Here is a 144,179-nt window from a genome sequence, read left to right on the forward strand (position 1 = left end):
AACGCTTCCACGGGACATTGTGCAGGATGAGCCAGAGACGTTTCTTGGTTTTGAAGGTGTCTACTCCACTGCAGCTCGTGCTTTGCACTTAGATGCCTGATCATGCAGGTTGTGCTCAGGTTGAGAAGGTTTATGCCTCGCTTCAGGCTCTGATTGCACAAGATGCAAACCACTCAAGTCCTGTCATCAGCACGTTTTCTAAAGAACTTCCACGCTAGAGAACTCCTTTGAGCTGACTTTGGTGCGCTCGTTCCCTTGCTGCGTTGGGCAGTAGCAGGCGTAGTGTCTAGGGCACGGGCGCTCCGCTTCTGCACCCTGCTCCCTCTTCTGCTGTGCTGGTGGCTCTGTGCGACCACCGCCTCTTCCTCCAAACTACTCTGGTCACCTGCATGACCTTCATTCCATGTGGGGTCGAGGACCTCATCGTCCTCCACATCATCTTCCACCCAGTCTTCACCCCTGCCCTCCTTGTCGGTCTCCACAATGCTGAACGCTGCAGCAGTTGGCACCTGCGTTTCGTCATCATTAGATGGTCCTTGCATGTACTCATCTTGAGAAATGAGTGGTTGGGCATCGCTGCACTCAATCTCTTCCACTTCTGGGGCAGGGCTAGGTGGATGGCCCTGGGAAACCCTGCTGACAGAGTCCTCAAAAAGAACAAGAGACTGCTGTATGGCTTGGGGCTCAGACTGCTTGCCTGATTTGCAAGGGGGTGAGGTGAAAGACGGTTGGACATTGGCTGCAGGTGCCAACTCTGACCTTTCTGCAGTAGACTGGGTGGGAGACAATGTGAAGGAACTGGAGGCACTGTCAGCAGCAAACCAATCTACTATCTCCTCTCTATGTTCTGGCCTCATCACTTCTAGAGGCGTATGATGCCCTATCAAATACTGATGCAGGTTCTGTCGCCTACTAACACTTGAGGAAGGTGTTTCACTTGTGCGTGTAGCTGGCACAGATCGACCACGTCCTCTCCTTGCAACAGGAGCTCTACCAGCAGCACCACGACCCAGGCCACGGCCCCTATTTGACGGTCTCCTCATATTTCTGTAATTTATGATCTTGCCCTAGAAAGGTGTTTATTGAATAGCGGAACAAAACAACAACCGTATCGCACGGGTGTATCTGACAGTCAAATATGCAAACTATGCCGCAATTTAATGTTTTTTACCCCAAAAGGGTGTTTATTAAATAGCGGAATAGAAAAACAGTATACAAATACAACGGGTGTATCTCACAGTCAAATATGCAAAGTATGCCGCAAATTTAATTTTTTTCACCCCAAAAGGGTGTATATTGAATAGCGGAATAGAAAAAAGGATATAAAACGGTTTATCTCACACGTACAAACACAGACTAGGCCCCGATTACAATTGGTTTTGTACCCTAAAGGGAGGATGAGGAAGAGGAGTAGGAGGAGTAGGAAGAGTTCGGAACAGGAGGCAAACTGAATCGCCCTGCAATCCTTGGCGGTGGAAGGAGATGCGCCAAACAAATTCAAAAGGTGTATCTCACACGTACCGATACAGACTATGCCGTAATTTAATTTTTTTCACCCCAAAAGGGTGTATATTGAATAGCGGAATAGAAAAATTTTTATAAAACGTGTATCTCACACGTACAAACACAGACTAGGCCCCGATTACAATTTTTTGTACCCTAAAGGGAGGATGAGGAAGAGGAGTAGGAGGAGTTCGGAACAGGAGGCAAACTGAAGCGCCCTGCAATCCTTGGCGGTGGAAGGAGATGCGCCAAACAAATTTAAAAGGTGTATCTCACACGTACCGATACAGACTATGCCGTAATTTAATTTTCTTACACTCCAAAAGGGTGTATATTGAATAGCGGAATAGGAAAAATGTTATAATATGGTGTATCTCACACGTACAAACACAGACTAGGCCCCGATTACAATTTTTTGTACCCTAAAGGGAGGATGAGGAAGAGGAGTAGGAGGAGTTCGGAACAGGAGGCAAACTGAAGCGCCCTGCAATCCTTGGCGGTGGAAGGAGATGCGCCAAACAAATTTAAAATGGTGTATCTCACACGTACCGATACAGACTATGCCGTAATTTAATTTTCTTACACTCCAAAAGGGTGTATATTGAATAGCGGAATAGGAAAAATGTTATAATATGGTGTATCTCACACGTACAAACACAGACTAGGCCCCGATTACAATTTTTTGTACCCTAAAGGGAGGATGAGGAAGAGGAGTAGGAGGAGTTCGGAACAGGAGGCAAACTGAAGCGCCCTGCAATCCTTGGCGGTGGAAGGAGATGCGCCAAACAAATTTAAAAGGTGTATCTCACACGTACCGATACAGACTATGCCGTAATTTAATTTTCTTACACTCCAAAAGGGTGTATATTGAATAGCGGAATAGGAAAAATGTTATAATATGGTGTATCTCACACGTACAAACACAGACTAGGCCCCGATTACAATTTTTTGTACCCTAAAGGGAGGATGAGGAAGAGGAGTAGGAGGAGTTCGGAACAGGAGGCAAACTGAAGCGCCCTGCAATCCTTGGCGGTGGAAGGAGATGCGCCAAACAAATTTAAAAGGTGTATCTCACACGTACCGATACAGACTATGCCGTAATTTAATTTTCTTACACTCCAAAAGGGTGTATATTGAATAGCGGAATAGGAAAAATGTTATAATATGGTGTATCTCACACGTACAAACACAGACTAGGCCCCGATTACAATTTTTTGTACCCTAAAGGGAGGATGAGGAAGAGGAGTAGGAGGAGTTCGGAACAGGAGGCAAACTGAAGCGCCCTGCAATCCTCGGCGGTAGAAGGAGATGCGCCAAACAAATTTAAAATGGTGTATCTCACATGTACCGATACAGACTATCCCGCAATTACATTTTTTACACTCAAACAGGGTGTATATTGAATAGCGGAATAGGACAAATTTTACAAAACGGTGTATCTCACACGTACAAACACAATCTAGGCCCCGATTACAATTTTTTGTACCCTAAAGGCAGGATGAGGAGTAGGAGGAGTTCGGAACAGGCAGGAGGCAGACTGAAGCACCCTCAAATCCTCGGCAGTATGAGATGCGCCCCAAAAATTGGGAAAGTGTATCTCACACGTACCGACACAGACTATCCCGCAATTTAATTGTTTATACCCAAAGGTTTTGATTAAATAGCGGAATAGAAAATATGATCAAAAAAAGTGTATGTATCTCACACGTACAAAACCACACTAGGCCCCAATTACTATTGTTTGTACCCCTAAAAGGCTGAATGAGGAGTAGGAGGAGTATGGAACAGGCAGCACCCTCAAATCTTCAGAAGTATGAGATGAACCCCAAAAACCCCAAATATCATTCAGCTCTGCTGCAGGCCACAATTTAATTTTTTTTTAAACCCAAGGCTGTATATTGAATAGTGGAATAGAAAAAAAGTGTATGATTTCTGAAACCACTCAATATTAGCACATGTGAACTGAACACAGCAGTGTATGATCAGTCACTCAGCACAGCTGAAGGAAAATGCTGCCTGATAGAAAAATACTTTTCTCCCTCCTCAGTGGGCAAAAAAGATTGTGTTCACTGCACCCCAAAAAGATTGTGTTCACTGCACCCCAAAAAGATTGTGTTCACTGCACCCCAAAAAGATTATGTTCACTGCACCCCAAAAAGATTGTGTTCACTGCAGCCCACACACAGCAAAATGGATGTGGACCACTGACACCTGCCTATCTCCTATCCCACACCCCACAGCAATATCGATTGTAGTTTGTAGAACACACTGACCCTAAAAATCAGCAGACTCTCTCCCTAAAATGCCTACAACTCGCCCTGCCTAACACACTCCGACCTGTCCCTCAATTCTATCCGGACACAAATGTTTTTTTTTTCCTGTCTGTCCCTAATCAGCAGCCAGCACCCCAAAAAGATTGTGTTCACTGTACCCCAAAAAGATGGTGTTCACTGCACCCCAAAAAGATGGTGTTCACTGCACCCCAAAAAGATGGTGTTCACTGCACCCCAAAAAGATTGTGTTTACTGCAGCCCAAAAAGATTGTGTTCACTGCACCCCAAAAAGATTGTGTTCACTGCAGACCACACACAGCAAAATGGATGTGGACCACTGACACCTGCCTATCTCCTATCCCACACCACACAGCAATATCGATTGTAGTTTGTAGAACACACTAACCCTAAAAATCAGCAGACTCTCTCCCTAAAAGGATTGATAAGATCGTAGATCGGTCACTGCAAACCCCACCCCACACAGCAATATCGATTGTAGTTTGTAGAACACACTGACCCTAAAAATCAGCAGACTCTCTCCCTAAAATGCCTACAACTCGCCCTGCCTAACACACTCCGACCTGTCCCTCAATTCTATCCGGACACAAATGTTTTTTTTTTCCTGTCTGTCCCTAATCAGCAGCCAGCACCCCAAAAAGATTGTGTTCACTGTACCCCAAAAAGATTGTGTTTACTGCAGCCCAAAAAGATTGTGTTTACTGCAGCCCAAAAAGATTGTGTTCACTGCACCCCAAAAAGATTGTGTTCACTGCAGACCACACACAGCAAAATGGATGTGGACCACTGACACCTGCCTATCTCCTATCCCACACCACACAGCAATATCGATTGTAGTTTGTAGAACACACTAACCCTAAAAATCAGCAGACTCTCTCCCTAAAAGGATTGATAAGATCGTAGATCGGTCACTGCAAACCCCACCCCACACAGCAATATCGATTGTAGTTTGTAGAACACACTGACCCTAAAAATCAGAAGACTCTGTCCCTAAAAGGATTGCTAAGATCGTAGATCGGTCACTGCAAACCCCACCCCACACAGCAATATCGATTGCTGATTTTTAGGGTCAGACAGTGTGTTCTACAAACTACAATCGATATTGCTGTGTGGGGTGGGGTTTGCAGTGACCGATCTACGATCTTAGCAATCCTTTTAGGGACAGAGTCTGCTGATTTTTAGGGTCAGACAGTGTGTTCTACAAACTACAGACTCTGTCCCTAAAAGGATTGCTAAGATCGTAGATCGGTCACTGCAAACCCCACCCCACACAGCAATATCGATTGTAGTTTGTAGAACGCACTGTCTGACCCTAAAAATCAGCAGACTCTGTCCCTAAAAGGATTGCTAAGATCATAGATCGGTTACTGCAAACCCCACCCCACACAGCAATATCGATTGTAGTTTGTAGAACACACTGATCCTAAAAATCAGCAGACTCTCTCCCTAAAATGCCTACAACTCGCCCTGCCTAACACACTCCGACCTGTCCCTCAATTCTATCCGGACACAAATGTTTTTTTTTTCCTGTCTGTCCCTAATCAGCAGCCAGCACGTTGATGTGTGCTCTCTCCCTGAACTAAACAGCAGAATGACGCCGCAGCAGCGCTGCCTCGAACTTATAAAGACTTGGTCACATGCTTCAGACGGCCAATCACAGCTACTGATACATTTGTAGGCATGGCTGGGATGGCTTAGGCACACCAGTTAAACGCTTGTTGATTGGCTGTTGAAAGCCCGCCATGAAAAGCGCGCCAAAGCATGCAAAACCCGGAAATAAAACGACCGAACACGGATTTTTACCCAAATATACAGTAAAGTTTTCGGGTCCGTGTTCGGGTAACAAAAATCCAATTATTCGGTACGAACACTAATAATACAGTTCGTGTTCGCTCAACCCTAGTTATCAGTTATGACACTAGCCATTTGATGGTTTGACCTTTCAGTTGAGAGCACAAATAACTGTTGACAATTATTCATGGTATGCCCTGAATGTAACTGTTCTAAGAAACTGTTACATCCATTGGGTTTTGTTTGAAAGTCGATGGTGCAAGATTAAAGTTGAACTTTAGACAAATGCAAGTCCTGCTAGATCACTTCAGGCTGACCCCTTTTGCAGGTATAGCTATGTAAAATATAAAAAATAAGTGCCCATGCTGTGTAAAATCCAGTAACATGCTATTTCACCCTGCTCTGCACATACTCAGTTGCTCTCAATTTTAGGCAGTTTTAGACACTGAGTGCTGAGTTTGTAGAGGTCTTTCTGCAGACAGCCTTAAAGCAGAATTAACCACTTTAAAACCGAAAAGGATTTGCCCCCCTTAATGACCAAGCCCTATTTTGCTATTCGGCACTTTGTTACTTTAACGGACAATTGCGCGGTGGTGCGACGCTGTACCCAAATAAAATTGACGTTCTTTTTTTCTCACAGATAGAGCTTTCTTTTGGTGGTATTTGTTCACCTGTGTGATTTTTTTATTTTTTGCGCTATAAACAAAATAAGAGCGACAATTTTGAAAAAATAAAAATATTTTTCACATTCTGCTATGACAAAAATAAAAAAATTATTTTAGGCCAATTTGTTAATTTGTTTTCTGCTACATATTTTTGGTAAAAAAAAAAAAAGTTATTGAGTCTACTAACTACGGAAAAGATTTAGGTCATTTTTTATGTTTTTTTTTTTTAACTAGTAATGACGGCGATCTGCGATTTTCTGCGGGACTACAACATTGTGGCGGACAGATCGGACCCCTGACTGACAAATTTTGACACTTTTGGGGGGACCAGGGACATTACTACAGTAATTGGTGCTATAAATATGCACTGTTACTGTAACAATGACACTGGCAGGGAAGGGGTTTACAGTATAGGTGATCAAGGGGTTAAATATGACCCTAGGGGAGTGATTCTAACTGTATGGGGGCTGGACTTGTGAAAAAACATGAGCTCTGTGATCATTTCAGGGAGAAGGACGGTCGGCTGTGCGGGGAACGATCGTGGGTGTCAGGTGGCAATCGGAGCCGCCTGACACCTGCATTGGCTTCCCCGCTGATGATCGGGAGCGCACCGCCGGCGGCACGCGCTCACCCCCTAGCACCACCCAGGCAAGCGATGTAGATCTCATAGTTTTGCCTGTACGAGCCAGCCTGCCGCAGTAAATATACAGGAACTGGTCGGCAAGTGGTTAAACCCTCCTATCTATCACAGCCAAGAAAGACAGTTTAGTTGAGGACACAAGCAAATGTGACACTTAGCAATCCCAGCATTCCAGGAATGTAACTTTTAAATAAATGGGTTTAGTCCTGCTTTATGATTTAATGCTGTTCAGGGCCTCTGGGCTTCAGCAAAATGGCAGCCTCCAGCAAGAAGAAACAGGAGAAAGGCTGGAGGCAATTTGCAGCACACACTAATTTTGGTAGCATAATTATTAATGTGGAATGTATGCTCCCTGCTAAAGAACATTTTTTTTTTTTTATCAAATTGTTATGGGTAAAGTTCTGCTTTAAGCAGTTGAGGCTTTGAAAAATGAGACCCAATGTTCAATTTACTCCATCAAAGTGAAGCTTGGAGTCTTAGAGAATTGGCAGTTGCAGAAATGCTGTTAGAGTGTCATAGTTCAGTGCTTGCAATTTATATTTGACAGCTACCACTCCACAGATGCCGTGCCAAAGTTAATAAGCTCTGCAAGAGATCTATATTTAAATAAATATCTTTTTCTCATTTAAAATGTAGTTTAAAGTGCTTTAGTGAAGAGTATTCCAACACTACTGACCAAGTTTGATTTCTGAAAATTAAATGGAAACTAGCTCATAGCAAGAATATACCATGGGCAGTATCTGCTGGGAACCCCCATCCACATTTTTAAATGTGGAAGAGCAAAACAAAATGCAACAGAGTAAAATACAAACAGTTGATCAATAAATTGACTTGTGTACAACCAGCCTGCCCATACAGGGATCAAAATGTGACCAATTCAGCAGGGATGGCTTGAAGCGTGATTGTAAGAGCGGTTTTAAGTGTGATTATAATTTTAAAAATGTAGTAGCCTACAGTGCTGAGATTTTAATTATCTGAGGTCAGTTTAGTAACAGATGACTTAATTGGCTGTAAATTGGTTACATTCCTCTTTGCCTTCAGGTGCATTGTTGTTTTTACAACCTACAGCATTGTGAGCTGATAGTTTGCATTAACTTATACACAGACTTATGAAATCAGTGTATTAAGTCATCCACTTGAACATTTAAGGCAATGAATATTTCATAAATCTGCTTGCTTTAATAAATCTATTTTTCCCAAAATATACACAATAATATGCATCCAAAATATGAAGAGTTTTCTTTGAAGTGGCATCTCCATAGGTGTGCATAGATTTTACAGAATGGATGCATTACATGGATTAAGTTATTTCTCTTTTTCACTAAGTAATATACAAGGTCACTTGGAAAGTTTGCTTATTACTCGAATCAAGGCTCCATTTTCATCCTTCAGACGCTGGTTATCAGATTTTAGGTCTGTGAGAACCTGAAACGGAAGTATAATAATCAGGTGGCATAATAGGTGGCACAGTAGTAAAGAATTATTGCACAAAGGTTTTGAGGTCACCTAAGTATATATTTGGTCTAATTCATAAAAGTGTCTGAGGGAAGAATTCTCTCAACCAGCAACAAAGGGGTTTTCCAGTCCAAAATAAAATTGTATTCTGCTTCTGACACTTTGCATACATTTCTTTTGAGGGTGCAACAATATCCTTTGGTTACATTACTTTAAATCTTGTATGTTTATTTTGAGATTCTCTAAAACATGGTTAAACATGGTGCTATGCACATATGACCTGCCACAGATGATAGACAGTGGTTAAAATTGGCCAGGACCAAAAAGTAATCTTTTATCCTCCTAAAAAGATTAGACATTCATCCATTTGTACTATTACAATATATGTGAATGTGCTCAACACACTTCTATAATAAACCATTTCCCAAAAAATTTTCTAGACCACCCATTACATTTCCCCCTGCGGCCCCTCCTCTGTTTAAACCTGGTATTTTTCCTGGGATGAAAGTTTTTCATCTACTCGCACATGCTTTTCATAGTTGATCTTGCAGTCTGAAGTGGCCAAACTCAATCCAGGAGCCCCGTTTTACTGCAAATCCTGGACCTCAAAATCCCTCAAACTTGTAGTCCAGTCAGGGGGGAGGGCGGGGATCTCCTGGCCTGTTTCCAGCACCCTCCTTAGAGCATTTATTCCAACTTTCATGCGTCTCAGCTCAGAGGGTTATGCCCTAGTTCATCTGATGGAAAGGTTTCAGGGATTTTATTTCATCCTTTTCTCAGTTTCAAAAACCCCATCTAGGATCTCGAGGCCCTAAATGTCTTGCAGCTCTATAGCCTCATCAGTGATCTCTCTCAGAATTGGGGACAGGTGAATACAAGACTGACAGGGGAAGCTTGAATATAAATGTAACTGTACCAAAGGTGCAACTAGACTTAATATGCAGGCCCTAGATAAATGTTCAAGTCTAAAAATTATATCTGAATTGGAACTTTTTTCACAAGTTTCCTGACTATCTGCTAGCGTTTTTTAGTTAGTCTACATATTACACAAAAAAAAAAAAAATATAACAAAATTTCCTCTTTTCCCACAACTATAAAATAGCCTGAAGAGAGGTATAAGAGATACGATTTAGGATAATCTGACAAATGCTTTTGTATATTTCTCTTTTAATGTAATGGTCAAGAAACTTTTAGCTGCCTGCTCCAAAATTTTGACCAAGTAGGTTCTTCTAAGGCAGCTTTCCAGGATTACTGGTATGGAGGACAGCTACATACCCTTAGGAGGAAGAAATTAGGACACTAAATACAGCCTGTCAATAAAGGGGTTGTAAAGTCAGAAGGTTTTTTAATCTCAATGCATTCGAATAAAAAGTCTTCTGTGTGCAGCAGCCCCCCTCAGCTCCTTTAATACTTACCTAAACCCATCTCTATCTAGTCTGTCCACGAGCCATTGGCTCCCACTGCTGTAAATCAAACTCAGCCAATCAGGAGAGGTAGTCCCCTACAGCTGAGGCACTCGTGAATATCACTGGATAGAGATGGGCTCAGGTGAGTATTAGGACCCGCCCCTCTTTTTCCTGATTAGCTGAGATACAGCAGTGACGCATTAGCTCCAGCTAATGTCAAACTGAACCAATCAGGAGAGAGGGGCGGAGCGGAACGGCAGTTCCATGTCTTAATGGAAACAAGGAGTTGCAGCTCGGCTCGGGTGCCCCCATAGCAAGCTGCTTGCTGTGGGGGCACTCAACAGGAGGGAGGGGTCAGGAGCTTAAGCCAGGGACCTGAGAAGAGGAGGAGCTTTTTTGACCATACCTCTCTTCTGGGTCACAGGAGTGCACTTCCTTTTGCTCTCGTGTGACCCACAATCAGTCGATGGTCCATTGGCAGCTGCCTTCACAGAGCTGCTCCAGGCTCTGGAAGAATCTCGACCATATTGTCAGGATGCACCCTGCTGCCTGAGTGACAGCTAGCTTTGGCTCTAAGCATGAAGCGTTGTCTACCCCCTCCACAGTGAGCGCTGGAGGGGCAGTCACTGTTTTCTGCTTCAAGCAGACTTGAGAACTGAGCAATCGTGTAATCATTCATTTCTGGGGCTTAGGGCCAGTAAGGGACAGCTGCAATATCAAACTGATGCTGCAGCTGTTGAAATATCAGGGGCCTAAACAGACCCCTGATGTTTCACAGTGATGTTTCTCTGTTTAAATTAGAGAAAGGGACCAAGGCTATACATTTCTCAGTCCCTTTCTCTGTAGCCTCAGCTGCACTGGAGAGTGAATGAACAGAAAGTGCTATATACAGAGGCTACTGTTAATTCACAAACCAAAGCATAGTCAACTGTTTACTATGCTTCAGTTTTAAATGAACATAGTGAGTGATTGGTACAGATCATTCATTGTGTTCATTTACAAAAGGAAGGGGACAGTAATTATGATATATTTACTGTTCCTTACCTCGCTCTCCATCCTGAAAAGATCCCCTACCTGTGTGCCTGCAGCAGCCAGGAGGAGAGGAGGGAAGCTGGAATCAAAACCTTTCCATGAGGGTGATCGGTTACTATAAAAACCTCCTCGCCATACCAATCTCCTGTAGGTCTCTCTCTGCGGCAGCTTCTCCTCCTCCATTCCGCTGGCTTTCAGCTGCTGCACACATAGAATAACCCTGCTGCCCGAGCTCCCCTGCTTGCCTGGGCCCAATATAGGACTGGTGGTAGACCATTTTTGATGGCCCTAGTCCCCTTTACAGTTAGTGTGTAACTTTATAGTAATGCCATAAATAAGACTGAGTAATTCTTCAAATGAAACGGCCCGTTGTGTCTAGAGTTTTACTTTAGAGGAGTATTTTAAAACGGGCATCTGAGTGGCTTACCCTAATCTTAAAGCATGACTATCGTCAGATTCTAAAATTTTATATAATTTCCACATTGTATTTTAATTTCTTCTAACGTACTCCAGTCAATGTGTACTATCTTGACGTTTTTAAACATATATTTCGAAGATCCCCCATTTACTTCCTAGAATTCTGTGACACACATTCATTATGAATCCAAATATTAGCTCAGCGCTATAGATGTAAATCTTATAGACCTGCATCAGCTGCCAGCACCAAGATTACCAGTCTTCATAAAAAGTGTAATCTGGAGATATACTGTATGTATATTTGTATGGCAGTTGGGATTGCCAACAAATACCATAAACTGTGTCTTACTAGGCATGTGCAGAACAAAAAAATTGTTTTGTTTCAGATAGATTTGTTCTGTTACTATTTACATTTCACTGATTGGTTTTGGAATTTGTTTAGCTTAGTTTATTATTCTTCTAATGAATTCCACATTTTTGGAATGATTAGAATTAGGATCGGTTCAAATTCTGTATGAAGAATAGCTGGCTGTTAAAGAATGGGCTGGGAAGTCGGCCGCCGCAACATTAACTGATGACTCATCAGCGTGGGGTCCCCCCAATCCATATAAGGGCTTCTTCCCCATAACCCTAGGTGGTGGTTGTGAGGGTCTGCGGGGGGGGGGGGGGGGGTGCTTATCCGAATCTGGAAGCCAGATCCTGGCCCCCCCATGTGAATGTGTATGGGGTACTATCCTACCCATTCACCAAGAAAGTGTAAAAAGTATTTGACAATTCCTTTTTATTCATTATTTTTTTATTTTATTTTTTTTATTTTAAAAATGTCCCCATGGTAGATCCTTCATCAATCACAATGCTTGCCGCACTGCAAAAAAAAAACAAACAAAAAAAACCTCTGGCCTCGTCGAACGCTCCCGCCGACTGCCTGCTCCTCCATCTTGATAAATAGATAAATGACCTCTAGGGTGATTCTGTCCCCTTGTGACATTACTGGCCGAAGCATGCTGGGTCGAAGTCACAAGCAGGCAGGGTCAATGTAAGCAATAGGGATGGGCGAACCAGTTCGGCCTGAGCATGAGTTTGGACCGAACATTTGCCTGTTGGGCAGTTTGCCGAACACCCGAATTTGCAGGGTGTTCACCCAGAGGAACACCCTGCAATGCACCGAGAGCTGCACAATGCAATCTGATTGGGAAAAGCTTTGCCTAATCAGGGCACAGTGTACGCTGGTTAAGGAGCAGGGCCGGGAAGCCGTCCGAGGTGTCCTTAACCAATGAGTCATCAGCTGTCAATGAGTTTCCCCGTTGACAGCTAAACAATAAAAAAAAAAAGTGCCGGTAAAATTTTTAAAAAAAAACGCATGGGGTTTCCCCTCCAGTCCATATCAAAATCATATCATATCCCCAACCCAAATCTGTACCAGACCCTTAGACAGGAAAGGGGGGGGGGGAACAAGCGAGTGCCCCCCTCCTAAACCAAACTAGACCAGATGCCCTCAACATGGGGCAGTGGGTGCTTTGGGGCGGGCCCCCCGCCCCATAGCAACTTGTCCCCATGTTGATGGGGACAAGGGCCTCATCCCATGGCCAGTGGTTATAGGGGGGGTCTGCGGGCATGGGGCTTATTGGAATCTTTAACAAGGGGGCCCCCAGTACCCGCACCCCCCCCATGTGAATGAGTATAGGGTCCAAAAAAGTGTCAAAACGTAATAAAACAAGGGAAGCTTTTGACAACTCCTTTATTGTAAATCCATCGTCAATCGCGCTGCCCGCCGAACCGAAAAATCAAAAACGCTCCCGCCTCCTGCTCTGTGTTTTGATATTTTTATTGTAAGTAAGGGGTGGGGCCAACTGGCCATGTCACCCTGTGGCACCACCCGCTTCTGACATCACGTACCCAGCATGCACCAGTCCATGATGTCAGAAGGGGGCGGTGCCACCTCGTGACGTAGCCAGGTGGCCCCACCCCTTACCTATATGTAGCACTCTCCTAGTTAGGTGCTAGGTTCAACGCATTTTATGCTCCATCTGCTTATCAGGGGAGTCTGATCTATTCAGTTGCCTGATGCATGTTCCCAGGTGTGATTTCACTGGGTCTGAGGGAGTGTCCCCACTGCATCCAATAGGGGAGCCCGTTGGACAGTGGAGGAAACCTGGCCAGTGACACATTTCCTTTTGTGGCAGTCCCAGTGGGAGGGCACACTTGCAGTGCATCCTGGGATTGCTCATACAAGCTGAGGGGACATGTGACAGGGCGTCTTTGGCGGGAATCAGAGTCCCAGGAGGAGGTGGACAGCTGTCTCTCCTCCTGTTGCATAAGAAAGGTGGTCATAGGTGGTCAGCCTAGTGAACAAGGTGTGGAGCTGAGCTGCAGGGGATCCTGTAAAGCTGACAGTGGAGCTGCTGGCACAGTCTTCTGGCAAAAAACAGTGTCCGTGAGTACCAGGGGACTTGCCAAAGGGTCTGCCCAGAAAGGGGACCACTCCAGTGAAGTCAGAGGATAAATGGTCAGTTCACACAGTGTGTCAGAGTAAAGGGGGGTGCCGTGAAAAACTCTGAAGATTAGGGAAAAAGGGGGTGCCAAGTAGGACCCTAAAGAGTGATTCACAGTACAGTGCAGTTCGCTTAATTCTACTTCACTTTAGTGGCATGGTGAAGCAGTGGCCTTGGTCTATAATCAGAAGTCCCCAGAAATTGTGCACAGTTTGTTCAGTAGGAGTATCCCACTCATCCCTTCTACTATCCCAGTTCTCAAATAAAACCACAAACAAAAAAAAAAAATCCCTGGACTGTTTTCTGACTGAGTCCAGCACTTAGAATATGCTATATTGTCAAGTTGTTGCTATGGGTAACCCAGGGGAATCCGTAACCAGATATAAGAAATGTCAAAGCACAGAGCAGACATTCGGCAGGATGCCTCCTAGTAGGCGGGAGCGTTTATTTTTCTGGTCATCGGGCAACGTTATTGACTTTGGATTTACATCAACAGACACTATTTTATTTTTAATAAAGGCATTGTCAAAAACTTGTCTCTTGTGCTTTATTACTTTTTGAAACGGTTTTGGTGAATGGGTAGGGGTCAGGGCCATCTTTAATGCAGGGCAAAAGGGGCAGCTGCCTCATGATCCCGCACATAGTTGATTCGGGAGGGCCCAAGAAAATGTTTGCCCGGGGTCCAATCAATAATAGAGACGGCCCTGGTAGGGGTACGATGTAAGACAAAACATTTTGGCATGGGGTTCCCTATGGCTTCATGCAGGCCCCCAGGTGACGTTTAGGTTTCTTTTGAATACCCTGAAGGCTGTATTACTTCCACCTCTCTGTCCTTGTGTTACTCTGCATGGCCTGCTAAAAAAAAAAAAGAGAAAAAGAAAAAAAAAAAAAACCTCAGTTATCTAGTGGGTATGCCCAAGGGGGGGGGGGGTGTCCAATCACCTAAAAGTAGCAGTCTATAACCCATCATCTATGAATATCCAGCCTGTGTCCTTTTACTGTAATTCAAGATATGGGATTTACAAGTCAAAATTATTATTTTTTTTATTTCAATTTATTACCTTAAGATCATCTTCCATATCTGTCATCCTGCGTTCCAAAACCCTCTTCTCCTGTAAAAGAAAAATAAAAAGCTTTATTTGTTTGTCAGTAAATCAGTAGTTAGGAAGGAAGAACATTCACCACTTACTCTCTTTTCTGCCTCCAGCAGTCCAGCCTGAGTTGATGATTGGTCCTGTTTCTGAAATGCATATAATGTGACCAAATGAATGTGTGAACAAAAGGTGAAAGAAAGTGTGATATAGATTACTTATTAATAAAATATGCATTTAAAAGAGAAGTATGGCATTTTTTTTCAAGAATCATACTTACATAGGTGGATGCTGCATCTGTCTCCCACTGGCTCTAAGACTGAGAATCGAGCGATCAAAGACCGCTAATTGCTTGGTTCTCTGAGCTCCGTGAGCAGAGCTGGTGACTGTCGGTCACCGACTCTCTGCTCTGCCCCTCCATGCTCACTGGAGCGCTGAGCTGTGGAGGGGGCATGAGCAGCTGGCTCAGGCTCTCAGTGGGTCTCTCAGAGGCTGATCCAGGTGCCGGTCCAGGGTTGTGGGCGGGTCACGGCAATCTTGTTCCAATGTTGCCCCAGCCTGGACCAGCTCTGTGACATCAGATGACATCAGGCTTCGGCCCACTGTCTGATGAAAACATCCACAGGAGAAGTACAGCCAAATGAGCTTTGGCTGTAATTCTCCTTTAATGGCAGATAACCTTATAAAATAAAAGAGTTAATATATTTAAAATGTGGATTCTTAGTACAGTAACCTGTAGCAATCACAAAATGTATTTTGTAACAGTAACTTTAGCTAATTAAATTCTGTTTTAGTTGCTGTACTAAAGAACTGTGTAAAAACAGTCAGTTGTGCATGTAGGAAATGTAGACCATAAAGTGTAATCTAAAGAGGATCAAGCCACGTATATCAATTTTTAGATCACTTTCGTAAACTTTCAGAGGTTGTCAATAAATTAGACATTGAGTCAGACATTGAGACTTCTAAGCCAGTTTTACTATTGCTTTGTTTATACTCAGGACTGTGGTGGAAACACTCAAAAGCACAAAAAAGCAAAAGGCATAGATAAGGTTTATTTGAAAAGCTGCTTGTGTCCTTAGATCAGATGTGCAGGAGAGGAGTTATTGTGTTGTTAAAATAAAGGTTTCCTTTACACATGGCTCTGTATTTTAATTACATTCTACCCACCATAGCCTATTGAACTAATGTGTTACTTTATTACACATTGAAGCCTTAAGCCTCGTACATACAAAATAAGAAAATAAGAAAATGGGTGAGAATTTTCATCCAAAGATCTTTCGTACGATTTTCGTATAGTGTGTACATAACTTTCTACAGCCGATTCCAACCTTATGAACGAAAATTTCCGAAGGGACAAGCTCCAAAATGTTTCTCGTACTGTTTTCTTACGAGAAAAATTAAAGACTGCGTGTTATCTGATACAATAACAAAAAAGGCCTTTGTCCGAGAATTTTCTTACAAATTTTCTTTTATCGGTTTTGATTTTGCTGTGAAACAATGAGGGAAAACGAACGGTCCTTTGCCTGATTTTCTTATAGTGTGTACACCACTTAAATCCTCCTCACTATCTATAACAAAAAAGTTTTGACTTACACTGGGGCTTTGTTGTCAAGACCTAACAGGGGTTTACCTCCTGTTGAAACTTAGAAGCATACTGCCAGGTATATGCCCTGATCTTTTTTGATCTTCAGTCTAAAAGGAGTGGAATGGCCTAGGATGGTGGGCTAACCTTTGTTGGGAATGGTGTGGCCACAAAAATTGGAATTGGCATAGTCAAGCAATGGGTTACAATACAGTAATCTGGTCCTAGTGTTCTTTCCAAATATTCAGATTTAATTAGTGTTAAGTAAATAAGTACAGTATAATTTAGAATAATCAAGTGCTAATGCTTTACAACTAGTAATGATGCCACAGAAGTACAGTATAATTTAGAATAATCAAGTGCTAATGCTTTACAACTAGTCATGATGCCACAGAAGGAATGCACCTGGCAAGTGTATAGAATAATCACAGACAAACAGTTTCTCCAGGTTAGACTTGTTGCAAGGGTTTACTATACAAGTTGTTCATTATTTGTAAATTGGTATTACTTAACCTTCACAACTCTTTCCAGCTTGGCTTTGATATCTGCAAGCTCCAACTGGGCTTCACGGAGGTTGCTTTTCAATTTCTCATTTTCATTGTAGGCACTCTCATATAGCTAAACAAAAAAAAAAAAAAAAAAAAAACTTTATTCAGATATTTGTAAAAGAGTGATCAATGTATAGTAGTTTAAACAATGTTCCATAATCCCAGGCTATCCTCCTTTAGTAACACAGAACTTTTCTGTAGAGTCCAATCGAAGTGCAGCTTGCGGTCATGTTTTGGCAAGGAATAAAGCTGTGGCTGGGCAGAATTTTAAATTTGGTTAGGCTTTACCTGACCTAATATTTCAATACAATAAATTGTATGTACCATGATCTGTAATTTAGCAAATTTGTACTTTTGTGAACAGGTGCATACAACGATCATGTTAAGTATTCTTTATTATTTTTGCATTTAATGGCTAAGTTCACCTTTGGAACCTGTTACATATTCCTCCCTAAATTGGGTGGAACATGTAACATGTTCCAGCATTTGCACCTTCTCCCCTCGATCCAGCTCTCCCGTGACAGTGGGCAGGAGACCTTCTCCTCGCATCTGCTGTCACAATTTGAAAACAGCGCGGCAGTGCGGGGATCCACCTAAAAGGTAGATTCATCCAATCACAGTTTCCTGTGAGTGAATAGACTATGTACCGTCAGCCATTGGGGCTGAGGGCTTGTAGTTCTCAAAATGTGAGGACACTGGTAAACGCTTTTGTAGTCCATTGATCTTCCTGCTCTCAAGTAACTAGCTGCCTGTATCAGAGGCACAGGCAGACATCTATCCTGGCATTGCACCTGCGATCTACTGATTTCTGGTGCAATTCTCTGCAGGCTCCTTAAAAAATAAATAAATGCATATTTCTTTACCTGCTAAAAAGTCAATTTTATTTTATTTTTTTTGGTGACCTTTAATGATCTGCAGTATACTAATTTTACATTTTTTTTTCTTAACATTTTGTGGGTTTTTCAAATCACCATTGAGTTGAAAAAAATATATGTAAAAGTATGTATTTTGATGGAGATTTAACATTTTCACAATCTTTCCTCTGCACTTGGGGTATAGAAATAATTTGCAACAAACAATCATGGTGATATCCATTACTAATTGGCATGCCAACAAAGATAATATCTAAAGGCAAAATCTAAAGGCAGGCAATACATTATGCAGTTTCTTACTTCAACCAAGGGCTGAAGGAAAGAAAATTGCTCACTTCACTGATTGTGTTGATGAAGGAACCTCTCCCGCAGAATTATTGTATTCTGACAGTGGGAGGTCTCCTAGCCGTCAGAATACAGCAGTGATTGAAAAAGAAAAAATAGATGGGCTGGTTCATGCTGAAACTGCCAAATTGTGTTCCATCTAGATGCAACTTGGTTGTACTGAAGTCCATTAATAGATCGAGTTCAGTACATCCAGCCTGCCCTCGATGTATCGAAAATTCAGCCAGTTCCTGCTGAACCGGACAAATTTCAATCTGGCTATGTCTGCCTTTAATTGTACAGTAGAGGACACAGGCTGGATATTCATACATGTTGAGTTGTCGGCTGCTAACTTAAGGTGATTCAAAACGGGCAAATCTTTTGCTGGATGTGCCACCTGGGTGTAATATCTTTATAACCCCATCTCACTCGGTGAGACCTCAGTTTTTGCTAATGTCTTTAGGTGGTGGGTCTCTTCTCCCTTTGATAGAGAATTCATTCTATTTTATTTTGGATTCTTCAAATCAACTCTCCAGTCAATTTCTCACTGACTTCAACTACAACAATAAAAGCAGTGTATCCAGATCAATGTAACCTCAACAAAACCTTGGGAGCTATACCAAGGCCCCACTCAGCAGGGATGACTTGTAATGTTGCTGCAGGCAGTGGAACATACTTGGTCGCTCACCTTGGCACTGAGTGCAATGTGTGAAGTTAGCCACAGGGTGCTATACAGGTCCAGGGCCATTGTCCATCCCTATGCAACTCATACCCTGACCTCTTAAATGGCATGTCCATTGTGGTGGGCTATACTTGGACACTAAATAGGGTTAATACACAGTATCACAACAAGAGTCAATATTGCTTTTACTTGTTATTACTTGTATACACTTATTCATGGGAATTCAAAACGGCCTAAAAACTACCTACGCCTAACTCAGGCAAACATTTGTGCCCGTATCGATAACATTACTGATAAATGTGTCAAATTCAGGTGGTTCCTAACCACCACTTTAGGAAGTTATCACTGGCACCGTGATAGATTCTTAAAGTGATATTTTTTTTTCTTTAAAAATAACAAATGTATCACTACACCTGCAGGAGCCGCTTTAATTTTTTTTGTGCCTGGGTCTCCCACTGATGAACCCACAGCCAGTCACAGGGTATTTTCTCACACAGCCAGGTGCACACACTCTTCTGCTCATTGTCTCCAGTCTAGGGGATTTGCTTTTTTGTTTTATTTGGAGAATTTGGATTGGAGAAGGGATTTAGTAGGATACCAAATTAACTATTCACATGCAAGGACAACTTTCTCAGTAGAACTGTGTAGCAGACTGTACAGAATTGCGCAAAGTCCCTTTGTAGCAGAAGGAATTGAACATGTCCTGCTTCTTCAAGACACTAGACAGTGTCCCCTTTAGCTTTCACCCAGTATACTGAAATCTAGCAACGAAGGGGATTTAGCAACACCAGTCTCTAGGATCCCTTTAGGGGGTCTGTATTCACAAGGCTCTAGCCGCAGGTCGCCTTCCTTCATGATACCAGACAGAATCTGTGGACACCCTCCCTCAGTCAGCTTTTAGGAGAACCATGAGTTTCAGCTTCAGTGTTTCACGCCCTCAGGTCACCCATCTGAGGCCTCATGGAAGCCTGTGCTGGGGAGAGGCAGCATGCCTCCTCCTTACTACTCTCTCTGCAGAAGAAGACCAAGAGCCAATGTGATCATCAAATATAAATACAGGCACCCAGCATGCAATGGGGCTCCTCCTCTTCGAATTGGCTAGGGCTTTAAGGATATACATATGCTCATCTGTATGGTTTCCACTCACTGTCTAGCACCTCCCATAGCTGCTAGACCAGTGTGAAACTTCAAGACAGCATGAACAGCACCAGTGCACACTCTGCTACACAATCACAGCTCTCTGTTAAGCAGACCGCACATAAATTTACCTACTGTCTCTCTGTTAAGCAGAGAAACCAAAAATATTGATACACTCACTCTAGCACCTACCTAGGAGGGTGCTACACAAACATGTTAACCTTACCTTCCCTGTGCAGTGGTTTTACACAGAGCAGCCTGGATCCTCCTCTTCTCAGGTCCCTCACGGGCGCTCCCCTTTCCCAAGCTGAGCCACAGCTCTGTGTGTCCATTCAGACATGGAGCCGTAGTTCTGCCCTGCTCCCTCTCTCTCCTCATATGCTAACAGACTTTGATTGACCGCAGCGGAAGCCAATGGTGTCGCTGTTGTGTCTAAGCCAATCAGGAGGGAGAGTCCCAGACGGCCCTCGTGCACATGGCTCAGGTAAGTATTAGGGGGGCTGGCTGCACACTGACATTTTTTTATCTTAATGCATTAACAAAAAAACCTTCTGCCTTTAGAGCCACTTTAATCACTAAAGCACAGGAAGGTTTATCCCCTTCATGACCAGGCCATTTTTTGCGATGCTGCACTGCGTTACTTTAACTGACAATTGTGCAGTTGTGCGACGATGTACCCAAATAAATTAATTGTCCTTTTTTTCCCACAAATAGAGCTTTCTTTTGGTGGTATTTGATCACCTCTGCAGTTTTTATTTTTGCGCTATAAAACAAAAAAAGTAAGACAATTTTGAAAAAAAAAAAAAAACTTTACATTCTGCTATAAAACCTTCCCAATAAAAAAAATCAAATTTCTTCCTCAGTTTAGGCCAATATGTATCCTGCTACATATTTTTGTTAAAAAAAAAAAAAAAATCCTAATAAGTGTGTATTGATTTGTTTGTGCAAAAGTTATAGCGTTTATAAACTATGGGATATTTTTAAAGAATTTTTATTTATTTATTTTTACTAATCATGGCAGCAATCAGTGAATGCACTGGGAAAGGAGTGTAATAAATTCTTCTCCAGTGCAGACACGGAAAACTTTATGTACCTGTCTGTGACTTTAAATACAAAGTTTTTTTTTAGTGGCACCAAGTTGGGTCCATAGACCCTTTTTATTGTTGGACCTGATACCAAAGTTCTGTTTACCATCCTTTTTTATTCATAGCTTGGGGACATCCCCGAGTCTATGAATATTTAGCGTGTGTCCTGTACTGCACGATTAACCACTTTTAGCCCTGGAGGATTTGGCTGCTCAATGACCAGGCCCTATTTTGCGATTCGGCACTGCGTGATTTTAACAGACAATTGCGCGGTCGTGCAACGCTGTCCCCAAACGAAATTGACGTCCTTTTTTTCTCACAAACAGAGCTTGCTTTTGGTGGTATTTAATCACCTGTGCAATTTTTTATTTTTTGCGCTATAAACATAAAAAGAGCGACAATTTTGAAAAAATAAAATTTTTCACATTTTTTTTTATATGAAATTCTCAAAAAAAATGTAAAAATCTAAATTTAACATTTTAGGCCAATTTTTTTTCTGCTACAAATTTTTGGTAAAAAAAGAACAAAAAAAAACATATTTTGACTGGTTTGCACTTTTACTGTTATTGCGTTTACTATCTACGGTAAAGATTTATCTCATTTTAATGTTGTTGTTTTTTGTTTTTTTTTACTAGCAATGGCGGCGAACTGCGATATATTTTTTTTTTTTTTGCAGGACTTGGACATTGCGGCGGACAGATCGGACCCCTGACATTTGACACTTTTGGGGGTACAAGTGACATTACTACAGTAATCAGTGCTAAAAATATGCACTGTTACTGTAAAAATGGCACTGGCAGGGAAGGGGTTAACTGTACTGGTGATCAAGGGGTTAAATGTGTCCCTAGGGGCGTGATTCTAACTGTCAGGGGGTGTGGCTTGTGAAGTAATCACAGAGACATGCGATCCCATATAGCAGGATCCCATAGCCTCTATGATCACTTCAGGGATAATGACAGACGTCTGTGTTTACATCAGCGGCCTGTCTTTCTCCCTCTCCTGTGTGAGATCGCGAGTGGCCGGCGGCCATCGGAGCCGCCGGTCACATGCCTGGCTCCCCAGCTAACAAGCGGGGGCAGGAGCGCGCCGCCGGCAGCACGCGTTCGCCCCCTAGAGTCTCCTGAGCGAGCGACTTAGTACTACGTCACTTTGCCCAGGAGAGCCTGCCTGCCGCAGTAAAACTGTGATGGACAGGGCTGAAGTGGTTAAAGAATATGTTACCCCCATCATTTCATATTCCTGACATGTTTGTGTTACCATGGACTTGTGTTTAAAAGTAGCATGTTTTCTTTGTATTGCTTTACTGGATATCCTGACCTGCTAGCAGAGGCGTACCTAGGGTCTCCAGCGTCCTTGGCGAGGAGCTGTATTGGTTCCCCCCCCCCCCGGGTGGGAAAAGGTTGGCGTGGCTTAAATTACACTAAATATTGGGCGTGGCTTAAAGGGGTGTAGCTTAATAGAGTCTGAGATGCCTTACATAGTGCGGAATGCGTCAATGTTGAATAGGGAGTGTACAGTGCTGAGTGTACGACGGTGGGCATATTGTGCAGGAGAGGGGTGTGGAGTGTATGAAGGTGGGGAGTATGTACAGGAGAGGGGTGTGGAGTGTATGGAGGTGGGGAGTATGTACAGGAGATGAGTGTGGAGGTGGGTAGTATGTACAGGAGAGGAGTGTGGAGTGTATGGAGGTGGGTAGTATGTACAGGAGAGGAGTGTGGAGTGTATGGAGGTGGGTAGTATGTACAGGAGAGGAGTGTGGAGTGTATGGAGTTGGGGAGTATGTGCAGGAGAGGAGTGTTGAGTGTATGAAGGTGGGGAGTATGTGCAGGAGAGGAGTGTTGAGTGTATGAAGGTGGGTAGTATGTACAGGAGAGGGGTGTGGAGTGTATGGAGGTGGGGAGTATGTACAGGAGATGCGTGTGGAGGTGGGTAGTATGTACAGGAGAGGAGTGTGGAGTGTATGGAGGTGGGTAGTATGTACAGGAGAGGAGTGTGGAGTGTATGGTGCTGGGTAGCATGTGCAGGAGAGGAGTGGAGTGTATGAAGGTGGGTAGTATGTACAGGAGAGGAGTGTGGAGTGTATGGTGCTGGGTACCATGTGCAGGAGAGGAGTGGAGTGTATGAAGGGGGGTAGTATGTGCAGGAGAGGAGTGGAGTGTATGAAGGGGGTAGTATGTGCAGGAGAGGAGTGTGGAGTGTATGAAGGTGGGTAGTATGTACAGGAGAGGAGTGCGGAGTGTATGGAGGTGAGAAGCATGTACAGGAGAGGAGTGCGGAGTGTATGGAGGCGAGGAGTATGTACAGGAGAGGAGTGCGGAGTGTATGGAGGTGGGTAGTATGTGCAGGAGAGGAGTGCCGAGTGTATGGTGGTGGGTAGAATGTACAGCAGAGGAGTGCGGAATGTATGGAGGTGAGGAGTATGTACAGGAGAGGAGTGCGGAGTGTATAGAGGTGAGGAGTATGCGTGCGCCAGCTGTCCAAAGGCCGAAACACAGCTGCATTTGGCTCTGATCGGGTCTCCCATGTAGAAACCTGGAAGCAATGTCATGAAATCACTTCCGGTTACTGAAGCCTTAACCACTTAAGCCCCGGAAGATTTTACCCCCTTCCTAACCAGGCCCTATTTTGCGATTCGGCACTGCGTGTCTTTAACGCACAATTGCGCGGTCGTGCGACACTCTACCTAAACTAATTTGACGTCCTTTTTTTACCCACAAATAGAGCTTTCTTTTGGTGGTATTTGATCACCTGTGCGATTTTTTTTTTTTTTTTTTTTTTTTTTTTTTGATCATGCGCTATAAACAAAAAAAGAGCGACAATTTTGCAAAAATAACAATCTCACATTTTTTTATATGAAATTCCCCCCCAAAAAAATGTAAAAATCATAATTTTTTAACATTTTTGGCCAATTTATTTTCTGCTACATATGTTTGGTAAAAAAAAAAATCACAATAAGCGTATTTTGATTGGTTTTCGCAAAAGTTATTGCGTTTACTAACTAAGGGAAAGATTTTTTTTTTAAGGAGTAATGGCGGCGATCTGCGATTGTCTTTGCGGGACTGCGACATTGCGGTGGACAGATCCGACCCTTGACTGACATTTTTGACATTTTTGGGGGTACCAGTGACATTACTACAGTAATCAGTGCTATACATATGACTGTTACTGTAAAAATGACACTGGCAGGGAAGGGGTTAACTTTATTGGGGAAGGAGGGGTTAGGTGTGTCCCTAAGGGCGTGTTTCTAACTGTGCAGGGATGTGGCTTTACATGTAACAGCAGAGTTCAATGGTCCTACATAGCAGGACCGTTAGATCTCTGCTTTTACACAGGGAAGAATGACAGGCGGCTTTGTTTACATTAGCCGCCTACCTTTCTCCCTTCGCGGCGCGGACTTGTTAGGGAACGAGCCAGGGAACGAGCCAGGGCAGGGGGGGGGGCGCGCGCCCGCCCGCTATTGGCTCACAGGCTAGTGACGTACCCATACGTCACTTTGCCTGGCCGGGGCTGACCGCCGCAGTATATGTACTTGCGGCGGTCGGCAAGCTGTTAAAGTCCTTAGATTTGAAAAATAATTATAATATTCAAAACAGCCAAACTTGGCGTTTTGAATGCTTTTAAGTGCAGAGGGGGGGGGTCTTGCGGTCCTTTTTACTACATAATGAGTGCAGGGTTGCGCAGTTTACTACATAAAGAGTGCAGGGTTGCGAGATGCGCTGCGTACGGAGCATATGCAGACCGCAAGGGGGAGGTGTTCCCCCTGAGTACTGTGCGTGCGGTTCCTTGATGGAGCCACACGCTGCCTGAGGGTGCCAGGGAAGCAGGCTGAGCAGAGGGAGCAAAAATCTGCTAACACTACCAATTGATTTTTCCGCCCCCTCGGCCTGTGCCCCTGGTGGGTACTGGTCTCGCCAACCCTTCCCCTCGCTCTGTGCCCAGTAGATTGTGATATTACAGCTCCATTATAAGCAGAAAAAGATGGAAGCGGATTACGCTCAATACTTTCCTATGGTGCTTCTCATATTCACTGCAGGGCTGATTTTTCCAGAGCTCAGAGATTAAATCATCCTGTACAATGTCTCTCAGTTATAGAAGGACAAAATCCACACATAAATATCATTTTAAATAGTTGTATAAAAAAAAGTTTGTCAGATCAGTGACTTTTATTAATAACTACATTTATAAGCCTGTGATAAATGGATTTATATGTCTCTCTATCTCTGGCAGTGAGTATTTAGTAAGATTAATAAAAACATTTTAGAATACACTTACCAGAACCTGTAATTAATGGGCCAGCCCTGATTCCATGAAGGGAGAATGGGAGGAACTGGAGCAGAGAAAGCTGGAGGGGAGGAGTTCTGATCAGCTGGAGAGGCGGAGCTGGATTGCAGAAGGCTGGAGGGGCAGAGTTCCGAACGGCTGGAGGGGCGGGGTTAGGAGGAGGTAGATTGTAGGAGGGGTGGAGTTCCAAACGGCTGGCAGGGCGGAGCTGGGGGAACTAGATTGCAGAAGGCTGGATGTACGGATCTCTGAATGACTGGAGGGGCGGAGCTGGGGAACTAGATTGCAGAAGGCTGGAGGTACAGACTCTACGGAGCTATCCCAGCCGAGAGCCAGGGGAGACCGCCAGGAGGAGGTGCTCCCCTGTCCGGTGTACTGTGCGTGCGGTTCACTGATGGAGCCGCACGCTGCCTGGGGGTGCCGGGGGCGTAGGTTAAGCGGAGGGCGCACAAATCTGCTAACACTGCCGAATGATTTTTGCTCCCCCTTCTCGGCCTGTGCCCCTGGCGGGGCGCCAGTCTCGCCAACCCCTTTGTACGCCCCTGCCTGCTAGTCCCACTGTTTTCCTATTTCAGACTGACCACACTAGACATGAGATCACATCCATCCCACTGTGGTCAGTTTTCTGACTGATGTAAAAACAACCTGCCTGTCCTCTAGTCTCCAACTTGTGCTGACATGTGCCCCTGCACAGCCATTCACTGGGAAGATCAGTTCCCTGCTGTTTCACCCCCACCTCCCCAGGCTCCCAATGCAACTGAGAACAGAGGTTGTGATCATATAAAAAAAATTGAAAAGGGTATTTATATTTTTGTATATAAATACTGTGTGTGTGTGTGCGTATGTATGTATGCATGTATGTATACATACACACACACACGTTTTGCCTTTAATTTCTATTTTAAACTTAATGAGTAGTTTTACAAGGTAAGGGTTCACATATACTTTAGGATAAAGGAATTCTGACTTGTTGCCTGTAAATTCCATACCTTGGAATACAATACAGGACATGGACCACCCTTCCTTCTGTTCCTGTTTTATTTTGCATTGTTTACTAAAAAACAGAAGTCTCATTGAGTGAAGTAGGGTTATAGTGGTATGTTCTGGGGGTGTGTTCAAGAAAGTTTTGTTAAGTTTCCAATGACCTGAAGGTAGCAGCTTAGATGGCAGGGTTGACAAATGTCCAGCCTGTGTCCTGTTTTTTTCTTTTTTTTAGATCTATACTCAGACAAGAAAATTAATGAAAAAAGAAAGGCAGACTCGATGGACCACTTGGTCTTTCTTCTGCCGTTTCTTTTCTATGATATTTTATTGGGCTCCTCACCCAATTTCCTCTCTACTTTCATATACGTTTTCCTTTCTTTGACTCATTCATTCCATATATACAAGCCTTGTACAAGGGCAGGGCCAAGCTGGCACCTGTGCAGGCGCTGTGTTGAGGGGGATGTGATAATTGCGATTTCACTCCTGTCACAAGGAGCAGGTGCCAACACTTCCTGAAGTAAAGATTAGGCTTTCTCCTCCCTCCTTCCTGTAGGGGTCGATTGACAGCCGACACTGTTACTGAGAACTCCTCTTAGTCTCAGCTCGGCACTGAGGAGTGAAGGTAAACGGTCCTTCCTCGCTCCTCTTGTCATGTGACTTATCACATGACTAGAGAATGGAAGGAGAAGCTGCTTTCATTCAGAAAGAGCTGTGAGTGCAAGCGGGGGAAAGGGGGGTGACAACTGATGTAAGGGGAACTCTGATGGGGATACATTGTGTAAGGGGGCATCGTGATGGGGCAGCTGATATATGGAAGCACACTGGTGTCCTATTGGAGTCTCCCTTTTACATAAGGTGTCCAAATCAGATGTAAAGGGGGACTCTGATGAGACACCTGATGTAAAGCCGGGCTCCGATGGGGGACACCTGATCTAAAGGGGGACTTTGATGGGGATAGTTTATGTGGTTTTATTTTGTTTTACTAAAAATATGGATGCGATTGGACTACTTTAAGGTTTTATTAGAGTGGGATTTGAAACTCCGCACATTTAAGCAACTGGAACTCTTTGAATTCATACCTCCTTCCCAAGGTAGACATTTGTGCATTGCAGGAATGTCTGCAAAATTGCATGCGCTCCCTCAATACACGAACACACACAGCCTTTAATGGCACAACACACACCTTGCTTTTGCACTCATGCACCTGCGTCAAAACACGTGATAACAAAGTACCATGCATTTTAATGCAGAGTGATTTTTAAAAAGCTTCTTTTGTGTATTCTTGATGCGTAGGGAATTGAAGTGAATGGACTGCCCTATAAGTACTGTGCAAAAACAAACACTCCATCACATCTGCAAGTTGTGAATGTACCTTTTGCTCCCTGTACCACCATTAGCCCCACCCCCTTAACCTGAGGGGTTGCAGTTTGCCATCTTCGCCCTGGGCGCTCAATTACTTTGTCCCGGCACTGCATATATAAGGGACTATAGCATGCCTTTAGCCGTTATGTGCGATATTAAACCTCGTTCAAACTACTAGATCAGGGTTTCTCAACCAGGAATCCTCCTGAGAATGCTAGGGGTTCCTTGAGAAATGGGCAATTGCTGCCTCTCCGATAAGTTCCCAATTACACCATTGTTCCTTTTAGCTATCTAGAAGGGGGTTGTTCTGATGACAAGTGTAAGGAGCATTTTTCCCACTGACTGTCACACGAATGTGTCATGAGTTGTAGATTTTAAATTTTTAGCAGGGGTTCCCCGGAGACCCTGAATTTTTTTCAAGGGTTCTTCTGTGTTGAAAAAGGTTGAGAAAGGCATACTAGAGGATCAATTAAATTCAAATAATTTTCTAATTTAAAATATTCCCCTAGGCTCCTCTCCAGTTAATATTTCTGAAATAGCCAACTCTTTTTCTACATGCCGCATGTAGAAATTCCCCGCTGTTAGGACACCTACGGGTGCTGGCTCCTAACAACCAAAGCAAGAACAGATGCAAAAATAGATGTCATCTGTTTACATCCATTTTAACCACTTTGCCGCTGCTCACTAGAGCTCTACTACGGCAAAGTGGCTCGATAACGTCACCAGACATTCCCCACTCTCGCTCCCGCTGTATTCAGTCACAGCGGGAGTCGGGCCAGGGGAGGAGCGGCGGCGATCCATTTAGTGTACTCTCTTGTTGTCTTAAACTCCTTCCAATTTTCCCATATGTCACCCTATTCTTCCATGTCATCCTCTTCCCATTCCTTTAGGTATTCCAGTGTTCTTATTCTCTCTACTCTTTGTACCCAACCTCCCATAGTCGGGGCCTCCTCTTTTTGCCAGAATAACCGGATTAATCCTTTTGCCGCATTAATCAGATGGGGTATTAATGTTGCTTTATATTGCCGGAATTTTTGATGCCATGGAATAGGCAATACCAGGGTTCTTCCGGGATTTCCATTTTCGTAATTTTTTAAAATTAAACCCAGGATTTTCCTCCAGTATTTTTTAATTTATGGGCAATCCCACCAAAGATGGGCCATTGTACCCACTTCTGAGAAACCCCTCCAGCAGTTTTTTGATTTTTCTTTTTGGTAATTAGGAGCCTTATCGGTGGTAATATACCATCTTGCAATACATTTATATTCATTTCAACTGTGTTCATGTCTACTGTAGAGCTATGTATTAATTTTAAACTTTTTCCCCAGGTGAAAATCCTTACTTTGTGTTCCCAATTCTCCCTCCCATTTGTTGATGAATGGCGGGACCGCCGGTCCTGTCAATTCCACGAAAATTTTATATATACATTTGATATTTTATTATCTTGTTTAGGAGCAGATCCGCTCAAAAGGGAGTAAATCTTCCCCTCTTCTCAGCGGTTTTGGCAGAGAAGCCGTAAAATACTTAAGCTGGCAATACCGCCACTCTCAATTTTCCAATTCTTTTTTTTTTTTTTATGTTTTAATACCTCAAGTGTGTATATTTGATCATTGTCTATCTTTCAAACGTGCATCCTCGTCTCCTATCCACTTTCCTCCCATTTTTTCTTGTCCAAGTGGAAAATAATTAGTGTCTTTTAAGGGAATTAATGGTGAATTATATTGCCACTTGTTTCTTTTGTGAGTTAAGTCCCAAATTCTAAGTTCTTGAATTGTGATCGGGTGTGTATTAGGACTCAAATTCCTATATTGTGCCGGTATCCATATAATATTTTCTAGGTGAGTGCGACTCATAGTGGATTCTATTTTTACCCAGTTTCTTTTTTTCATTTTTAATTTTCCCCCATTCCATCACTCGTGAAAGTAGTGTTGCGTCGCAGAGGCGTAACTAGAACCTTCAGGGCCCCGGTGCAAGAAACCATGAAGGGCCCCCCAGACCACTGGCCGGGGGACCTTTTCTTCAAGCCTGGGGCTCTTCCCATTGATTTCTCTACATGCTGCCCCCGGTGTACAGGGGAGCCGCACAGGCCTCCTGGAGCATGGGACCCAGTTGCAATTGCAACCCCTTTAGTTACGCCCCTGATACAGAGTACAGAATGTGTGCAGCCCACAGCACAGACTGTGTACAGCACACAGCATACAGAGCACATAATGTGTACAGCACACAACACAGAATGTGTACAGCACAGAGCATACACAGCACAAAATGTGTACAGCACAGCACAAAATGTGTATAGCACACAACACAGAATGTGTACAGCCCAGAGAATATATAGAACAGCGAATGTGTAGAACACAGAGCAAACACAGCACACAGCATACACAGCACATAATGTGTACAGCACACAACACAGCACAAAATGTGTATAGCACACAACACAGCACAAAGTGTATAGCACACAACACAGAATGTGTACAGCCCAGAGAATATATAGAACAGCGAATGTGTAGAACACAGAGCAAACACAGCACAAAATGTGTACAGCACACAGCATACACAGCACATAATGTGTACAGCACACAACACAGCACAAAATGTGTATAGCACACAACACAGCACAAAATGTGTATAGCACACAACACAGAATGTGTACAGCCTAGAGAATATATAGAACAGCGAATGTGTAGAACACAGAGCAAACACAGCACAAAATATGTACAGCACAAAGCATAGAATGTATACAGCACACAGCATACAGAACACAGAATGTTTACCGCACAGAGTTTACACAGCACAAAATGTGTACAGCACACAGCATACACAGCACAGCATGTGTATAGCACACAGCATACACAGCACAGAGAATGTGTACAGCACACAGCCTACATAACACGGAATATGTATAGCACACTGCATAGAATGTATATAACACACGTCATAGACAGCACAGAGTGTGTACAGCAGACATCATACACAGCACAGAATGACTTTGCAGTGTTTATTGGTTGCATGTATGAGATATAATAAAAGTCTAACAAAATGGAATCCTTTAGCCCTAAGGGCTCGTTCACACTCGCTTTCCTCTCCGAAGAGCGATATGTGCTTGGTCCGCTTTTCTGAGAGCATCCAGCAACCATTGCCTCCACCTGCTTTAACATCTTGAACCCAACATTAGTATGCCGCAACTGTGTGCATTGCATGTGCTTACAGGGCGCTTGATGTAGGGCACTTTGACTCTAGAGCTCTGGAAATATGGGTGGCTAACAATGCCCCAGCATATACTCATACAGCCAGCTTTCATTAGCAGTGTGGTATTATCACCAGATTACTGGAGCCTATATGTTGCTCCCTAGATGACATCCTTCAAGTTTATGCAGTTCATTTGGCACCAAAGTATAGGGCTCCTTCAAAGGTGTCCATGTTACTACACACACATACATACATACACACACACACACACACACACACACATACATACATACATGCATGCATGCATACATGCATACATACATACATGCAAACACACACATACAGAAAGCCTTTTTAAAAACTGGAGAGAGAGGACTGTACCTTGTTCCTGCAACTTCCTGCCGGCAGGTATTGCACTGTAGGGGGAGGCAGAGAGCACAGCACACTCTGCTTTCACTTTCCTATCCCTCTGTGATTTACAGTTCAGCTGAGGATCGGGGAGCTCCGTTCTCAGCTGCGCTTGCCGCTCCTCATATCTATACATACAGGGGGCCCTCTCAGGCCCCCTGCAGCATGGGGCCTGGTCACCATGGCGACCCCTGTATGTCCGCCCCTGTTGCGTCGTAATATTTTTTTAAGTCTGGTACGGCTAGGCCCCCTTGGTTTTTGCGTCCAATTAGTACTGCATATTGTATTCTGGGTTTACTTCTTCTCCAGATATATTTAGTTATAAGAGATTTCAGAGTTCTAAAATATAGTTGAGGGATCGAAATAGGTAACATTTGGAATTTATAGGTTATTTTTGGTAGATTTGCCATTTTTTTTTATTTATTCTCCCTATCCATGATAGCGGTCTATGTGATATCCTATTGAGCTCTTTTTTTTATTTCATTTAATAGCGGGATATAATTTTCTTTATAAAAAGTATTTCAGGTTTTTTTGTTAGGGTAATTCCTAAATATTTTATCCATGACTTTTTCCAAGTGAAGGGGAATTCCAGTTTTAATTCGTCTCTTGTTTTTTACGTTAATATTTAGTATCTCTGATTTAGCGGGGTTAATTTTTAAGTTGGATAGTTCTCCATATTTTTTCAAACTTTCTAATATGTTTGGTAGAGTTATCCTGGGTCTGGAGATGCATAGCAATAAGTCGTCCACAAATGCTGCGATCTTATGCTCCACATCCCCCACCTCTATTCCTTTCAGATCAGGGTTTTTCCTAATTGTCGTCGCTAGGAGGGGCTCTAATGAAAGAACAATCAATAACGGGGACAGCGGGCATCCTTGCCTTGTTCCATTAGACATCCCGAATGGCTCCGAGTGGACCCAGTTTACTCTCACCCTAGCTGTGGGCTGGCCATAGAGTGTTATTATCCATGCCATCATTTTCCCTCCAATTCCCAATTCCTCCAAGGTTACCATCATGAAATCCAAGCCGACTCTGTCGAATGCTTTCTCAGCATCCATCGACAGTATCAGTCCTTGGGATCCACTCTTAGCCATTCGCTGCATCAACAGAATCGTTCTTACGCCGTTATCCCTGCCCTGTCTCCCAGGTATGAATCCTACTTTATCTTTGTGAACCCATTCTTCCATTAAATTTTTCATTCTGGTTGCCAACACTTTTGCGAAGAGTTTTGTGTCAATATTTAACAACGAAATGGGTCTATAGCTTGGACAGTCGCATCTTTTCCTTCTTTCAGGATTACCGTAATTGATGCCAGGAGGGCTTCCTTACGCATACCGTACTCTTGCCCTAGGCCATTAAAATACTCTTTTAGTTTGGGTATTAGTAGGTCCTTGTGTCTTTTATAATAGTTGACCGTAAACCCATCTGGTCCGGGGCTCTTCCCTAAAGGTGTGGTTTTAAGGGCTATACTTATCTCTTCCTCTGTAATTTGGGCTTCTAGTTGATCTATTTTATCTTGTTTTATTTTAGGTGATTTCGCCTCTTTCAGGTATTGTTTAATTTTTTCTATTTTGGTCAAATCCCTCTCTCCTCCTGTTTTCTTGATATTATAAAGTTTCCCATAGTTCTCCTGGAATACTTTGGTTATGTCAGCTGTTGAATATACCATTTCCCCCTTAGTATCTTTCATTTTCTCTATATAGTTTATCGCTTTCTTTTTTTTAATAATGTTCGCAAGTTTCTTCCCGATCTTATTGTTTCCTTGGTAGTTTTCTTTAGCGACTTTCCTACTCTGTCTAATTTCTTGTTCTAGTAATTCTTTTAATTCTTCTCTTTTTATTATTAGTTGGTGTTGGTTCTCAACCATCTGAGTATTTTTATGGGTTTGTTCTAGTTCATAAATCTCTTTTATCAGTTTTTCTTTTTTTTCCATTGTCTTTTTTCTTTCTTGATCCCTTCGAGATTAAAATCCCCCTCATGTAGGCTTTGGGCCTCCCAAAGTATATTTTTTTAAGTTTCTTCATTTTCATGGATATGGAAGTATAGTTCTAATTTTTCTAATTTCTTCTCCCTATTTTTTATCCATCAGCAATTCCTCATTTAATCTCCATGTATTTATAATTAATTGTCCCCCTGATATTTTCAACTTTATTTTAACGGGTGCGTGATCTGAGCAGGACTTAATACCTATTTTAGCCTCAGTCACCAATTCAATCCCTCTATGGTCTGTCATAATATAATCAATCCTCGAATGTATTTTGTGTACAGGGGAGTAGAACGTATAGTCTCGTTCTTTCGGGTGAAGCACCCTCCAAGTGTCCAATAATTGGCATTGGAATAGTTTATTTTTGATCGATTTCAATTGTATTGCTCTACTCCTCTGTACGCTCGATGTACAATCCATTTCTGGGTCAAGGCAAAAATGGAAATCTCCCGCCAATATCAATCTCTTTTCTAAATTCTATCACTTTGTCTAGGATTTTCCCAAGGAATCCCATAGGTTTGTCATTTGGGCAATATAAGTTTACCAGAGTAACCTCCCTAGTATGAAGTTTCCCTTTAAGGAAAAGGAATCTTTCCTCATGGTCTACCATCCTCTCTTCTAAAACAAATTGTGTTCCTCTGGCAAACCCAATAGCCACCCCTTTTGATTTTTTTGTTAGAGTCAGAGTAGTATCAAGTGGGGTGGTCTTTTGAGTACAGTCTGATATTAGATGTGTAGTATATGGGTTTCCTGTAGGAAAACTAGGTCGGCTCCCATATTTTTAATTTCCTTCAGGATTTTCTGTATCTTCTCAGGGGAATTCAGACCTCTAATGTTGTACGTTACATAGCTAATTTCTGTCATGTCATAGTTTACACAATTAAAAGGAGGCGTTGCATTCTTCCCTGGAGAACAGAGGGAGATCCAACTTATCTGCAAAAAAGAAATGGAGTGGATACACTAGGCCACCCCCCCCCCCCCCACTACCTGCTATTTGCATATTGCTGGGTTATCGGACCCTTTCCCTTAGGGCCCCTACTGTTGATTTTACTTCCTCCCTCCTTTGTATCGACTTTGCCCCTAGGGTGAGGCTCTGCACCTGGACGCCCAGCTCCCCCCTCCTTTCCCCTGGAGCTATATTGGAGAAGAGTCGCTTAGTCCCCCAGTGTCCCCTCTGGGTCTCATATTTCTCTCTTCTTCCTATTCTTCATCTCCCTCCCCTCCTCCCGCCAGTCCCCCTCCAGTCGCCCCGTCTCCATCATGTTTTTTCTTGGTCTTCAGGTGCCACGGTTGATCTTCTTCTTCACCTCCTTTTCTCCTAATGGCTGTCCATCCACGGATTTCAGGTGTTGGAATTTTTAAGTTCTCACAGAAATCCTCCAGTTCTTCCGGGAATCTTAGTCTTCATGTCCTCCCTTCCCTTCTCTTCTGACTCTTAAGCATGCCGGGTATTCCCAGAAGTATTGGATATTATGTTGTTTCAGTATTTCGATCATTGGTTTAAGTCTCTGTTTCCTTACCAATGTCTCCTGTGATAAGTCGGCATACACTTGTATCTCTTTTTCCTTGTATTTTAATAGAGGACGGCATTTAAATTTTTCCCAGATCTGGGCTCTTGTTTCATATCTGTGGAATCTCACTATAGTATCTCTTGGGGACTCTTTTGGTGCGTTTTGTGGCTTCCTTATTCTGTGAGATCTTTCAACTTCCAGTTTTGTTGTCATTTCTCTTCCTAGTAAGGGATTAAAAAAATTGTTTCCAACATTTCTTCTACAGTTGTGTTCAAAATTATTCAACCCCCACTGAAATTGTTTGTTTTTGCCAGTTTGACATTGATTTTGATCATTCAGTGATCCTGATTACAAAATCAAAGAGGCACGTGTAGGTCAGACAAATATAACATTTATAATGAAATAACCACAAATGTCTTTTCTGTGCTCACATCATTATCAGTTTTATTCAACCCCCAAGTGACATTCAATCTTAGTACAACATCCTTTTACAGTTATAACCGCATCCTTTTACAGTTATAACAGCTTTTAAACGTGAAGCATAGCTTGACACAAGTGTCTTGCAGCGATCTACGGGTATCTTCGCCCATTCGTCATGGGCAAAAGCCTCCAGTTCAGTCACATTCTTAGGCTTGTGCACTGCAACTCTTTCTTTAAGTCCCACCAGAGGTTCTCAATCGGATTTAAGTCTGGTGACTGTGATGGCCACACCAAAATGTTCCAGCCTTTAATCTGCAACCATGCTCTAGTGGACTTGGAGGTATGCTTGGGATCATTGTCCTGTTGAAAGGTTCAACGTCTCCCAAGCCTCAGGTTTGTGACGGACTGCATCACATTGTCATCCAATATCTCCTGGTACTGAAGAGGATTCATGGTACCTTGCACACACTGAAGCTTCCCTGTACCTGCAGAAGCAAAACAGCCCCAAAGCATGATTGACCCCCCGCCATGCTTCACAGTAGGCAAGGTGTTCTTTTCTCCATAGGCCTTGTTCTTCCTCCTCCAGACATAGCATTGATCCATGGGCCCAAACAGTTCTAATTTTGTTTCATCAGTCCACAGAACACTATCCCAAAACTTCTGTGGTTTGTCCACATGACTTTTGGCATACTGCAGTCGACTCTTCTTATTCTTTGGAGACAGCAAGGGGGTGCGCCTGGGAGTTCTGACATGGAGGCCTTCATTACGCAGTGTGCGCCGTATTGTCTGAGCAGAAACTTAGTACCCACATCTGACAAATCTTTTCTCAGTTCCTCAGCAGTCACACGGGGACTTTTCTCCACTTTACGCTTCAGGTAGCGCACAGCAGTCGAAGTCAGCATCTTCTTTTTGCCACGACCAGGTAGCATTTCAACAGTGCCCTTTGCCTTGAATTTGCGAATGATGCTTCCTATGGTGTCTCTTGGTATGTTTAACATCTTTGCAATCTTCTTATAGCCATTGCCCTTCCTGTGAAGAGTAATCACCTCTTCTCTAGTCTTCCTGGACCATTCTCTTGACTTCACCATGTTTGTAACCACACCAGTAAATGTCTAGAAGGAGCTGAGTATCACAGTCATTTTAAAGCTGCCTAATTGGTGCTTATTAGGCTTTATTGCTGCTCCCTGACATCCACAGGTGTTTTCAATACCTAAATGAAAACACTTCAATGAACCTCTGTTCTTCAAAGTGGTAGTCTTTAAGGGGTTGAATAATTGTGTCAATGAAGAATTCACAAAAGAAACATTTACTACTGTATTACAAAAACAATTGATGTCATTTTAGTTGCATATGGTTCTTTAAGAAGTCCTTGTAGGATTTCATTCTGAATACAATTACAAATGTACACTAAATTCCCTAAAACCCTTTACAGCATTCGGGGTTGAATAATTTTGAACACAACTGTAGATTTTCATCTTGCCCTTCTTCTAGGAGACCACGGATTCTTAAATTTTTCCTTCTGTCCCTATTTTCCTGATCTTCTAGTTTGTAGAGTAGATTTCCTTGTGCCATTTGTGTTCTTCTCAGTTAATCTTTAAGTATCTTCAATTCTTTTCCTTGGTGTTGCGTTACCTTCTCTACTTCTACTCTCCTTACCATGTGTCCTAGATCACCATGTAGGATTTCTATGTTTTTTGATGGACTGTTCTAGATTTGAAAACATTTCTTTCATTTCCTCTCTTGTGGGCAGTTGGTTTTTGTCCCTTCGTTCCTCCTCTCCACAAAAATCTGGGTTTTTATCCATCTGTCCCTTATCCATCTGTTCACTGTCTTTTAACTGATCAGCACTGCTGCCTTCACCCATCTCTGCTGTTTTCTGGTTGCGGGTTTTCTTATTACTTTCATTATTATGTTTTGACTTTGTTAATATTTGCTTCTCACTGTTTTCTACCGTGACCTCCGCGGTCATATTTAATAGATGCTGGGCTTGCGCTTAGTTTTGGCAGTTTCCACCCCCCCCCCCCGTCTTTTGCTGGTTTATTTTTCATTTTCTATTTATCTCTTCTCTGGTCCGCCTGAGTTTAGGCAAAGCAGTGCTTGGAGTTTGTTTCAGTTTCCAGTTTTTATTATAAATTTAGATCTCTGTCCCCCCTGCTTTTGCCACTGTTTTTTATACCCGCAGACCCTATACGTTTTTGTTTCTTCAGATCTTCCTAGGAGGGTTTAGGCACTATATAATGTCCTCAGGTGTCACAAGTATGCTCGTCCAGAAATAGCTGCCAGATACAGCTCCCTTGATCTTTTCAATTGCTCTTGTTTTACTCTGGGTCACAGTAATTTAAGCATTTTTTAACACCAACAGCAGTTTCAGAGACAAAAATAATAGTCTTAGTATTTAGCTGGTTTAGGATAGACCCCTCTCTTCATTCATTTCCAGTCCACTACAAGAGAGATTAATGTCTAAAACAGTCTAAAGTTTCCAGCACATATATTGTTAATATGACATGGCAGGCTTTATGTCTATAGGGGGGGGGGGGGGTATCTCCCCTCTCACCTTCCCGACCTCCGGAGTTTCCTCAGTTGTCTTCTATGCTTGGCTGCTTAGCTGTTCCTGCTCGTCCGGGGGGCGCTGCTCCATGTTTCATGGGGGGATGTCAGTCTGCTCTGGTTCTTACACTGCTCGCCGGAAACACACTCTCCCGGCGTCTGCGGCTACTCGTCTCACTCTGGACTCCCCTACACGCCCGCAGCAGACTCCTCCAGCGAGCTAGTGGCAGGTCATAGCGCTCCTCATGCAGCCTAAACAGCTGGGCGGCAGTCCGGGTCCGGGTCAGGGTTGGCGGGGTTGGCGGGATCTAGCGGGAGGACGGGGTGTGAGAGATCTCCACGTTCGGCTGCATCCCAGAGGGGAATTACTCAGAGGCTAACCATCTCTCCTCTCTGGCGCCATTAGCAGGCCCCTCCCTCCCCAAAAACGGGCCCCATGATTTCTCCGCTGTGTTGGCTTCTAAGGGCACACTAGTTAAACGCTTGTTGATTGGCTGCCCTGCAGCTTTTGAAACTGCGCCAAAACATGAAATAAATTACCGAACGGACTGTATCCTGAACATACAGTAAAATGTTCGGGTCCGGGTACCGAACACCAAAAAGTCTGGTACGATCCCGAACAATACAGTCAGGGCCCAAACTACAGGCGCCCACTTTAACTCTTCAGGGTCCACTGACTATGTACCCCCTCTGTTACTTCAGGGTCCTCAACCTAGGTACCTCCTTTCCAACTAGCTGACACTGGATCCCAGAACCTCCTCCGGAGTGGTCTCCTCTAACACTTCAGGCAGACCCCCAGGGGCAACCCTCAGTACTCACGACCTGTGTAGGCTTTCCTGGGACTGGACCCCTCTCGCTCTCGGCACACCGGATCCCCTCAGCTCAACTCGGCACTCTCCGAATTCTCAGGAGACACCCCGAGACATCCACTTCCTCAGACAGGAGGAGAGACAGTCGTTCTCTCCCTCCTGGGACTCTGCTCCCACCAAAGACACCAAGTCATGCGCCCCCTTCAGACTTATACCCTTCCCCAGAATCCTCTGCGGCAGAATCTGCCTCTTGGGGTAGATACAACCCTAATGTATCTCTGATTGGGTTTCCTCCACTGCCCTATCAGAAGCTTCCAATAGAGCCAGTGGGGAGACTCCCCTTCTCAGAAGACACACTTGGGAGCCATGACAACCTACCTGACAGAAAGGAACATGGCCCTGCTGTTAAGCAGACAAGACCTACTATGCATTTACCTAGCACCTACCTGTAGGGTGCTACACTGTTGTGCATCAATAAGCAAAAGTTATCCTTAGGCCGAAGTTGCCAATGATACACTCATGATTCAGCAGGGTGAGGAAAAAGGGGTCTGTGTCAGTTCTACTCAAATCTGCAAAAAAGTGAGTCAGCATATCACATTAAAAATATTTTCATTATTTCCATCCTTTAAAAGGAAAACCGGAATCGAATACCTTTTTATTAATTTGTATGAAGTCAAATTTGCTGACCCCCAAGCTTTTCCACTACAACAATGTTTTTTTTTTTTCTACATATCTGTGCCCAATTTTGTGTACCTCTCTAGAGGCCAGCACCATATTTAATAGGGTCTGCTTTCCTCTTCTAGATATAGGAGGCCTACCTAAAGAGTTCCCATACCTATTGAGACTGTTTTAAGAATTCTGGGGATATCAAGAACGTTGCCAGTTACATGCTCAGAACACTTCTTCTGTGAATCCTGGTGAGGCGATGGTTATGTGGCATTGTGAATGCCTTCTTTTGGCATCCTTTGATACTGGGATTCTGAGCTGTGGGATGTATGGATGCTAGCGCAATTGAATGATAACTGAATTACAATGTAGAAGATGTAGACTGCAAGTACTGAGACTGAAGTAAGAACTTGGAGGAAAGACAGCAAACTGCTGCAGGCAGGGCCGCCAAAGAAATTATGAGGTCCCATACAGCTAGATAAGGCCTCCTCCCCCAACTGGACACTGGTGCGCAACATGGCAAATCATGGGTGTGACAAAATTGTGCTGAAAGTGGGAGGGGTTTTAAACTTGAGCCTACAGGTGTATGTACAATATGCAGTATGCATTATCCAATCCTAACCCCTGTATGTTAGAGTATATGGTCAAGAGTGAGTAATGCACAGGGTGCAAGAATAAGGCTGGGTTCACATATGGGTGGCTGCAGGTTCGTGCCTGGGGTCTGGTGTGTCCTTGCTCAACAGTTCAGGTGCAAATCAGGACCAAATTTTTGCCTGAATTCACACCTGAATCGGACCTAGACGCACATGACCCTTTTTGAATGCGGACCGTGGCCGCCCCAGACCTGTGTGAACTGGCTCCATTGAGAGCCTGTCATGCGAATTGGATGCAGAGAAACCCACACCAAATTCACATATGTGTGAACCTGGCCTCAAGTAACATACAGCCCAGTTAACAGATTGCAGGGGTCAGGAGTGGGTAACACAAAATGCAGGGTCATCTACTAGTCTTTAATTTGTCATTGCATGGAGACAGAAAATTTTGCATGTCATCCTTGCAAACCGATCATTTGTGCCACCACCATATTTGTCAGCTTACTATCACCCTAATGAAGGACAGCATTTTGTGTGATAAAGCAATGACTTATTAAGAAGGGGGGGGGGGGGAACATTTGTGCACTGCACATGTTTCATTACTACTGTAACCTCGCAATCTCAGCACACTCCTCCCTCAGCTCCATCATTCGTTTTCAGGAGCCTAAATACAGGCTTATCCCCCACCTCAAATTCAAAGCCGCCACACCGTATAGCTCCATCCCACACCCAGATAGGGAGCATGCAGGATGTAAGATTTATGTAGTGATCGCACCCTGTGTACCCATTGGCTAAGGAGGCACTGCAGCCTGTAGACTACAGGCTGCTCTGCCTCTTCAGCCAATGAGTAGCTGTGGCTCCCCTGTAAATCCTTGCCTCCTGCCATTACTAGGGATCTCCTAAATTCTGGTCGGCTTGTTTACTATGCAAACTATATAAACTGAATCCCTTATTAAAAGGAGCAGGTAACAACTTTAGGTAGATACATTAGGCAAAAAGTCCCCACCTCTCATCACAAGGCAGAAATAGTAGGAAAAAAGGGGGATTTTTAGGTGCCCAACAGAAAACAAAACATAACGCAATAGCCTAATACTACACAGATGCATTTGATTCTAAAAACATAATCCAATTTCTTAGTACAAAAAATCCTTTAAAAACAAAATGTATTTTTAACATGTTTTAAACCATATATCAAGCATGCATCATAACTATCCTGTGCATAAAATGGGTGGATGAGTACATATGGATCAGGGATCAATGCATTTCGCCCAAATCTAGGGATTCTTCAGGATCCAAGTTTCTGGTTTTAGTAAGCTCAAATCTAGATCATCAAAAGTATGATCTGTTAACTGTGCCTTGTAAAACCATGATCTTAACAGGGACGTATATGTTCACAAACATGTAGATGTCCTTAAATCAAAGGGGGATGGACCGGTGGATAACCACCATCATTTAAGTAAAGATTACCAAAAAGTTATACCGAAAATAAATTGAGAACAATCGTTGAGGACTGATATCCAAGAACAACTTCAGATATATAATAGAAGTACAAGGCACCCAAAAAACAGAATCTGGATCATAAAGGAGCCAATGAAGGAAAAAGCATATCCCAGGTTCCAATGACATCAAACAGAGGTCTTCCAACACCACAACTCCCGACAACAGCCTCACCAGGCTGTTGGCGGTTGTCCATTCACTGTCTGAGCAGACCCTGCTGCTGGACAGTGAATGAAAAGTTCCCATGTCACACAGACCCCCAAGATGAACACCCCACTCTACTGTGACATTACAGAAGGTAGGCAAAGGACATATAGAAGGCTTAAATGCCCCCAATTGGTTAATAGCTCAGTCAAGCTAAATAATGTCCTTTATGTCAGATTTAATTTAAGTCAAAATTGTGGAATTCAGTTATATCAAACCTTTTTGAAATCTTTTCGGGATTCTTCGTCAGGTTTACTACTAAGTGATGCCAAGCGATTTTCTCGTTGCTGTGTGTATGCATTTACTCGGGCAGCTGCACGGTCACTGGCGCTTTCTGATGTAGTTAGGCCTAGGCCACCAGAATCCATCCTATAATAGAAAAAATGCAATTGTAAAACTATAACAAATAAGTTATCCAACAAGACAAGGGCAGCAGAAAATGTGCAATAACTGCAAACAAATTTCTGTTTTACTTTAGAGCAGCCAACAATTGTATTGCCCTTTCAGACTTATGCACTGAAGTAGCAGATGGTATAATATGATAAGACTCAGCATTGCATTAATTTAGAAAAGCATCCGATACCATACAGAAAAGTAACCCAAAATATTTCTAAAGTGATAAAAGTGCTGCACTCTCTTTAGAGTTCATTAACTATTGTAGCCCTGTGACACAGAATCTGCAGATACAAACTACGGTTGATGGGGCAGAGCCGTACCAGGCATGGGAAGGATCCTGACAATATAGTGGTTAGATGTAAAAATATATTTAAAAAAAAAAAAAAATCCTTAGCTAGATTACATGATGTGTTTTTGAATCCGCCTAAAAGTCAGCTTGAAAATGGGGGGGAAAAAAATCCCTTCTATGATGTTTTTTCACTTTGTCATGTTGTGCATCCTCATTTTAAAAGACATCTGGTATTTACAAAGCATTTCAAGAGAACTATGGATTATCTGAAGAGACCGTTTTACTAGAGCAGCATCCTTTGTAGTTTCCTTTGACAGAAACTTCAGACTCCACCTCCGATAAAGAACGGAGTAAAAACTTGGATAATTCTGAATTCTGTATAGTCTGACTTCTTTCAGCACAGCTGAAAATTAAATATACTAATAATGTGAGAAGGAAAGTAGATCTCCACCTACTGGCTGGATAAAAGACTACATATTAACTTGCTAAAAAAAGGAAAAAATAAACACTATACAATCTCATTAAGGTTGAAGTTTTTTTGGGGTAGGTGGTGGGAAGAGTGAACCATACATGTCAATTCTGTATAATAGTGTGTATTCCATTATCTAAAGGAGGCTGCTTCTATTACAAAATCCTGCCTGATGTGCTTCCTCCAAGCTGCCAGATACTGCCCTGGGTGTCGGTATTCTGGCACTGAGAGAGTTGCAATATATCTCATTCTGAATCTCGTGAATGGGTGGCGGAATCCTTTCCCCTAACTGCTCCACTGCCCTTCCATGAAAACAGGCAATTTTGGCAGAAAATTATAAGAACACACTGCAACCTTTTTTGAGTTTTTTAGTGTGCATAGACCAATAGTTTTTGTAATAGGCTTGCATAGTTTACTGTACTTTACACATACCTACATCACGCGGCCTCTTAATAAATAAGCATGTAATAGTGCCTGAGATATTGGTTGAAATAAACTGGCTGAATTTTTAAAGTTCAAGTAAACTAAATACACTGGCAGGCTTATTGCTTACACTGTACTTCTCTTGGCTACACTGCATTTCTTTTTTGTACATTATGGGACACACAGCAGACTTAACAATCATGACTACCAGGGTTATGCAGCTGTGAAAAACGGCACTAAAGTGCATAGCTATAGATTAGTATAATGTAAATATCCAAAAACCGCAACATTCATTCTATGAAACTTATATAAACTCCATAGGAAGATTAGACAGTGTATAAACCATTTAAAATAAGTGAAGATTACATAAATATAGGTCTGTATCAAAAAATTAATTCCATGTAAAAATAAGACCGTTTATAAACCACTTAAGTAAGTGAAGACTACATAAATATACATTCTAAAGTCTGTACCAAAAAATAATGGCAGTGCTTTCACACTCCATCCATCAGGGAGCTCCCAGATGATGTCCCTTCCAGACGAAACGTGTTGAGGCGGGGGTTATTGGACGTTTTACGTCACATCCTGTCACTGGAACTCACACGGATTCTGGGATCTAAGTGTGTGCGAGCTGCATTTATCCTACCTACCGCTGTACAGATGGAGTATAATATGTGAGTGGTTTACTTTGTTTTTGTATGCAGTTCAATAAATTTGTTGTGCAATGATTCTTTTTCTCTGGGGTGCTTTTATCTTGGGGCTGTATGGAGCATTAATACCATAGATATTTCTGTGCTTTGGCGACCCCTGGTGGCTGGAGCAGTGAACTTCAGAGTTGCCTACAAGAAGCACTTTTTCAGACCCCTTTTTTAGGTTGTATGGTCATAGGGCTATGGTGAGTGCATTGATTTCTTGGGAGAGGTACAGTGTGGCACGGAAGAGCTCTTTCAGAGTGATTGTCATCACCAGTCTTACTAGGCACCCTCACTACTACTATTAGCATTGATTCTGTTTGGATTAATGAAAGTACTAGCACTTTTGGATATGGACTTCATATATATAAAGGACTATATATTTATGTATTCTTCACTCAATTAATGATTTTTACACAGTCTTAATTTCACGTGGAATTTATTTAGTTTCGTTGGATGAATTTTACAGTTTTGAATATTTAAGTTGCATAGATCTAGATCTATGCACTTCACAATTATATTTTTTTGTACTATATGTGCAACCAAGAGGTAACCCATTTCAACAGCTGCCAAATCCTTTAATATTGCTACTACCTATAGCACAGGCATATTTCTGTTGTTTACACCTGGTTTATACGCCACCTTGAGGTCAATGGACACTGGCAATAAAGACAGGAAGTTTTCCCTTATATAACCCCACCCCCCATACGCGATTATGCGCAGCCGAGCCACCCCGCTGCAGTATATCGGCAAGTGGTTAATTCATAGAATGCATTAAGATAAAAAAACCTTCTGCCTTTACAACTCCTTTAAAAGTAAATGTTTACTAGTATTGTTCACCATATTTGAAAAATATTTTATCCATGCAAAAAAGTCTCCACCTTTAGTACTACTATGCAGCACCCTCCTAGGTAGGAGCCTTGCCGCATTCTACAGTCAGTTGTCCTCAGGAATTGTGCATAGTTCAAATTGGCGTATCCCACTCATCCCTTCTCCCATCCAAGTTCCAATAAAAAACACAAAAAAAAACAAATCCCCTGGACTGTTCATTGTCTGAGCCAAGAACTTTTATTGCAGTTTATCTGCTGTCAGTTGCTAATGGTAACCCAGGGGACCCAAGAAGTGTAGAGAAATATTTTTTTTCAGATTCATACTTGGGTGGATGCAGCATCTGTCCCCCGATGTCTCTAAGGCTAAGAACCAAACGATTAAACACTGAACGACTTCATTGTCGTGATCTTGCTGTAGCCTGGACTGGCTCTGTGATGTCAGCCAACAACTGCATGCCTATAATTAACAGGAAAAGTATAGCCAAACAAGCTTTGGCTGTACTTCTCCTTTAAAGATTCATATCCCCTTCACCCTTCATGCGACTCCAAGTTAGAATATCCTGTATATCTTACTTCTGGATAGAGATTATAGGTTATATATTAACCCCTTGTAGTAGTGATTTTCTGTTTTCTGGTTTTGTACTATAAAGGGCTAATTTTTTTTAACCCCTTCATGACAGGTGATACAAAAAGCATGCTGCTACTAAAGGTCTTAGTGACAGCAAGCGCAGGTAACTTGCATCAAGCTACCTGCCTAGGACAAGAGAGTCTTATGCATAATATATTACAGTCCTGTCTAAAAATCTGCAAAACAGTGTATTAGGCCTTAATTTTTTTTTTTTTCATTTACGGTAATAAAAATTTTGATTTCCAAGTCTGATTATATGTACCAGATTCAACCTCTAATACAGGGGTGTCAAACTCAATTTTATTGTGGGCCACATCAGCATTATTGAAAGGGCCAGTTGTATCTGTAATACTAGATGTCCAAAGCCACCCTGAGTAGTCAAGAGTCCCCCACCCCTTACACCACAGTGAACATCCCTTACCTTGTAGGGTGGAGACGGGACCAGAAAGTGCAGGGTCTGGAGGAGAACCTGAGGAGGGCAGGAGTCAGCTGCCGGAGTGTGCTGAATGCTGAGACTGGGGAAGCGGAGGCGAGGTAGTGCTATGGCTGCACAGAGAGAGATGCAGGATCTGGCGAGTTCTCTGCCCCTCTCTGCTGCCAACTACTGAGACAAGGTGGGGAGATGAGGGGGTGCCGCAGCTGCTTTTTTTTAACTTTACACATTAAACAGTGCCTTGCAAAAGTATTCACCCCCTTGACTTTTTACCTATTTTCTTACATTACAGCCTTAAGTTCAATGTTTTGTTAATCTGAATTTTACGTGATGGATCAGAACACAATAGTCTAAAATATATACATAAAACTATTTTTTCTAGAAATAGAAAACAGAAAATTGGCATGTGCATATGTACCCCCTTTGTTATGAAGCCGATATAAAGCACTGGTGCAATCAATTACCTTCAGATAATTAGTGAAATGATGTCCACCTGTGTGCAATCTAAGTGTCACGTGATCTGTCATTACATATACACACACCTTTTTTGAAAGGCCCCAGAGGCTGCAACACCTAAGCAAGAGGCATCACTAACCAAAACACTGCCATTAAGACCAAGGAACTCACCAAACAGTAAGGGACAATGTTGTTGAGAAGTACAAGTCAGGGTTAGGTTTTAAAAAACTATCCAAATCTTTGATGATCCCCAGGAGCGACATCAAATCTATCATAACCAACTGGAAAGAACATGGCACAGCAGCAAACCTGCCAAGAAATGGCCGCCCACCAAAACTAACGGACCGGGCAAGGAGGGCATTAATCAGAGAGGCAGCACAGAGACCTAAGGTAACCCTGGAGGAGCTGCAGAGTTCCACAGCAGAGACTGGAGTATCTGTACAAAGGACGACAATAAGAGGTACGCTCCATAGAGTTGGGCTATATGGCAGAGTGGCCAGAAGAAAGCCATTACTTTCAGCAAAAAACAAAATGGCACGTTTTGAGTTTGCAAAAAGGCATGTGGAAGACTACCAAAATGTATGGAGGAAGGTGCTCTGGTCTGATGAGACTTAAATTTAACTTTTCGGCCATTAAAGAAAACGTTATGTCTGATGCAAGCCCAACACATCACATCACCCAAAGAACACCATCCCCACAGTGAAACATGGTGGGGATGTTTTTCAGCAGCTGGGACTGGGAATTTGGTCAGAGTTGAGGCAAAGATGTATACATACAGGGATATTCTTGAGCAAAACCTGTACCACTGAGGCTAGGACGGAGGGTCACCTTCCAGCAGGCCACTACACCGCTTCCAGTTTAGTGCGAATGGGGGCCTTCATGCTCCAGTGTTTTTAAGGGGGACCCCCGTATAAAAAGCATAAAGGCCAAGGACCAGTACTGGGTGGCAATGTACTTAGACCCCCGGTACAAACAAAAAATGGTTGAAATGTTACCACAATCACAGAGGGCGGTCAGAATGCAGCACTTCCAGGTCTTGCTGCGTGAAATGCTGTATTCTGCTTTTCCGTGCACTGGCAGAGGAATTTCCAGTCACAGAGAGACAGTTGTGGGTAGCAATCCAACAGCGCCTGCAAGAAGAGGGCGGTTTGAAAATGTCTTGGTCACTTCAGATATGAGATCCTTCTTTCAGCCAAACCATCGACCGCTGTACTCCGGATCCAGCATCAGGGAACGCCTAGACCCACAGGTGTCCGACTACATCGGGTTAACTGCTGATGTGGATGCTCTGAGGAGTGATGAACCCCTGGACTACTGGGTGGGCAGGCTTGACCTCTGGCCAGAGCTTGCACAATTTGCAATGGAAATGTTGGCTTGCCCCCCATCCAGTGTCCTGTCCGAAAGGACGTTCAGCTCAGCAGGGGGGATCGTGACCGATAAGCGCACTCGCCTAGCTCATGACAGTGTAGACTACCTCACATTTATAAAAATGAATGAGGCATGGATCTCTGAGGAATTCAACACATGTGACCAGTAGACCATGTTTCATTGAAATTCCTCATGCCAGGTCACAAATATCCGCCAGGCCGCCATCCACCCAGAGCAATTCCTGGTCCTTGGCTTCACTACATACAGCGGCATAAAAGGCATTTCATGTCCATTCAATGGCAAATTTTTGGGGCCTTTCAGGGCCGACAATTATTTTTTCTGTGAATGCCTAATGTACCTCCAGCCACAGAATACAACTTTCTTAGCTGTCAGTTAAACCCATGTGGGCTAATTTTTGGGGCTTATACTGGCCGACACTTACTTCTGTATCCAGTGAATGCCTAATGTACTGTCAGCCACAGAATACTACGTTCTTAGCTGTCAGGTAAACCCATGTGGGCTAATTTTTGGGGCCAATACTGGCCGACACTTTCTTCTGGATCCTGTGAATGCCCAATGTACCTTCAGCCACAGAATACAACATTCTTAGCTGTCAGGTAAACGCATGTGGGCTAATTTTTGGGGCCTGGAATGGCCGACACTTCTTTTATCCTGTGAATGCCTAATTTTTTAGACTGGAAATGAAATACAATGGGTCTGTAAAGGTTCCGCCAAATTGTGGAATGGATGCAGAGCCATTTTACAGATGTGTGAATGGACCCTATATGTATTAGACATGTATTTACCGGCTGCTGTCAGTTCTGGCTGATTTATGAAAAAAGAAAAAAACATTTTTTTAAAAGCATAAAATACCATATATAAATTTAGGGCAACTTTTCCAATTGCAATACTTCTGTTATGACATTGTCCATGTGCTGGGACTATTTGTGCACAGATAGTATGTCTTTTGTGGCTGCAAACATGACCTAAAAGGTTTTTAAAGTTCGCCTCCCATTAAAGTCACTGGGGGCCCGCCGCAAACTTGTGGTTCGCGGACTTTTGAGCAAATTTGTGGCTGACGTTCGCGAACCGCCCCGGCCGATGTTCGTCCAGCTCTACAGGAGATTGCAGCAAGGGAATATTGGATGGAGGTCACGCATGCATGTGCTCTGGAATATGCGGGGGTGCGTGCACATGGCAGACCGGACAGGGAGTTGTTGCATCTGGTTTCCTAAATAAGGGATATGGCAGCAGGAGCCAGGCTTGAATGTGAACAGTGCAGGGTGTGTTTTCAGCCCGTGGGCAAGGGACACTGGTAGCTGGGGTGCATTTTTTCTTTTCCTGGGATGCCATATTTTTTGTCTGTTCCTTGTCTTCCCTGCTGGTGTGAGACTGCCTGGAGGGGCACAGGTCTCAGGTGTTAGTCAGCAAGGTCTAAAATAAAGCGAGGAGGGAGCAAAGCTAGGAGGGTCTTATGGCCACCGCCGTCAGGTCTAGAGGACACTGGATGGAGTCTCGCCGGTATGGTTTCTCCTGAGGAGCCAGGTATAGCAGGTGGTTCAGAGCCCTTGCATTTATCTTGTATAGTGGCTACTAAAGGTACGCAGGGCAAGAAACCGATGGTCCCCTTCTACCGATGCCTCTGCGGTGTTAGAGCCAGAATGGGTGGAAGTAGAGGAACAGGCTTCTGAGGAATCAGAGCCAGAGGAAATTTAGGGCCAGACAGTCGCAGGCCTAGAGGACCCTTGTGGACTCCCTGGCAGATATGGTGCATTTTAGCGTTGCCTCATGAGAAAATCTACAGCTCCAAAATGTATTCTGCTGGGGTCCAGGCGGCCACCGCAAGGGGCCGGATTGTTTCCCTTACACTCCAAATTTGGAAATAGAGTTGTAACGGAACCACACTGTACTTGTGGTCATCCGTCAGTATACGGCTTCCTCACAGTCATAAACATAGATATCAAATCCTAGCTGCCCCCATACAAAGCTAGCTGACAGCTTAGCTTGTACAAGTTAAGGAACCTTCTTTTTTATACACACATGAGCACTTCCCCCTCCTGATCCAATTACTACACACAGGTCAAGGGTTGCCTGACTACATTATCCTATGCAGATGAAATTGTATACAGAAATAGAATTAACAGACCCCAGCCAGAAAGCTTGGGGGATGCATTTCAAAGAGCAGGCTGCTCAAGTTCATGGAATGTTCAGCATATGAGGCAAAGTATTGAATGCTCTCAAACAGAGTAGTGTTCAAAACCCTTCTGTCATTCACTACTTTAATAAGAGGAGCAAGAGTTGTACTGTGCCTATACAGCAGTTAAGTTAGTTCCCATTGAATGCTGCCATGATGCGCCAGGAAAAACTGAAAATTGTATACTCACCTTTCCGTAATTTTCCTTTCCTGGTGCATATTCATGGCAGCATGCAGATTCCCACCCAAATGGTGAGAGTTACAGAGAATGCTGTGAGGCGAGTCTGTCTTTGATTTATAGTTAACCAGTCCTATCAGTTTGTGGGGGAGGAGTCACAACCCATTGTATGCTACCATGAAGATGCACCGGAAAAGGAAAATTATGGAAAGGAGAGTATACAATTTTCCGCTTTCAGCCTTGCAGAGGGTTCCATTTAACCCAATCTGGGATACTCATCTGGTGCGTTTGACCAAGAAAGCAGTTTTCCTGGTTGCTATTATCTCGGCAAGGAGGGTGTCAGAACTGGCAGCTCTTTCCTGTAGAGAACCATTTCTGGTACTTCAGACGGACAAAGTGATTTTTTTTGTCCTGTTCCAACCTTTTTGCTGAAGGTGGCATTTCATTTTAACCAAGACATTGTTTTGCCATCTTTTTTACCCTAGGCCTGAGTCACCAGGGGACAGCGCTCTTCACACATTGGATGCAGTATGGGCCATAAGAGTGGATGCGGTATGGGCATATAGGTAGGTTTGCTGTTATTGTTGCTAGTGTCCATTCACCTGTAGGTGACGCATAACACAGGTGGTCATGATTATTAAGCCTGCTCTGTGTCACGTGATGTGCTCAAAGAAGTGGATTTTACAATCCATACAAATTTTGTATAGGTATACACTGACGATTGCAGTCATATTTTACATACACAGTAACATGACATGATTCAACTGATGTAATGAACAAAGAACAAAACTATCTTACCTTGGTATTCGTTCATGCTGTGAAAAAGACAAACAGTTTTTAGTACTGGCAAGATGAATCTCTTAAAAATACAAAGCAGAAGTTACATTTTCCTACTGGGCTACCACTCACTTACACCAATGGTGTATATAGAAGAAAGATCCAATATACAGTATCTCACAAAACGTGAGTACACTCCCTCACATTTTTGTGAATATTTTATTATATCTTTTTATGTGACAACACTAAAGAAATGACACTTTACTACAATGTAAAGTACAGCTTGTATAACAGTGTAAATTTGCTATCCCCTCAAAATAATGCAACACACAGCCATTAAAAGCTAAACTGCTGGAAACAAAAGTGAGTACACCCCTAAACGAAAATGTCCAAATTATAGAGATTCTCCTGTACCATGTCCACAGCCCCTGCATCTCCTCCACCATGTCCGCAGCCCCTGCATCTCCTGCAACATGTCCGCAGCCCCTGCACCATATATAAGCAAATTCATAGGCTGTGTGGGCATGGTACAGGAGATGCAGGGGCTGCGGACACGGTGCAGGAGATGCAGGGGCTGCGGACATGGTGCAGGAGATGCAGGGGCTGCGGACATGGTGCAGGAGAATCTCCTGTACCATGCCCGCAGCACTGCATCTCCCAAGAAGATGCAGGGGCTGCAGAGGAGTCTCACTTACCTTTTAGTGAGGCGCCTTACATTTAAAAATGGCGCAACTTGGCGCCAACCCGTCACTACGCATACGCCGTCTGCCCGGGAATAGCTGAACGTGTACAGGCTTTTCCAGCGGTGGCGGCGCATGTGCAGGTTTTACAGGTTTTAGCAGCCTTAGCACACGGGGACCTGCCGGCCTACCGGGAAATTTCCCAATATCTCGGTAGGCCAGTCCGCCCCTGCCTCCATCATCCTAGAGAAGATTATAGGGAGGACTCCTGCAGCCTTCCCCACACAGACTATGGCTGCGGCTATAGCCAGCTCTCTCATCCAACAGAAGAGACAGGCAAGGCAATCCAACAGTGATCGGGTGTGTACATCCAAGAGACGCAGCAGCCCCCCAGCAAGGACTAACGGTCCCTGTGCGAGAGGTATGTCCAGGGGTGTTCACTAAAGTCCACTTCGGCATTGGGGGGGGGGGGGGGAGAAGCCAGTCCAGTGCGTGACAGCTACTTACACTCATTACATCCCTTCATACATCTGTCCACCCTTCCCTCTTTCCATTCATTCCTTTATCCATAAATATGTCCATCTTCCCATTCATTCACCTCTACTTCCATCCATTCATCCATCCATCCATCCCTTCTTCCCTTTCTCCAACAATCAACATAAAGCTGACCCAACACTAAAAAAAGAAAATCAGATTGGACATTCTCCTTTAGGTTTACCAAAGCCATGTAATATAAAGGACAAAGCTAAACATACATTCACCCTGTATCCAATCAGGCAGGCCCTTGTACTATACATTTGATGGTAGCTCAAAAGGAGATTGTATAGAATATGACCAGTTTAAGGCTCACCGTGCAGGTTACAAAAGTTGGGGCCTAAAGAGGAAGGGGTGTGGTTTACAGAAGGGCGGGTCTTAAACAGGAAGGGGCATGGCCTTGACAGGAAAGGGTGGGTCATATTTAAATTAGGGGGTGCACGAGTTTAGTCAGGCCTAGGGCAGCACAAAAGCTAAATACACCACTGGAAGGAGCGCAAGGTCTCTAACATCCACCAGTTCTGTGATGTCATGGAGGCATAGAAGAGGACTCTAGTGGTAACCTGTGAAGCTCTGGTGAACTCCATGCCCAAGAGGGTTAAGGCAGTGCTGCAAAATAATGGTGGCCACACAAAATATTGACAATTTGGGCCCAATTTGGACATTCACTTAGGGGTGTACTCACTTTTGTTGCCAGCGGTTTAGACATTAATGGCTGTGTTGAGTTATTTTGATTTTTTATGGGACAGCAAATTTACACTGTTAAACAAGCTGTACACTCACTACTTTACATTGTAGCAAAGTGTCATTTCTTCAGTGTTGTCACATGAAAAGATAATAAAATATTTACAAAAATGTGAGGGGTGTACTCATTTTGAGATACTGTATTAGCCAAAACCCAACTTTTACAAAAACATTTGCTAACAAATAAAATTCAACCTATTTAAAAATACTGTTCATGAGCATTGCCCAAAACTGTACCAATTCCAGTGTCTGACTTTTCTATCAAAATACAACTAAAGGCACAAACCCAATTTCTTCTGGAAACATACCAGCTCTTCTACCACATTCAAAATAATTTGCATAGGTAGATGTAGAGGTAAATACAACTACACTGCATCTAAGCACCAAAAAACACTACTTTTTTATTTTTAATATTCAAAGCATACCAACCCATTCATTCATATCTTCATGCTTTATTTTTCTGAGAAATCACTTTGAAAAACACCCCCTAGCAGTTCTGGCCATGGTCATCCCCAAGGACAGATAATTCATGTAGCATTTACTTCCTGGAATCCATCTGCCCTTAAAGTGGTTGTAAAGTCTCAAGGTTTTTTTTATATTATTGCATTCTATGAATTAAGGTGAAAAACCTGTGCTGCAGCTCCCCCCCCTTTCTTAGGGGCCCGATCCGATCCAGTGATGTGAATGAGAGCAGCGGTTCCAGCCACTGTCTCTCTCCCTATTGGACAGATTGATAGCATAGGCTCCCACTGCTGTCAATCAAATCCAGTGACATGGGAGCGGTGGACAGAGCCGAGTCCTGCTGTCTGTGTCAATGGACACAACAGCGGGACTCGGGAGTGGGCCCACACGGATGCCCCCAAGGCAAGCGGCTTTCTGTGGGGGCACCCGATGAAGAGGGGTCTGGAGTGCCGATAGGGCACCCCAGAAAAAAAAAAAGAAAATCGGGGCTGCTGTGTGCAAAGTGATTGCTCAGAGTAGTAAGTATAGGCAGTTTGTTTGTTAAAAAAAAAAAAACCCCAAAAAACACAAGGGTTTACAACCCCTTTTAACAGGCATGCAGGCAGTAGGGGGTGTGCTTGTGTGCTTAGCTGAGCACCCCCCACCTTAGATGTATGACATCTAGCTAGGCCTAGAAACCAGGAAGTAACTAAAGTTTAAATACGAAGAAATATGATATACTTTCAGCTATTCACGATTGCTGGCAGCGTAAGGATTAAAAATAGTCAATGTTGCTTGAGAGTGTGATGTTTCACGTTAATTAACATTTCTGCAACATTCACTACATAAAAGAAGAAAAGGAGAACCGGTTTGATTTCTCTCGTATAAAAACAGACCCCCCTAGAGTGGTGATTGTACTGGACAAGACAGACAATAAGCAATGTATCCAGGACACCGCATTAGAAACAATATAATACAAAATGCCAAAGTGTGAAATTAAAGAGTCAAGTTTATACATTAATTGTTAATTAGCAATAAGTGACTTAGTACACACATGTGAAAAGTGTAAACCAATTTACAAAGCAGGGAGGAAATTGGTTCTGTGATAATCAGTATTAAGAAGCGATGGACACAAATTGATTCTTTATATACTAATGTCAACTGTCATTTGTCTGCATATCTATCTGTGACACAATTATTAGTTGCTACAAAAGGCGGATTGACAAAACAAACTGCACCTACTCCAATAATTAACATGTACAACAACATAGTAAGTCATTCAGCAATCTAAACAATCTCCAGGTTATCATGAGCATTTTCACAGTGTAATCTTTTTGACATTTCAAAGCAACAAATGGGAAACTGTTGGATAAAGCACAGGTACTCGCTCCCTCGCTGCAGCAATCCAAGTGGAAGTTCTGCCCCCCCCCCCCCTCCCATCTCCTCAGCCCTCTGGGATACATCACAGGTCCCACAAAGTTGCAGGACTATTCAGATTCATGCAGGTGCAGTGAGCAGCCAGCTATGAAGCTGCAAGCAGTCACAGCCTGCTGCCCACAGTTAATATGTCTGCGCTGGGGACTGAAGCCCAGTGAAGAAACCAGTGGGTGATGACAGGCAAGTGTCTAATAGTTAAAAGTCAACAGCTACAGTTTTTGACTGAAGAAACGCCTTGGGTTAAATGATCTTTTAATTCAAAGTTTTAGGTATTCCAATACAAAAAGGCACGAGATAACAATTAAAATTATATGAATTCATGTGCAAATAAATGACATGCCATTACGCCATTTTGCAGTGAAGTTGGGTTTGCACATTGAGACCCCGTTCACACTGGGGCGACGCTACTTGCCGGGGCGACCTCGCACAGCGACCTCGGAGCGGCCGGCACGGACTTCATATCACTGAAGTCAATGCAGGTTGCTCCAAAGAAACTCCGGACCCTTTTTCTAAGTCGGAGCGACTTGTGTCTCTCCTATTAGAACGGGTCCACAGCTACTCTATGGCAGGCGACCTACTGCGACCTGTCAGGCGACCAGGTCGCCTGACAGGTCGCCCCAGTGTGAACGGAGTCTAATGCATGTCAGTTGTGTGTTTATTTTGATTATGCTACACTTTTCCAAGGAATATTATTACCAATGGTGTTGGAGCTCATGTCACTGCTGGCTACCATAAGTTTTTTTGTGTTAATCATTTGCACTATCCCTGGGTAGCACAGAGACAACAATACTTTATTTCATAAATAAAAACAAACCATTGAAAAACGGTGAGCAAAAACATGTACAGGGTGACAACCCTGAAGCAGATAAGAGCAGCATACCATACCCATAAAAAAAACTGATGTAACGGGTAAGGAGTAGAATAGGTTGCCAACATCATTGCTTATATGACAATCAGCGGTAAGCCAATAGTGGCAGCAGTGTATAAAATTGAAAGGGTGATGGAAAGGAAAAAAATGAGGGGGGGGGGGGGGGAGTCAAAAAGGAGAAGGGGAGAGAGAAAAGGGATAACTAAACAATCTGAGAAACACTTAAAAACATGGCTAGAAGTGAAAAGAAATAAGGCTTATCTCTGGGAGATAAAGGCTCAAAAGCATCTGAATTGCTGTAGGCCCTCCAACAATTCCATGTGGTGCGGACCTACACAACCAATGCCTCAATGGCCATTATCTCGTTAAGTATCTGCTCCCATTCCGATAAACTGGGGGGAGAGGTAGATTTCCCATGTCTTTGGATAGCAGTGTGAGCTGCCAGTAGGCAGTGCTGCAGAATGCCCAACCAGATATGTAATTGGGAACCAACCTCTTCCTCAAATCTTCAACACTCACTGGAAGGGTACATTCGATGGAGATCCGTCGGGGTCCAGTACCACAGGGATGATATGTAGTAGCTCTTCCCTTGGAAATAGGACATAGCTTATAAAAATGGAACACTTCCTCCAGTCATCGGGGGAAAAGGCAATCTGGAGGTTGAAGAACCACAATTCTCATCCTAAGGCAATGCACACTGTGCTAAAAGCCTTCATTTGTGAAGTATAAAAAAGGACAGGCAACGAAACGCAGTCAAAACTTGAAATATATAATGCTTTTTGCCCAAAATGGTCACTACCACATCAACTTTCATGTTATTACAAACCAAACATTGTTTTGTAAATCAGCTAGTGTTTACCTAATGGTGTTAGATGCCCACTTCAGGAGAAACACAGAACTAGTAGACGAACTCGAAATGTTCAATAGAAGTCATAAATAAAGCACAGTATTGACCACAGTAGAGAGCACTACTATGACATTTTTTTTTTTTTAAGACGTTTTTTACCTCACAGGTCAATATTTCACGGATTTGCATGGGTTCCACTTCTGCCTTAGACCCACCAATCAATATCTCTGTGAAATGTACTTCCCACAAGAATAATAAAGTCATAATGCATCCTTTTTTTGGTGTGTAAATCATGAAATATATCAGTTAATGTAGCCTAACTACAAGGGTCCCCTACCAGGGAGAAGTTTTACCTCTGGCTGGGGTTCAGGTAGTTGGCCTGGAAGGATCCTACCACAGAAGAAGTTTTAGGCGGCTTTCCTGAGAAGCAGCAGGAGCAAGGGAGGACAGTGGGAGTACATCAGCATGGTGCAGGGAAAGACAAGGGACATGTAGCAGGTCTCTCGAAGACAGCGACATTCTCAAGTCTTCAGCCTTGCCCTGGGAGATCCCCAGACTGTCAGTCTGGTGCAGTGTCAATCAGGTGGACTGGGAAGAAGAAGCAGACAGGTGGGCTGGTGAAGAGGCAGCCAGGTGGGCAGACATTTTATGCAGTGGTAGAGCTGGGATCAGTTCCTACAAGCGAGTGGAGGTGCTCCAAGATGCAGTTCACACACTACCTTCCTAAAGGACTGAGAGTTCTTAGCCTGTAAGGAGCTGTTGCTAAGCGAACAAGACTTTTTTTTTTTTTTTTTTTTTTTTAATGAGTTAATCAAGTGGAGCTGTGCAGAGGCTCAAGAGAAGTTGTGCAGGAAGTTGTAAATGGGGCGAAAGTTGTCCCTGGTCCTTTGTTACTGTCAAGTTGGGCATCCCGTAATTCCTGTCCCCATCCAAGTTAGTATCCCTTAACAAAAAAACAAAGCTCAAGGACTGTTTTCTTACACAGTTTGTCTTTTTCAACCTCACATCAGTCCATCCAATTCAACCCATGTTGTGTGTGTGTGTTTGCTGTTAACCGTTCTGTGTCTGGATACAAGGAAATGCTATGTGACTTGCTGTGCAGCAGTGGGGAACCCTGACATTTGCAACTCCCACGGGGGTAGGGCTACACATTTGTGAACTGTCTTCTACAGGTTTCAGTTATCCCTTTCTAAAATACTATGCAGTCCGAAATGCAGACACTGCCTCAGAGGAGTTTTAATTTTGAAACCATTGTCTTTTAACCACTTTGACATTGTCAATTCTCAGTTCTGAAGTCACAGCAAAGGCATTGCTAAGACCAAATATCCTGGGGCAATCAAGGAAGCAATATTTGTAGTGTGTGGCAAAATGTAGGCACTGGCAAGTTAGTCTCTACAGTGGGAATGTCCTTAAAAGTAAATTATTAAACTGAATGAGAGCCTACTGTATAAAATGTCAACTTTACGACATGCTGCAGTACTTGTGCCGGGGAAAAAAAAAAATTGCAAATTGCATTTGCACATTTTTCCCAGCAAGGAGTATTATCTCCATGGGTTAGAAAGGCTGGATTCATCTCTTTTTCATGGATAGTGTAGGACCCACTGATAATGGGGTACTTTGACGCAGTAGTGGGCTTGAGCACGATATGGCCATATGGTGGGACCAAACCCCCATTTTTATTTATGGACTCTCTTCAGATTTGGTAGTAATTTCCTTTGCATTTGCGCGCTATTCTTTTTTAATATACATGTCTTTTGGTTCATAGCTGCAGCAGCTTTGGAAATACATGGGTATGCTCCCCCAAATTTTTTGCCTGTTTATTATGTATTCGGTCTGACCAGACTATCGAGGTTGAGCAGCCCTCCCCACCCCCCACACACACCTGTACTCAATCAGTGTCCACCATCAATTGGATATAGGAGGAGTCCCCTGTAGTGCATTTGCACATTTTTCCCAGCAAGGAGTATTATCTCCATGGGTTAGAAAGGCTGGATTCATCTCTTTTTCATGGATAGTGTAGGACCCACTGATAATGGGGTACTTTGACGCAGTAGTGGGCTTGAGCACGATATGGCCATATGGTGGGACCAAACCCCCATTTTTATTTATGGACTCTCTTCAGATTTGGTAGTAATTTCCTTTGCATTTGCGCGCTATTCTTTTTTAATATATACACACACACACACACACAGTGCCTTGCAAAAGTATTTGGCCCCCTTGAACTTTGCGACCTTTTGCCACATTTCAGGCTTCAAACATAAAGCTATAAAACTAATTTTTTGTGAAGAATCAATAACAAGTGGGACACAATCATGAAGTAGAACAAAATTTATTGGATATTTCAAACTATGTTAACAAATAAAAAACTGAAAAATTGGGCGTGCAAAATTATTCAGCCCCTTTACTTTCAGTGCAGCAAACTCTCTCCAGAAGATCAGTGAGGATCTCTGAATGATCCAATGTTGACCTAAATGACTAATGATGATAAATAGAATCCACCTGTGTGTAATCAAGTCTCTGTATAAATGCACCTGCACTGTGATAGTCTCAGAGGTCAGTTTAAAGCGCAGAGAGCATCATGAAGAACAAGGAACACACCAGGCAGGTCCGAGATACTGCTGTAGAGAAGTTTAAAGCTGGATTTGGATACAAAAAGATTTTCCAAGCTTTAAACATCCCAAGGAGCACTGTGCAAGCGATAATATTGAAATGGAAGGAGAATCAGACCACTGCAAATCTACTAAGACTTGGCCGTCCCTCTAAACTTTCAGCTCATACAAGGAGAAGACTGATCAGAGATGCAGCCAAGAGGCCCATGATCACTCTGGATGAACTGCAGAGATCTACAGCTGAGGTGGGAGACTCTGTCCATAGGACAACAATCAGTCGTATACTGCACAAATCTGGCCTTTATGGAAGAGTGGCAAGAAGAAAGCCATTTCTTAAAGATATCCATAAAAAGTGTCGTTTAAAGTTTGCCACAAGCCACCTGGGAGACACACCAAACATGTGGAAGAAGGTGCTCTGGTCAGATGAAACCAAAATCAAACTTTTTGGCAACAATGCAAAATGTTATGTTTGGCATAAAAGTGTAAGATTCTGGTACCTTTGGTACCCTTATTTACCATTTTTCCTTTCAAAACATTGCGTCCCACCTTTCTAGTTAGGTGGAACGCATACACCTTTAAGACGGGTGACGTCATCGCTGAGCGCCGCTGAGCGGCTATTTCAATCGCTGGCGTTCTCTCTCACGTTGTTCGTTCAATGTGTGTCTACATGCTTACAAGCCTTGTCTTGCTGTCGGAACCTCCAGCTATTTGCCTTTACTTGGAACAGACCGGAACCTCGCAACTGATCCCGTATCTCGCTACCGGATCACTCCCTCACTACTGGACCCCTCTACTTACTAAACCTTACTAGTGATAAGTACCCCACAGGGGAATCCTCCATAACTAACTTACACTATCATCTTCTGCACATTAAGGACTGTTACTATCTATGCATACTAATTCTACCATCTGCACTGTTACATAGATTGCTAGCTCTTGAGTCTACTACCATCTATCCTTGCACTGGGTTAGTCTATCCTGTCTGTCATCTGCTGTCCTTACCACCTGTTACCATACATGATTACTAACCTATCTGCATTCTACCTATTACCATCTACTACTCTCCTGAACATTACTATCAAGTGCTTACCATTACTGTCACTGCTCACACCTGTCCCTTCAGCACATCACCTCCATACTATCATATACATCCTATCACTCCAGGAACATCTTATTGAGTGTGTGTATATCTGTATGCTGAAGCAGACAGGCCCACAGTGATGAGTCTGGAGAGTTGGATCTGGTGTTCCAACACATCTCTACATGACTACTGAGTGGAGATTCTGCAGCTGCAAATCCAGCTTACAATAAAAACGCAGGAGCGTTACAAAAAGCAACACAACTCATCACCATGAACACATCATCCCCACTGTCAAACATTGTGGTGGCAGCATCATGGTTTGGGCCAGCTTTTCTTCAGCAGGGACAGGGAAGATGGTTAAAATTGATGGGAAGAATGATGGAGCCAAATACAGGACCATTCTGGAAGAAAACCTGATGGAGTCTGTAAAAGACCTGAGACTGGGACGGAGATTTGTCTTCCAACAAGACAATGATCCAAAACATAAAGCAAAATCTACAATGGAATGGTTCACAAAAAAACATATCCAGGTGTTAGAATGGCCAAGTCAAAGTCCAGACCTGCATCCAATCGAGAATCTGTGGAAAGAACTGAAAACTACTGTTGACAAACGCTCTCCGTCCAACCTCACTGAGCTCGAGCTGTATTGCAAGGAGGAATGGGCAAAAATGTCAGTCTCTCGATGTGCAAAACTGATAGAGACATACCCCAAGTGACTTTCAGCTGTAATCGCAGCAAAAGGTGGCGCTACAAAGTATTAACTTAACCGCTTGCCGACTGCTCACAGTATATTTACTGCGGCAGTCAGCCCCTCACAGGCAGAGCGACGTAGGTCTACGTTGCTAGCCTGTGAGGCTCTGGGGAGCGAGGCTCCCGCGCTGTCACGGACCCCCCCGCGCCTCTGACCGGCGGACCCGATGTCCACCGGTCACTCGGCGATCGTCGGGGGAGAGGGAGAAAGTCAGGCGGCTTGTGTAAACAAGCCACCTGTCATTCTCCTCGGTGTAAAAACACTGATCACACGGTTCTACAATGTAGAACCGTTGATCAGTGTCCCTACAGCTCAAGCCACAGCCAATCACAGTAAGAATCACGCCCCTAGGGACACACACAGCCCCTCCCTCTCAAATAAAGTTAACCCCTTCACTACCAGTGTATTTTTACAGTAACAGTGCATATGTATAGCACTGATTACTGTAGAAATGTTACATAGGTAGCATAAAACAAATTGGCCGAAAATGTTAAAAAATTTTGATTTTTACATTTTTTTTGGGGGGGAATTTCATATAAAAAATGTGAAAAATATTGGTATTTTTGCAAAATTGATGCTTTTTTTTGTTTATAGCGCATGCTCAAAAAATCGCACAGGTGATCAAATACCACCAAAAGAAAGCTCTGTTTGTGGGAAAAAAAGGACGTCAAATTAGTTTAGGTACAGCGTTGCACGACCGCGCAATTGTCCGTTAAAGTCACGCAGTGCCGAATCGCAAAATACCTCCTGGTCGTTTAGCAGCCAAATCCTCCGGGGGTTAAGGGGGCTAAATAATTTTGCACGCCCAATTTTTCAGTTTTTTATTTGTTAAAGTTTGAAATATCCAATACATTTCGTTCCACTTCATGATTGTGTCCCACTTGTTGATTCTTCACAAAAAATTACAGTTTTATATCTTTATGTTTGAAGCCTGAAATGTGGCAAAAGGTCGCAAAGTTCAAGGGGGCCGAATACTTTCGCAAGGCACTGTATACATTATATATATATATATATTCATATTCTTTAAGGTTTTTTTTTCTTCTTGGATAGAGTGAGGATAACATTTTTTTGCTGTCTGTTTCCTCTGGAGATTCTCCCCTATGTTTTTCCTGGTAATCCTAGTCACAGAGACAGTAGGAGCTCTTTCACACCGAGGTGCTTCTAGACTGCTAGTAAAACACTGAGCGCTTTTGAAGAGCTTTTCTAGTGTTTCCAGTTTATTCCAGTTTTTCAATGGATAGGGGTGTTTTTGGAGGTGCCTTTTTTTGCGCTCCAAAGATGCTGCTTGCAGGATTTTTTTCACTGCCCCGCCAGTGCACTACCCCAGTGTGAAAGAATTCAATGATTTCAATGGGAATAGGTTTTCGTGAGCTTTCTTTTAGCTCCAAAGTGCTTGAAAAGCGCCTCAATTTGAGAGTTGTCACCACATCATAAAGGTGAGGGTGGGAAAACCTGTAACTATGACAAATTCTGGGAAAAAAGTTGGTGTTAAGATAAGTGGAGAAGGGCAATGGGTTTGGTGCCATGTGGAGTACCCAGCAGTCCACAGCCATTAGCGGGGTGGAGAGGGGCGATGGATTCCGTGCCATGTGGAGTCTCCAGTAATCCCCAGCTATTAGCGGGGTGGAGAAGGGCGATGGATGCATGCCATGAAGAGCTTAAGCTTGGCCATTGGTAGGCAAAGTGGCAGTACGGTCAAACAGCCTTGCTATAAGCAGGTGGCCATAAACACCCTGGGCCCATGCAGCAGCGTATTCTGGATCCGGACATGGTCGTGTGATGCATCCCGTGGATGCCATGTGCGGTGATGTATACATTTATTTTTGCATATTCCATGGCAGCAGTTGTGTGTGTTTGTTTTTCTTCCCTGGCTCTAGTGTGTCTTCCAGCCTATGGTGGCTGGAGCGCATTTGCGTTCAAAGCCGCTGCTCTCTCATCCGGCCGGGTGTCCCTGGATTACTCCTGCCCAAGGACTCCGTGCATGTGCGCTGTGGGCGGCTGTGGTATCATTACAGTGGAAAAATTCAATCAGCGGTCAGTACTGTTGATATTGGGATTTCTGTGGGCAGCTTGCAGCAGTTTCCCTAAATGCTGTGTGCAATCACCACAGGTATATGCTCTGCAGTAATATACCTGTGTGCTGTCTGTGTATGCTGCCTGTGTGTGATCCTGATTAGGGATGATCGAACTTTTCAAAAGTTCGGTTCGACCAGAACACCCAAACTTCCCGAAAGTTCGGCCCGGATTTCAGAACCCCATTGAAATCAATGGGACCCGAACTTCAGGAATCAAAAAACACAATTTTGAAGCCCTAAACCCCAATAAATGCCCCTAAAAAGTGCCTAGGGTTCTGGGTCATGCCCCAGGGACCATTAATCACACACAAAAAAAGTTCTTTAAAAATTGTCATTTTTGATAGAGAGACAATTATTGAAAAAAAAAAAAATAGATTTCTTTGGACTTTTGAAAAGTGTACCTGTGAAGTTTCAGCTCTGTAGCATGTCCAGAACCAGAAAAAAAAAAGTTTGTTTGTATTAGAATTGCAATAGAACAGGATAATGGCTCCGCTAGTTTCACACCTTGCCGGTTTTGTAGCAGGCGTTTTTTTGGGCACTTTTTGGGGGTCTTTGGAGGCAGGCATAACATCAGAACTTCTGTGTAGGGGTATATATACACACACACACACACACACACATATGTATGTATACACTGTGTAGGGGTATATTATATATATATATATATATATATATATATATACACACACACACACACACACACACACACACACGTGTATATATATATACACATATAGGTGTGAAAGTAGCAGAACACTATGCTTGCGCTAATGAAATAATTAACACCCATATGGCTTCTCTCCTTTCACACCTATATGTGTGTATGTGTATAAAAACATATAAGTGTGTGTGTGTATATATACCCCTATACAGAATTTCAGATGTTTTGCCTGCCTCCAAAGACCCCCCAAAAAAGTCTGCGCCAAAAAAAAAAAAAAACGCCCAGGTGTGTTGTTGCAGGCGTTTTTTTGGGGCATTTTTTGGGGGTCTTTGGAGGCAGGCATAACATCTGAACTTCTGTATAGGGGTATATATATATATATATATATATATATATATATATATATATATATATATATATATATATATATACACATACACACACACATACATACATACATACACACACACACACACACACACACACACACACACACACACACACACACACACACACGTATGTATTTATACACATACACCTATATAGCTGTTCTAGCAGAGAAGCCATATGGGTGTTAATTATTTCATTAGCGCAAGCATAGGTTTCTGCTACTTTCACACCTATATATGTGTATGTGTATATATACATACGTGTGTGTGCGTGTGAATATATACCCCTACACAGAAGTTCAGATGTCATGCCTGACTCCAAACAGGTCCTCAAAAAAGCCCTATAAACGCCTGCAACAAAAAGCAGGGTGACAGGGGCGAAGCCACTATCCGGTTCTATAAGTGTTCTAAGAGAAATGATCTTTTCTCTATAGTGATCACCCTAACATGGAAGGGTTTTGTCACCCTGTCATAGCAGACAGAGTCAGTTAACCCTACACTACGGTCACCTTACACTTAACACTTTCCCTACAGAAACTAGATTATTAAATCTAACTATAGTGGAAAATAGTACCCTAACTACACTAGATATCCCTTTCCTCACACTAATAATTGCTAAATGACACTTTGAGAGCAGAAGTAACAGAACTGCTTCCACTCTCTTCCACAGCCCTGTATTGCAGTGCTAGAGATTTGGCGGGGCTATCTTATATACTGGGGGGGCGTATTCACTAATGATTGGCCTCTGGACCCCTAGTCACTCCAATCACATTCCTAGCATTCTCCTGCCCCCTCAATTGGCTTTTACTGATGGTTCTGGTCCAATCACGGGCTTTTAAAGCCCAGTTCATGTCCCATTGCATTTTGGTCGGTTCTGGTTGCCGAATTCCGAACTTTTCAGCAAAAAGTTCGGAATTCGGCCGAACCGCGAACAGTCAATGTTTGGGTCGAACCGATGGTCGACCTGAACCGTTCGATCATCCCTAATCCTGATGGTTCTACCACCTGTGCAGGTTGGCTGTCTGAAGTTTCCACACTACGGATGCATCACTGCCCCCCCTGGTGGCCAGCCCTTGTGTAGCGGGGGATGAGAGGGTGTGTTTAACCCCTTCCTCTTCTCACTTGCCTGGGCATTCCTTTTGGGGTTTTAACCCTTTTCCTTTCTACCCCATTTTGTCCTTCTGGTTCAGATTGACAATACATGGCACAAGATGATCAAGACCTCATTAGGTCACTACATCAACATTCTTCTTCCAGATATAGTCGTCATTAGTCACCTTCAAGGTCCAGCCTTCATAGCAGAAGCTCTAAATCCTCCTTTAGGCACCACATCCACCGCCATTCAGCTGCTCCAAGGAAGGAGCCTGCTGGGGATGCAGGACTTAGTATGGCTCACAGAGACTTGCCCTCTGGTATCCAAGCCCAGGCGGTTGGAAAAGGGGATGGTGATTTCCAGCAAATGGAATCTCTGGTGAGGCGCATAGTGCAGAAAACCCTTAATGAGTGGGGTACAAGCCACACACAAAGTCCAACTGCCGTTACAGCATGTTCTCCCACAAGGGACGGCCAGGAAGAACTGAAATCATCCTAATCAAGCCATCCATGTAATGAAGACCTCAGAAAGTGAGGCAGAGTGAGAGGGGTCCCTTTGCCCTTGTGACACCCTTGGTCAAGGCAATGAAGGGGGCATTTACACGAGTAGAACCTGTAGAGTCTCCTGCAAAGCAAGAGGAAGTTCTTTAAGCACCTATAGAGAGCGTTCTAATTTTCCATTACTAACGGAAATAAAGGACATCCTTTTGGATGAGTGGAGCAAGGTAGCGAGATATAACTCCCTTTTGAGCAAGATGGTCAAGCTCTATCCATTCAGAGATCAGGATGTGAAGCATCTAAAGGCTGCCTCTCTAGTCATTGAGGCCTTAATGAGGCAAGCAAGCATGTCGCTCTTCCTTGGAAGATGCAGTGAATGGCCTGAAAGTCAGCTTGGGCTCTTGTGTTTAAAAAGATGGAAACGTGTTAGGAGAATGTGGACGCTGTATTCAAGAGCTTGGTAGTTCATGAGCCGGAGCTGGTGTCTGTTTCAATAGTGAGGCTCCAATTGACATAATTCGCATAGTGGTGCCCAGCGCCTGCTAGGCCAGAAGATGACAGTCTAGAGGACAAAGTTCAGAGCGTGCGAGGGTCACACGTTTTTACAGACCAGGTCTGAATTTTAGGAAGAGCTGGTAAAGAAGCCAGCTATCCTCTCAGAAGAAGTATGCTAAAAGTGTGACCTCGTGTATCCAAGAAGCTACTGAGTTTGAGCTTCAGACAATTGGAAAGTCAAAGTGGTCTTTTCAGGACACGCATTGACCAAAATATGCTTACTTTCTTGTGCCCATCGTAGAAGACTTTCGCGAGTTCCTGCGGTTCCCTGTAGGTCAAGACCATCTTCAGCTTGCTTGTCTACCATTCGGGCTTTCAATATCACCCTGTGTGATTTAAGGATCTTCTTGGTTAAGGTCTTTAGCAAAGCAAGGAGCATACGCCTGCATGGTTACTTGGATGTTCTTCTCCTACTGTCCCAAGACAGCAGGCCGCTGCTCCTCAAAATTCAGCTGGCTGCTGATTTTGGAAAAGACACCTGGAGCCCACTCAGTCTCGTGTGCCTCGGGGCTCAGTTCGATATAATCAAGGGGACCATTGCTTTGTCTCTGGATCCCGATGTTCTGGAACATAATACTCCTGGCCCTGTCTTCTTCCCACCTTTCAGTGTCTAAAATGATCGACACTATGGTGTCCACAGATCCAATAGTCAAGTGGCCGCTCCGTAAAATGCCGCCCTTCCAGAGGGTGTTTCTCCAGCAGTGGGAGCCAGGAAGCAGAATTCAGGTCATCTACATAACCTCAGTCACGAGTGAGTCCCCTGGTGGCTGCAATTGAGAAACTGGCTCATTTTGCTATTCCATTTCCCCATTTTCTGGTTCACAATCACATTCGATACCACCAATATGGGTTTGGGGCTTGCTGCCTGTCAGTGATAGTTCACTGCAGGCGGGGCTGTCAATTTCACAAAATTGAACATTCTGGAACTCTGGGCAGCCTTCTGCACCCTACAGGCCTTTCACCATATAGCAAGGGGAGTCAGTGCTCGTAGGCTAGTCAGCACTACGGCAGTCTATGTTAAAAGACCTGGGGGGACTCACAGCCTGCTCTCTTATGCCAATTATGTCTTTGGCTCAGAAGAATCAAGCCTACATCTTAGAGGCTTATTTCCCCAGAGTCCAAAATATCCTAACTGACTTTCTTTCTAGAGTCCAGTTGAACAACAAGGAATGGTCTTTACATGTGGAGGTTTTTCAGGCGCAGATGGCCTGACGGATCATTAGAAATGCAGCGGGTCCTGTGCGTTTCTTCAAGTCCTGGTCATCCTCCGGTTTCTACGAAAACACTGAACAGAAGCTGTGGAGGTAGTGGCAGTGATGGCTTATTGGCCAATTAGGCCATGGTTCCCTTCGCTAGCACCGTTCAGCTACCGGAACCCAGTGCTCCTTCTCATCAGGCCAGACCTTCTGTCACTGGGTTGCGTTTCTACATCCATGTTCAGCACGGTTACGTCGGACGGCCTGGTTCTTGAGATTGGAGGTCCTCGGCTGCTCCCCTAGAGTCAAATCTCTTTCTCTTGAATAGAGAATCTGGTCAAAGTCTGCTGCTGACAGATCATATACTGATCTAGAAGTTCTAAATTTTCTGGGCTTCCTCCAGCCGGATTTAGATCTGGCTCTATCAGCTGCTTCAGAGTACAAGTGTCAGCTTTTATCAGCCTTCACAGGTGTTTCCAGGTCTAGGCATCTTTCCTGTCCTTCAATTCTTGAAGGGAGCAACAAGGTCCAGACCTCTTGAGTAAGTGGAGGTTTTCCAAATGGAATCTCCCTCTTGTTCTCAACCCCCTCTCGGGAAATGGAGTTGAGTGTTCTAGGACTGTCTCCGTTAAAGGCCTCTCTGTTATATTTACCTTTCTCCTGGCTATCACGTCCGCATAAAAAGCCTCAGAGGTTGATTCACTGGTTATGGAGAACTTTTCTTAATGTTCTTTCAGTTCGAGCAGTGCTTTTACCTATGTTTGACTCAATTCCCATGGGTACATCAGTCTTTCATGGCAACCAAGAAATTGTTCTGCCACCCTTTGGGGTACTAAGTTGCGTCCTTTAGACGTGGGAAAGGTCGCCCTGTGGCTTAGTTGGTTAGAGCGCATGTCTAGTAAACAGGGAATCCTGAGTTTGACTCTCAGCAGTGCCTTCCTTTTGTTCTAGGAATCTCTCAGATATTGTGAAGTTGCATCTATAAGCTAGAGCTCTATTCAGGTTTCAGAACGCCTTTTCGTCCTTTTTTTCTGGAAAAGACAAAGGGAAACGTGCCTCATCTAGGATGATTGTGGCATGGATTGTCTGGGCCATCCGACAGGCTAGGAGCCGAGGGCTTGGCTCCTTTGGGGATGGTGACCGCTCACTTGACCAGGAGTGTGCCCACATCCTGGGTGACTTTGCAGCATGTGGTTCTCAATGTAAACAGTAGGGCGACCTTGTGCTCCCTCAATACATTAATGGCTCATTATTGTGTAGAGCCGGCCTCTTTATCTTCTGTTAATTTTTGGTTTACAAATCCTGTCAGTAGTAGTACTGACAGTGTCAATTAAACCCTTATCTTTAGTTCTACAATTGCCCACCCGGGTTTGTATGGCTAGTTATTTCCCATTACGTATGCTGCCATGGAGTCTGTAAGAAAAACTGAAAATTTCCCATCAAATACTTACCGGAATTTTCCTTTCCTGATGGGACTCCATGGCAGCAGGAGTTCCCACCCAGAGTCATGAGTAGGCTATTTATGGAACGCAGCCTCTGGCTCAGAGCAAAGATTTATCAGAGTGGGTTCCTATAGGGGAGGAGTGGAGGCAGGGTTACCCCATACATATACTGCCATGGAGTCCATCAGGAAAGGAAAATTACGGTAAGTATTTGATAGGAAATATTCAGTTTTTCCTTTGTAAATGTCAGTGTTGCTGTATTCGGTTGTAATCATTGTACAGAAGAATTCCCAGACATGTTATGTAATGGGGTTTTGCATTTTTAAGATCACTTTAAGCATTACTTAAGTTGCTGCCACCAGCCAAATTAATGATTTTTATTTTTTTTTACTTTGGTACATTTAAGGCCAGTTTACACCGCATACAAAAAAAAAAAAAAAAAAACACAAATACCCCTGCTCACACCTATGTAAAAAAACAAATATACAGTATATACCATGTGACAATATATGTTGCTGCTTGGATCTGGAGTGCTCCACTCACTCTGCTTATTGCAAAGACACAATCTGAAATGATCCAGCGTTACACTCTATATTCCTAAATACCATGCAATCCTCTAGTAATTGCAGTATTCAACAGATAGAAAGTGACAAAAAAATAAAAATCTGCATATAGTACTAATCTTAATTCAAAATAGCTGCAGAGTTCAAACTATACAATATTTAAACAAAAAGTATGCAAAAGTGTAAAAAAGTGCACATGCTGTGAAATATCTATAAGGCGCTATGCTTCAATTATATTCCACTCAAAAAGCTTCAATCCTTTGTCCTTCGCACTCCCTGTGCATCCTATTCCACCACCATTAACTACTCACCTCCCGCTTTGACCTACATTTATAAGTAATTTGCGCTTGTCCCTTAAAGGGTGCTCAGTGGATGCAGATTGGACTCCCACAATATAATACCCACGATAAAATTTACTCACATTTCTGAGTGCACTACCAGCTGGTGAATTACAGACAAATAGATGCATTGAATCAATATTCCATGTGGGGTATCATCCTTGTAGGCTGCAGATTGTGGGTCAGAATATTTGTGTATCCCCTTAAGGCCACGAGCTGTCATGTAATTTATGCCAGTATCTCCTCGGGTTAGCTGACATGCATCTACATCGTTAGCTCTCTCCATTAAGCGTTACGCCACGGGCGTAGCTTCTTCAGAGATCCAGAACATCCAGAGATACAGCGTATCCATTTTTAAATATAAAAATGAACATCAAAGTATATATAGATATGCTGTGCTTGTGTCATATAATTACATAAATAAAATAGGTCTCAACACCAGTTTTCAGATAGTGAAAGTCCAACAGTCACAGTCTTCTCTTCACGCGCATAAATTATATACGTTCCCCCCGCGGTCCATCAGAGTAACCCAGAGCCCCGCACGACAGTGGCGTACCTAGAGCATTTGGCACCCGGGGCGGATCCTATATCTGGCACCCCCCCCCCCCCCACTTTAAAATGTAAAAACACCCGCAAAAAATTGTAATGTCTCCAAGAATATTTATTGCACAAATTTCCCAGCCCCCCTATCACAGTGCCCTTTGCAGTCTGCCCCCCCCCCCCTGTCTCTCTAATCACAGTTCCCCCTTTTGCACTCTCTGCCTCCCTACCTTTGGCATAGACAGATAGCTAATACTATTATCAATGTGTTTAAGTTTGAGTAGGAGATTGGAGACATGCTAAAGGAGATAGTCAGAGACTGAGGACATGATGCAAGAGATGGTAAGAGACTACGGACCTAAAACAAAAGAAATCAGATACTGAGGACATGATACAAGAGATGGTCAGAGACTGAGGACATGATACAAGAGATGGTCAGAGACTGAGGACATGATACAGGAGATGGTCAGAGACTGAGGACATGATACAGGAGATGGTCAGAGACTGAGGACATGATACAAGAGATGGTCAGAGACTGAGGACATGATACAAGAGATGGTCAGAGACTGAGGACATGATACAAGAGATGGTCAGAGACTACGGACCTAATACAAGAGAAATCTGATACTGAGGATATGATACAAGAGATGGTCAGAGACTACGGACGGGATACTAGAGATGGTCAGAGACTGCAGAAAACACACAGGAGATGGTCAGAGACTGAGGACATGATACAGGAGATGATCAGAGACTGTGGACATGATCCAAGAGATGGTTGGTCAGAGACTGAGGACATGATCCAAGAGATGGTCAGAGACTGAGGACATGATCCAAGAGATGGTCAGAGACTGAGGACATGATCCAAGAGATGGTCAGAGACTGAGGACATGATCCAAGAGATAGTCAGAGACTGAGGACATGATCCAAGAGATGGTCAGAGACTGAGAAGAGCATTAGGGGGGCCGGAGAGCACAGGGCAAGCAGAGAGCACTGGAGGAGCTGAAGGGCGCGGGGGGGGGGGACTGGAGAGAATTAAGAGGGGTTTGAAAAGCATTGTAGGGGGGTTGGAAGGCGCAGGGGTGGAACTCACTGAGGGGGGAGGCAGGGAGCACAGGGGGGTGGAGAGCACTGGGGGAGCCAGAGAGCATAGGGGGGAGATGAAAAGCACTGCGGGGAGCTGAAGAGCACTGGGGGGCTAAGGAGCGCTGGGGGGCAAGAGCACTGAGGGTGTTAAGAGCACTGAGGGTGTTAAGAGCACTGAGGGTGTTAAGAGCAAGGGGGGTGTTAAGAGCAAGGGGGGTGTTAAGAGCAAGGGGGGTGTTAAGAGCAAGGGGGGTGTTAAGAGCAAGGGGGGTGTTAAGAGCAAGGGGGGTGTTAAGAGCAAGGGGGGTGTTAAGAGCAAGGGGGGTGTTTAGAGCAGGGGGGGTGTTAAGAGCAGGGGGGGTGTTAAGAGAAGGGGGGGGTGTTAAGAGCAGGGGGGGGTGTTAAGAGCAGGGGGGGGTGTTAAGAGCAGGGGGGGGTGTTAAGAGCAGGGGGGGGGGTGTTAAGAGCAGGGGGGGGGTGTTAAGAGCAGGGGGGGGGGTGTTAAGAGCAGGGGGGGGGGAGTGTTAAGAGCAGGGGGGGGGGGGAGTGTTAAGAGCAGGGGGGGGTGTTAAGAGCAGGGGGGGTGTTTAGAGCAGGGGGGGGTGTTTAGAGCAAGGGGAGGGGGGGCTGGAGAGCACTAGGGGGCCAGCAAGTTGTATAGGAGAGAGGATGGGACAGCTGCATATAGATGATTTGATCTTTACATATTCCTTCTGCTGCCGCTAACTGACTGCAGGAGGGAGAGGAGAATCGGCCATTCAACGGCAGCAGGAGAAATACGGAAAGATGAATCCTTCTATATCCAGCTGTCCCATCTCCTCTCCAGTCCAGACAGTCACACAGACACACAGGAGGAGGCTGCTCAGTGCTCACCTTCTTCCCGCCGGCCGCCGCCCCCGCGAGCAGCGCGGACTTTAGAAACTGCAGCTCCTTCACACTGACTGATATTCCGAGCAGCCTGACACCCCCCCAGTGCGTGGCACCCGGGGCGGCCCGCCCCCCCGCCCCCCCCGTAGGTACGCCACTGCCGCACGAACACATTTAAAAAAATTTTTGGACAGCTAGCGGGTGAAGAAGAACCCCTGATAGCTTTCACAGCAGGGGGGATCAGGGAGCCGCAGGGGCCAGTGCATTCATAATATGTTACACCCCGAATATGGGTGTAACGTTATGAAAGGTGAAATTATCCTTTAATGCCAAATTTACTTAATACTTCTATATTTCCCTCTGAGAAGTTTTCACTGTCCGATAAAAAAAAATAATAATTTGACTGTTAAAATTTAACAGTCAAATTATTATTTTTTTTTTTTTTTTTAGACACCAGATATGATAAACATTATTCATATTTCTTACTAGAGTTCTAAGGTCTCTTATTAACCTTCTAGACTTTATAATCGGTGGCGACTGGTGAAGTTTTAAGATGGGGGGGGCGCAAGACCCCGCCCTTCTATTTTGACCCCTCCCATTTCTCAGAAGCCCCACCCCTTATAGACCCCACCCATTTTGTCCCCTGTATTTTGCTTGTGTGAACAAATTCTCCCAATATATCACATATTAAGGGGTCTCTCAGTACTAGTATATCCCATAATAGGGAGCAGGGGCCCTATTATGGGATATACTGTGAGAGACACCCTATTATGGGATACACTGAGATTGGCACAAACCCCACAGTACAGACCCCCTAGCACAAACCCCACAGTACAGACCCCCTAGCACAAACCCCACAGTACAGGCCCCCTAGCACAAACCCCACAGTACAGGCCCCCTAGCACTAATTCCACAGTACAGGCCCCCTAGCACTAATCCCACAGTACAGGCCCCCTAGCACTAATCCCACAGTACAGGCCCCCTAGCACAAACCCCACAGTACAGGCCCCCTAGCACAAACCCCACAGTACAGGCCCCCTAGCACTAATCCCACAGTACAGGCCCCCTTTCAATGCAGCGACCAGCGTACATGCCCCCTTTCAATGTAGTGACCAGCGTACAAGCCCCCTTTCAATGCAGTGACAAGCGTACAGGCCCCCTTTCAATGTAGTGACAAGCGTACAGGCCTCCTTTCAATGCAGTGACAAGCGTACAGGCCCCCTTTCAATGCAGTGACAAGCGTGCAGGCCCCCTTTCAATGTAGTGACAAGCGTACAGGCCCCCTTTCAATGCAGTGACAAGCGTACAGGCCCCCTTTCAATGCAGTGACAAGCGTACAGGCCCCCTTTCAATGTATTGACCAGCGTACATCCCCCCTTTCAATGTAGTGACCGGAGTACATGCCCCCTTTCAATGTAGTGACCAGCGTACAGGCCCCCTTTCAATGTAGTGACCAGCGTACAGGCCCCCTTTCAATGTAGTGACCAGCGTACAGGCCCCCTTTCATTGTAGTGACAAGCGTACAGGCCCCCTTTCAATGCAGTGACCAGCGTACGTGCCAATTTTCAATGTAGTGACCAGCGTACAGGCCCCCTTTCAATGTAGTGACCAGCATACATGCCCCTTTCATCCATCCATCCATCCATCCATCCATGATGATATATATAATGATATCTGCACACTCTGGTCTGGGATATTATTCTTGCACCGTGACCTGCCTGTACCTACCTGTTCTGGCCTGGCCTGGGTCCATCCATCCATGATGATAATGATATCTGCAGCAGATATCATTATCATCATGGATGGATGGCATGGCAGGCAATGGATGGCAGGCAATGGCATTGGCAATGGCAAGGCATGCATTTTTTTGTGGAGTGGACGGAGGCCTGAGGAGGAGGAGGACTGAGGACTTACCGGGCTGCTGCTGCACAGGGCTGGACTCGTCTCTCTCTTCCGACCCGAGGCCTGGATCCGAATGCGGTCTGCCGTCCGTCCACGAAGAAGGCCCGCCGCCGCCTGATCCGACTACGAGTCCTGGTCTCAGTCTCCTCCTGGTCCTGGACTGGTCCTCCTGGTCACGCGGCGACTCGGCGTCGGCGAGAGCTCTGAGCGGACGGGAGTCACGGGACGTCTTCTATCTTCTCTCTCCGGTCCGGCTGCTGCGACACACTGAGCCGCGGGAAGGAACAGAACCCAGAAGACGGAAGCGGTGATCGTGACGCCGGGGTGGTGCACCGCCCCACGCGTCACGTGACCAGATGTCCTACTGTGATTGGTCCAGGCTGGAGTCTGGACCAATCCCAGCCCGGACATTCGAAAAGTGGGGAGTGTCGGGGCGCATTGCTCTGCGCCCCCGATGACCCCCTGAAGAGCGCCACCCCCCCCCCCATACCCAGCACACAGTCCGGCGCCCCTAGTGGGCGAAAAATTGACTTTTTTTGTAAATCCTTCTTTTTTTGGGGGGGGTGTGGTGCCCCTGCGCCCCCTAACGGCCGGCCGCCACTGTTTATAATATAGGCACATTTGGTGTTTCTTATACCTTTGTATAACCACTTTTTATAAAGTTAACTCCACTAAAGCTAAGATTATGGATGTATATAATGTTAGGCTCTAGTTGTTCAGTTCCAGGCCAAAGCAAAACAGACTCACATGTTTATTGCGGAGGTGCTCTACCAGACTATCATCAGCCCAGCCATTTATATCAGGCCTTATTGGGAGTCATTTGCAGACTCTGCTATTAGAAAACACTGCTTCATTCCTCCTCAGATGGCCTGGGTTCCGTCAAAATGTGATTTGGCACATCTTTTGCCCCCTGTGGCTGCTTAGCACAGGCATGAGATTTAAATCGGATTGTACTTGCTATGAATTTGCAAAACCTGCTTTTACAGGTACCCTTCCCCACTTCTGGGAGACAGTGCCGTGCCGCTGTCCCTCGGAAGTTCAGCCTTCCTCCTTTCTCCCCTGGGCCAATTAAAGCGCAGTGCACTTCACCTATGTGCAGTAGGGAACCAGATGTGAAGCCAAATGGCTTCACTGCCAGGTTCCCTTACCCAGATTGGCCTTGTGGCCAGCCTTCCCAGAAGAGTTGAAGCTGTTATAGCTGCAAAGGGTGGGCCAACTCCATATTGAATCCTATGGATTAAGACTGGGATGCCATTAAAGGTCATGTGCATGTAAAGGCAGGCGTCCCAATACTGTTAACCATATAGCGTATATTTCTACCTCCAAGTTTCACTGGATATGTCCAATCTGTATGTAGCACCCTTCTAGGTAGGTGCTAGGAAAAAGCATATATTGGCCCTGTCTGCTTATCAGGGGGGCTGGATCTGTTAGCTGTTCTGCCACATGCCTCCAGGTGTGGCCTGTTGAGTCTGGGGAGTCTCCCCATTGTATCCAATGAGGGATCTCATTGGACAGTGGAGGAAACCTAGCCAATAGCACACCAGGGTTTATGACTGTCCCAGTGGGTGGGGTTTGCCGCAGTGCACCCAGGGATTGGAAATAACTCTGGAGGGAGCATGTGACAGTGTCTTTTGGCGGGAGCATCAGTCCCAGGAGGCGGTGACGGCTGTGTCTCGTCCTGAAAAAGTGAGAAGGTTGTCCAGGCAGTCGGCCTAGGGACCGGAGGTTGAACTGGGCTGCAAAGGATCCAAAGTTGTTGACCGAGTGGAGTTGCTGGGCAGAGATCTTCAGGAAAAACAGTGTCACGAGTACTCAAGATCTGCCCAGGGGTCTGCCTAGGAGAGGGGACCACTCCAGAGAGGTCAAAGGGGATCCAGGAGCCAGCAAACCAGGAGTGTACAGTAAAGGGGGTGCCAAGTAGTAAAGCCATGAAGTTTGGGGAGTAAAGGATCTGGGAGTCTTGGTTGATGATAGATTAGGCAACAGCATGCAATGTCAAGCGGCAACTGCCAAAGCCAGCAGATTATTAGCATGCATAAAAAAAGGGATGTATTCCAGAGATAAAACTATAATCCTTCCACTTTATAAAACTCTGGTCCGACCGCATCTGGAGTATTCTGTCCAGTTCTGGTCGCCAGTCCTCAGGAGGGATGTGTTGGAGCTGGAGAGAGTCCAGAGAAGGGCAACTAAACTGATTAGGGGATTGGAGGATCTTAACTATGAAGAGCGTCTGCAATCGCTCGATTTATTCTCCCTGGAGAAAAGACGTCTGAGGGGGGACATGATAGCAATTTATAAATATCTTAATGGGGATCTCAGCTTAGAAAAAAAGCTGTTCATTTGAAGGGATTGCATGAGGACTCGAGGACATACAATGCGATTAGAGGAGAAGCGTTTTAACCTCAGGCAATGTGGTTAACTTGTGGTTTACTGTTAGGGCTACAAGATTGTGGAATTCTCTACCACAAGAGGTGGTTTCTGCGGGAAGTATGGTGGCTTTCAAAAGACTCTTAGACTTGCATCTCAAGGATCAGGACATTAAGGGCTATGTGAGATGATTACAGCCACACACACACCTACACAGGTTGAACTGGATGGACTATTGTCTTTATTCAACCTCACCTACTATGCAACTATGTAAAGGGGACGCCAGGAAGGGCCCTGAAGTGTTCAGCAATACAGTTTGCATTAAAGTCAGCTACCTCAGGAAGGAGTACTTTGGGGAGCTCAAAGGGACTTTTCCACAGTCAGAGGTGAAGTTCTAGTAACTGGCCTAGCCGAGGCCAGCATCAGTCAATGTTAACCAGCATCAGTGAAGCGTTAATCAGCGTCAAGCAGCATTTTTCAGTGTCCCTGCCTAATTGTGCATAGTTCAGTTGTTGGAGTATCTCATTTCTCCCTTCTCCCATCCAAGTTCTCTTATACGAGGTGCTTACACTTGAAAAACATGCTTAAAGGTACTGTTGTAGCTAGCGGTAACTCAGGGGGACCCACACTCAGCAGCTCCCTTGGGAGTAGTGCTACATGTATTTTCTGTTTGGGTTAAGAAAAAAAACAAATAAAGCCGTTTAAACCCTTAAACATAAAAGTAAGGGTCCCAACATTGAACTTTGAGGTACATTACTAATAAGCTTAGACCATATAGAGTATGAATCATTATTCACTACTCTCCGAATACGGTCTTTTAGCCAATTTTCGATCCATTTTAAAGATTTAATTTTCCTAGCCAAAAGACTAACTTATACATTCACCATATTTAGGGAAGTGTCAAACATTTTTGCAAATTCAAAGTATACAATGGAATGATCTACTAAATGCAAAACACTGAGAGTGCACTTGCTCCAGATCTTGGTAAATGAGGGGACGCTCTGCTGATTTCCATCATCCAATCATGTACAAGCAAAAATGTGTTTTTTTTTTTTCCCCCATTGCATGGGATTGGTTATTCTTTGCAAAGTCAAGCTTTACCTCATTTACCAAGCTCTGGAGCAACTACATTTGCAGAGCACAGTATACTGTTTTTGCCCTTAGTAAATCCATCCCAATATCTACAGCTGCTCCTTTGTCTTCGTTTTTGCTTAGCACCACATAAAAAGAAATCAGATTAGTTTAACAACTTCAGTCTTTGGTTAATCCATTCTTACTAATGTTTATAAGATTGTTTTCAACAAGAAAGTTTTGTGTTTTTTTTTTTTCAAATTTGCAAACATCTTAGGCTAACAGGTCTATAGTTACTTGGGAAAGGCTTTGATATAGGCACTTCACTGGCCACGCACCCATCTAGTGGTACGGAACCAGTCATCAAAGAGTCTCTAAAAATTTAAAACATTGGCTTTGAAATAACAGAGCTCAACCCAAAAAAGTATGCCTATTACCCATTTTCTAAATGTTTCTAGACTGCATCAGTTTTGAGCCATTGTGGTTCTTTTGGGGCTGTGTCAATACCATCTCCATTATGGACTTTATGGACTTGAGCCCCTCCATTTCGCTTTATATACACAGAGTTGAAGAGGGTATTTAATATATTTGCCTTTTATGTCCACAGTTAGCAAGTCAGTGATCTTGTAAAAGGCCTGCATCAGACCTAACTCTTTTACTATTATTATAGGCAAAGAGTTTTTTGGGGTTTGTCTTACTCTCTTCAGTAACTTATCGTTTACTTAGAATTATTAATAATAAATCTGTTATATTCTCGGTAACTTTCAAATGATGATAGCGTCCTTTCCGTTTTTGTACTTTTAAATGCCCTTTTCTTATTTTTTATACCTCCTAACTTTGGATGTTAAGGCTTTATTTTAATTTTTTGACTTCTTGCCTATGGGAATATACTGTACACTGCTCAAAAAAATGAAAGGAAACTTTGAAAACACATAAGATCTCAATGGGGAAAAATATCATGCTGGATATCTATACGGATATGGACTGGGTAATGTGTTAGAAAAGGATGCAACATTGCTTGATGGAAATGAAAAATGATCAAACTACAGAGGGCTGAATTCAAAGACCCCACGAAAATCAAAGTGAAAAAATGATGCAGAAGGCTGGACAATGTTGCTGAAATTTAATTTTAGCAACTCAGAATGGTACTCAGTAGTTTGTATGGCCCCCACGTGCTTGTATGCATGCCTGACAACATTGGAGCATACTCCTAATAGGATGACATTAGCTGTCCTGCAGTATTTCCTCCCAGATCTGGACCAGGGCATCACTGAGCTTCTGAACAGACAGGTGCATCGGATGGACTGAAACATAATGCCCCAGAGGTGTTTTATTGGATTTAGGTCAGGTCAGGTCAGGCGAGCACGGGGGCTAGTCAATGGTATCAATTCCTTCAGCCTTCAGGAACTGGCTGCATACTCTCGCCACATGAGGCTGGGCTTTGTCGTGCACCAGGGGGAACCCAGGACCCACTGTACCAGCGTAGGGTCTGACAATGGGTTCAAAGATTTTATCCTGGTACCTAATGGCAGTCAGGGTGTCATTGCCTAGCCTGTAGAAGTCTGTGCGTCCCTCCATGGATATGCCTCCACAGGCCATCACTGATTTATCACCAAAACAGTCATGCTGAACAATGTTACAGGCAGCATAACGTTCTCCATGGCTTCTCCAGACCCTTTCATGTCTGTCACATGTGCTAAGGGTGAACCTGCTCTCATCTGTGAAAAGCACAGGGTGTCAGTGGCGGATTTGCCAATTCTGGTGTTCAATGGCAAATACCAATCGAGCTCCATGGTGCCAGGCAGTGAGCACAGGGCCCACTAGAGGGAGTTGGTTTCTCAGGCCACTCTCATGAAGTCAGTTTTTGATTGTTTGGCCAGAGACATTCCCACCAGTGGTCTCTTGGAGGTAATTTTGTAGGGCTCTGGATGTGCTCATCCTGTTCCTCCTTGCACAAAGGAGCAGATACCGGTCCTGCTGATGGGTTAATGACCTTCTACGGCTCTGTCCAGTTCTCTTAGAGTAACTGCCTGTCTCCTGGAATCTCCCTTAGGCTCTTGAGACTGTTGGGAGACACAGCAAACCTTCTGACATTGGCATGTACTGATGTGCCATCCTGGAGGAGTTGGACTGCCTGTGCAACCTCTATAGGGTCCAAGTATCACTTCATGCTACCAGTAGTGATACTGACCCTAGCCAAATGCAAAACTAGTGAAAAAAACGTCAGAAAAGATGAGTAGGAAACAAAAATGTCAGTGGCCTCCATCTGTAAAACCATTCCTGTTTTGGAGGTTGTCTCATTGTTGCCCATGAAGGACACCTGTTAACACCAAAGCAGCTGAAACTGATTAACAACCCCCTCAGCTTCCCTCCAACCACTTTGCAAATTTTCTATATACTGGGATTATGTACTTGCCAAATATGCTGCAGAAATCTCCCTCCACTAAGTTTGGCAGCAGCCATTTAAACTGTGGGCAGCTGAAGCTACTGCCTGTTCACTTCCTGGATTTACACAGAGGCACACAGACACATACACACACACCTATATACAGACACACACTCAAACCACTGCTTGCCTGCACATTTCTCCTCTTGATTTATACTCATGGATCTCTGCAGTCTCCCGTTATCTCCGCCCTCATCCTTTCCTCTCCAAATCTGCAGCTCTTATTGGCTCTTCTACTACTCATCCCTCCTCCCATGCTGGCAATCTCTCACGAGAGAGAGAGCTGTGCATGATGTCATTATCCTAGGCTAAATGACCAGACAAAGAGGAAGTGGGTTGTAGAAGGTATTTACTGGCAGAAAAAAAAAAATGTTTTACTATTTAAAGCTAAAACAGCAAGGGCAGTAAAATTAGTAGATGGAAAGAGGGGAAAAAGAAAAAAAAAAAAAAAAAAAGACTGAAGAGCCGCTTTAACTGACCAGATCAATATCCCAGGAGTTTAATTGACTTGATGCTATGCTCCGATTTAAGTATTACTTTAATTTTTATGAGCAGTGTATTTTGCTATGTGTTTGCATACAGTTGATTTGAAACATTCCCATTTCTGTTCAGCATTATTTGATGACAATGTTCCTTCTCAGTCTAAGCTTTGGGAAGCAGTCTAAAAACTCGATCTTAAATTTGACTGTTTTTATCTTTCTAGTATCAAAAGGTATTTACAGCTTACATTAAATATAACCGTGTTATGGCTACTGCTACCCAGATGTTCTTTTATATGAACATTAGTAATAAGGTCTGTATGGTTTGAGATTAACAAGTTTAGCAGAGCATCATTTCTAGTTGGGGCATCTATAAACTATACCATAGTAATGTCTTGTAATAGGTTTTTAAATTTACTGTTCCAGGACCAGCAGTGCCATTACGCCTGTCCGTTTCAGGGTAGTTCACATTTACCGTTATTTCCAATGCCCAGCCCTTTCTGTCAGTACAAGGAGTCTACCTCCCCATTAATACTAGAGGCCTGTAATAAAATAATTACGGTAATCTGCAGTAAGAACATAGCTATGCTACTTCACCCATAATGTCTCAGCACCACCATACTGTCCATCAACATAAACAAGGTCCTTCAAACTATTACTTCTTACTGTTACTTTACTTTGTATTGTAGAGACAGACATCGCTACTTTGTTTTACCCTGTCTATCCGAAAGAGCATAATCAGGAATTTTACCAGCCCAAAAAAAAAAAAAACTGAAGAACAAAGCTATGATTTACCAATACCAACTAAACTATAGTTCTATTCATGCACCAAATATTCCAACCCCCCTATTTTGTTTGACAGACTTGCATTGGTCAATAAGCTCTTATCAACTGTTATGCACATGTATTTTTCATATCTTTTTTGTGGACAAATCCTAGTTTTAATACTCCTCAAGCCTTCCCATAAACCTCTCCCCAAACACAGCAGACCCCCTTCCATTTAGGTGCTAATTATATTTATCATATAGGTTGTAGGCCAATGAAAAGTCAGCCCAGTACTCTGAAACCCAATTCCCTCCCTGTTACACTACGTCTTTATCCATGCATTTGGTTTAGGCCATCACTGCTTTTCCTAGGTTGGCATGGGCAATAATCCAGAAAATATAATAAATGGGAGGTCCTTCCCTTCAACTTGCAGCCTACGTTTTTATATTCATTCTTAAGGATGCTCCATTTTCCATGTATTTTGGTAATCGTCCCAAAATAAACACCTTTGTCATGCACATCACTTCCCAGAAATTTGTCTACCCCATCTATCACTTGCCGAACCCTGCCACCAAGGAGGCAGCAAACCATTCATCTGAGGCAATCCTTTTAACAATCAGTTCATTACCATCGACTGTCTGGTCTAGGGGTCCCAAACTGGCAGCCCTCCAGCTGTTGAACTACACGTCCCATCATGCCTCTGCCTATGGGAGTCATGCTTGTAACGGTCAGCCTTGCAATGCCTCATGTGAATTGTAGTTTTAGCAATACCTGGAGGGCCACCAGTTTGAGAGCCCTGGTCTAGACCTTCCTGCAGGAATCCTCTCTACTAAATGGGCTTCTTTCTGCAGCATCTGTCCCCTTCTTACTGTAGTGGAAGTAATGAAGGCTACACAAGAGGGGAAAACTCTGCTCTGAATTTAAGGGCAGCGCAGTATTCCCACACGCTCAAAAGGTATTTGTGGCATATTGCAGGGTTACTAAAAAAACAGTGGAAGGCTAGAATTCTACTTCAAGGCAATAGTATAGGGGGTGGGTGGGAATAATGGACTTCATAACAAAAAGGTATTCATATAGCTGAGTGGACTGTATAATCCTCAACCAAGCAGAGCCAATCAAAATAAATTGTGTAATCCTAAACGAATGGGTCATAAACAAAGGATTGGGGCTATGCCAGTTCAATAAAATTGAAGTTTAATCTGCTTTGCCTTCTCTGGCTTATCCCCTCGTTAACATGCTAATGAAATTCTTTCACTTTTCTGTTTTACAACGTATTGCATATCTTATTTTAGGCTCAGAGATATCATCACTGGGTCCCTGCGTTCCCCTATACAATTCAGGCAGATCATGGATGAAGGAAGGGCTTGCAAAGTGTTGTACATATAGTTTCCTGAAAACCTCACAGCACCCAGCCTTAGTATTTCCTTCAAGATACCTCAGCCCTAATGCAAGCAGCCAGTCAGCCCTGATGCAAGCAGTGGCCATCTTTGGTAGCAGCCATATCATTTTCAAAATAACACAAATACCTCAAAGTGGCTGTAAATCCTTTTAAATACCCTGTGAAGTGAATAGCCTTAGATGGTACACAGAGATGAAATAAATCCTACTACATAAGCTTGCAACCATTTATCTGCCTCCATCTCTTCTCTACATCCAAAGTCCAGAATTTACACAACTTTTCTGACCTTCCAGAGGCAGGTGGCAGGGATCTAATGCCACACACTGCACAGCTGGAGAGGATAGCTGAATGTAATCTGAGACCTGAGACACAAACCCCCTCCCTCTACACAATCACATAAAGAGATGTGCTTAGGCTGGCAATCACTGGCTGTGTGCTGGAACTCCCCTCCCTTGACCCTCTTGATCCCTTGGAGTTGGCACAGCCTAAATGACTCATGCAGATGGCAGAGGAACCAAACTGCAGACAGAAGAAAACATTCAGCGCTTTGGATTGATTCAAGTACACATTATAGATGGATATACCATGTTTACTTTCCAGGGGTTTACAGCCATTTTAATGGGTGGATGTCAGCTTGGAGTAGTGGTCATTCTCATGAAGACTAACCTAGGCAATACCAACATGTGATGCTGAGCCTCCATGATTGAAAACTGAAATCAAATTAATAAAATGGGATGGTCAGGGACAGCAAGGATGTGGAGAGGAGGGTTAGAGGATGCTGGACATCTTCCAGCCAAGAAATCAAGTGGGCTCTATTGAATGTATTTCAACTTTTAATGCACACTGTATGCAGGGAAATCAGAGCAAGCAATTTTAGGACAAGAAAGGAGCCTGAAAGACTGCAGTTTAGCTTAGGTGGCTTTCACGCTTACGTTTTCCCCGTATAAAAAAAAAGCACTTGAATAGCTAAAAAAAAAAAAAAAAAAAAGTTTGCCTTTTAAAAAAAAAAAATCAATACATGTGTTCACACTGGGGCGGTGGGCTTCTTACACAGTAGGTGAGGTTGAATAAAGATAATAGTCCATTCAGTTCAACCTGTGTAGGTGTGTGTGGCTGTAATCATCTCACATAGCCCTTAATGTCCTGATTCTTGAGATGTACGTCTAAGAGTCTTTTGAAAGCCACCATACTACCCGCAGAAACCACCTCTTGTGGTAGACAATTCCACAATCTTGTAGCCCTAACAGTAAAGAATCCTCCTCGTTGCCTGAGGTTAAAACGCTTCTCCTCTAACCGCATTGTATGCCCTCGAGTCCTCATGCAATTCCTTCGAATGAACAGCTTTTTTTCTAAGCTGAGATCTCCATTAAGATATTTATAAATTGCTATCATGTCCCCCCTCAGACGTCTCTTCTCCAGGGAGAATAAATAGAGCGATTGCAGCCGCTCTTCATAGTTAAGGTCCTCCAACCCCCTAATTAGTTTAGTTGCCCTTCTCTGGACTCTCTCCAGCTCCAACACATCCCTCCTGAGGACTGGCGACCAGAACTGGACAGAATACTCCAGATGCGGTCGGACCAGAGTCTTATAAAGTGGAAGGATTATAGTCTTATCTCTGGAATACATCCCTTTCTTTATGCATGCTAATAATCTGCTGGCTTTGGCAGCTGCCGCTTGACATTGCATGCTGTTGCCTAATTTATCATCCACCAAGACTCCCAGAGCTTTCTCCATTTTTGATTCCCCCAAGGGTTCCCCTCCTAACGTGTATTGTGCTTTTATGTTTTTAGTCCCAAGTGCAAAACCTTACACTTCTCCACGTTAAACCTCATTTGCCATGTCGTTGCCCACTCTGTAATTTTGTCCAGTTCATCCTGTAGGATATCTGCTTCATGCTGTGCAGTTATTGCCCTGGCCAATTTTGTGTCATCTGCAAAAACTGATAACGAACTACTGATCCCTTCCTCAATGCTGTTTATGAATGAATTGAACAAGGTTGGTCCCAGGACTGAGCCCTGGGGCACCCCGCTTACTACCTCAGACCAGTCTGAGTATGCGCTGTTTGGACACCCTTTGGACACGGCCTTTTAGCCAGTTTCGTATCCAAGAGCAAACCCTGCTGTCGATACCTGCAGACCTTATTTTATAAATTAAACGCTTGTGGGGAACTGTATCAAATGCCTTAGCGAAATCCAAGTACACCACATCCACTGGTCTCCCCCTATCTAGCTCACAGCTCGCCTCCTCGTAGAATGTTAAGAGATAGGTTTGACAAGAACGCCCATTTGTAAACCCGTGCTGATTACTGCTGATGATGTTGTTGTCTTTAGCATACTCTACGATATAGTCCCTTATCATCCCCTCCAGAAGTTTACATACTATTGATGTCAAACTGACAGGCCTATAATTTCCCGGGATATGCCTCTGGCCCTTTTTTGAATATCGGAATCACGTTAGCCTTCCTCCACTCCCCTGGTACATCTCCTGTCCTAATACTGTCAGCAAAGATCAGGAACAGTGGTCTAGATATAACCTTTCCGAGTTCCTTGAGCACTCTCGGATGCACGCCATCCGGGCCTGGTGATTTGTTTGTGTTAAGTTTATCCAGCCTTTCCCTGATTTCACCCTCTGTTAGCCATAGTGGCAAGTCCTGTGTATTACTACTAACCATACAGTCATGGTCAGTGTACCCCTCCTTTTCCTGTGTAAAGACTGACGATGCTTCTGTTGCGGTGAAAAAAATCCTGCTTGAAGTATATTTTGGAGCAGGTTTGGGGAGAGGAAAAAAAAACCCTCACCAAAAACGCACTGAAAGCAATGAAAAATATGGCAAAAAACGAGGTACAAACACGGCAAAACGCGCCTGTGATGCATTTTTGGTGTGGTTTTTGAGTCACATGTCCTTTTAAAAACCACACCACAAACAGATCAGTGTAAAAGCAGTCTTAGGGCTCTATTCAGATCTTTCTAGTCTTTTGTGATATTGCATATTAGGTTGTGCGTAAAGGCAGTCCATTGGGCTGCCAGTGCACCATAGTGGACCAGAGATACAACCTGCACGTTATTCCCCTGATACAGTACATCCGATCTCAACACATGGTAGAGCATTGTTGTGCGCTTCAACGCAAGTGGATCAGAGGTGCCTTCCGTTAGTTCATTGCAATGCCATTATAAAGGGTGCATTAAAGTAACATATGAATGTAAATTAAAAAGCCATGGCTTGCCCCTGCTCTCTACCTATTGGCTCACAGGCTGTGATTGACAGCAGTTGGAGCCGATAGGCTCCCGCTGCGGTCTCAGCCCATGAGGAGGGAGAGTCCCCATACAGCCGAGGCCATCGTGAACATCGCTGGATTGGAGGGGGCTCCGGTAAGGATTCGGGGGGGGGGGGGCCTCTGCACACAGAAGGTTTTGTACCTTCATGCATAGAATGCATAAGGGTAAAAAAAAAAAAGCCTTCAGTCTTTAAAACCACTTTAATGAAAATGTTCTTAGCCAGAAAAGTGAAAACTATTGCAGGCACCACATCGAAGGACTGGTAAACTGCAACATATACATTGCTTTTTTGTGTAGATGTGCTTTCAAATTGGTAACCAACCATTTAAAAAAAAAAAACAAAAAAAAACAAACACACACAACAATATTCCCTAGAAACCATATACTTCAAGTCTGTCCCTGGATAGGGCTCACAACCAAGAGTTTACACAGAAATTGAGGACAAACAATAGGCAGCCACAGCTAGTTGTTTGGGAGTAGAACATCCCTTACAAAGACTATAGGTTTACTGCACATTTAGTCATATCATGTGATTGTATTTTAAAGCAGATATTTCTACTTAGCATTTATTTTGCAAATCCTCATTTCAATGCACTGCGCTGTTGTGGCCGATCAGCATAGTCAGAGCTTAAAGATCTGCAATATCTTCTCAATCAATCTACTTTTGCTTGTTTCTGATGCACAGTGGTAGGAGCCAGATTGAACTGCTTATTAGAAAATATTGTATCCTGCAATTTAAAATGAACTAGAGCTTTGTCCTTTTAAGGCAAAGCAACTGGTTCGTAAATTGAGATGCCAACATTAGCTTGGTTGCTAGGAGCAAAGAAAACTCTCCCAGGAACTGCTTAGTATGGGAAGTATGTGACAGTCACTTTCTTTCCATGTGGCCTACTGGTGCTAAATTGCCACTTAGCACCCAGGACTGTCACTTGGGGCTGGGGAGAAAGGCCTTAGCCCTTTGTAACCTCCAAGTTTCTCCCCTTTTTGCTCCCGGGGGCTAAACTTAGCAATAGTTGAGTTGGGCCTGGGGTCGGCCTATAAGTTTTTCATTCTCCTCTATGGGGCGGTGGATGTCAGTGGACATGTGTCCACTGATACCAACCAGGCATCTGATCCGACAAAATCCACTGAAAACAGATGTATGGCACTACGTTCGCCATCCGTTGATCGGATCGAATGACAAGCGAATGGACAAGCAGTCAGTTTCCATCCGACCAACCCAATGGCGGGGCTGTGTCTGCTCTGCATAGTGGAACAGACATGGACCTATCATCTGCCTGATCAGTGGAGAGATCCCCCGCCAAGAGGCATAACTAGAACCTTCAGGGCCTCGATTAACCAAAAATAGGAAGACCCCCCCCCCCAGCCCGGGGCCCTTTCCCCTTAACATGTTGCCAACTCAATATGAACTTTTTTTTTTAGTTATGGAGCACATTTTTTATTCCACATCAGTGACCCCAGAGTGCCCTACATCAGTGCTCCACCACCTTCAAAGTGCCCCCTTAGGTGGCACTTGATAAAAGGATGCACTCTAGAGAATCTAAGTGAGGACTCTGGCGGTACTAACTTAGTACCTCCATGGTGCCCACTTACATCATTCTGCAGAGTGCCCCCTTAGTACCTCCAGAACGTTCCCTTAGTACTACTGATCATGCCTTCCACACGGCCACCTTCAGACCCGCCTCCTGCCGCCCAAGTAGTAGTAGCAGCAGTTCCGAGCCTACACTACAGCACAGCCATAAGTGCTCAAATCGACACAGCACAAGACGGATCAACCACTCTCCTGCCCTCCTGGGGAACCCCCACCATGGAGGAATGCCAGGGCCTGGTTGCAAGTGCAACCTTTGCGACCCTGGTAGTTCTGCCAATGTCTCCCCGCTGTGTAGACAGATTCCGCTTCAACGGATCCGCCCAATGTGAAAGGGCCCTAAACGGAAAGCAATAATAAGCTGCTGGTGATTCCCATCTTCAGTAGTGACATGGGGACTGGTGGGTAGAACCTCATCCAGCAGTAAGGAACACATATTTCCAACACTCCGGAAGTTATGTAGTGCCTGGGTTGGTGAGGCCAAAGCATGTAGCATTGACGCAGATATCTGACACACCTGCAAAACTGTTGGATGTTGAAGCTTCTGCCACTGCCATACCGCTGTAAGAGGGCAAAAATAGAATTCACCACCCACCACATACTGGTAGTTCTTTGTATACTGCCTTAAAAGGTTTTCTGGTGACTGTGCCTACCCAAAAAAGATAAAAAATAAATTGCAGTAGTGGAGTGACCCTTAAGTGCTGAAAAATTCTTATTTTGTTAATGGACACTATTGGTGAGATATCCGTGTTCGTTTTGGTCTATACACCGGCTATGGGTAATATTATGGATGTCCCATTCTCCTTGTTAGATTTTTTATTTTACTTTATATTTTTGAGAATACAACAGAAGTTGCTGGATGACGCAAAACTCCCACGTGGACAGAATCAAAGTTGGGAGTTGACTGGAATATCGCCCTATAGGAATATCCAAGCATACTTTGCTGCCTGCCCAGCATATAAGGCTACTTTTGCACTGCTCCTCTGAAAAAAACGCATCAAAAACGCATAAGTGTTTTTACCATGTTTTTGATAAGTTTTCCGTGTATTCTCTGGGTGCCTATCACACAGAGAATACTGGACTGAACATTGACATGTGACTCAAAGACAATGCAGGTGCATTGTTTAATGTTTTCTAGTCATTTTAATGGGGACCTGCGTTTTTAGTACAGTTTTGAAAACCACAGCTAAGATGCTGCAAGCAGGACTTGTACAAAGCGCACTGCAACCGTAGAGCAGTGGTGCGAAGTGTCATAGGATAGAAACCATTTTTCAAGTAAAAACACATTGGTGTCAAAGGGCCTTCAGATTCAACTTTTATGTTAACTGACTCTAAGAATGAACCACTTTACACCCATGCCAATTTCTCTCCCACATGTAAAAAAAAAACAAACATTTTTTTTATGAAAAATTTGTAACACCCAAACATTATATATATTTTAACAGAGGCCCTAGAGAATAAAATGGTGTTGCAGTTTTTTTAAGTCACATGGTATTTGCGCAGCAGTTTTTCAAACGCATTTTTTTTGAAAAGAAAAAGAAAAAACACATTTTAAATTTTAGGAAACAAAAACACAATATAGTACCCAATTTTTTTTTTAAATATAAACAGGTCACGCAGAGAAAATGGATACCCAACATGTCATGCTTTGAAATTGCATACACCCATGGAAGGGCACCAAAACACAGCACCTAAAAATCTCCATAGGTGACATTTAAAAGCCTTTACAGATGAGCAGTTTAGAGTTACACAGGAGGTCTGTTGCTAGAATTTTTGCTCTTGCTCTGATGTTCGTAGCAATACCTCACATGCATTTTGTTTTATTTGTTTTATTAAATGTGTAATTATTAATTATATATATATTTATTAAATGTGTAATTATTAATTATATATATATTTATTAAATGTGTAATTATTAATTATATATATATTTATTAAATGTGTAATTATTAATTATATATATATATATATATATATATATATATATATATATATACACACACACACACACACTTTTTTTTTTTTTAATAATGTACTTTTATTTTTATCAACTTTATTACCATCATATAGGATGAACAACATCCCTTGTGATAGCATGGGCGGTGACAGGTCCTCTGTATGGAGAAATCCAGACCCCAGATTTCTCCTCTGTCCTCCAAAGCATCTGTTCAATCAGACTGGATTAATCAGCTGCTGTACAAGCCGCTAAAGTAGAGTACACATGGGCCGAATGCTGGGCGACATCGGCCAGTTCAATAAAAAAAAAAACTGTCCGACATTCGGCCCGTGTATATGGCAGCTGGTCCGACAGAAGCTGGTGAACATGCTGAAAAACCCAGCAGCTGACTGGCTCCCAATTAGCACGCTCAGCCAATGGCAGGAGGGGGGGGGGGGGAATGTCCCCTTGTCAGAACACATTAGTTCAGAGGGGTAGATCGCTGTACTAACGTAAGATTGTTAGTACAGAATCTCCGACCAGAGCTGACAGTTTCTCTTTGTTCAAGGTGTTGGGTTGAACGGGAAAAAACTGATAGTGTGTACTAGGCTTAGGCTTAATGGCTTAACAACCCGAAACCGGAAGTGACCAATTCATCATTGCTGACATCAAAGAAGAGGGGCGAGAACTTCGTTCCACTCTGCCTAGAGAATTCAGTAGCATTCACAGTATTACCAGGCTTACTGGTCGGATGGGAGAGCCTGGTAAAGGGGGAGCAGGGATTACAGACCCCCTCATCCTTCGCCTATAGAAGTGTTAGAGTAGCTGTATAGCCATTGGAATAACTTCTACACTAAGAGCCCATTCACACTAGCACGACTTGTGAGGCGACTTGTGTTGCCCCAGGTCGCCTGACATAACAAAAGCAATGTTAATCAATCAGTGCCGTCTTAATTGGCACTACTGAAGTCGCTCCGACTTCAGAAAAGGGTCCTGTACTACTTTGAGGCGACCTGTGATCCAACTGTCCCATATACTTCAATGGGAGTCGCCTCCTTATCTTAATTGAAGCGACTTGTTATCAGACTTTCCAGGAAGAAGAAAGATTAGCCAGGCATTCCCCACAGACAAAGTCACCTGTCTCTTCAAAGTAGTGCACAAGTCTCTTCCAAGTCTCTAAACAAGTCTCTAAACAAGTCTCTAAACAAGTCTCTAAGCCCCTGTTCACACTAAGGCGACCTGTGAGGCGACCTGGTCGCCTCACAGGTCGCAGTAGGTCGCCTTCCATAGGGAAGCTGCAGACCCGTTCTAATAGGAGCGACACAAGTCGCTCCGACTTAGAAAAAGGGTCCGGAGCTTCTTTGGGGCGACCTGGAGGCGACCGCCATAGACTTCAATGTTATGAAGTCCGTGGCGGCCGCTCCGAGGTCGCGGCTCGCTGCTCGCATTGCGACCTCGGAGGTCGCCACCCGAAATCGGATCGCCCCTATGTGAACGGGGCCTAAACAAGTCTCTAAACAAGTCTCTTCAAGTCACGGGGCGACTTTCTGGTCGCGGTAGTGTGAACCGGCTCTTAAGAGAATTGCTGGCTGAAAATGTTGATACTGGGATAATGCCTCTAGCTGCAGGCATCATCCTGGTATAACCACTGAAATTTGATGTTCTAGCTTGTTTGCTCCATATCAACACTGAATGCCCACACAGGACATTTTTACAGGAGCTGTTAGGGGCGTCACTGACATTTTTTTCTTTTTTTTTGTTTTACCGTCTCTAAATGCCCCTCCATGTAACCCTATGTAATTATGCAGACAAACTTTCAGAGGTGTTTGGAGGCAGTAGAAAAATAACAGCCTGTGCGTCCAGGAGCAGAGGCTGTTGAGCTTTAAAAACGCAAAACGCCCAAAAAAATAAATAAACAAAAAGCGTCTAAACGCTGTAACAAGCTGTTAGCTGCGTTTTTACATTATAGGTAGTGTTTTTACTGTAAAAACCCGTATAAACCACCATAAACGCTAGTCAAAAACCCGACTTAGGCACATTTTCACAGCAGCTTTTTCCTGGCAGCAGCGCTGGGGTTTTTTTAAACGTTCTATGTGTGTGTTTTAAATGTGTACATGAGGCCCAAGTGTACGCTGTTTAGCAAGTAAGAGGTTAGCACTCTGCAGGATAACATAGGGACTGGCCAGAGAGGGATCACTTTGACACAGTTGCCCAGCTTGAACATGTGTTACAATATATACAAACTATGAATCCCGGTTTAAAAAAAAAAAAAAGTGTATGTAGTATTTTATGTGTTGTATATGGAAGCCGTTCAGGACCTGGACGCTGACATATCTCTAATGAATAATGAACTAATGAAAAACTCCAAAGAAATGCTGGTAGGTTAATTGGATCCTGTATAAAAAATTGGCCCTACTGTGTATGTATGTGAGTTAGGGACCGTAGATTGTAAGCTCCTTGAGGGCAGGGACTGATGTGAATGTACAATGTATATGTAAAGCGCTGCGTAAATTGACAGCGCTATACAAGTACCTGAAATAAAAAAAATAAAAAATATTGCAGGTCAGAAATTAAAGGGGCAGGGATACGAAGTCACTGGATTATTCTTTGATGAAGCAAAAAATGATACTCTTTACTGTAACCCCCTTGTAGTGTATGAGTACATATATACAGTATGTGCTTATTTAATATATCATTGATTTAAGGCTGGTTCCCACCAGATGCAGTCCAGTGCATTTTTATTCTGCATTAGAAACGCATGGATAGGGTTTAACATGGATTCCAATGGCCCTAATTCACACCAATGCAATGTGTTCCCATAGTTTCCAACTGTCCCTGATTTCGATGGACTGTCCCTGATTTGGAACAAAGTCCCTCTGTACCTCTTTCCCCCCTAATTTTGGTCTGATCTATATAAATTCACTTTTTTATCTTTCAAAAAGTGTTTCCCATTGCTAAATCTTTTATCCAATTTCAATTTTGTAAATTTTCAAAAGCCAATATACTGGAATATTAGTGGTAACAAAAAAAAAAAAAGGAAAAAGGAACTGGGGGTTTAACTAATCCTTTTTTTAATAATTCTCCTTTAGAAGGGCGTGGCAGGGGGTGTGTCCTATGCCTACATACCTTTGCTAATAGCTGTCCCTCATTCCCATCTCAAAGAAGTTGGGAGGTATGTGTTCCAGTGTGGTCAACAAAAGTATTTTTTGGTATAGAACATGGCAAAAAGCACTTCAAGATGAACCTTCTAGATTGTAAGCTCTAACGAGCAGAGCCCTCTAAATCCTCCTGTATTGTAACTGTATTGTCTTCCCTCATATTGTATGCGATGCAATGCGCAAACTGTTGGGGCTATATAAATCCTGTATTATAATAATAATAATAAAAGGGGAAAAACGCACCGTATGCATCAAATATGCACATGTCCTCAAATTAGATGAAAAAAAAAAAAAAAGGGGGGGGGGGTGCACTGGAAGGCATCAAAAACATTCATTCAGTAACGCATCGGGAATGCAGAAATTGTGGTGTGAACCTGCCCTCAAAGCAATCAGGGTCAACGCTATCAGATAAGGTGACTAAACAGTACTATACTGGGAGCTCTGCATATATTAAGGATTTCTATAGCGTCAGCAGTTTACGCAGCGCTTTACAATATTAGAGGGAGACAGTACATATACAATACAATAAAATACAAGAGGATTAAGAGGGCCCTGCTCAGAAGAGCTTACAATCTAATGGTAAGCTATAGAACTCAAACAGGCATGTCTCATCACTGGATGGTGCAGCTTTTTCCTAGCGTGGGATGCTGCTGATGCTATTTTTATAGAACAATATATTAGCAATCTAAGCTCTATCAGGGTAAATTAAATCTGATTGAGTGGAGGAGAGTCAGGAATTATTATGTGAATGCACATATCCTTACAAATGTCATGTTCTGTACATATTTTCTGCATCAGATTATCTATTTAGGAAAAACACTATTAGATTGTAGCTTGCATTTCACAGAAATGTAAACTTCCTAGCTGTATAAAAACGAAGCACAAATAAAAAGTTCTCATTAATGCCTTTTGTGAGCAGCCGTGGGATCAAACAGAATCCAGGAAGCATTTACTGGAATCCTCTGCCTGGCAATTCCATATTAGGACAAGAGACAGCAAGCCGAAAGGAGAGAGAGAGAGAAAAGGGATAGCAGAGGTTTCAGAGAGTGAAGTATGTGAAAAGCGTGATGTTATGGGTGGCTGGCGCAAGAAATGTGCAACAAAGTGCAGTTCATTATGTGCATTTACAACAAACGTAGCAACCTTGCACCTATTCGAAGACACACGGATCAAGGAAGAGGTTAAAGTTGTCGTACGCGTAAAGTCTTTGCTGTCGGCGAAGGAGAAGAGGGTGGAGAGTCCGACTGGGATATCCGCGACCTTGGAAAATCCTTAGATGATCGGTTATACGTTGAAGACATGTTGCGTCCTAGAGATCTGGGTAGCTCAGTTCGTCTCCAAATACGTCTTTCCTATGGGAAAACTAAATCACTGTACACGACTATGTAAGTTCTGACATGCAATCCAGCATTTCTACAGCACCACTGAAATGTCCACAGGCTACCTTTTTTTTTTTTTACAGTGGTTAGAGAGTACAGCCTTAGTTGTAGAAAAGTTGTAGAAAATATTTGGCAAAGTGCTGCGAGGACAGAGATATGGGAAGAAGCAGGATACAGGAAGACTTCCATCTACTCAGCAATTTAGTGGGGAAGACACAAAAATAATAAACACAGACATATAGGGCTAGAGTCCCCTGTTATGGCAATGGGTGGGAGGGACCCTCTATTGCTTGCATCAGACTGTTCGTGGGTGAAAAGCCAAGTATATTACTTTCAATCCCTGCCAAAACGCTGCACTCTTACAGTCTACATTGGATTTTAAAAAGGAATCTGGCATGTGTGCCAGGGATCATCCTTAATATTTCTTCTTAGGAAACTAAAGATAGCAATAAACAGAAATGTACTACAAGTAAAAGACACAGCAATGTCAGGACTGAAGAACACATTACTTAAAACAAAGGCGAATAAACAAAGATCTCAAATCAGGTTCCACCAGCACGTTCTACTACTTATTCTCCACCCTGTAATTATGCGATTAGCCATATAAATTATTCAGGCATGCCCACAATCCACGGAAAGATCAGTTTGTGTTAACTGCAGCAGCCAGATTCCAGTTGTCGATTTTTAAGTCTCCATACACACTGGTTTAAAAATCGTTGCTTCTAAAAGAGATTTGTGTCCCGTCTGTAGAAGCCGCGCAATGTTATTCTATGTGTCCATGCACATTCGGACAATTACTGGCACATTTTAAGCTCAACGTTTAGAGGCAGGAAAAAGAAAAACCCTTCTGGTTTGCTTTTCTGATTGGAGCTTATGGGCCATACACACTATACAATTGTCTTTAGATTTTTTCCTTTAGATTTACCATTAGAATATGAGGTCAAATCTAAACACTTTCAATTTGTATGCAATCAGGCAGTATTCTAGGACAACATCCCCCCCGGACAACATCCCCCCTCTAACCCTATGTCCCGGAGGATATTGCCTGGGGGATGTTGTCCTGGGGGGATGTTTTCCGGATACCATCAGGCAGGCCCTTGCACTACATAGTTGAAGGTAAAGCCCCGTACACACGCACAGATTGTTGGCCGTAAATTGTCGGCCAACGTCCGATTGTAGGCTTGTTAGTATGATGCTTCCGACAACCAACTGCGACTTTTCGGCCGAAAAAAATCTGGTGTGCATGCTATAAAATTTTTGTTGGCCAACAACAGAACGGCCGATTGTTCCTCAGTCAGTACAGATTTCGGCAGACAAAAATCAGATGAGCAAGACTGGGCATGCTCAGAGAAGAAAAAACACTCGGAAAGTCAACCAGAACATGACATCACTTCTGAAGTTGGTTTTTGTTGGCCAACAAAAGTCCAGTGCAAGTCTAGAGCACATTTCAACCAACAAACACTGGACAAAAGACGGCCGATCGGTCAGCCAACAATCTGTGCGTGTGTACGAGGCTTAAAGCCCTGTACACACGTACCGATTGTCGGCCGTAAATATTCGTCCGACGACTGATCGGCCGATTGTAGGCTTGTTAGTATGATGCTTCCGACAGCCGACAGCGCATTTTCGGCCGAACAGAATCTGTCGTGCAGGCATTAAAATTTTTGTTGGCCAACACCAGAACGGCCGATTGTTCGCCAGTCAGTACAGATTTCGGCTGACAGCAGATGAGCAAGACTGGGCATGCTCAGAAAAGAAAAAAGACAAGGAAAGTTAACCATCACATGACATCACTTCTGCAGTCGGCTGTTGTTGGCCGACAAAATTGGTGTGCAGTCTTTTGCAGTTTTCAACAGACACGACAGCCCTGGACAAAAGACGGCCGATCGTTCGGCCGACGATCAGTACGTGTGTACGGGGCTTAAGTCTAAAGGTAATCTAACAACAAAAGTTGTATAGTGTGTATCCAGCTTTACTGGCAGGAAAAAAAAAAAAAAACGCAAAACTCTTCTAAATTTTGTACAAAAAAAAAAAACTTTCAATATGAGCATTTTTCCTGACAAGGGAACAGACGTTTTATTAGCCCAGTGTGCATGGAGCCTAAGCTCTGTACATAGCTTTTAATTTTACTAAAAACTCTGTAGTGCAAGAGCCTAATCAAATCATGCGATCCTAGGAAATCGAGGTTGGTAACCCTAGGGCTCTGTTCACATACTTGCATTTTTAACAGCATCCGATTCGCATACCATGTGCATCGAACCGGCTTTCAATGGAGCCAGTTCACACATGTTCGGGGCTGCCGCAGTCCGTCTCTGAAAAGGGTCCTGTGCAGTTTTGAGTCCAGGTTTAGGTGCAAATTAAAGTAAAAATTTGAACCTGAACAGGTGAACAAAGTCGCACCAGACTCCAGATCACAGCCAGACATGTGTGAACCTAACCTAAAGGTATGCATACACTATACAATGTGATTGTACAATCCCCTTTAGATCCACTATCAACTATATGGTGTAAAGTCGGGTACACATGGGCCGAATGTCTGGAGAAAATAGCAGGTTAATAAAAAAAAACGTCCGGCATTTGGCCCACGTGTATGTCAGTCTGTCCCACAGAAGCTGGCTGAACGTGCATGCTGGGAAACCAGCAGCCGACCCACTACCGATTAGCGCTCTCAGCCATTGGCATAGCGTGCCGATCGGAGTGTTCTGGCGGGGGGTTTCATGAGATCGACGTACTAATGTCGGATGGTTACTACAGCGGCTCCGATCGGAGCTGACAGGTTTTTATTTTCATTCAACCCATTGGGTTGTACGAAAAAGCTTGTATTGTGTACCTGGCTTTAGGCTGGCCATATATAAAATTTTCTTGTACAGTTTTCCTTTAGATTTACCAAAATCATAATATGAGGTCAAACCTGAACACTTCAATTTGTATGCAATTAGGCAGGCCCTTGCACTACATAGTAATTCATTAGGAAATTGAATAAAAAAAAAATTGTATAGTGTGTTGCCAGCTTAAGGCCCCGTTTACACTGGTGTGCTTTTTATGCACTAAAACGCACCTTTCCAGTGTGACAATAGCTCATGAAAAAGCAGCTCTGATCCTCTATTTTTGGGTCCCCCACCAGAACTCCTGGTTCCTCCTCATTGAGCAGTGCCCCCAGAGAAAGCCGCTTGCCCTGGGGACACCGCTGCATGCTTGCTCCCGAGCCACTGCTCTATGCATCCATAAGACACCTGAAGCCGTGCCTCGCCCCCACCCCCTGCTCTTTCCTGATTGGCTCCCAGCCAATGAAAAGGGAGAGTCCCCATACAGCCGAGGCTATCGTTAACATCGCTGGATCAGAGGAAGCTCATATAAGGATTGGGGGAGCTGGGGCACTGCATCCAGAAATGTTTTTGAAGGTAAAATACCTTCAGCCTTTAGAACCACTTCAATTTCTAACTGTTTACATCTCTGCACCATTTACATCTCTGCAATCATTTGATTATAATGAGATTTTACAGTCAGTCTGTCTGTCTGTGTTCTGAGCTGTGCATTAGTCCTGCATGGATATACACTTAGGGATGCGCATGAAGATCTATGCAACCATTCCAAGTTGGGTACATGCATCTGCATGGGCCACCTGTGCCTCCCAGGGATGCGCATGAAGATCTATGCAGCCGTTGCAAGTTTGGTACATGCATCTACATGGGCCACCTGTGCTTCCCAGGGGGTGTAAACCCGACACAAGTGTACTGATGTGCAGTGTTGGTAGTAACTGCGTTTAAGTAAACGGCGTTACTTAACGCAGTTACTTTTGAGGGTAACGAGTAATCTGATTACTCGTTCCCTCCCTGTAACGCCGTTGCCGCTACTTTCGGCTGCGTTACCGCAATTACATCTACCGCCACTAGATGGCAGTAGTTGTAATTGTAATTCCCCCTCTCCTCTATGACCGCTGTCTGCGGTACAGGAAAGAGAAGAGGAGGAGACTCAGACAAGGACCGGCTCAGCTTAGCAGCTACAGCGTCAGAGTAGAGGAGGCAGCTGCTTTTTGAAGTGTCCAGACAGTTCAGCAGTCCAGACAGGAGAAGGACGTGCAACAAGTGCTTTACAACAGGTGTGTGCTCGGGGGGTGGCTTTGGCATGCGAGAAGGGGGGGGGGCTCTGTCTCTGGCTGCAGCACATACATCATGTATGTGCTGCAGTCAGAGACAGTGCCCTCTACCCATACAATGTATGTTCTGCACTGCAGTCAGAGACAGTGCCCTCCCCCCATACCATGATAAAGTGGGATATATGGGGGACCCTGCCTTGCCTGCTCTAGACTGCCTGGCCTGCTTTAAAGGGGAATCTATGGGGGAGCTTTGGGGACGCGGGCCTGCTCTAAAGATGGATCTATGGCGACCCTGTTCTAAAGAGGGATCTGTGCCATAGATCCCCCTTTAGAGCAGGGTCCCTTATAGATCCCCTTTAGAACTCGGTCCCCCTAGATCCCCTTTAGAACAGGCCCTGGGGCCCTATAGATCCCCCTTTGGAGCAGGGTCCTTATAGATCCCCTTTAGAGCAGGGTCCCCATGAATCCACCTTTAGAGCAGGGTCCCCATGAATCCACCTTTAGAGCAGGGTCCCCATGAATCCACCTTTAGAGAAGGGTTCCCATAGATCCCCCTTTAGAGAAGGGTTCCCATAGATCCCCCTTTAGAGAAGGGTTCCCATAGATCCCCCTTTAGAGAAGGGTTCCCATAGATCCCCCCTTAAGAGCAGGGTCCCCATAGATCCCCCTTTAGAGAAGGGTTCCCATAGAAATTGATGATGACCCTGGCCTGCTCTAAAGTGGGATCTATGGGGACCCTGCTCTAGTGTCCCAGTACCGGTGTGCCACATCGCCACCACCAGTGTTCCACACCGCCACCACCACCACACTGCTACCACCATTTCAGGCAGCAGATACAAAAAAACAAAACAAAATACAGTTACTCACAGTTAGGAGGACTCAGACCCCCACAGTGTGCCACACCGCCACCACTATTAAAGATCTCATAGAACGTAATTGCATTATAAAATAGTAAAAAAAGTCGCAGTTACTTTTCTGAGTAACTAATTGCTTTTTCAATGTGGTACCTGAGTCAGTAACTCAATTACTTTTTGGGAGAAGTAATTTGTAACTAACTAATTACTTTTTTAAAGTAAGATGAGCAACACTGCTGATGTGTACACTCGTGTGAATGAGGCCTAAACGATTACAGTCAGATTATAATATGTGTGGTCAGATCACCAAAAAAGACAACATCTTCACTTTTTTGTTACATTCATACAACCCCAGTATGCTGCTTTTTTATTGGCAGCACTATAGGATGCAAAGATCCATTATTACACCAAAATACATCTTTAAACAGCTATAGCAGAGACTATGTCATTTTATCAGGAAGAGTACAAGAAATAAAAGTTGGAAAACGAACATTCACCTTTGTGTGTATTGATTACGCACCCGTGTACTTCGCAGAGTTTCTGTGTAGCGGGATTGCTTGTCTCTTCCTTGCCACCCAAACCTCTCGTATGTCGACTGTGGGTTCCACAGGTATTGTTGTTCTGCCATGGCTGGATATTTTAGCCTGGCTTTCTTCTACATTACCAAGATTATCAAATGGTAAGAGGAACTACAAGGTGGATTTATAGTCATCAAACTGCACTCTAAATGAGAGTCTCCAGATTCAGGTGTGTCTATTCCAGCCCTTCCTCCCATGGCGAAATGAAAGACTCAGCAGGTTAAGCAGCATGTGTCATTCACTAAGATTTCCATTATAAATGATGTCATCTGTGATTTCTGCTACTGTTCACCTACATGTTAATACTCAAGTGAGATGAAAGCCTTATATTCTCTCTGCTGTGTAACTAACATTGTTTTGCGTATAACCCAGGGAAGCAATGATATGTCATTTTTTTAGTGTTTTATGAATTTTGACCATCGACTGGTAAAGTGAATAATATTTATTATCACATTACTATGGCACTTGAAAGTGAGTTGTATATATTAGCCAGCAAGTGAACATGTTGTCCCTAAAGTCGATGTGTTAAAAGTAGAAAAAACTGGCAAGAGTAAGATTTTGAGTATAAAACATATAATTGCTGCGCTAAAATATAATAAAAATATAAGTATGCGAAAAGCAGCCAACACAAATCTTTGGAATAGAAAGATCAATAATAATAAAAATACAAATGTGGCGCTAATCTGGTAGCTAAAATCAAAGAAATGTCCTTGATATGCGTGGGTGAAAAAGCAACAGTTCAAATTCTTTCTCGTGCATCAACAAAAACTTCACAAAGAAGGGAAGAAATGTGAAGATCCTCAGCAAGGGAGACCACCACCAGGCACCCGCACACACTGATCCTTACCAGATCACATTGACCCTCATCACAAAGGTCAAAAAACGCCCATGGTACAAGCACTGGAAAGCCGGGATCATTCACTCCTCCTCCTATGAAATCTTCCACCAAGCGGACAGTCCTTAGGTCCTTACAGGGTCCCCATGTGAGGAAACAAAATACCAACACATAGTGTACACTGCTATGAAGTTTATTGCTCCCCAAAGATAATAAGTACACTTACAGGATAGCCGCACTTAGAGAGCGTTGCTTTATCCACCTCCGAGTGGTCGGGTGCTCGTGCATCCCACCAAAAATATGGCCGCCGTGTCTCTTCCTGGTGTGGCGTGCGTCGCCACAGGCTCCATCCGACGCGTTTCGTCAGAGTTGACGTCGTCTAGGGGTGTGGTCCTGCGGCGTCAGCGCCATATATATAGGATCGAGACGGGCGGAAGTTGTTCAATTCACCAACACCTGGAAATGGCCTGCTTGCGCTCCACCACCCGGATGTGGGAATTTTAAGAACGAAACATAGAGGCATAATACCCCCAACGTTCCAATCGCCACATAACATGGGATCGAATTACGCAAAAAAGAAGAAAAAAAGGCTTTTACATATTAGACTTTAATGACGTTAGTTCTCACCATTAAAAGTCGACACGCCAATTAGTCGGAGAACACAGCGCCATCTGGTGGTCGCAATTCAGACCACAGGAGGGGGAAAAAAACAGCAATCTCTTCACATTGCGGAAAAAGAAAAACAAAATATAAAAACAACATTAAAATACATCAAATTAAAACAGTTGAAAAAACTGGAGGAACTAAAAAATGAGGATAATTCTTAAATCTACCCAAAATAGGTCACAGCACAATATCCACAAACTGGGGAACATAGTAATGGGACTATATCAGGAATTGTTGATAAACGCATTCAGATCCCATTCTATGTTCAGACCCAATGGGGTATAGGACTTAAGCCTATATATCCAGCTGGTTTCTAGCTTGGATACCCCCCGGGTCATATTACTACCTCTCCAGTTTTTGGTGAATCTGTCTATCCCAAGGAAAATGGTTCCCTTTGGATCCCTTTGATGGCACTGATCATAGTGTCTCGAGACACTATGTTTCGGGAACCCCTTGACTATGTTGGCCACATGCTTGTATTTCCACAGAGTGATTGTACTGATACCAACGATTGGCTTTTATTTTTCAACAATGCTGGGATCAGCTTGTTGAATTTTATGTTGTCTAACAAAAGACAAAAGCTGAAAAAATTGGATGAGGACATTAATTTAATTAAGGAAAAGTTGGTGGCCTTTAAGGAGAAGGACGAGTATAAAACTAAATCGGAAGCCCTGAAAAAACATTTAGAAAAAAGGAAAGTGAACAGAGAAATAAAAGAAGAAATTTAATAGGGATCTTGGTGATTATCAATCAGGGAATGTGTTCAAGTGGCAGGTGACCAAACAAAGGGAACAGGCTAAGGAGGATTCCTTGGCACCTATGGAGGTTACTCCGGTGGAGACCCCAGATACCCCAATACCTGGAGCCTCAAATATTATGCGAACCTTTACGCCCCATCCTCAACCTGCCCATTGGAATGGTCGGGGACGAGGCAGAGGACGTGGGAGAGGGAGAGGAAGAGGACGTCCATCTCAGGCGATGGTACAAGTTAATGCTTTGCCTGTTTCTAACAGGTTTACTCCTCTGACTTATAACCCCCCTGAACCGGAAAGGTACATAACCAATCACCCCTATGAGAGGGAGAGAGCTCAGTCACGGCCTAACAACCAGATGACAAGTTCCCAACAAAATGGTCAATTAACCCCCTTCCCCTATTTTGGGCAGAATACCCAGGGGAATGGATACCCCTCTGATCAGTATAATCAGGGATCCCAGCAACGTTTTTTTCAGGGGGCCACACCAAAAAACAAAAGACAAAAAAAGCCAAAAGGGGGTCAAGAGGGGGGAGGAGGCTTCAATTAAAAAAAAAGGCGGCTTTAAAAGATGATGGACTCTTCAATCTGAGTTCAGCTACCATCTCCTCCGATGAAAGACATGTGTTGAATCGGGGGTTGAAGTTTGCCCCTCCCAGACCAATTGATAGATTCGATACTTTTATCGATCTTCAAAAATATATTAGGAAATTGAGTATTAAGAGACATTTCGCGAATGATCCCGCTCCGCCCAAACAGGAATATGTTATGGGAGTAAGGAGTACTCAGTTTTCCAACGCTTCTACCTTTAATCCCCCTGGACCCTTTGCGCCCTCGCTAACGGTGTTTAGAGACCTCGTGGCGAAAGATTTGGATCAGCTGCAAATTAAAAAATGCGGGACTGATCCTGCTTTCAGTAGAGGCCTCAAGACTTTAAAGGAGCGTAAAGACATCGTGGTCAGACCCGCTGACAAGGGAGGGGGGATTGTGATCCTAGATACAGAGGCCTATGATCAGGAAATGTTGAGGCTCTTATCGGATCGTGAGACCTATATCCCTCTGAGGGGAGACCCCACTAGGAACTATAAACGGTTATTGGAAGAGTTAGTGGTAGAGGGATTCGACAGAAAACTTCTTACCAAAAAAGAGAAAGATTTTTTGGTACCCAAAACCCCCAGAATCCCGGTTATTTATTTTCTACCCAAGGTGCACAAGGATCCTGTTTGCCAACCCGGGAGGCCTATTATTAGCTGTATTGATTCCGTTACCTCCCGGGTGGGCAAATATATTGATTATTTCCTGCAGCCCTTGGTGTCGAGAATGCCATCCTACTTGCGTGATTCTATGCATGTTATGAACGAATTGAAGGGGATTCAATGGAAAGAGGGATATATCCTGGTGACAGCGGACGTATCGTCCCTATATACAATTATTTCACACGACCAAGGCCTCGAAGCTGTTTCCTATTATTTAGGACAGGATATCCCTCTGGGTTTCCAAAAGGACTATCTGATTTCCCTTTTGAGTTTTGCCATGAGCCATAACTATTTTTGGTTCAAGGGGGATTTTTATCTCCAAAATAGAGGTGTGGCCATGGGGGCTAAATTTGCTCCCACCATGGCCAATCTCTTTATGGCCAAATGGGAGGAGGATGTCGTCACAGGTGTACCTAGGCCGGAGCTTGTGCTCTGGCGTAGGTACATTGATGACATCCTCCTGTGGGATGGCTCTCCTGATTCCCTACAAGAATTTATGGTTACTCTCAATCAGAATGATAGAGGCATTCAATTGCAGTATGAATTCAGCACCTCTGAGATCCACTTCCTAGATCTGAAGATAATGGTGCGAGAGGGCCATATTCTGACATCTACATTTTTCAAGGCGACTGACAGGAACGGATTCATTGACACCAGCAGCTGCCATCATGCTGCGTGGTTGGAATCCGTTCCTGTCAGTCAGTTCCTGCGCCTTAAGCGTAATTGCTCACTGAGGAGTGATTTTCTCAGAGAGGCCTCCATCCTGAAGGAGAGGTTCCTTGAAAAAGGTTATGGGGAGCAGCTTTTAGACGAGGCCATAGCGAAGGCTGATGTGAGAGAAAGGGATGACTTGCTACAACCTAAGAAGAGGGAGAAAAATGATTCTTTTGGTTTTGCGTTTCTGTCATCCTACTCCACGCAACATTTTTCTGTTAAAAAGGTTATTCGGCGACATTGGCACGTTCTTAAAAGTGATGGAGTATTGGGCCCCCTCCTTCCTGATCAGCCCCAGGTGGTCTTCAGAGGGGTTCCACCATTGAAACTCCAGGTGGCTCCCAATGTTAGGGATCCCCCTAGGGTCATGTCCTTCTTTCAAACTATGGGTGGTTTTTTTCCCTTGTAGAAAATGTGCCATCTGTCAGTTGAACCACAATAGAAGTAGGCGAATTTGTTCATTCACCTCCAGCTCTACAGGCCAAGACTTTAAGATCAAGCCTTTTATATCTTGTACTACGAGATATGTAGTCTACTTGTTGAGGTGCCCTTGCGGGCTTGACTATGTTGGCCGCACCATAAGGGAGCTCCACGTCAGACTCAAGGAGCATGTGGCCAACATAGTCAAGGGGTTCCCGAAACATAGTGTCTCGAGACACTATGATCAGTGCCATCAAAGGGATCCAAAGGGAACCATTTTCCTTGGGATAGACAGATTCACCAAAAACTGGAGAGGTAGTAATATGACCCGGGGGGTATCCAAGCTAGAAACCAGCTGGATATATAGGCTTAAGTCCTATACCCCATTGGGTCAGAACATAGAATGGGATCTGAATGCGTTTATCAACAATTCCTGATATAGTCCCATTACTATGTTCCCCAGTTTGTGGATATTGTGCTGTGACCTATTTTGGGTAGATTTAAGAATTATCCTCATTTTTTAGTTCCTCCAGTTTTTTCAACTGTTTTAATTTGATGTATTTTAATGTTGTTTTTATATTTTGTTTTTCTTTTTCCGCAATGTGAAGAGATTGCTGTTTTTTTCCCCCTCCTGTGGTCTGAATTGCGACCACCAGATGGCGCTGTGTTCTCCGACTAATTGGCGTGTCGACTTTTAATGGTGAGAACTAACGTCATTAAAGTCTAATATGTAAAAGCCTTTTTTTCTTCTTTTTTGCGTAATTCGATCCCATGTTATGTGGCGATTGGAACGTTGGGGGTATTATGCCTCTATGTTTCGTTCTTAAAATTCCCACATCCGGGTGGTGGAGCGCAAGCAGGCCATTTCCAGGTGTTGGTGAATTGAACAACTTCCGCCCGTCTCGATCCTATATATATGGCGCTGACGCCGCAGGACCACACCCCTAGACGACGTCAACTCTGACGAAACGCGTCTGGTGGAGCCTGTGGCGACGCACGCCACACCAGGAAGAGACACGGCGGCCATATTTTTGGTGGGATGCGCGAGCACCCGACCGCTCGGAGGTGGATAAAGCAACGCTCTCTAAGTGCGGCTATCCTGTAAGTGTACTTATTATCTTTGGGGAGCAATAAACTTCATAGCAGTGTACACTATGTGTTGGTATTTTGTTTCCTCACATGGGGACCCTGTAAGGACCTAAGGACTGTCCGCTTGGTGGAAGATTTCATAGGAGGAGGAGTGAATGATCCCGGCTTTCCAGTGCTTGTACCATGGGCGTTTTTTGACCTTTGTGATGAGGGTCAATGTGATCTGGTAAGGATCAGTGTGTGCGGGTGCCTGGTGGTGGTCTCCCTTGCTGAGGATCTTCACATTTCTTCCCTTCTTTGTGAAGTTTTTGTTGATGCACGAGAAAGAATTTGAACTGTTGCTTTTTCACCCACGCATATCAAGGACATTTCTTTGATTTTAGCTACCAGATTAGCGCCACATTTGTATTTTTATTTTTTAAGATTTTGAGTGACTTTGACCGGGGTCAAATGGCAATTACTAGATGACTGGGTCAGAGCCACTCCAAAACTCCAGCTGTTGTGAGATGTTCCTTGTAAGGCTGCTGATAAGGGGGTAGCAGTGGCCCTCCTGTAACGGGTCAGGCCAGCAGAGGGGCCTGGGCAGCAGGGTAATCGATTTGTGGAAAAGTGTAAATGGTGCAGTTGGAAGACAGTTTCTGGAACCAATCTCCAGTGTGTCTCTCAATGCAGCAGCTGAAAACCAGCTTCTCCTCCTCTTCCTCCCACTGGCTTTAAGCTGCTGCAGGGAAAGACACACAGGGGATCGGTTCTTGTAATTGCTCCTTCTGCTACACTGATCACCGTCCCTGTGCAGGATTTGATTCCCCTTGGTGCCAGGGCCATCTTACCGAATGGGCACGCTGGGCAGTTGCCCGGGGGGGGCCCACCTGCCCAGCGACCCAGGCCCAGCCAAGCATTAGTCCCGATTCCCGTGTGCATCCCGCCACCGAACTTAGCAGATGAAAAGCGCCTGTCAGCCCTGTGCTGCTGTCAAGCCACTTGGGCCATGGAGGGGGAGCCCACAACTGCAGAAATGCCTGTCCGCCTCCACGGGAACAGGCAAACACAGGACAATCGAGTCTGACTCCTGTCCGTGTGTGTGTTCACCGAACCCAGCCACTGAACTTGGAAGCTGTCATTAGCCTGACACTGCTGTACCAACAAATTTAGCCTTATCGATAATTAGCATTTTTATTCTTGTGGGTGATTGTGTAGGCAGGGCCCCAGTGCACTGCATTGCGTGGGGCCCTTTAATGCTCTTAAGATGGCACTGCTTGGTGCCTGCTATGTGTGCCAGAACACAATGATTACTGGTATTGGTTATAACCACTGTCAGTAATAAAGTGTAAAAAATCTGACAGGTTGGTTATACCCAAGTGGATCGATGGATCCACTTGGATACAATCAGTCTGCCCATACATGGATGGAATCTCGGCCAGTCCCTGCTGAAAAAGCAGAGTTTCAATCCATGTATGGCTGGCTTTACCAGGGGGTGCAGGCAGTGTGCTGCTCTGCTGCCTGCACTTCTCTCACCCTGACTCCCTCCAGGCGGTCATCTCCTGACCGCAAGAAAAAGAAGCGATACAGTGAGCTGTGAGCTTGCTGTAATGCTCCCTGCACAAGACAGTGTGCTGGGTGTGCACTGTTGCTGTGCATTATGTACCTAAAAAAAAAAAAAAAAACATGGGTCCCTCTGCTTATTAGGGTCACTGCTTACACAAATATGTACATGTTAAGGTGTAGGGCACTCAGCATTAGAAAGTGCCAGCCATTTACCAGCCTTGTCTATGTCTTGTGACTGCACTTTCTTTGTGCCCTGATGCCGTCCAGGACATAGATAGCATGAGGGGGCTAAGCAAAACCATGAGCTGCATGGTGTTTCTAGTAAATGACTGGCAGTTTCCAGTGCTGCATTGCTGGACAACTGGAGTGCAGACAGTAGTCAAACTTTGTGCCATGCATTTATCAAGATATATGTGCAGTATGGCTGTTAAAAGCTCAATACAGTAACTCTAGGGTAAACTTTCAGTTTAAACTAGAGCTGCATAGGATATTTTTTGTACCTCAATAGTATTGCTAAAATTAATAACAATTAATTGCTAGGAGTGGTAGCTGGCCACTTAACAAATTGATACAAGATGCTCACTTGAGTAGCTAACTCCATAGGGAGTTATGGCTCCATAGGGAGCAATTTGTTCAATCAGTTTCATTGGGTCATTGTATATTTATGGAAGATTGATTGCTACTACATGCTACTTGGGTAGATTACTCCATAAAGAGCAATTAGTTCCATGTGCTGTATGATAAAGCGCTACATCTATATAATCACTATCAATAATAGTAAAGCAAAGCATACCTGTGAAGGTAAAACCCTTTTTTTTAAATTCGGATAGAATGGTGAGGGGTTAGTAGCACTATTCGATTTTTCATACTGTCTGTGTCCCTGTTAGGGAGATACGCCCTTTCTAGTTGTTCTTAACACCAATGTCACATGAAATTAAACTAAGGGTATATGTAAAATTAGGAGATGTCACCAGAACAGGAATAGAGAGGCTCAGGCCCCTTGCCTGATCACAGTACCCTACCCAACCACAGCCAGCGTCTGATTACAGCCAGTGGCAGCAAACAAGTCTTGTAGAATGCAATTCGAAGTGTGCCCATAATATGTTTGAGAAATAGCTTCTTACAATGACAACTTTGTAGAAAAAATAAACTTTACATTTTTTGTAGCCATCATTTTCCGAACACTTGTTGCAAAAATAATCATCACAATACACACCATGCCTCTAATCAAATACTTTAGGGTCACTTCATTTCAAAATTAGGTATTTTGTGAGTGCTACTATCCTGGTATCTCAGGGACTTCTAAAAATATGATAATTAGTAAGGAAATCAAAGGCGTAATTTATGCCTCTTAAAAAGCCAGAAGGTGCTCCTTGTATTTTGGGCCATTTTATGCAGCTGGGCAGCAAAAAAAAGTCTCATATATGTCTATCTCAGGAGCAGTAGCAGAATGTTTTTTGGGATGTAGATGTAGAAGTATGAACTTGCTGTTCCGAAATGTCTTTTTCAAATTACAACCTTGTGGAAAAAACATCATATTTCGTCTACTTTCTCTATTATGGAAAACATTGATTTAAAAAAATGAGGTTTTTAAAATAACCACCATGCCTCTTACCAATTACACTGGGGTGTCTAATTTCCAAAAAGTGTGACAGGAAATCAATAAATCTGGGTTAATTTGCAAAGATAAAAATAAAAATGTGTGTGTGTTTGTGTATATACACATTTTTCATGTGTTTTAAAACGAGAAACAAAAACTTTCTTTTTTTTTTTTTTTTTTTAATGTTCTGCTCTCACACAACTAGACAATCATTCATTAATTATATAATCCACTGCAGAATGGACAAATCAGCATGCATATATTTATATTAGTAAAGTTTGCATGAATGATAGATTCATCAGATCTGTGTCTGTTATTTTCTTCTCAAATAATATCTTTTATTATTATATTATTATACAGGATTTATATAGCGCCGACAGTTTGCGCAGCGCATTACAATATAAGGGAAGCCAATACAGTTACAATACAATTCAATACAGGAGGATTTAGAGGGCCCTGCTTGTCAGAGCTTACAATCTAGAAGGGGGGGTCAAGTGAAACAAAAGGCAATAGCTGTGGGGGATGAGCTGATGGAGAAAATGGAGGAACAGTTGTCAGGTGTGGGTAGGATAGGCTTCTCTGAAGAGGAGGGTTTTCAGAGATCCTCTAAAAGCTAATAGAGTAGGAGATAATCGGACAGATAAGGGTAAGGAGTTCCATAGGATTGGTGAGGCTCTGGTAAAGTCCTGGAGGCGAGCATGGGAGGAGGTGATGAGGGAGCTAGAGAGCAGGAGGTTTTGAGAGGAACGAAGAGAGCGATTTGGTTGGTGTTTTGAGACTAGGCTAGTGATGTAGCTGGGGGCTAAGTTGTGAATGGCATTGTAAGATGTTGTTAGTATTTTGAATTTCATTTGTTGAGTGAGCGGAAGCCAGTGGAGGGCTTGACAGAGAGGAGCAGCGGACACTCAGCGATTGGTGAGGTGGATGAGCCTGGCGGCAGCATTTATGATGGATTGGAGGGGGGATAGCCTGTGTAGAGGTAAGCCAATGAGAAGGGAATTGCAGTAGTCAAGGCGTGAGATGACCAGGGAGTGAACTAGGAGCTTTGTTGCGTCTTTGGTTAGAAAGGGGCATATTTTAGAGATGTTGCGGAGGTTGTGGCGGCAAGATTTGGACAGTGATTTAGAGCCGGTTCACACTACTCCGACTTGGGACGCGACTTGTGTGCCCTCAAGTCGCTCCAAGTCTCTTGTCACAAAACTCTTGTCTTGTACAAATTCAATGTAAATGAATGAGAGCCGTCTTAATATGCACTACTGAAGTCACTCTGAAAGGGTTCCTGTACTACTTCAAGGCGACCTCTATCCGACTTGTGCACATAGACTTCAATGGGAGTTGCCTCTAAGTCGGATCCTTATCTATTTTCAAGCGACTGTGATCAGACTTTCCAGGAAGAAGAAAAAGATTAGCCAGGCATTCCCCACAGACAGAGTCACCTATCATTTAAGTCTCTTGCGAGTCTCTTGTGAGTCTCTTGCGAGTCTCTTGCAAGTCTCTTACAAGTCTCTTACAAGTCTCTGCTAAAAAGTCGCTCCTTCATGGGGCGACTTTCTGGTCATGGTAGTGTGAACCAGCTCTAAAATACTTGTTGTGGTCACAGGAGCCCTTTATTTAACAATCAATTAACAATTCCATAAACATTTGTAAACAATAAATTGTACCAAGCAGGCCCGGGGTGGTAAAAAAAATAGGCCGGGGCTTTTCAGACTGAGCAGCCACTTTTTCCAGGGGCATGTTTTTGGGGGCGATTGGCGATGAAAGATTCACAGAGTGGGTCCTCCGCACTGTAATGTAAAGGGGCACTGTTATATAAAGGGAACTGCACTGTAATGATTACAGTGCCCCTTTAAAGTGCCCCTAGCAATCAAAGTGCCCCTTGCAGTCATGCCCCTCCACTTCCTCTCTAATCACAGTGCCCCCTTTTACTCTCTGCCGCCCCTGCACAGTCCTACCTTCGGCAGGGTAGAGGTTGTATTCAGCCTGTGTGTCCTCTCCAGGCTCTCCTGCCCTGTCAACAATGTCATCCCATCTGCAGGGCAGTGGCCGGAAGGAGCTGCAGATCTGGATCATATTAACAAGTGGGTGATTTCCTGCTTGTTATGTGAAAAGACTCCTAATCTCTGTGTAGATCTCCAGCTCCTCCTGCCCCCTGCTCTGCTCTGCTGATAGGATGACATCATTGGTGGGGTGGGAAAGCCAGGAGCGTAGACAGGCATAGGAGGTAAGTGGCGACCAGGGTCTGTGTTAGCCCTGTCCGGACCGTGGTCACTCCTTCCCCCCCGCTGTGCATCCTGCCCATCAACAGGCCACGGACCGCTATTGCTTCGTGGCCCAGGGTTTGGGGACCCCTGCATTAGGCAGTTCATGTTAGGACTAGCAGCCCGGTGTGCCCTATGGTCAGTCTGGGCCTGCTACCAAGCATAGGCAGGCAAGTCTTTTTTTGGGGGTTTCCACTAACCACAATCTCTAAGCACCACCCTTGTCCCCAGTAACTTCCCACCAGCTTGAGCAAGTTCCAAATTGAGTATACCCTATATGGGTATATAATATCAGACTAATCTTATTGAAATGTATTTGACTATACAACAATGTTTTAGACCAGGGTGGTGCTGTATAATAACCCATCTACATTGAACAAACTTATAAACGCAACATTTTGTCCCCCCCCCCCCCCCCCCATTTTTCATGAGCTGAACTCAAAGATTTATGACTTTTTCTATGTACACAAAAGGCCTATTTCTCTCAAATATTGTTCACAAATCTGTCTAAATCTGTCTATATCTGTGTTAGTGAGCACTTCTCCTTAACCCATCCACCTCACAGGTGTGGCATAGCAAGATACTGATTAGACAGCAGGATTATTGCTCAGGTGTGTTTTTGGCTGGTCACAATAAAAGGCCACTCTAAAATGTGCAGTTCTTTCACACAGCACATTGCCACTGTCAGGAAAGGAATCAGCATTCAGCAACAATAGAATGCTGGATGCAGAGCAGGTGTGTCACCACGCCCATCTCCCCAGCCCTGGCCCTATATAAGACACTCACTGGCTGTGCTTCAGTGCTGGTTTATCATCAGCTCCTGTACCCGTGACCTGTTCGATTGCCTGTTGTTCCTGTTTATCCCGGCTAGCTCCTTTGACTTACCTGCATCTCTCCTTCGTTTGACCTCGGCTTGCCTGACCACCCCTTACTCTAAAAGACACCTCTGCTGGATCTCCTGTGTACCGACCTTGGCTTGGATCCCACGGACTCTCTCTCTTGTGCGGCCCTCTGTACCTTCATCTCCTCGGACTGATTATCTGTGTATGACCCTCGGCCTGGCATTAACCTTTGTCTCTTTTCTCTGAGCATCTATAGATCTCCTGGAAGCGGTCCTGAATCACCATCCATCCATCCGGGATCCATCCGCATCCAGTGCTCCTTGGGACGTGTCATCTCCTGTTTCACCACCAGGGGTGATCCGCACCGAGCTGCAAGGGAAGCCCTCTCAGCACTTCGGCCTCCACCAAGGTAACTGACAGCATAAACCAGCCATGTCAGAGGCCGACAGAGGTGCTTCCCCGCTCGAGGCTCTGTGCCAACAGGTTTCAGCCCTGACCCAGGCCGTACAAAGACTACAAGATGGTTACTTCCAGCTGGAAGGTCGGGTACTTAACCTAGCCGGCTCCTCCTCCCCGACGGACCCTACTCAGCCTGCCACTAGCTCGCTACCGGCTCCGTCCCAACCGGATCAAACTAGCTACGCCCATTCAGTTTCAGCTCCGCCACCAGAGCCACGGGTGCCCACGCCAGAACGCTTCCGTGGGGAGCGAAGGAAGTTCAGGGCCTTCAAGAATGCCTGTTTGTTATATCTGGCTCTCCAGCCCAGGACCTTCTCCTCTGAATCCGTTAAAGTAGGGTTTATAATTTCCCTATTGGCTGACGAACCTCAGACTTGGGCACACAACCTCCTGGAACAGAAGAGCCCGATCCTAAATTCCGTAAGCTCCTTCTTTGAGGCTATGGCCCAATTATATGAAGATCCCCAGCGCACGGTCACCGCAGAGTCTGCCTTACATGCCCTACAACAGAACAAACGCCCGGCCGAGGACTACACTGTAGATTTCCGTAGGTGGGCAGCCGACACGGACTGGAATGAGGCAGCGTTGAAGTATCAGTACCGACATGGCCTCTCTGAAGCTCTAAAGGACGAGCTTGCTCGAGTAGAGACACCAGCATCCTTGGAAGATTTAATCTCCCTTGCCATCCAGATGGACAGGCGTCTCCGGGAAAGACGCTCAGAACGCCTCAAGGGGGCTCGAGCTACTTGGGTCATGCCTAAGGTTCCATTTGCTGCCTCTCCTCTTCCTGGACCAGCTGTCAATGCCTCTGCAGATTGTGAACCCATGCAGATTGGGCTAATTCGTTCCTCCCTAACCCCCGAAGAGCGACAACGTCGCCGCCAGGCGAACCTCTGCCTATACTGTGGAGCTCCTGGCCATTTTCTCCGCAACTGTCCTGTGAGGCCTAGTAAGTGCTATTCACGGTCTGTTCTGAACTGTCAGGTCTCTGAGCCGTCCCCTGCTCACCTTACCCTTCCTGTCTCCCTACAGGTAGCCGAAGAGAGGATCCAGCTGACGGCAATTATTGACTCCGGAGCTTGTAGTTGTTTCCTGGACTGCACTCTAGCTAAGAAACTAGGAGTCCCCCTGCAAGTTAAGGAGCAACGGCTTCAAGTCTTTCTGGCCGACGGGTCCTTGCCTAGCTCCGGACCCGTGACCAAAGAGACCTATCCGGTTCTTACTATCACAACCCCGGGCCATCAAGAGTTCATCCGCTTCGATGTCTTGTCCTCTCCCTTATTCCCGGTAATCCTAGGCCTACCTTGGCTCCAGGCTCACAATCCCCAAATTGATTGGGTAAAGAAGAAGATCTCCTTCTCATCCAAATACTGCCAGGATCACTGCTTCCCTCCTGGACTCAATGCCCCTGCCGCTTGTCTAGCCGTCCAGCCGGGCCCAGACCCCCTTGAAGACCTTCCTGAAGCTTATCGGGACTTTAGGGATGTATTTGACAAGAAAAAGGCTGATGTTTTACCCCCTCACAGGCCCTACGACTGCCCTATTGAACTTCTCCCAGGGGCAGAGATCCCTTTCGGAAGAATATTTCCCCTGTCTGAGAAGGAATTGGAAACTCTTCGAACCTATGTCAATGAAAACTTGGAAAAGGGGTTCATCAGGCCCTCATCCTCTCCAGCGGGTGCTGGAATCTTCTTTGTTGAGAAGAAAGATGGCACATTAAGACCCTGCGTTGATTACCGGGAGCTCAACAAGGTGACCATCAAGAACCGCTATCCTCTCCCTTTGATTCCAGAGTTGTTTCAGCGCTTCCGAACTGCCCGGGTCTTTACTAAATTAGACCTCCGAGGGGCATACAACCTTATCCGCATCCGAGAGGGGGACGAGTGGAAAACAGCATTCAGGACCCGGTTTGGCCACTTTGAATATATGGTCATACCCTTCGGGCTGTGTAACGCCCCGGCCACTTTTCAACATTTGGTGAATGACATTTTTCGAGAGTTTCTGGACAACTTCCTAATTGTGTACCTAGATGACATCCTGGTCTTTTCTTCCACTCTGGAACTCCACCGGATCCACGTTAAGAAAGTACTAGCCACCCTGAGGAAACATGGGCTCTATGTGAAACTGGAGAAGTGTGAATTTGAGAGAGAGTCCATCCAGTTCCTAGGGCTCATTATCTCAACAGGGGGTGTATCTATGGATCCGCAGAAGGTGAAAGCAATTCTGGAGTGGCCAGCCCCCACAGACAAAAAAGGAGTTCAGCGATTTGTGGGTTTCGCTAACTTTTACAGAAGGTTTGTGAAGGGGTTTTCAACAATTATTACACCCATCACCCAACTTACGCGCCAGCAGATCCGCTTCCGCTGGTCACCGGAGGCTCAGTCAGCCTTCGATGAGTTAAAGAACCTGTTCGTGACCGCACCTATTCTCCAACATCCGGACCCAGCTTTACCCTACATCCTCGAAGTGGATGCCTCGGAAGTAGCCACAGGGGCTATCCTGTCCCAGCGACAAGGCCCAAAGGCCTTACTACATCCGGTAGCGTTCTTCTCTCGAAAAATGTCACCCCCAGAGAGGAATTACGATGTGGGGGACCGGGAACTCCTGGCCATTAAATGTGCCTTAGAAGAATGGAGGTACCTGCTGGAAGGTGCAATGCACCTTATTATGATATTCACGGATCACAAAAATCTAGAATATCTCAGGGCCGCTAGACGCCTAAGACCTTGGCAAGCCCGGTGGGCTTTATTTTTCTCACGCTTCAATTTCCATATCACCTACAGGCCAGGGTCGAAGAATGGAAAAGCGGATGCCCTGTCCCGGATGTTTCCAGACTCTCCCAGCACAACGGAGCCCAATACCATCTTGTCAGCTCAAAACTTTTTCCTGATCCACGCTGACCTACAAACCTCAATTCAACAAGCCTCTACCCAATGTACAGGACTTGAAGCCGAGTCTCTAAAGAAACGGAATGGACTCCTCTGGTACCAGGAAAAAATTTTTGTTCCCGCACAAGTGAGATTGATGGTCCTCAAAACCTTTCATGACCACAAACTTGCCGGACATTTTGGGGTGAGAAAAACCTACGAACTTATTCAACGCCGCTTTTGGTGGCCTCAACTGCACCAGGACTGCAGAATGTATGTGAATTCCTGCATTACGTGCCAACGGAGCAAAGGGGCAAAAGTCAAGTCATGGGGCCTGTTGAGGCCATTACCGATTCCTGAGCAGCCCTGGAAAGGTTTATCTATGGACTTTATAGTTGAGCTACCACCCTCAGAAGGGTTTACCACCATCCTAGTAGTCGTAGATCGACTTTCAAAAATGGCTCATTTCCTGCCCATGGTGGGCACTCCTTCTGCCTTGGAAACAGCCAAAGCATTCATCAAAGAGGTGGTCAGGTTACATGGACTTCCGAATAATATAGTATCAGACCGAGGCGTTCAATTTACCTCTAGATTTTGGAAGGAGCTCTGCAAGGCCTTGGCGGTTGGAGTGTCCCTGTCCTCTGCCTACCATCCACAAAGCAACGGGCAGACGGAAAGAACAAATCAAACTCTAGAACAGTACCTCCGATGCTTTTGCACCAGCTCTCAGGACAACTGGGTCTCCCTGCTCCCATGCGCAGAATTCGCTTACAATAATTCTGTACACTCCGCAACCAACCAAACCCCGTTTTGGGCTAATTATGGCTTCCACCCTTCTTTCTTGCCCAACTTGGACCAGGAAATCACGGTTCCCGCAGTCCTGGATCGTCTGGCTGCCATTAAAGCTAATTTTCAGTTACTACAGGACAATATTCAGAAAGCCCAACAGGATTATAAGAAATTCTTTGACCTCAAACGGAAGGTGAACCCTGCACACAAGGTGGGAGATAAGGTCTGGCTCTCGTCAACTAATTTAAAACTTTCTTGCCCATCCAAGAAGTTGGGGCCAAGATTCATTGGTCCTTTCGAGGTCAAGAGAGTGGTGAACCCTGTGGCCTTTGAATTAGTCTTGCCCGGTTCTTTCAAAATTCACCCGGTGTTTCATGCCTCGCTACTGAAGCCCGCAATACCGAGCCCATACCCGGGGAGAGAAGAGGTACCACCTCCTCCAGTTGCAGTGGAAGGGGAGCCTGAATTTGAGATTGAGACTATCTTAGATTGCCGACGGAGAGGCAATCGCACTCAATACTTAATTAAATGGAAAGGATACCCCCCGGAGGACAATTCCTGGGAACCATTGGATAATATCCATGCTCCTAAGCTTCTGAGAGAATTTCATAGCAAATTTCCGGAAAAACATGGTCAGAGGGCATCCAGAGGCTGCCCCTCGGGGGGGGGGGCACTGTCAGGAAAGGAATCAGCATTCAGCAACAATAGAATGCTGGATGCAGAGCAGGTGTGTCACCACGCCCATCTCCCCAGCCCTGGCCCTATATAAGACACTCACTGGCTGTGCTTCAGTGCTGGTTTATCATCAGCTCCTGTACCCGTGACCTGTTCGATTGCCTGTTGTTCCTGTTTATCCCGGCTAGCTCCTTTGACTTACCTGCATCTCTCCTTCGTTTGACCTCGGCTTGCCTGACCACCCCTTACTCTAAAAGACACCTCTGCTGGATCTCCTGTGTACCGACCTTGGCTTGGATCCCACGGACTCTCTCTCTTGTGCGGCCCTCTGTACCTTCATCTCCTCGGACTGATTATCTGTGTATGACCCTCGGCCTGGCATTAACCTTTGTCTCTTTTCTCTGAGCATCTATAGATCTCCTGGAAGCGGTCCTGAATCACCATCCATCCATCCGGGATCCATCCGCATCCAGTGCTCCTTGGGACGTGTCATCTCCTGTTTCACCACCAGGGGTGATCCGCACCGAGCTGCAAGGGAAGCCCTCTCAGCACTTCGGCCTCCACCAAGGTAACTGACAGCCACATATGTCGCAAGTTTTGAGGGAGTGTGCAATTGGCATGCTGGCTTCAGGAATGTCCAACAGAGCTGTTGCCCGTGAATTGAATGTTAATTTCTCTACCATAAGCCGTCTCCAAAGGCGTTTCAGTGAATTTGGCAGTACATCCAACCGGCCTCACAACCGCAGACCACATGTAACCGCACCAGCCCAGGATCTCCACATCCAGCATCTTCACCTCCAAGATCATCTGAGACCAGCCACCCGGACAGCTGCTGCAATGATTGGTTTGCATAACCAAAGAATTTCTGCACAAACTGTCAGAAACCGTCTCAGGGAAGCTCATCTGCATGCTCGTTGTCCTCCTCGGGTTCACGTCCTGACTGCAGTTGGTCGTCATAAGAGTGGGCAAATGCTCACATTCAATGGCATCTGGCACTTTGGAGAGGTGTTCTCTTCACGGATGAATCCCAGTTTTCACTGTACAGGGCAGATGGTAGACAGCGTGTATAGCGTCGTGTGGGTGAGCGGTTTGCTGATGTCAACATTGTGGATCGAGTGGCCTATAGCGGCTGCGAGGTTATGGTATGAACAGGTGTATGTTATGGACAACGAACACAGGTGCATTATATTGATAGCATTTTGAATGCACAGAGATACTGTGACGAGATCCTGAGGCCCATTGTTGTGCCATTAATCCACGACCATCACCTCATGTTGCAGAATGATAATGCACAGCCCCATGTTGCAAGGATCTGTACGAAATTCCTGGAAGCTGAAAACATCCCAATTCTTGCATGGCCAGCATACTTACTCTGGACATGTCACCCAGTGAGCATGTTTGGGATGCACTGGATTGGCATATACGACAGCGTGTTACAGGTTCTGCCAATATCCAGCAACTTTGCACAACCATTGAAATGGAGTGGACTAACATTCCACAGGCCACAATCAACAACCTGATCAACTCTATGCAAAGGAGATGTGTTGCAATGCACGAGGAAAATGGTGGTCACACCAGATACTGACTGGTTTTCAGACCCCCCCCCCCCCAATACAGTAAAACTGCACATTTAAGAGTGGCCTTTATTGAGTAGTGATGGACGAACATCGACCGGGGTGGTTCGCGAACGCCAGCCGCAAATTTTTTCAAAAGTCCGCGATCGGCAGGTTCACGGCGGGCCCCATTGACTTTAATATGACACGAACTTTAAAAACCTTTTAGGTCATATTTGCAGCCACAAAATACGTACTAGCTGTGCACAAATAGTCCCAGCACATGGACAATGTCATAACAGAAGTATTGCAATTGAAAAAGTTGCCCTAAATTTCTTTTTTTTTTTTTTACAGCAAAAATATATTTTTTTTTTCATAAATCAGCCAGAACTGACAGCAGCCGGTAAATACATTGTCAAATACATATAGGGTCTATTCACACATCTGTAAAATGGGTCCGCATCCATTCCACAATTTGGCGGAACCTTTACAGACCCATTGTTTTTCATTTCCAGTCTGAAAACTTTGGCATTCACAGGATAAAGAAGTAAGTGTTGGCCATTCCGGGCCCCAAAAAATAGCCCACATGCATTTACCTGACAGCTAAGAACGTAGTATTCTGTGGCTGAAGGTACATTAGGCATTCACATGATACAGAAGTAAGTGTCGGCCATAAAACACTGTTTATGATGGCTAGAGGTAAAGTAGGCGTTCACAGGATACATAAGTAAGTGTCGGCCTGTATAGGCTCCAAAAATTAGCTCACATGGTTTGAACTGACAGCAAAGAACTTTGTTTTTGATGGCTAGAGGTACAGTAGGCGTTCACAGGATACATAAGTAGGTGTCGGCCTGTATAGGCTCCAAAAATTAGCTCACATGATTTGAACTGACAATAAAGAACTTCGTTTTTGATGGCTAGAGGTACAGTAGGCGTTCACAGGATACATAAGTAAGTGTTGGCCTGTATAGGCTCCAAAAATTAGCTCACATGGTTTGAACTGACAGCAAAGAACTTAGTTTTTGATGGCTAGAGGTACAGTAGGCGTTCACTGTATACAGAAGTAGGTGTCGGCCTGTATAGGCTCCAAAAATTAGCTCACATGGTTTGAACTGACAGCAAAGAACTTAGTTTTTGATGGCTAGAGGTACAGTAGGCGTTCACACAGTATACAGAAGTAAGTGCCGCCCTGTATTGGCCACAAAAATTAGCCCACATGGGTTTAACTGACCGCAAAGAACGTAGTGTATTTGATGGCTGGAGGTACAGTAGGCATTCACAGTATACAGAAGTAAGTGGCGGCCTGTATAGGCTGCAAAAATTAGCTCACATGGGTTGAACTGACAGCAAAGAAAGTAGTATTTGATGGCTAGAGGTACAGTAGGCATTCACACAGTATACAGAAGTGTCAGCCTGTATAGGCTGCAAAAATTAATTCACATGGGTTGAACTGACAGCAAAGAACGTAGTATATGATGGCTAGAGGTACCGTAGGCATTCACAGTACACAGAACAGTAAGTGTCAGCCTGTATAGGCGGCAAAAATGAGCTCACATGGGTTGAACTGACAGCAAAGAACGTAGTGTATTTGATGGCTGGAGGTACAGTAGGCATTCACAGTATACAGAAGTACGTGGCGGCCTGTATAGGCTCCAAAAATTAGCTCACCTGGGTTGAACTGACAGCAAAGAACTTCGTTTTTGATGGCTAGAGGTACAGTAGGCGTTCACACAGTATACAGAAGTAAGTGTCGGCCTGTATAGGCTGCAAAAATTAACTCACATGGGTTGAACTGACAGCAAAGAACGTAGTATATGAGGGCTGTCTGTAAGGAGGGGCAAATAGGGGCAACTGCCCTGGGTCCTGTCATTGTTGTGGGGCCCAACATCCAAACAATTGCTCCCTGTCACATAGTGCAGCTGTAGCTGAAGGGAAAGGAAAGCAGTGATCGGAGGTGTCCATGCCTGACAGCAGAGCTGGCCGAGTGGAGAGACACGCTGACAAGCAGGGGCAGAGAAAGAGAGAGTGAGGGGGATCGCATAGAGGAGACAATGACATTCCTAAGGCAGCAAAGATAAGAAAAGTGGTGAGGAATTTACAATCAGAAACAGAACATGTGCTTGTTGGAACTGACGTTTGCTTGCTATTAACATAACTGGGAATGCCTGTATGTACACACAGTGGTCGGCATGGATGAGCAGTCAGCTGCTATGTTCTGTGATTAGCAAGTTGAATTTTCATTGATTTAGCTGCTAAAGTCACTTATCTTTGCCTCTCTGCTTGCTATGCTCATTGACATTACCGTTTTGAACGTAATCCTGGTTGACTTAATTAACCTCATCTTTTCTGCCACATGTTAAATTCTGCTGAAGTGCGAAGACAACACTTTTAGTCTGGCAAAGGGACTGCTGGGTGAGTTTGTAGCATAATCCATCTAGCAATCAATCAGTTAACAATAATGATGTGCGGTAATTTCCAGCAACCAATCAGAGAGCACTAATGATGTGCAATAACCTCTAACAACCAGTGAGTGGTAATTATGTGTAGTAACCTCTGGCAACCAATCCGTGAGTGGTAATAATGAGCAGTAACCTCTAGCAACCAGTGAGCAGTATTATGTGCTGTAACCTCTAGGAACCAATCAGTGAGCAGTAATGTCTAGCAACAAATATGTGAGCAGTAATTATATGCAGTAACCTGTAGCAATCAATCAGTGAGCGGTATTGATGTACAATAACCTCTAGCAACCAGTGAGCAGGAGCAGTAAGGTTTTGCCATAACCTCTAGCAACCAATGGGTGAGCAATAATGATGTGCTGTAACCACTAGCAACCAATCAGGGAGAGGAAATGTTGTGCAGTAACCTCTAGCAACCAATAGGTTAGCAGTAATTATGTGAATTAACCTTTGGGAACCAATCAGTGAGCGTTAATTGTGTGCAGTAACCTCTTGCAAACAATCAGTGAGTGGGAGCAGTAAGGTTTTGCAGTAAACTCTAGCAAACAATAGCTGAGCAATAATGATGTAACCTCTAGCAACCAATCAGCATGTGGTAATGATGGGCAGTAACCTCTAGCAACCAATCTGTGAGAGGGAGCAATAAAGATGTGCAGTAACCTCTAGCAACCAATGGGTGTGCAGTAGCCTCTAGCAACCAATCAGTAAGCAGTAAGGATGTTCATGACTTCTAGCAACTAATGGGTGAGAGTTAATGATGCGCAGTAACCTCTAGCAACTAGCCAGTGAGCATAAATGTTGTGCTGTAATCTCTAGCAACTAATCAATGAGCCGTGTGTGTGCTGTAACCTCTGAAACCATTTGCAACTGTTGCCTGATCTGCAAACTGATTTTGAGTCTAGCTGAAATTTACTGTATGCCTCAGACCAGACGAAGAGCGAAATTGCATTCTGGGGACTCGGGGGGAGGGGTGGCGGTTGGCGCTGGGCTGGGGTGGGGCCCAAGGAAATGTTTGCCCAGGGTCCAATCAATATTAAAGACGGCCCTGGCTAGAGGTACAGTAGGCATTCACAGTACACAGAACAGTAAGTGTCGGCCTGTATAGGCTGCAAAAATTAGCTCACATGGGTTGAACTGACAGCAAAGAACGTAGTGTATTTGATGGCTGGAGGTACAGTAGGCATTGACAGTATACAGAAGTAAGTGGCGGCCTGTATAGGTAGCAGAAATGAGCTCACATGGGTTGAACTGACAGCAAAGAACTTAGTTTTTGATGGCTAGAGGTACAGTAGGCGTTCACAGTATACAGAAGTAAGTGGCGGCCTGTATAGGCGGCAAAATTTAGCTCACATGGGTTGAACGGACAGCAAAGAACGTAGTATATGATGGCTAGAGGTACAGTAGGCGTTCACACAGTGTACAGAAGTGTCGGCCTGTATAGGCTGCAAAAATTAGCTCACATGGGTTGAACTGACAGCAAAGAACGTAGTATTTGATGGCTAGAGGTACAGTAGGCGTTCACAGTATACAGAAGTAAGTGGCGGCCGGTATAGGCAGCAAAAATGAGTTCACATGGGTTGAACTGACAGCAAAGAACTTAGTTTTTGATGGCTAGAGGTACAGTAGGCGTTCACACAGTATACAGAAGTAGGTGTCAGCCTGTATAGGCTGCAAAAATTAGCTCACATGGGTTGAACTGACAGCAAAGAACGTAGTATATGATGGCTAGAGGTACAGTAGGCGTTCACAGTATATAGAAGTAAGTGTCGGCCTGTATAGGCTGCAAAATTAGCCATTCAATGGACATGAAATGCCTTTTATGCCCCTGTATTTAGCAAAGACAAGGACCAGGAATTGTTGTGGGTGGATGGCGGTCTGGCAGATATTTGTGGCCTGTGATGAGGAATTTCAATGAAACATGGTCTACTGGTGGTCACATGTGTTGAATTCCTCAGAGATCCATGCCTCATTTATTTTTATAAATGTGAGGTGGTCTACACTGTCATGAGCTAGGCGAGTGAACTTTCCGGTCACGATCCCCCCTGCTGTGCTGATCGTCCTTTCGGACAGGACACTGGACGGGGGCAAGCCAACAGTTCCATTGCAAATTGTGCAAGCTCTGGGCAGAGGTCAAGCCTGCCCCCCAGTAGTCCAGGGGTTCATCACTCCTCAGAGCATCCACATCGGCCGTTAACCCGATGTAGTCGGACACCCGTCGGACACCTTTTTTTACCCTCCAACATTTGAGCCACAGAAGCCTGCCTTTTCCCAGAACAACGTGACAACGGCATCATGGAAGGTGGAGTGTTGGAAAACTGTGAGGAGACAGGAGAATAGGAGAAGGAGAAGAGGCTGGACGGTGAGAGCCTGGAGTGTAGCTTTGTGGGTTCTGACGGTGTTGCTCCCACTGGGCTCGGTGATGGGCTTTAAATGACTTTTGTGGACATTAACAGGGCGATTTGTGTCACTGCTGACAATCTCTAACTGCCCATACAGAAGTTCAGATGTTATACCTGCCTCCAAAGACGCCCAAAAAATGCCCAAAAAAAACGCCTGCAACAACACACCTGGGCGTTTTTGTTGCAGGCCTTTTTTTTGGCATTTTTTGGGAGTCTTTGGAGGCAGGCATAACATCTGAACTTCTGTATAGGGGTATATATACACACACACATATATGTATTTATACACATACACACATATAGGTGTGATAGGAGCGAAGCCCTATGCCTGCAAATAATTTCATTAGCGCAGGCATAGGGTTCTGCTACTTTCACACCTATATATGTGTATGTGTATAAATACATACGTGAAGTTCAGATGTCGGGGGGCGCATGCGTGGCGCGAAGCTGGATGGTCGCTAGAGTCTCGGCTCCGTCGGAGGGGAGAGAGATTAGCGAGATCCCCGGGGCCATTTCTGCAATTTTCAAGCCAGATACCTTCAACCCCCCAGTGGGAATACCTTGTACATGCCGTCAGCGAAGAAAAAGAACCGGGGACGCCCTCCACAGCACTCCCTGACAACTTATCTCCTGCGCACTAAAGAGGTCACTAGGATGTCTCAAGATGGCGCCCAGGCTCTCCCCACGCCACAAGCAGAGACTACACTACCACTACACCGGCTGGGAATCGTGAGTACTCTTGTGGTGTCACTAAGGCAGATTTGGATGCAGGATTCGCTGCTATATATGAAAAACTGGCAGATAAATTCCAATCTGAAATTCATAAATCAACCAACACTTTGACACAGGAGATCGCTGCTCTAGGGGGCCGCACAGACCTATTAGAGGCCAAGCATGATGAACTTTCTATTGCCCACAATGATCTTAGGAAAGACTTTGAGCTTTTATCTGACAACTATAGCTTATTACAATCACAAGTGGAAGATTTGGACAATAGGAACCGCAGGAATAACCTGCGCCTCAGAGGCACCCCAGAATCAGTTACTGAACTGATCCCTGCAGTGTCCAAACTTTTCACACATTTACTGCCTGACAAGCTTGAATCTGACTTTATTTGTGACAGGATTCACAGAGCCCTGCGCCCCAAGCCACCTCCTGATAAGCCTCCAAGAGATGTGATTCTATGTCTTAAGGACTTTTTGGTCAAGGAGGACATCCTACGGGCTTCCAGGAACACTCCAAATATATTACTGGAGGGTAATCGGATCCAAATTTTCCCGGATATATCCCAGGCTACGCTGGAGAGGCGCCGCAAAATGAAGGAAGTCACCTCAGTGCTACAGGCAGCTCGAATCCTGTATAGATGGGGCTTTCCCTTTAAGCTTACAGTCCCCCACAACGGTTCGGTATATGTGGTCTATAATCTATCAGAAGGAAAGGAATTACTCCTTAAGCTGGGCCTCCTGGAGGCTGCACCAGAAGCTCGTCCGCAGATCACTCCTAGGCCCTCGCCTACATGGTCCACTCCTGCGACTAGAAGAGATCAGCGAAGATGGCGCAATCCCTTCAGGGATGGAGCATTCTGACCCTGCACATTGAGGATGGGAACTCTTCTTGATGTACCATGGCGAATTGGTGCATGATTCCAGTTGTTTGGTGACTCTAGTGGGCCCTTGTCTCTGTGTGGGGTGGACATGCTGGGGTGACTGGCTCACCTGGATTTCTCCCTTAGCACTCTGACAGCATAATTTAACAAGTTGCATACTGTTGAAATTTATTTTTAGCTTTTCTCTCTCCCCTCCTGCTGGTTTGTCCCTTATGTGCTGTTTTGTGGAGGTTCGGGCTCCTGCCGTGATCGGGTACCTCTTGGAGCCTGTGACTCTTGGTCTTGGGGGCCCGGATTCCCACAATCGGCTATTAGACGGTTGTGTCCATTGGGCGGTTAACTTTTGGATGGGTTTCATTTTTCTGCCCATCCCCAGAAAGTATTTTTCATTTCAAAACATTTCTATGATTCTTTTATGTTTTGTTAGTTGTTGTTTCAAGAAAAATTTTTGGAAAAAAAGAAAGTCATATTTTCAGGTCCTCATAATGACATTGTTGGTACTTTGGTCAAATTACAGGCTTAGGGTTTTTGTGATAGGGGCTGGCTCATATCCCATCATTGGATTGCGTTCACCCTCTCGTTAACACCCTCTTTATACCAGACTTCTTCCCTGTTCGCACACCCAAAATCATGTCTGGTCCATTTGTCTCTGATTCTAAACCCCAACCTTCAGTTGTTTCAGTTTGATAGTGGTTCTCACCCTTTTGGTTATGGGTCTTAAAATACTGTCACATAATGTCCAGGGGCTTAATTCCCCCAATAAGAGACATAAGGCCTTCAGACAATATAAGCGGTTAGGCGCTGATATACTCCTTTTACAGGAAACTCACTTTGCAGCCGACAGACATCCTAAATTTTTTGATAAGTCCTTTAGACAATTCAAATGCTCCTCTTTCCAGAATAAAACTAGAGGGGTTGCTATCTTCATTCGTAATAACATTAATAACATCATGTTTGATATTTCTTCCACATATTGTGACCCAGAAAGTAGATTTCTTATCCTGAAGGGTAGTATAGCAGGTAAAATAATTACTTTGGCATCTCTTTACGCCCCTAATGATGCGCATGCTGCATTTTTCAAGCACTTTTTTGAGGTGCTGAGCAGCATATGGTAGTTGGGGGGGATTTTAATCTTTCGGCCCATCCATCATTAGACAGGAGTAGGATTACAGCCTCATCTAAAGCCTTCCCGAAAAGTTTGACCCGTGCTCTCAGTGACATGCAGTTGATAGTTGCTTGGCGTGCGCATAATGTTGGAGTAAAAGCTTTCACCTGTTATTCACACCCACATGATAGCTCTGCCAGACTGGATTATATTTTCTGCACACCGGTCTGATTGGCGAATTCAACTGATGCGCGGATTCACGTTTGCCCGTGGTCTGATCATCAGATTCTGCTGTTTGAGGCCGGAGGGGTGGGTCTGGGTAACACAACGTTTAACTGGAGACTCAACGATTCGTTGCTTAATGACCCTGCGTTGATTGCCCAGATTTCCTCTTCTCTGGTTGACTATTTTGAGATAAATGAGAATGGGGTTACTCCCACGCCTATTATCTGGACGGCACATAAGGCGGTTATTAGAGGTAAATTTATTGCACTGGCCTCGGCCAAAAACAAATCTAGACTGTCAGATATTAAATCCCTAACGAAAGAACTAGATCGGCTCTACAACTTGCATAGTCTTTCCCCCTCCGCTGCCCTGATAGATCAAATCTATTCCAAAAGAAAGGCCCTAGATGAAATTCTTTCCAATGACACTGAAAAGGCTCTTAGGTGGTCCAAAGCCAGTTTTATTCTTAACAGCAATGCCACATCCACAATGTTTGCCAAAAAACTAACACAAACAACTAAACCTACTCATGTATATAAGCTTAGAAGACCAGATGGAAAGATGGTTTCTCACCCCAAAGAAGTTTTAGATATTTTCACAAACTTCTATAAAGATCTCCTTTCGGTGTCCTCTACATTGCCTTTAACTGAGTTTAATGCCTGGATTGATGATTTATCTATCCCGTCCCTTTCAGACTCTCAAAGGGAATCATTGGAAGCACCTTGTACAGCGGAAGAGGTGCTAGATTTAATTAAATCCTTGAAGTCATCCACTGCCCCCGGGCCAGATGGATTCTCCTCTTCCTATTATAAATCCTTTGCCTCAATTTTAGCCCCTAGATTAACGAAGTTATTTAATCATGTCCTTCAGGGTGGTAGCTTTCCAGAGGAGATGCTCCTCGCGAATATGTCCCTCATCCCAAAGCCCGATAAAGATCACTCCCTCCCGCAAAACTATAGACCCATCTCAGTCATGAACAATGACCTTAAACTTTTTGGCCAACTTCTTGCCAACAGACTTGCTAATAACATTCACCAACTGATTAATCCAGAGCAAACTGGCTTTATTCCAGGTAGACAACTTTCAGACAACATTAGATTGGTCGCAAATATAGTTCATGATGCGACTATTAGCAAATCCCCTACCTGCCTTGTGAGCCTGGATATTCACAAGGCGTTTGACAGCGTCAGTTGGCCTTATCTGGAACATCTTTTGCCCAAGTATGGGCTGGGGGACAGATTCATTCACGGCTTTAGAGCTCTGTATGAATCCCCGCAGACAAGAGTTCGCCTCCCTGGATGTAATTCCGACTTTTTCCATCTGAAACGGGGTACCAGACAGGGTTGTCCACTCTCCCCTCTTTTGTTTGCCCTGGCAATTGAACCCCTGGCTACTGCTATCAGAAAAAATATTAAGATCAGTGGATATCATAAAGGTGGGGAAGAATTTAAACTTAGTCTCTATGCTGATGATGTGTTGTTGTTTTTGTCCAACCCTCATGTGTCTCTGCCTCATCTACTAATAGAGTTGGAGAAATTTCGATCCATGTCAGGTTTGGGGGTTAATCTTTCCAAATGCTCTCTTATGCCAATCAACTTACCAAATTGGATGCAAGTTTCCATAAGAGAGCGTTTTTCATTTTCATGGTGTACTAGATCATTTAGATACTTGGGGGTTCAGATCACTCCTCACTACGATTCTTTATTCATATCAAATTTCCCTCCAATGTTTAAAAAACTAGGGTTATTATTAAAAACTTGGTCTACTTACCATATATCATTTCTGGGTAGAGTTTTAGCTATAAAAATGATTATACTGCCAAAGATCTTATTTTTTTTCAGAGCACTCCCGGTCAATGTGCCTAAGTCTCATGTCATCTCTTTTCAGCGGGAAATATCGAAATTTGTCTGGAATGGTAAAAGATCTAGATACAATAATCACATTCTTTATGCCCCTCAATCCCTTGGTGGTCTAAGTCTCCCATATCTATGGTCCTACTATCTCTCAGCTAAACTTTTGCAGATGGCGCAATGGAGTGCCACCGAAAATAGCATTCCGTGGCTATCTTTTGAACAGGCCTCAGTTGCCCCGTGTTCCCTTCATGCTATTCTTTGGAATGGTACACATGCGGTTAGTTATAGCTCATCTCCTAACAAAATAATCAATCACTTATACCGGATGTGGTCAAAACTGAAGGCTCCCCTTAAATTAGTTTCCCAGGTCTCTCCTTTGACATCCTATTTGGGCCATATAGGCTCCCCGTCTTTCCCGTTGAACAGAGCTGAGTTAACTCCATGGTTATCTAGAAACTTGGTAAACCTTAAAGCGCTATCTGTAGGTAACATATTTTGTACTTTTGAGCAACTAGTTAACCTGCATAAACTCCCTAGCTCGGAACTAGAACACTATGCCCAAATAAGAGCATTTTTTCAGTCGCAAGGCTCTCTATCATTGAATCCACCGTTCACAGTTTTTGAGAACAAATTGTTCCTCCTCCCCTAGAAGTAGAGGTCTTATATCATTATTATACTCACATTTGATTACTCTCACACTCCCGGATAAACATAAATATATGATCAAGTGGGAACAAGACCTTAATTGTGGTTTTTCAGTCCCTGAATGGCATCATATGTTGTCCAACCTGCGTAAATGCTCACGCTCTAGTGCATGCAGAGAGACTCCTCTCAAGCTCTTTACGAGGTGGTATCTGACCCCCTCCTTGGTGCACTCCTTTTATGGTTCAGTATCTCCTCTATGCTACAGGGGTTGCCTTGAGGAGGGAAATCTACTCCATCTCTTTTGGAGCTGCGGTCACCTGCGGCCCATTTGAGATCAGGCTCAAAGGCTCATATCTAAAATGTTATGTTCTTCATTCTCTCTCTCGCCAAAAATTTGTCTACTTTTTACAAAAATCCCAGGTGTTCCCAACCCTACATCCAGTTTGATACACACGTTGATGTGCTCCATCCATTGGATGATTGCCTTTAATTGGCGGTCAGACACCCTATTATGGTCTCGGGTACTTTCTAGAATGGAGTGCATCAAACTATCAGAGAGAATCTATCACTCTCTGCATGGTTCAATGCCGATATTTCATGCCAAATGGGATCTCTGGGATGCTCAATGAGTGTTGTTATTGTACCTCATGATGCTAGTGTTATATCTTCTATAAAGATTAAGATCTTCTGCTTGTTGCTGTCTGTTTGATATGCATTTATATCATGACCATTGATATTTGCACTAATTTTATATACACTGTATATTTGCTATATGGTATGACCTGTGTTGTTTTCTATGACTTTCTAATAAAAATCTTTTGTAAACAAAAAAGAAGTTCAGATGTCATGCCTGCCTCCAAAGACGCCCAAAAAATGCCCAAAAAAACGCCTGCAACAAAAACGCCCAGGTGTGTTGTTGCAGGCATTTTTTGTGCATTTTTTGGGCGTCTTTGGAGGCAGGCATAACATCTGAACTTCTGTATAGGGGTATATATACACACACACACACACACACACACACACACACATATATGTATTTATACACATACACACATATAGGTGTGATAGGAGCGTAGCCCTATGCCTGCAAATAATTTCATTAGCGCAGGCATAGGGTTCTGCTACTTTCACACCTATATATGTGTATGTGTATATATACATATGTGTGTGTGTGTGTGTGTGTATATATACCCCTACACAGAAGTTCAGATGTCATGCCTGCCTCCAAAGACGTCCACAAAAAAGCCCAATAAACGCCTGCACCAAAAACGGCCAGGTGTGAAAGTAGCGAAGCCACTATCCTGCTCTACTGCAATTCTAATACAAACAATCTTTTTTCTATGGCAGTCACCCTGACATGGAAGGGTTTGGTCACCCTGCCATAGCAGTCAGAGTCAGTCAGTTAACCCTACACTACACTACAGTCACCCTGACACTTAACACTTTCCCTACAGAAACTAGATTATTAAATCTAACTATAGTGGAAAATAGTACCCTAACTACACTAGATATCCCTTTCCTCACGCTAATAATTGCTAAATGACACTTTTGAAGCAGTAGTAACAGAACTGCTTCCACTCTGTATTACAATGCTAGAGATTTGGCGGGGCTATGTTATATACTGGGGGGCGTATTCACTACTGATTGGCCTCTGGACCCCCTAGTCACTCCAATCACATTCCTAGCATCCTCCTGCCCCCTCAATTGGCTTTTACTGATGGTTCTGGTTCAATCACGGGCTTTTAAAGCCCAGTTCCTGTCCCATTGCATTTTGGTCGGTTCTGTTTGCCGAATTCCGAACTTTTTCAGCAAAAAGTTCGGAATTTGGCCGAATTTCGAACAGTCAATGTTCGGGTCGAACCGATGGTCGACCCGAACCGTTCGATCATCCCTAATCAGAGTGTGGTTGTAAATTGGGTTCCTTCAGAACAAAGACCAATCACTAGTGGTGTACCCCATACTAAGTCCCATTCAATTTTTATCTATTTGTAAGTGATATAACTAAAGTTTTGGTGGATAAGGTATATTTTTTTTCTAATGGCACAAAGGTGTGCAATAGTGTTGATATTCCTGGAGGTATAATTGGTCTAAGCAGTGGATACTGCAGTCCAATGATTCTAAATGTTAAAAATGCAGCTAGAGAAAAGAAATCCTCTGATACAGTAGAATATTAGGGTTACAGTGTTATCCAAAACCACAGGGGAAAAAAAGTTTGGCCAGGCAGTGGGAAAAGCAAACCAAATTCTAGAGTGTATCACTAGAGAGGTCACCAGCATTAAGAAGGATGTCCTAATTCCCCTATATAGATCTATAGTCAGACCTTATTGAGAAAACCGTGTCCAGTTCTAGAGACCTCATTTACAAAAATATATTGATGAGATAAAATTAGTCCAGGGATGGACAACAAAAATGGTAAAAGAATATCAGGAACTTAATATGTATAGTCTTAAGGAAAGAATGGAAAAGTTACATAGTTACATAGTTAGTGAGGTTGAAAAAAGACAACAGTCCATCCAGTTCAACCTATGATGTGTGTGTGTGTTTGCTTTTAACCGTACATTGTATACCCCTGTATGTTGTGGTCTCTAAGGTGACCATCTAAAAGTTTTTTGAAACTATCAATGCTCCCTGCTGATACGACTGCTTGTGGAAGAGAATTCCACATCCTTACCGCTCTTACAGTGAAGAACCCCTTACTCATTTTAAGGTTAAACCGCCTTTCCTCTAGTTTTAGTGAGTGGCCACGCGTCTTATTGTATTCCCTTACTCTGAATAGTTTGTTCCTTATGCCAGGGTCGCCAGTACAGTATTTGTACATTGATATCATATCCCCCCTCAATCTTCTCTTCTCCAGAGAGAATAGGTTCAGTGCTTGTAGCCTTTCCTCATAGCTGATGTCCTCCATTACCCTAATTATTTTTGTTGCCCTTCTCTGGACTCTTTCCAATTCCAGCACATCCTTCCTGAGGACCGGTGCCCAGAACTGGACAGCATACTCCAGATGTGGCCGGACCAGAGTCTTGTAGAGTGGAAGAATAATCTCTTTATTTCTGGAGTGAATCCCCTTTTTTATACATCCCAGTATTCTGTTGGCTTTACTTGCAGCGGCTTGGCATTGCATGCCACTGCCAAGCCTGTTGTCTACCCGTACCCCCAAGTCTTTTTCCATCTTAGACTCACCCAGAGCTTCCCCCCCCTAGTGAGTAGCTTGCTTTCTGGTTTTTGGCCCCCAAGTGCATTACTTTACATTTTTCAACATTAAACCTCATCTGCCATGTAGTTGCCCACCCCGTTATTTTGTTCAGGTCTGCTTGCAAGGTTTCCACATCCTGCATAGAAGATATTGGCATGCCTAGTTTAGTATCATCTGCAAATACCGAGATTGTACTAGATATCCCCTCCTCTAGATCATTTATGAATAAATTAAACAGGATTGGTCCCAGGACCGAACCCTGGGGGACCCCACTTTCCACACCCGCCCAATCCGAGTACTCCCCATTAATCATCACCCTCTGGACTCTCCCCTGGAGCCAGTTCTCTATCCAGGTACTCACCTTATGGTCCATACCTACCTTCCTTAGTTTGTACAGTAAGCGTTTGTGGGGAACGGTGTCAAAGGCTTTTGCAAAGTCCAGATACACCACATCCACCGGCTTACCTTTATCTAGGTGACAGCTCACTTCATCGTAGAAGGTTAATAGATTGGTTTGGCAAGAATGATTTTTCATAAATCCATGTTGATTGCTACTAATAATACAGTTTTCATTACTAAAGTCTTGTATATGGTCCCTTAATATCCCCTCCAAAATCTTGCAGACTACAGATGTTAGGCTGACCGGCTTATAGTTCCCCGGGATACACCTCAGTCCCTTTTTAAATATTGGTACCACGTTGGCTTTTTTCCAATCAGCTGGCACCATACCCGTCTGTAAATTATCCTTAAAGATCAAGAATAAGGGTCTGGCAATCACCTGGCTGAGCTCTTTAAGAACCCTCGGGTGCAAGCCATCCAGTCCCGGTGATTTATTTATGTTAAGTTTCTCTAGTTTAGTTCTAAGTCTATCTTCTGTTAGCCATAGCGGCACTTCCTGAGGTGTGTTGTTTAGTTCGGCCTTACAAGCTAGGTTTCGTGTAGCCCCCCGATTCTTTTGTGTAGACTGAAGAGAAGAAATGATTTAACACTTCCGCCTTTTCTTTGTCCTCAGTGGCCATATTACCTTTGTCATCTTTTATGGGGCCAATGTGTACTGGCCTCGCTTTCTTACTGTTTATATACTTAAAGAACTTCTTGGGGTTCTTTTTGCTCTCCTCCGCTATATGTCTCTCGTGTTCTATTTTAGCCGCCCTGATTTCGCCTTTACATTTCTTATTACACTCTTTGTAATGATTAAATGCTGCCAATGACCCCTCAGTCTTGTATTTTTTGAAGGCCTTTTCTTTAGCACTAATATGCATTTTTATGTTGGTGTTTAGCCACCCAGGGTTTAATTTTGCTCTTTTAAATTTATTTCCCTTTGGAATGCACTGGTCAATCCCCTTGTTAAGTATGCTCTTAAAGCACTCCCATTTTTCCTCCGTGTTCTTTGTTCCCAGGGTTCTATCCCAATTGATATTTTCTAGCAGCGAGCGCAGTTTTGGGAAATTGGCTCTTTTGAAATTCAGCGTCCTTATATTACCCCTCTGCTTCCTATAACTGTAATTAATACTGAAACTTATTGACCTATGGTCACTGTTTCCTAAGTTGTCCCGTATTTCTATATCCGTGATCAGGTCTGTATTGTTGGTAATCAGTAGGTCAAGTACCACATCTTTCCTCATCGGTGCATTCACCATCTGACCCATGAAATTGTCCTGCAAAACATTTAGGAACTGCCTAGCCTTGGCTGAGTGTGCGGTTCCTTCTGCCCAGTCTATATCTGGATAATTAAAGTCCCCCATTATAATGACGTTTCCCGTCCTTGCTGCCAATCCTATCTGTAAAATGAGGTCCGCCTCCCCCTCTTCCCTCAGGTTGGGGGGCCTATAGCATACGCCCAATATTACCTTCCCCACCGTGCCTTCCCTTTGAAGCTCTACCCATAGGGATTCTGCCTCGTCCATAGCTCCATTATTAATATCATCCCTCATATTTACCTGTATACTGTTCTTAATATACAGACATACCCCTCCACCTTTTTTACCTTCTCTATCTCTGCGATAAAGGGAATATCCCTGAATGGACGCCATCCAATCATGAGAGCTGTCAAACCAAGTCTCAGTTATCCCCACAAAATCTAAGTCCTCCTCAAACATCAGCAGCTCCAGCTCTCCCATCTTGTTGGCCAGGCTTCTGGCATTGGTATACAAGCCTCGTAATTTTGATCGGTTACATTTATCCTCACTTGATGTTTTTAGGCTGCTCTCTTGATTTTTCCCCATACCCACCCTGGGTATAGGAGCTCCGAACACTCTACCACTAATGCCCCCATTTCTGCCCTCTGAAACTTGCTTACCGCTGGCTAATTCTACATCTGTACCCTCCCCCCCATTCCCTAGTTTAAAAGCCCCTCTAACTTTTTGGCCATCCTCTCACCCAGTACGGCTGCACCCACCCCATTTAGTTGCAATCCGTCCCTACCAAAGAGCCGGTGGCCGACTGAGAAGTCGGCCCAGTTCTCCAGGAACCCGAAACCCTCCTTACTACACCAGCTCCTCAGCCACTCGTTAACTTCCCTAATCTCCCGCTGCCTCTCTGGTGAGACATGACAAACTTTTAAATATGTTAAGTCCCGGTTCACACTATAGCGATGACAGACATTGCATGTGATTCTGAGCGTACTGCTCTGCAAATCACATGCAATGTCTGTGCGATGCAAATTCAGCCATACAAATTGTATGGCTGAATTTGCATCAGATTCAGACAGAACACGCACAGGACCCTTTTTTGGGCCTGCAGCGGAATCGGATCGCATTGTGGTTCACACCTATGCGATCATATTCATGTCCAAGCTGACAGTTCACACTGCGATGTGTGAACTGATCTGGGGGTGTCGTTAACTTTGTATTTACACCCCCAGGGATTCGCATATGGCAGTGTAAACTGCCTGCGATTTGAATGCGATGCGGGAACCCGCAGTGGATTTGCAGGGTTCCCGCATCGCATATATGTGAACCGGCACTAAAGGTGTGAATACGTTTCGGGGGGCAGTATTTTCAATATAAAGCTAAGATCGAGAGCACTTAGGCATTACCTCAAACCAGAAAGAATCTAAACTAACCCCATGGAAAGTATTTTTTTTTCCAAAAGAGAAGTTGATGGTTGAAAAATGCTTCCATGAAACATGGAGATAGGTTTGCACTAGCCTATTACAAAACATTCCAACATATCCTATCAGGGCCTAGAGTCTTGCCAGCATTAGTAGATTTAAGAGAGAGTAGGAATTCAGACAAATCTATAGGTTCCTCTTATTCTCACATACTTTCATCATCTAAGGCTGGCAAACCTGATTTCTCAAGGTATTCCTTAATGTGCTCAATGTGTACAGGGGTGGAGAGAGGAGTATTGTCTGCATGAAGGTGGTATAGTTTGGCATATTATTCTTTGGGGTATGGCAGTTTTAGATTCTGCTGGAGTATCAATCGAGGGAATGAAAGATCTTTTACATTGAAGTTGAAGTATGTTGGCTAGGGAGCAGCTGCATTGGTTTCCCAAATTCATAAAACGAACATTTGGTCAGAGTCTCTTTGGCCTTATCCAAACAAAGAGTATGCAGTTGGAGGCGACAGCTGACCAGTTCAGGGAAATGTACTGTTTTTTTTTTTTTTTTTTAAGGAGGGTTTCTAAGTAATGTATGTGGGCCAAAAGGTCAGACGCCAGGTGGCCTTGTTGTTCTTTGCGCTGAGCCCCAACTTTAATCAGAAAGCACCAAATGTAAGCCTTGTGCACCTCTCAGATTGTGTCGGGGGCACATTGGTGGTGATATTCATTGAGATAAAAGACCTAAGCACCCTTTCCAATTTGCTACAATTGTCAGATCTTGGAGGAGGGATTCATTGAGGAGCCACTTATAAGTAGAGCATATGGGCATACCCCAGGTGATAGTATGGCTCACTGGTGCGTGATCCGGAAGTGTAATTTTACCTAAGTTCAGTTGGGTAACAAGAGGTAAGTGGCTGGCAGTGGGAGGTAAGAGCATATCAATTCGAGGGTAACTCCCATGTAATGGAGAGTGGTAAGAATAGTTGTTAGTGGTTGGGTGATGTATAGGGCAGACATCTGCCAGCTGGTGAGGATAAAAGGCACGCCTAATATGTCATAGAGCTGAGGTAGAGAAATGAGCAGCCTGGTGAGAAGAATCAATGTGAGGGTCCAGAATCATATTGCAGTCGCCTCTTAGAATTGTGAACCCTTTGGCAAAATACACTACAGCATCCAGAGTAAATTCAAGAAAAGAAACTTTGTTCTAATTAGGGGTGTATACGGTTGCCAAAGTCACCGCCTGGGGATTGATAGAGCCTTTAACAAAAGACAGTGACCTTCCTAATTTGTGATATTCCACCACCATGGTCCACAGCAAAGGACATTTGGTAATGCTTGTTTCTAAACATGGGAGGTTTGTATATTGCAAGTGGTGTCTAGGGTTGAGCGGACACCTAGATGTCCGTGTTCGACGGGTTCGGCCGAACTTTAAAAAAAAGTCCGGGTCCGTGTCCCGGACTTTTACCGAACTTTTCCCGGACACCGAACCCCATTGAAGTCAATGGGGACCCGAACTTTAAGGCACTAAAATGGCTCTAAAACACCAAAGGAAAGGGCTAGAGTGCTGCAAATGGCAGCAAAACGTAATTAAGAGCATGGCAAGTGCTCTGCAAACAAATGTGGATAGGGAAATAACTTAAAACAACAAAAAAAAACAGAAAAATAAAACAATGTTCTTCTTCATCTCTGAAGGACGAGGCCCATATGGAGTAGGAGGGAGGTTGAGGTGGTGGTGGATGTGGCGGTGACATAGGCATGCGCACAGGGTGTGCCGGGTGTGCCTGGGCACACCCTAATCACCTAGGGCACATAGCATTGCCAGTGAGGAGATGGGAAAGATCTCCCTCGGACCTGCTCTGCTCTATTTCTCTTTGCCTACAGGTACATGGCCCCGATACATTACTCTCCCTGCTGGCAAACACATGCATGTGTATTTCAACTTTGGGGTGCACACCTTAATGCAATAGGCTGCGCACACCTATGGGCGGTGTAGGTGGAAGCGGCGGTGGAGGAGGACCAGGGCCGGATTAAGAGCATCATGGGCTTGGTGCTGAGGATTTTGAAGGGCCTTAAGGGCCGTGCCTTGCCATGCACCCAGAGGAGGAAGGGTGCAGCCATGCATGCCTAATTCAACATGGGATGCTGTCTCTGAAGCCCATAAACACATCCATGCATCGGCAACTGTCCCTCCTTGTCCGGCCTTCGCGCTGTGTGGGGAGGTTCTGAGGGTGCTGCCTGGGGAAGCGAGCATAGAAGCCAGACTTCTGTGTTTACAAGTGACAGAAGAGCGGTAACAGTGAATATGGCCAACCCGGGGCCTATATAAAAGGTAGGGGCCTGGAGCTGCAGCTCCAATAGCCCCTACGTTAATCTGGCCCTGAGGAGGAGGACGAGGTAGCCAACACTGCTTCTTTTCACAAATTTTAAATGAGGGTACACCCCAAAAGAGTGAGAAAGAGCAAAAATGGAACAATGGGTGGGTAAGGTCGGTATCCATTGCTATTCTGCATAAGGTACGGAAAAGTCCCGTGGGATCCATGCCTGGTTCATTTTAATAAACGTGAGCTTGTCCACATTGTCTCTGGACAGGCGGCTGCGCTTGTCTGTTATAACGCCCCCAGCCGTGCTAAATACCCGTTCAGATAATACACTGGCTGCAGGGCACGCCAGCACCTCCAAGGCGTAAAGGGCAAGCTCAGGCCATGTGCCCAATTTGGAGACCCAGAAGTTGAAGGGGGCAGACCCCTCATTCACTACATGTAGGCGTGTGCACACATACTGCTCCACCATGTTGGTAAAATGCTGCCTCCTGCTAAGACGTTCCATCTGAGCTGCTGGTGCTGCTGTTTGTTGTGGCGTGCTGACAAAGCTTTTCCACATTTCGGCCATGCTAACCCTGCCTTCTGAGGTGCTGGCGGTGCCCTGGTTGCGTTGGCGACCTCCTCCTCCTCCTCCTCCTCCTCTGCCTTGTGCTTCCACTGCGGCCCCACTGTCAGATGGGAATACCAGCAGCATGGCGTCTACCAGCGTGCGCTTGTACTCGCGCATCTTGCGATCGCGCTCCAGTGAGTGAATTAAGGACGGTACGTTGTCCTTGTAGCAGGGATCCAGCAGCGTGGCCACCCAGTAATCAGCACAAGTTAGAATGTGGGCAACTCGGCGGTCATTGTGGAGACACTGCAGCATGTAATCGCTCATGTGTGCCAGGCTGCCCAGAGGCAATGAAAGGCTGTCCTCTGTGGGAGGTGTATCGTCCGTGTCCTCTGTATCCCCCCAGCCACGCACCAGTGATGGCCATGAGCTGGCCTGGGTGCCACCCTGCTGTGAACATGGTTCCATCTCCTCCTCCAGCTCCTCCTCCTCCTCATCCTCCTCATCCTCCAGAACTGTGCCCCTGCTGGACAATTGTGTCCCTGGCGTTTGTGTGTGCAGGAACCCACCCTCGGAGCCCCTTGCGAATGACTGCCCTGAAAGCCTTGGAAATGTTACCTCTTCATCCTCCTCCTCCTCCTCCTCATCCTGTGCCACATCCTCTTCCATCATCGCCCGAATTGTTTTTTCTAGGAGGCATAGAAGTGGGATAGTTAAGCTGAGAACGGCGTCATTGCCACTGGCCATGTTGGTGGAGTACTCAAAACAGCGCAACAAGGCACACAGGTCTCGCATGGAGGCCCAGTTATTGGTGGTGAAGTGGTGCTGTTCCGCAGAGCGACTCACGCGTGCGTGCTGCAGCTGAAACTCCACTATGGCCTGCTGCTGCTCGCACAGTCTTTCCAGCATGTGCAAGGTGGAGTTCCACCTTGTGGGCACGTCACATATGAGGCGGTGAGCGGGAAGGCCGAAGTTACGCTGCAGCGCTGCCAGGCGAGCAGCAGCAGGGTGAGAACGCCGAAAGTGCGCACAAACGGCCCGCACTTTCTGCAGCAGCTCTGACATATCGGGGTAGTTTTTAAGGAAACTCTGCACCACCAAATTCAGCACATGCGCCAGGCAAGGGATGTGCGTCAAACCGGCTAGGCCCAGAGCTGCTATGAGATTTTGCCCGTTATCGCACACCACCAGGCCAGGCTTGAGGCTCGCTGGCAGCAACCACTCATTTGTCTGCTGTTCCATGCTCCTCCACAACTCCTGCGCGGTGTGTGGTTTGTCCCCCAAACAGGCAAGTTGTAAAACTGCCTGCTGTCGTTTACCCCTGGCCGTGCTGAAGTTGGTGGTGAAGGTGTTACGCTGTCCGGATGAGGAGGCGGTAGAGGATGAGGAAGCGGAGTAGGAGGAGTTAGGAACAGGAGGCAAACTGAAGCGCCCTGCAATCCTCGGTGGTGGAAGGACATGCGCCAAATTGCTATCCGCCTCAGGCCCATCCGCCACTGCATTTACCCAGTGTGCCGTTAGGGAGATATAACGCCCCTGACCGTGCTTACTGGTCCACGTATCGGTAGTTAGGTGGACCTTGGCACAGATGGCGTTGCGCAGTGCACACCTGATTTTTTCCCCCACTTGGTTGTGCAGGGAAGGGATGGCTTGCCTGGAAAAGTAGTGGCGGCTGGGCACGACGTACTGTGGGACAGCCACCGACATAAGGTTTTTAAAACTGTGCGTCTCCACCAGATGGAATGACAGCATTTCAAAGGCCAATAATTTTGAAATGCTGGCATTCAGGGCCAGGGATCGCGGGTGGGTAGGGGGGTACTTCCTCTTCCTCTCAAGTGTTTGGGAGATGGAAAGCTAAACGCTTCCACGGGACATTGTGGAGATGGTTGTTGGTGACCCAGGTGGTGGTGTTGCTGACAGATCGTCTGTTTGCGGGGTGGCAGGTGCCGGTATCACTACAGATGTGGCTGGAGCGGCCGAGACTGCAGCAGAAGAGGAAGCAGGATGAGCCAGAGACGTTTCTTGGTTTTGAAGGTGTGTACTCCACTGCAGCTCGTGCTTTGCACTTAGATGCCTGATCATGCAGGTTGTGCTCAGGTTGAGAAGGTTTATGCCTCGCTTCAAGCTCTGATTGCACAGGGTGCAAACCACTCGTGTCCTGTCATCAGCACATTTTCTAAAGAACTTCCACGCTAGAGAACTCCTTTGAGCTGACTTTGGTGCGCTCGTTCCCTTGCTGCGTTGGGCAGTAGCGGGCGTAGTGTCTAGGGCACGGCCGCTCCGCTTCTGCACCCTGCTCCCTCTTCTGCTGTGCTGGTGGCTCTGTGCGACCACCGCCTCTTCCTCCAAACTACTCAGGTCACCTGCATGACGTTCATTCCATGTGGGGTCGAGGACCTCATCGTCCTCCACATCATCTTCCACCCAGTCTTCACCCCTGCCCTCCTTGTCGGTCTCCACAATGCTGAACGCCGCAGCAGTTGGCACCTGCGTTTCGTCATCATCGGAGACGTGCTGCGATGATCCTTGCATGTACTCATCTTGAGAAATAAGTGGTTGGGCATCGCTGCACTCAATCTCTTCCACTTCTGGGGCAGGGCTAGGTGGATGGCCCTGGGAAACCCTGCTGACAGAGTCATCAAAAAGAAGAAGAGACTGCTGTATGGCTTGGGGCTCAGACTGCTTGCCTGATTTGCAAGGGGGTGAGGTGAAATACGGTTGGACATCGGCTGCAGGTGCCAACTGTGACCTTTCTGCAGTAGACTGGGTGGGAGACAATGTGAACTCACACATTCCTCACACTTGAGGAAGGTGTTTCACTTGTGCGTGTAGCTGGCACAGATCGACCACGTCCTCTCCTTGCAACAGGAGCTCTACCAGCAGCACCACGACCCAGGCCACGGCCCTTATTTGACGGTCTCCTCATATTTCTGTAATTTAAGATCTTGCCCTAGAAAGGTTTTTATTGAATAGCGGAATAGGAAATATGATCCAAAAAAGTGTATGTATCTCGCACGTACAAAACCACACTAGGCCCCAATTACTATTGTTTCTACCCCTAAAAGGATGGATGAGGAGTAGGAGGAGTATGGAACAGACAGCACCCTCAAATCTTCAGAAGTATGAGATGAACCTCAAAAACTTGGAAAGGTGGATCTCACACGTACCGACACAGACTATCCCGCAATTCAATTGATCCTCAAAGGTTTTTATTGAATAGCGGAATAGGAAATATGATCAAAAAAAGTGTATGTATCTCGCACGTACACCACCACACTAGGCCCCAATTACTATTGTTTGTACCCCTAAAAGGATGGTTGAGCAGTAGGAGGAGGAGTATGGAACAGGCAGCACCCTCAAATCTTCAGAAGTATGAGATGAACCCCAAAAACTTGGAAAGGTGGATCTCACACGTACCGACACAGACTATCACGCAATTTAATTGATCCCCAAAGGTTTTAATTGAATAGCGGAATAGAAAATATGATCAAAAAGAAAGTGTATGTATCTCACACGTACACCACCACACTAGGCCCCAATTACTATTGTTTGTACCCCTAAAAGGATGGTTGAGGAGTAGGAGGAGGAGTATGGAACAGGCAGCACCCTCAAATCTTCAGAAGTATGAGATGAACCCCAAAAACTTGGAAAGGTGGATCTCACACGTACCGACACAGACTATCACGCAATTTAATTGATCCCCAAAGGTTTTAATTGAATAGCGGAATAGAAAATATGATCAAAAAGAAAGTGTATGTATCTCACACGTACACCACCACACTAGGCCCCAATTACTATTGTTTGTACCCCTAAAAGGATGGTTGAGCAGTAGGAGGAGGAGTATGGAACAGGCAGCACCCTCAAATCTTCAGAAGTATGAGATGAACCCCAAAAACTTGGAAAGGTGGATCTCACACGTACCGACACAGACTATCACGCAATTTAATTGATCCCCAAAGGTTTTAATTGAATAGCGGAATAGAAAATATGATCAAAAAGAAAGTGTATGTATCTCACACGTACACCACCACACTAGGCCCCAATTACTATTGTTTGTACCCCTAAAAGGATGGTTGAGGAGTAGGAGGAGGAGTATGGAACAGGCAGCACCCTCAAATCTTCAGAAGTATGAGATGAACCCCAAAAACTTGGAAAGGTGGATCTCACACGTACCGACACAGACTATCACGCAATTTAATTGATCCCCAAAGGTTTTAATTGAATAGCGGAATAGAAAATATGATCAAAAAGAAAGTGTATGTATCTCACACGTACACCACCACACTAGGCCCCAATTACTATTGTTTGTACCCCTAAAAGGATGGTTGAGCAGTAGGAGGAGGAGTATGGAACAGGCAGCACCCTCAAATGTTCAGAAGTATGAGATTGTGTTCACTGTACCCCCCAAAGATTGTGTTCACTGCACCCCACAAAGATTGTGTTCACTGCACCTCAAAAAGGATTTTGTTCACTGCACCCCACAAAGATTGTGTTCACTGCACCCTAAAAGGATTTTGTTCACTGCACCCCAAAAAGATTGTGTTCACTGTACCCCCCAAAGATTGTGTTCACTGCACCCCACAAAGATTCTGTTCCCTGTACCCCACAAAGATTGTGTTCACTGCACCCCACAAAGGATTTTGTTCACTGCACCCCAAAAAGATTGTGTTCACTGCACCCCAAAAAGGATGTTGTTCACTGCACCCCAAAAAGGATTTTGTTCACTGCACCCCAAAAAGATTGTGTTCACTGCACCCCACAAAGATTGTGTTCACTGCACCCCACAAAGGATTTTGTTCACTGCACCCCAAAAAGATTGTGTTCACTGTACCCCCCAAAGATTGTGTTCACTGCACCCCACAAAGGATTTTGTTCACTGCACCCCAAAAAGATTGTGTTCACTGTACCCCCCAAAGATTGTGTTCACTGCACCCCACAAAGATTCTGTTCACTGTACCCCACAAAGATTGTGTTCACTGCACCCCACAAAGGATTTTGTTCACTGCACCCCAAAAAGATTGTGTTCACTGCACCCCAAAAAGGATGTTGTTCACTGCACCCCAAAAAGGATTTTGTTCACTGCACCCCAAAAAGATTGTGTTCACTGCACCCCACAAAGATTTTGTTCACTGCACCCCAAAAAGATTGTGTTCACTGTACCCCCCAAAGATTGTGTTCACTGCACCCCACAAAGGATTTTGTTCACTGCACCCCAAAAAGATTGTGTTCACTGTACCCCCCAAAGATTGTGTTCACTGCACCCCACAAAGATTCTGTTCACTGTACCCCACAAAGATTGTGTTCACTGCACCCCACAAAGGATTTTGTTCACTGCACCCCAAAAAGATTGTGTTCACTGCACCCCAAAAAGGATTTTGTTCACTGCACCCCAAAAAGGATTTTGTTCACTGCACCCCAAAAAGGATTTTGTTCACTGCACCCCAAAAAGATTGTGTTCACTGCACCCCACAAAGATTGTGTTCACTGCACCCCACAAAGGATTTTGTTCACTGCACCCCAAAAAGATTGTGTTCACTGCACCCCAAAAAGGATTTTGTTCACTGCACCCCAAAAAGGATGTTGTTCACTGCACCCCAAAAAGGATTTTGTTCACTCCACCCCAAAAAGATTGTGTTCACTGCACCCCATAAAGATTGTGTTCACTGCACCCCAAAAAGGATTTTGTTCACTGCACCCCAAAAAGATTGTGTTTACTGCACCCCCCAAAGATTGTGTTCACTGCACCCCACAAAGATTCTGTTCACTGTACCCCACAAAGATTGTGTTCACTGCACCCTAAAAGGATTTTGTTCACTGCACCCCAAAAAGGATGTTGTTCACTGCACCCCAAAAAGGATTTTGTTCACTGCACCCCAAAAAGGATGTTGTTCACTGCACCCCAAAAAGGATTTTGTTCACTGCACCCCAAAAAGATTGTGTTCACTGCACCCCACAAAGATTGTGTTCACTGCACCCCACAAAGGATTTTGTTCACTGCACCCCAAAAAGATTGTGTTCACTGCACCCCAAAAAGGATTTTGTTCACTGCACCCCAAAAAGGATGTTGTTCACTGCACCCCAAAAAGATTGTGTTCACTGCACCCCACAAAGATTGTGTTCACTGCACCCCACAAAGGATTTTGTTCACTGCACCCCAAAAAGATTGTGTTCACTGCACCCCAAAAAGGATGTTGTTCACTGCACCCCAAAAAGGATTTTGTTCACTGCACCCCAAAAAGGACGTTGTTCACTGCACCCCAAAAAGATTGTGTTCACTGCAGCCCAAAAAGATTGTGTTCACTGCAGCTCACACACAGAAAAATGGATGTGGATCACTGACACCTGCCTATCTCCTATCCCACACCACACAGCAATATCGATTGTAGTTTGTAGAACACAGTTTCCCTAAAATTCAGCAGCAGCAGCCTCTCCCTAACAGGATTGAGAAGAGATCGTAGATCAGGATTGAGTGCAGAGTCACCCCACCCCCCACACAGCAATATCGATTGTACTTTGTAGAAGACACTGACCCTATAATTCAGCAGACTCTATCCCTAAAATGCCTACAACTCGCCCTGCCTAAACACTCCGACCTGTCCCTCAATTCTATCCGGACACAAATGTTTTTTTCCTGCCTGTCTTTCACTAATCAGCAGCCAGCACGTTGATGTGTGCTCTGTCCCTGATCTAAGCAGCAGAATGAAGACGCTGCGGCTGCCTGGAACTTATAAAGACTTGGTCACATGCTTCAGACGGCCAATCACAGCTACTGAGACATTTGCAGGCATGGCTGGGATGGCTTAAGGCACACCAGTTAAACGATTGTTGATTGGCTGTTGAAAGCCCGCCATGAAAAGAGCGCCAAAGCATGCAAAACCCGGAAATAAAACGACCGAACACGGATTTTTACCCGAACATACAGTAAAGTGTCCGTGTCCGTGTTCGGGTACAAAAAATCCAATTATTCGGTACGAACACGAATAATACAGTCCGTGTTCGCTCAACACTAGTGGTGTCTCTTGTAGGAAGGCAATGTCAATTTTACATTTGTGTATATCCGTGAGAATAAATTGGTGTTTTTCAGGAATATTAAGCCCTCGCACATTGAGGGAACCAATAGTGATGTTAGGCATGGCTCGAGAAATATCAGTGATTTCAGGATGTTATGAAGAGGCCCCTTAACCAAAGGCAGATAGGGTAACCAAAAATACCTGAAGTCTTTGCCAGGTTTGCCTGCTGGTCGCAGCAAGGGAAAGGTAAAATTGGGGGAGGGGT

At 44.5% G+C, this 144,179-nt stretch overlaps 1 pseudogene across 1 annotated transcript; it reads right to left on the reverse strand.

Moving 5' to 3' along the window:
• Positions 1 to 7,381: 7,381 nt before the first annotated feature.
• Positions 7,382 to 99,385, reverse strand: LOC309548444 (protein phosphatase 1 regulatory subunit 12B-like; annotated as a pseudogene). The gene is made up of 8 exons (XR_014226160.1): positions 99,106 to 99,385; positions 93,476 to 93,631; positions 50,623 to 50,639; positions 41,687 to 41,837; positions 16,879 to 16,983; positions 14,882 to 14,932; positions 14,754 to 14,804; positions 7,382 to 8,315 (listed from the first exon to the last, which is right to left on the reverse strand). The product of XR_014226160.1 is annotated as a protein phosphatase 1 regulatory subunit 12B-like (transcript).
• Between the last annotated feature and the right edge of the window lie 44,794 nt (positions 99,386 to 144,179).

Source organism: Pelophylax lessonae (genome assembly GCF_965119305.1).
Source record: "Pelophylax lessonae genome assembly, chromosome: 2".
Taxonomy (NCBI): Eukaryota; Metazoa; Chordata; class Amphibia; order Anura; family Ranidae; genus Pelophylax; species Pelophylax lessonae.